The sequence below is a fragment of the Macaca nemestrina genome, chromosome 13 (genome assembly GCF_043159975.1).
Source record: "Macaca nemestrina isolate mMacNem1 chromosome 13, mMacNem.hap1, whole genome shotgun sequence".
Classification (NCBI taxonomy): Eukaryota; Metazoa; Chordata; class Mammalia; order Primates; family Cercopithecidae; genus Macaca; species Macaca nemestrina.
The window spans coordinates 107780406-107920283 of NC_092137.1; the positions used below are offsets into that span (position 1 = coordinate 107780406).

General features: G+C 42.4%; 3 protein-coding genes across 5 annotated transcripts; all 3 read left to right on the forward strand.

Moving 5' to 3' along the window:
• Window positions 1–11694: 11694 nt before the first annotated feature.
• Window positions 11695–13084, forward strand: MTLN (mitoregulin). The gene is given in 4 exon segments (XM_024789743.2): window positions 11695–11918; window positions 11921–12012; window positions 12015–12448; window positions 12991–13084. Coding segments are annotated over 3 exon segments (438 nt in total). The 5' UTR covers window positions 11695–11866; the 3' UTR covers window positions 12309–12448; window positions 12991–13084.
• Window positions 13085–19620: 6536 nt separating this feature from the next.
• Window positions 19621–88644, forward strand: LOC105471823 (nephrocystin 1). 3 transcript variants are annotated; one of them, XM_071077126.1, is made up of 20 exons: window positions 19621–19755; window positions 23164–23240; window positions 35144–35204; window positions 36312–36436; window positions 44925–45117; window positions 46351–46452; window positions 49740–49846; window positions 50168–50210; window positions 51765–51849; window positions 53200–53294; window positions 54638–54766; window positions 64721–64795; window positions 66946–67056; window positions 68196–68278; window positions 70467–70543; window positions 71395–71494; window positions 79488–79600; window positions 82029–82102; window positions 85598–85642; window positions 87209–88644. In XM_071077126.1, the coding sequence occupies exons 1-20, from the start codon at window positions 19687–19689 to the stop codon at window positions 87479–87481; spliced, it is 2037 nt and encodes a 678-aa protein (XP_070933227.1). In that variant the 5' UTR covers window positions 19621–19686; the 3' UTR covers window positions 87482–88644. The 3 variants fall into 3 exon arrangements, with proteins under 3 accessions (XP_070933227.1, XP_070933226.1, XP_070933228.1); XM_071077125.1 differs by having other exon boundaries at window positions 51762–51849; window positions 87209–88630; XM_071077127.1 differs by lacking the exon at window positions 87209–88644 and adding an exon at window positions 85972–87193 and having other exon boundaries at window positions 51762–51849.
• Window positions 88645–95312: 6668 nt separating this feature from the next.
• LOC105471825 (mal, T cell differentiation protein like) lies at window positions 95313–127820 on the forward strand. The gene is made up of 4 exons (XM_011724568.3): window positions 95313–95452; window positions 120230–120397; window positions 123934–124056; window positions 125929–127820. Exons 1-4 carry the CDS (start codon window positions 95348–95350, stop codon window positions 125989–125991), a joined length of 459 nt encoding a protein of 152 aa, XP_011722870.2. The 5' UTR covers window positions 95313–95347; the 3' UTR covers window positions 125992–127820.
• Window positions 127821–139878: the final 12058 nt, after the last annotated feature.

Consider the following 139878-nt stretch of genomic DNA (forward strand, 5'->3'; position numbering starts at 1 on the left):
AATGCATGCTATAATTTGACATCCTGAATTACAAACACATGGTATTTAAAGTGTATGTATACTTTACAAAGAGAGTAAATATTACTCAAAATTTCCTACATATTTAAAAAAACTGTACGTTAGCCCAAATCTAGACCTATTTAGTAATTAGAATTGTTAATCCAGTTAACATAAATAATTCTGTGGTTTTATTTTTCTGTAATCAACTGAAAGAATGAATAGGTCATATTCTAGTATGTTCTGAAATATTTAAGACTGAACTCAAAACTAATTTCTAAGATGATTCTCCTTGTTACTAAATAAGTAAATGTTTACATTTACTTATTTTGTATGTATTTTTGAAGCCAACTACTGTATAAAATGAGCAATCTATTAGAAAATTTGCATTATTTTATTTGCTAATGAACTTACTTGAAAATTTCACTTTTCTGAATAACTTTTAATTTTTATTTTTAACTTTTTAAAATATCAGAATTGACATTCTGAATGCATTTTTAAAATGTCTTTTCTAAAATATTAGCATAAATGGCTTAAAAATTAGTATTTTGTGCAAACATAAAAACTACAGTCATTTGCTTTTAAATAGTCAAATTTTTCAGATCAGTAAAAATTATTTGAAAACAAATTTGTGGGTAATAAAGATTAGCTAGAACTGTATATGTATGGTGTAGTTACCACACAGTTTAATATGCAGCAAAAATGTAAGCCTGAGATTTCTGAGCTTTAATTTTTCTGCTGTTTTCCAACTGACCAAAACAATGTTAGGAATGCATCTTTGTAAATGGGTGCTAATTGAGAGTGGGAATAATTTTGTAATGGACTATAAAGGATGTTAATAATGAAGCCATATGTTTATGTCTGGATTTAAAACTTTTAAACCACTATTTGCTAAGTCATTTTGCTTTACCTTGAAGAACATAAACTGTTGTTTCAGTTATTCAAACTAACAAGATCTTATTATGGCAAGAAATATTTCATTCATTAAGATGTTGTGCTGCAATATGGGAAAATGTAAATCCTTTTCACGGTTTCTTTCAATGTGAAATAAAATTTAATTCTGACAAAAAAGGGAAAAAGTGGAATGCTTTCCCCCTACGATTGAGAACAAGGCAAGGATTTCCACTCACTCCACATTGTACTGGAGGCCTAGCAAGTGCAATAAAGTGAGAGAGGAAAACATTTTACAGACTAGAAAGGAAGAAACAAAACTGTCTTTATTCATAGACAACATGATTGTCTACATAGAATATTCCAAAGAATCTAGAGAAACAATACCAGAAGTTTAGTCATATCAGAGTACATAAAAGCAATATACAAAATTAAATGTATTTCCATATGTGACCAATAAACAGTTGTAAATTACAAATTACAATGTAAAAAACACTACCATTTACGGTGGCATCAAAAATCTTTACGTATTTAGAGAAAATCTAAGTGAAAAATTGTTATGAAGAAGACTACAGAACATTAATAAGGAGAAATAAGAAGTAAATAAATAAATATAGAGAGATACTTTGTTTATGGATCAGAACACTCAGTATCATTATGATATCAATTCTCCCCCAATTTATCTGTAAATTCAATGCAATTATAATAAAAATCTCAGCAGATTTTTTGAAATAGAAATTGATGATTTAATAAATAATTCTAAAGCTTTTATACAAAAGCAAAGGATCTAGAGTAGCTAAAACAATTTTGAAAAAGAAGACTGAAGTTGAGGAATCATAGTATCTAATTTCAACGTACTGCAAAACTGCTGCAATCAGGGCAGCATGTTATTGGTGTAAAGACAGACATAATGGTCAACTTACTTTTGACAAGGCTGCCAAAACCATCCAATGGTGAAAGGATAATCTTTTCAACAATGGTGCTGGGACAACTAAGAGAAAAGGCAACCTGTCTACCTGAGGTGTTGGGAAGTTATTGACTCAACAAATCTGAGACTTGTCTTCAAGCCTGGAAAACATATTGGGTGATTGGTTTCTAAGTGCCTACTAGTCCCATCTTATTATTAGTTATTTTTGTCTCTCTCATAGCTCAGTGTTTGTTATCCAGTGTTACAAATGTTCATTGATCAAAGACAAAACAAGATGAATATGTTGATTGATAGGTAACAGGAAATCAGACCACTGAAAATGAAAACATATGTTTAAGAAGAGTCAGGAACAGTGGTAAGGCTCTGGAGAATTCATAGAGTATTTTCTGCAACTCTGATGGATGATTAAAAAGGAGGATTAAGGAAAAAAAACTCTATTCTCCTAGAAAGGAATTATTATTATCTGACCATGGCAACAAATAATGACCGAAGCCAGTTTTAAACCCATCCTAATCAATCATGACAACTTCACATCAGTAAATACACTCCCTAAAATCAGCCAATTAGCAACAGTTGTTCACTCTATTCAGCGAACAAGCTTCTGAAAGTTAACCAGCCATCAATGGTGTTACTTGCTTTCACAGTTAAACATTAAAAAACATTTAAAAATAAATAAATAAAATAAAAATAAAACAATAAAACAATAACAACAAAAAAGCACCCTAAACACTCCTGGGTTTTTTGTTTTTTGTTTTGAGACAGTGTCTCGCTCTGTCACCCAGGCTGGAGTACAGTGGCAGGATCTCAACTCGCTGTAACCTCTGCCTCCCAGGTTCAAGCGATTTGCATGCCTCAGCCTCCCAAGTAGCTGGAGTTACAGGCGCCCACCACCATGCCCCTCTAATTTGTGTAATTTTTTTGTAGAGATAGGGTTTCACCATGTTAACCAGGCTGGTCATGGATTCCTGGCATCAAGTGATCTGCCTACCTTGGCCTCCCAAAGTGCTGGGATTACAGGCATGAGCCGCCGCACTCAGCCAACATCCTATTTTTGAAAATCTCCAATCTCTGAACTCTGTCTTACAAAACCAACTCTGCATTGCTGAGAGAGGCTGTGCTTTACAGGCACAGCTCTAACTTGCTTACAAAGTGATAAATTCAGCTTTTTTATTTCTTTTTTTTTTTTTTTTTTGAGACGGAGTCTCGCTGTGTCGCCCAGGCTGGAGTGCAGTGGCCGGATCTCAGCTCACTGCAAGCTCCGCCTCCCGGGTTCACGCCATTCTCCTGCCTCAGCCTCCCGAGTAGCCGGGACTACAGGCGCCCGCCACCTCGCCCGGCTAGTTTTTTGTATTTTTTTTTTTTTTAGTAGAGACGGGGTTTCACCGTGTTAGCCAGGATGGTCTCGAACTCCTGACCTCATGATCCGCCCGTCTCGGCCTCCCAAAGTGCTGGGATTACAGGCTTGAGCCACCGCGCCCGGCCGCTTTTTTATTTCTGATATTAAGAAGTGGCTTCTTCGTTCAACATAATTGCAATTTTATATCATTCATCTGGACTTTGTATTATTGATGGTATTTGTTAATTTTTTTAAATTGATTTTTAAATATGATTTTTGTGATTCCTCATTCTAAATAAATATTTTTTATCTAAAAATAATTGTCTTATTCTACAAGTACTTATTAAGCACATACTATGAGGAAACATGTTAAACAGAAACAAAAATGGTCCCTGCTCTCATGAAATTTACAGTCTAGTGGAGAAGGGCAGACATTAATCAAATAAACATACCAAAATATATAAAACGTTTTAACTGTGTCCACCCATGAAAGATTATAAGCTATAGGAACTACCTGCCCACCATAAATAACTATTTAAGAATGCACAAAATTAATCGAACAACTAATTTCAGACATGGTACAACAGGTAGCACAGAACTATGATCCCCAAAGGAAACAAAACAAGTGAATTCAGTCCTACGATGGCTCCAGTTTACTGCCTGGAGAGAGTTTCCAGGCCACAGTGCAGGGAAGGCAAAAGCAAACAGAGCCCCACTGAATTGAGGGGATGGAGACTGGCACCCTGGGAGGCACAGGTGACTAGAATTTACAGGCAAAGTATAGGAAATAAAGTTGCTGAACAGAGAGAGAATAATGCCTCAGTGATCTGTGGGATATCAGTCTAAGATGCATGTAATGGAAGTCATAGAAAAAAGAGAGACACAAAATATTTGAAGGAAGGATGGCCAGAAGTTTTCTAAATTTGGTAAAAACTATAAGCCCACAGATCCAGGAGATTCAACAAACCTGAAACAGAATAAACCTTGTAAAAACATACCAAAATATATCATGACCAATTGCTCACACATCCTTATAAAGTCTTAAAAACAGCTATTGGGAAAAAGATACATTATATACAGATAAGAATTACAACTGACTGGCCAGGCATGGTGGCTCATGCCTGTAATCCCAGCACTTTGGGAGGCTGAGGCAGGCGGATCATGAAGTCAGGAGATCGAGATCATTCTGGCTAACATGGTGAAATCCCATCTCTACTAAAAATACAAAAAATTAGCCAGGTGTGGTGGTGGGCACCTGTAGTCCCAGCTACTCGGGAGGCTGAGGTAGGAGAATGGTGTGAACCTGGGAGGCTGAGCTTGCAGTGAGCTGAGATCACACCACTGCACTCCAGCCTGGGTGACAGAGCGAGACTCCATCTCAAAAAAAAAAAAAAGAATTACAGCAGACTTCTTTTCCAAAACTACATAAGCCAGAACAATGGAACATCTTTACAGTGCTAAAAGAAAAAAGCTGTCAACCCTAAATGTTCTGTGATGAGCAAGTCTATGCAAACTTAACCCCAAAGCCCAGGAAGCTGAGAGGTGAAAGAAGAAGGCTGACATGTCTGGCTTCTCAGAAAGAAACATTTAAGAGGGACTTACAAACAGAAGTGATAGATAGACTTTGGCAGCCATGAGAAGGTATAGTGGATCCCTGAGTCCTTATCCCCCAGGCCCAAAGATTATACACCACAGGGAAGGAATGTGTAACAATTGAAATCAACCCCTCAGAGAGAGGCAAGAAAGAACAGTAGAAAAAGTAGAAATCTCAGAGGCATTTCCAGAACAGAGGTTAATCAGAAGTCAATATGGTAGACTAGCAAGATGGAGTTGCTTTATCATCTGCACCTGTGGAGGAAAAGTTAAATTTTAAATTTGAACTCAATTGAACATGGACACAAATAATGATCACCAAGTCCCAGAACAGGTTGTGTGAGCCCCTTTGAGGCATTCATCCAGCGCTGTTTCGGAGAAATCTCTATTTCAATCTATTCCTATATGTTAGTTATTGAAAAACAATAGACAATCACAAAAACAAGTTGACCTTTTTGTGTTCCTTGAGCCCAGTCACAAGGGGCCCTAATGACTTGTTACAAAAAGAGCTAGGGTCTCAGACCATGCTGAAGCTTCAGGAGACCTCTCCTCATCTGTGCCTGAATGAGTGGCCGACTTTGGAGGCCAGGCTGTTGCTTCCCGGCCTGGTGGTGAATCCTCCATATTCTGATGAGTGTAGTGTCCAACTCTGGAGCCCAGGCTGTTGCTTCCCGGTCTGGCAATGAATCCTCCGTAGTCTGGTGAGTGTATATATACATAGATATATATATATATCTTTTCCCTTCTTCCCTTCCCATTGCAATTTGCTTATTATATCAATTTGCTTATTATATCATTTGCTTATTGTATCTGCATTGCCATTTACATGGGATAAAGATTGTTTACCCTTAAAGGTATTGTGTGTGTGTCTTTTCTTCTCCCCCACATGTGTTTTTGTTTTCTGCACAGAACTACACCAAATCTACCAAACATTGTCCATCACAGGTTACACTACTATTGTCTTTTATGTGAACTACTGGAATAGTGTCCCAACTGGCCTCCCTGCTTCCATCCTTGGTGACTTCCAATCCATTCTCCATCTGAAATCAGATTAATGTTATTACTATGTGAACAGGATTATGCAATTCCCCTGCTTAAGAAAAAAAGAAAAAAAAAAAAAAAAAAAAAGGCTGTTCATTTCACTGTGAATAAAATCCAGTCATTGACATGGCCTGCAAGGCTCTGTCTTCTTGTTCTACCTTTCTTCCACTCCTATTCTTCTAACTCTTGCTGATTCAGCATTTTTAAAATAATTTTGTTTTAGACAGGGTTTTACTCTGCCACCCAGGCTGGAATGCAGTGATGAGATCATGGCTCACTGCAAACTCAAGCAATCCTCCCACCTCAGCCTCTCACGTAGCGAGGAATACAGACACGCACCACCACACCCGGCTAAATTTTTTTATTTTTTGTAGAGACAGGGTCTCGCTATGTTGTCCAGCCTGGTTTCAAACTCCTGGAGGCAAGTGGTTTTCCCACCCTGGAGACTCAAAGTGCTGAGATTACCAGTGTAAGCCACTGCACCCAGCCTGATTCAGCTTTTTGCAGCCCCAGAATGTTCACAAATGCATTCTCTCAGCCCACAAAAATCCCTTCCCTGTCATTTCTACTCCTGTTTCTCACTTAAGGTCTTAGGTATAGGAGGTTACTCAGAAGGATTTTCCTGTTCTTCCTGAAAGGGTTATAGAAGGCTGTTGTACAGTGTGTCTTCAGAATTACAGAATGGAGAGGCAGACTTGAAGTGCTTGTTCCTGTGAAAAAGAAGGATCAAAGCTCGAGGCTCAGCCTTGCCTTATGGAACTCCTTGTGTTCTTGCCCTGCACTGGGAGAAAATGATCCACATTTGGAATGACACACCTAGCCTGTCTACTTGGTATTCCTGCCTACCTCCTCTAAGTCTCAGCCTTGTGGGTGTGTGTCTGCTGGTACTGGTCAGGGCAGGTGAAGAACTTGAGCACATCACCCAACCCTACAGGGGTTTCCCTTCCCATTCCCAACAGCTCAGAGGAAGATAATGGGAGACAAAGGACCTGGTGATTAGACTCCCAAGACACTGGGTTGTCTGCTTGTGTCTCGGGTGAAACAGGCCCAGCAAGAGTCTTTAGGGCCAGAACTCAAAGATTTATTGAGGTGAGTGTTCCATTTTAGTCATGGCAAGGCTATACCTTTTATGGGGCTAAATTTAAGGTATAAAGTAATCATTTTGTTGTTTAGGGTCTAGGAGTTGCAGAGGAAACTGATTTCTTTTATACACTTTAAATGAACTTATTTACAAGCAATAAAGATCTAACACTATAAATGGTAAAGTCTTTCCCCTTGGTAAGCCCTTCAAACAGCAAACTCAACAGTAGCAGCTAATGCATCTTTCAAAAGGCACTCTTGCAATCAATTAACTTACTATGCTTGACTATTCAGCCTGTTAATCCAAATTTAAGCATTACCTCAAAGCTGCTTTACCATTGTGAAGTTCACTAAAATGCTCCATTGAAACAATTCACTCAGGGGTAAAACACAAAGTGGCAAGCTGGGGACACAGTGGCTCTTTAAGAGGGATTTTAAAGTTTATGTCCCTGCCTTCTCCCCAGCAGCTGTATTCTCCCCAGTGGCCAAAGTTTCCTTCTGCTTCAACAAAAATATATCTATATTCTCTTCCATTTCTATGTGTCTAAGGCTTTCCCATATTCCAGACTCTGGTGTACATGATCTAGCCTATTTTTAGTCTAAAGACATCTTAGGGATGAGACCAGAATTCCAAGTGAGGTTCAAATTTGCAGTAACACCAGTGGCCCAAGTATGCAACTTGAGGCTGCCAAAAGTGGCTCTTTAAAATGTCTTAGAGCTGTTGAGTAACACTAAACTCCTTATTTTACAAATGAGTCAAGTGAGACACAGAGAAATTTAGTCTCTTCTCAGTTTGTGAGGTATCTTTCAAGATACAGTTTAGCCATCCACTCAGAAGCCATCCTGACCACTCTCCACTGTCATCAACACCAAATATTTACTGAGTGTCTGTTATATGCCAGTCCTTGTTCTAGGCACTTGGGATTCACCAGTCCACAATGGAGACAAAAATCCCTGCCCTGGAGCAGCTTACATTCTAGCACAGGAAACAGACAGTAAACAGTTGAGTATGATAAATGTTGAAGACAGCAAGTTCTGGAGGAGAACGGAACAGGGTCATGGGGATCAGGAGTGCCTGAGTGGGAGATGGTTGAGTCTGTGATTTTTAAATAGTTGAGTAGGTGACAGTTGGCACAAACTTAAAGGAGTTGAGGAAGTTACCCACTCAAGGATCTGGGGAAGAGTATGCCACGTAGGGGGACCACCCATGCAAATGCTATTATGTAGAACCTTGCCTGGTAAGCCCAAGACACAGTGAGCAAGCCAGTGACAGCTTCAGGGGCGAAAGGGAAACGGGCTTGCAGAACACTTGGGACCACCATAGGGGCTTTGGCCACTGCAGAGTTCTAGCAGAAGAGTGTGTCAAAGTTAAAACATGGAGACAAATCTCTGAAATTTGGAAATTTTATTTGGAAAGACAGAATTGCAACTTGGGACATACATACAGTCTGGGTGATCTTCGGTATGTCTGCAGAACAAAGAGAAGCTTGAAGGTTTCATTGTAAAAAGAGAAATGTTATGTTTTGCTCTCTGAAAGTTCTTTGGTCCTAGAAAAGTTTTGAGGAACTGACAAGTTTTGATTGGTAAGTGACAGCAATGGGTTAAACTATTCTCAGAGCTCCAGGAGATTGTTTCAGTAGCTATAGATAAGACTGGTTTCAGGTTACAGCAGGTAGTTTCAGCAGCCAGGCTTGCAAATAATTATATTCTTGGAGCAATGTTTTGTGTCCTGAGTGCCTTTCCCTCTGCCTTCTCAAATCTATTTTAATTGAGTATGACAAGAATGACCCAAATGGTATGATCAACTTTCACAAGTGGCATGATTCAACTTTTTCTGATTTCAAAGGCCCATTCTGGCTGCTGTATTGAGAAGAGAATGTGGTGGACAGATATAGAACCATGGAAATCTGATAGGGCTATTGCAATCAGAAAAGAGGTGACAGCAGCTTGGATCTGTTGGTAGCAGTAGAGTGGTAAGAAGCAATTTCATTCTGGCTATGTTTTAAAAATAGAACCAATAGGATTGGCTGAGAGATTGGATGGATTTTAAGGGAAAGAATGTCTCTGAGGGTTTTGTTTTGTTTTGTTTTGCTTTCCCAAACTACAATAATGAGGATTTTTTCTTCTTTTTATAAGTCTAAGCAACATACTTACACACATATTCCAACTCATCACACTGTGTCATAATTTTTTTTTCTACTTCTTCTACTTTGTGCTAAGCTAAGGGCCGACCTTGTGTTGTATTCACCTTTACATTCCCAATGCCCACTGCAGCATTCAATAAATATTTGTTGAGTAAATGAACATTAAGTGTGGCAGATGTGAATTCACATTGGACCCAACACTGTCCTTATCATCTCCCTCCTAAGATACCTTTTGCCTCAAGTGTGAAAGTCCATTTGCTGATCTCTACAGAGAGGCTGAGTTCAGGTTCCACTTGCTGACCTTCCTTTCAGGGCTTTATTCATTTTATATTACTGTCTGTGATATTGTGAATATATATATGTGTGTATATGTGTGTGTGTGTATATATGTGTGTAGATATATATATGTATATATACACATATATATGTATATATACACATATGTATATATGTGTACATATATGTGTATATATACACATATATATCTACACACATATATACACACACACACACACACACACACATATATATGGTCTTCATTCCTGATTCCTGGCATACCAGCTCCTAAAATCCTTGGAATCTCAAGTGATTGATAAGAATGCCTTTTGTATGCTATTGAGATGACTGGAGGTCCCTAGGACAGGGACTGGCCACTGGAAAGACTAGGGCATGATTAGACTTTCAGCCCTGCTCCCCAGTTTCCAGGGAGGAGAAAGGGCCTGAAGGTTAATTTGATCGCCAATGGCCAATGATGTAATCAGTCATGCCTATGTAATGAAGCTTCCTTAAAACCCCAAAAGGATTGGGTTTGATTGAGCTTTTGGATAGCTAAACATGTGGAAGTTCCTGGAGGATAGTGGTCCTAAATAGGGTATGGAAGCTCCATGCCCTTTCCTATATGCCTTACGCTATCCATCTCTTCCACCTGGCTGTTTAAATATATCCTTTGTAATATCCCTTATTATAAGTGAGTAAAAGTAAGTAAAGTGTTTTTCTGAGTTCTCTAAGCCTCTTTAGAAAATTAATCAAACCTAAGGAGGGAGTTGTTGGAATTCCTGATTTATAGCTGGTTCTTCAGAAGCATAGGTGACAACCTACTCTTTGTGATTGGCATTGGAAGTAGGAAGAAGTCTTGCGGGACTGAGCCCTCAACCTATGGGACCTGATGTTGTATTCAGGTAGGTAAGTGTCAAAATTAAATTGAATTAGAGGACACCCAGCTGTTGTCTGCTGCAGAATTCATTGGCATATAGGAAAAAGGTCTTCTTCACCCCAACTCTGGTGTCAGAGTATTGAATGTATTGTTTAGTGACCAGAGGTGGTCTGTATTGAGAATTAAAGTGGGAAAAACACTCTTTTTTTTCCTATATATTACACTGTGTAACAGATTACCACAAATGTAGTCACTTAAAACAATACACATTTATTATCTCACATTTTCCATGGATCAGGAATCCAAGCACAATTAAGCTGGGTCCTCTGTTATAGTCTCACAAGACTGCAATGAATGTGTAAGGCTGTGTTTTCATCTGGAGGCTCAAATGGGGAAGAATCTGCTTCCAAGCTCATTCAGGTTGTGGGCAAAGTTCATTTCCTTGTGGTTTTAGGACTGAGGGTTCTAGCTTTTTGCTGGCTGTTGGCTGGAGGTTTTTCCTAGAGGCCACTGCAGCTCTTTGTTCTATGAGCTTCTCCAGAATGTCCACTTCATCAAGCCACAGGAGAGTCTTTAACTAGCTAAAAAATTTTATATACACAGTGATATGATTTAGCTGTGTCCCCACCCAAATCTTGAATTGTAGCTCCCATAATTCCCACATGTCATGAGAAAGACCCAGTGGGAGGTAACTGAATCATGAGGGGGTGTCTTTCCCATGCTGTCCTCGTGACAGTGAATATGTCTCATGAGATCTGATGGTTTTATAAACGGAAGTTCCCCTGCACAGGCTCTCCTGCCTGCTGCCATGTGAGATGTGTCTTTGCTCCTCTTTTGCCTTCTGCCATGATTGTGAGGCCTCCCTAGCCATGTGGAACTGTGAGTCAATTAAACTTCTTTCCTTTATAAATTACTCAGTCTCATGTATGTCTTTATTAGCATTGTGAGAATAGATTAAAATATGTGGTAATCACAGGAGTGACATCCTCATCCCCTTTGCTTTATTATATTAGTTAAAAGCAAGTCACAGGTCACACCCACACTCAAGGGGAGGGGATTACACAAAGGCCTGAACACCAGGAGGTGTTAAAATGACTTTCATCATTAGAAATGCGTTTGTTTCCTATCCCAACAATTTTGACCCCATGTTAGTTCTGGTACAGCATGGCCCCCAGACGTGGGTTGTCCAATATGGTAGCCACTGTTTCCATATATAGTGAGTGTGACTGAAGAACTGAGTTTCTAATTTTTAAAACATTTTAATGAATTTAAATTTAATCTAAAAATTGGTACTCCATTCGGTTATTGGAAAAATGTGTTTTTAGAACAGCTTGGGAATCTACTTTTTCAACTGTACATTTTGTGAAATCTAGACACTGATAAGTATCTCCATTGAAAATTCAGTGTTCAAATTGAGATGCGCTATTCCCTGTAAAATATAGACCAGTTTTCAAAGACTTGGTAGGAAAAAAACAAAGCATATCCTTAATAATTTAAAAACGAGTTATACGTTGAAATAACATCCTGTATATGTTGGGATAAGTAAATACTTTATTAAAAACAATTCCATGTTTTTGTTTTTATTTTTTAAAAAACAGGTTACCAGAAAATTAAAAGTTACACAAGTCACTCCCATTCTATTGCTGAGAGAAAACAGAGCGGTGAAGAGCTTACTACTGTCGGGTTAGCAAGATACCCCCGCAATGTTAACTACTGTTGTAAGGCCTCAACAAGAAATGTTGTGGGGGTTCAGGAAAGGGAAGGTGGGGTCGTCCAAAGGCTGGGAAAGTCTTCAGTTGAAGGCGAGGCAGATGGGACTCTTAGTGAGTTTCAAGAGGACCAACGCCTTGCCGGCTGCGCGGGGCGTGCCCCGCCGCCTTGGCCTCATTTTTGCCCTGCGCCCCACACTTGAACGCGCGGCGCCTTTTGACCCCGCCGCCGCGCCGTAGACCGCGCTGCACGCCGGCTACCGCCATGGCGGAGGTGTCGGAGAGGACGCTGCAGTTGTCCGTGCTAGTAGCCTTCGCATCTGGAGTACTCTTGGGCTGGCAGGCGAACCGACTGCGGAGGCGCTACTTGGACTGGAGGAAACGGAGGCTGCAGGACAAGCTGGCGGCGACGCAGAAGAAGCTGGACCTGGCCTGAGACTCCGCGCCTTCCGCCCTATTCGATCCACCGCATGGCCACCTTGCCCTGTCCTCACCGGAGCTCCGGTCCGGCGGTGGCCAGAGCCAGGCTTGTCACACAGTCCCCGCCTGCCATGGCCGGCTCGTCCTGGAGTGTTGGTGAGCAGTACACATAGTGACATTACAAAGGGAGACTTTGGGGTCGGGCGGATAGCTTAGGATCAACTCTGGCTAGGATAGGACTTACTCCCACAGACACCAGAGGGTGGAAGTTTTGTATTCGCTAATAACTTGCTCTTTGGTGTCTTAGTTTAGTTCACTGACTATTTAATGAGAATGTCTTATCGGTGCTATGTCGCTCATCCTGACAACATTGTAGAAAATACTGGAAAGAACAAAAGAAAAAAGGAACCGGGGAGGTGATTTTAACATCCTTGGTAGCACATCTTCGCCTTGGCGATTGTAAACTCCAAACTGAATTCTTAGGTTGTTGGCAGCCTGGTAAAGTGGAAAGAGCAGTGGCCTGGAAGTCAGGAACCTTGCATCCAGCCTTAGCATTTTCAGAAGAGCTGTGTATCATAAATTTTCAGGACCTCAGTTTTCTAGTCATAACACCAGATCTTATGGTTCATGGTTTAATACCACAGTACAGTTTGAAGTTACAGATTGTGTATTTCTAATTCTTTTCTTTTTTCTAACAGCTTGTTGAAGATGCATATAGACTACTGGAAAGAAACGACTTCTTCTTGCACTTTATGAATCAATTTTATTTTTAAAATAAAAAAATTAAACATCTTTGAACCTTTTATTTTTATCATAAGGGGAAGTATCATGTTTTTTATGCAGTTTACTGCATCAAGAGATCTGCATTTTCAAAACTGACTTACTAGTGTTTTTGAGAAGATGTATTATGTAACTCGTGCCCCTTCTTTGGTACACCACAAAGCAGACTTGGCTATGGGACCATTATGGGTTCTTTTACTGAACTTGTTGGAAAGCAAGGGGCTGTGTAAACATAACTGAGGTAAGGGTGCTGTATGTAAGACCTTTGAACTTCCAAGAGTAACAGTGTATTCCTTGGCCCTGCTCATGCCTATAATCCCAGCACTTTAGGAGGTTGAGGAGGGAGGACCACTTGAGCCCGGGAGTTGGAGACCAGCCAAGGCAACATAGGGAGACCCAGTCTTTACAGATAACTTACAAAGTAGTTGGCCGTGGTGGCACATATCTGTGAGCCCAGCTAATTTGTAAACCAGAGGCTGAGGCAGGAGGATCACCTGAGCCCAGAAGGTTAAGATTGCAGTGAGCTGTGATCTCACCACTGCACTCCAGCCTGGATGACAGAGCGAGACCCTGTCTCAACCCAAAACAAAATGTGTTCCAAGTACAGAGTATAAATTTTTTCTTTTCTTTTTTTTTTTTTTTTTGAGACTGAATTTCACTCTTGTTGCGCAGGCTGGAGTGCAATGGCACAATCTTGGCTCACTGCAACCTCCACCTCCTTGGTTCAGGCAGTTCTCCTGCCTCAGTCTCCCAAGTAGCTGGGACTACAGGCATGCGCCACCATGCCTGGCTAATTTTTGTATTTTTAGTAGAGACGGGATTTCACCATGTTGGTCAGGCTGGTCTCAAACTCCTGACCTCAGGTGATCCACTGGCCTTGGCCTCCGAAAGTGCTGGGAGTACAGGCGTGAACCACTGTGCTCAGCCAGTGTATAAGTTTTTATTGGCAAAAATATCTTTTATGTGTCATTATGGAATACACACGTGAAGGAGAAACCCTCCTGAACAGAGCTTAGTGATAAATCCTACCTGTATCTAAAAATCAGGAGTGAGTGCCTGGTTCCTTTGATTTGCAAGGAGTGTTTCTAGAATACCACCCTTGCTCATTCTTACAAAGATTAATTTCGTGTCTCAACTCCATGTTAATATAGGAAAGTTGTTTCCACATGAAGCACCCCCACCCTCCCCCCCAATTTTAGTGGGGCTATTATGCCTATTACTTCCAACTTTGTTTTCATTCTGTGAATGTAGTAGTCAAGGACTGAAATGGTTCTTGGAGCTCAGTCCCGTCTGGGCTGCAGTTTGCTGAAGCTTCCTAGTGTCCACCCCTAATTGAGGCTCCAAGAGTTGAGAGTCTTTGAGGCAAGGTAGATTTCTTGAGGGACATACTACCCCCAACCTGTTGGAATGTACCTGGTTAAGCATCTGGATTGTGACTGGCCTAGTTCTGCCTGTTTGGACCTGTTCTTGTGCCATGTTCCTGGTGGACCTGGTCCTTCCAGTGTTGATTCTTTCTCTCATTACTTATGTACAGCACCCTGACACAGTCATGCCCTTCTTCTGTCTCTCCTCTAGGTATCCCTGCCTCTGGGCATGTGCTACTTCCGAGTCTTGTCCATATCCTTATGGGATCTTTAGCCACTCGGTGCCACTCCTAATTTTCTAGTTTTCTGCTTACTACCTCTTTACACTGTGTACTCCCCATTTCTGTAGTGGGCAGTTACCTCTGATGTTACCTCTGTCACTTTTTCTACCTTTGCCCTACTTTAATGTGGTAGTTTTGTCACCCCAAAAATACTATGGAGATAGTACTTTTCCTACGTTAGTCAAAACTGGCAATGGAAAGTTGGAAGCTGGGAGTCAGTGCCAGTCATAACTTGGAAATGACACACTGTTGACTCCTTGAATCTGTATTTCCCCCACCTCCATTTTTCACTGCCATTTAGTCATGACATTTACCTGTCTTGGCCCACTTGTACTGCCTTACGCTGCCTCCTTTTCTCCCCCAGTATGGGCTTCCCAGACCACCTGCTCCATCCCACATTGCTTCAGCCATACTCTGGACCTTGTCATCAACAGGCTTGGACTTTGTTACATTGTACTTGGTCTGTTTAGTCTCGAGGTAACCCCACTTCATTAGGACAGCTTAACATCCTCTACATCTCCTATAGAACTGCCCACTCTGGAGACTATTAGTTGTCTCACCCAGTTAACCTCATAAGTCATCCTGGGCTCCCTGGTTAGATTAGACTCCATCTCTGCTTGTACATTTACCTTCACCACTGCTTTTGCTCTTTTGAGCCACTGAACTTTAAAGAAAGACTTCACCTTTCTCACTTGGCTCACGACTAATGGGTTCTATGGTGACTGCATCTGGCTCGTTTCTTAGCACCTGAGTTTCTTCAACTCCCAGTTTACCTGATGCCTTCCATTCCTAGTAGATCAACCATATGAGAAGATAAAGGCCGTTAGCTGGGAATTCCTTCGTCTTTCTCCGTAGTTTGTCTAGAGCAGTTTTCAACAGGACTACACATTATAATCATCTGGGGAGCTTTAAAAATACTAATTCTTGCATGCCACTGTCCAGACATTTTGATTCATGTCATTTGGAATATGGCCTGGGTATCAGGATTTTTGAAGTTCTTCAGGTGATTGTGATGGTCAGCTGAGATTGAAAACTACTGTTTTTGAAGCTCTGTCTCATTAGGTTTCCTTTACCAGGAGAGAAGAGACACAGGCCCTTTCCAAGGCTGTCTCCTCTTCGGCCTCTGCAGAATTCTACACCTCCCTCCGGACCTTCCTTCTTCTCCAGTACATCACCTCTTTCTTGCATCTGCAGTCTCTCCCTGCTTTCTATTTACAAATGCACATTTTCTTTTCGGTTTTTTTTTTTTTTTTTTGAGTCTGTCCCCCAGGCTGGAGTGCAGTGGTGTGATGTTGGCTCACTGCCACCTCTGCCTCCCAGGCTTAAGCAATTCTTGTGCCTCAGCCTCCCCGAGTAGCTGGGATTACACGTGCCTGCCACCACGCCTGGCTAACAAATGCATGGATTTTGACTTAAAATTTGTTTTAATTGATGCTATCATTTGCCAATTAGATGTGGTTCACTGTCTCTTTCCAAATATTTTGCCCATTGACCTGCTGTGATCTGCCCTCTGCACCTTCCAGAAACATTAATATCTATGGCTCTTTCTGAACGCTCACATTGTACCTTGAGGATATTTGATGAGGCCACTTTCTCCCTTGAAATTCTCCTTCCCTTGCTTCACTAATACAAAAGCTTATCAAGTTTCCAAACTGCTACTATTGCTGCCTTTCTCAGGTTCCTCAAACTTTTGCCCTTGGTTCTCTGCTCTGTCCTCTCCTGTGATTATCCTAGCCATTGTCTTGGCTTAACTAGCACATCCAAGCAGACCTCCCTCCCTCTGAGTCTTTTCTTCAATTCCAGCTTCGCTCTTTCAGCTGTCTAGTAGACATATTCAATGCAAGACCTTACTGTAGAACTCAGTGTATTTAATCATAAGCTGTTCATTTGGCAGGGAATTCTGTATACCAGGTAGTACTTCTGTGGTAAGTGGTTGGTACGGTTTTTGTGTTTCTAGTCTATTACTGTAGCTTGGAAGCTCTTTGAGATCAGTGTTAAACATCTTGTACCACAGGCCCAAACAGTGCCTTGCACCAAGGTGCTCATATATATTTGCCATTTTTATTTGAGGTGGATTGTCTTGTCTTGTCTTTTACTTTTTTTTTTTTTTTTTTTGACACAGTCTCACTCTGTTGCCCAGGTTGGAGTGCACTGGCATGATCTCAGCTCACTGTAATCTCCACCTCCCAGGTTCAAGCGATTCTCCTGCCTCAGCCTCCTGAGTAGTTGGAATTACAGGCATGTGCCACCCATGCCTGGCTAATTTTTGTATTTTCAGTACAGACAGGGTTTCGCCATGTTGGCCAGGCTGGTCTCGAACTCCTTCTCCTGACCTCAGGTGATCTGCCCACCTTGGCTCCCCAAAGTATTGGGATTACAGGCGTGAGCCACCGTGCCCGGCCTGAATTTTCTTTTAAGACCCTGAAACTGCACACTTTCTCTATTCTCTTCGTTACAATCTTTTTGTTGATTCCAAGTTGTCTTGTTCCACTGGTTCTGTCTACATTATGAGTCTCTTGGAAACTATTAAATTCTTTTTCAGTATCGCCTGTGAGGAAGCAATCCAAAATTGTTACTCATTTTAACACACTGATAGAAAGAAATCATGATGAGTTTTATGAAGTAGCTTGCTTTCAGGAGAAACATTGGCCATGGTTTGCTTTAGTTTCTTTTGGCTACCTCACTGCAGATCTCTCTTGGTTTAGGTTATATTGTTTCTTATAATGGCATCAAGGTATAACTACAGAGGAGCAATGACTACTATTAATGTGATCATCCTGAATATTACAGTCATTAGTGAAAAATCATCAACTGAGTAATCACATCCTTTATAGCACACTGAATACCTCAGTGGTACTTCTCAAACTTGAATGTGCACATGAAACACTGGGGTATTGTTAAAATACAGATTCTGATTCTCCTAGGGCTATGGTAGGGTCTGAAAATGTGCATTTCTGACAAGGCCCCAGGTGGTGTTGATGCTGATCCAGGAATCGCAAATAATGAATACCTGTAACTGAAACAATATGGTGCAAAAATGTATACAGTCAAACATCTTTACACCTGACATGAATAGAGTAATATACTTTTTTTGTACCTTTCCTCATTGTTGTTTATATATTCACACATATTTAGGGGGATTTATTAGTTTATTTTTACCAACAGAATCAAACTGTATCCATGATGCTATAACTTTTCTATTTAAAATATGGAAATCCCTATAAATAAGTAGATATAGATAATTTTTCTAATTTATAGACTAAGTGAATGAGAATTTCATAAGTAATAGCTGTTTTAGAGCATTTTTTTGTTTTGCTTATCTCATCACCTGTAATTATTTAATAATTCACTTAGAAATATTTCATAGCATTTTCTTATTTGTTATAAACATTTTTAATGGAAATCCTATGTTTGGCTATTTAAGTGAACATTAATTATGAGCCACCGTAGAGAAATTAATTCAAAATATGACATGAATTACAACAAAAGATGATACCAAATCTTGCCAAGGACATAAAGAACAAAAACTCAATACGCTGCTGATAGGGTATAAATTAGTACAACCATTTTGGGAAACCAGGTAGTAGTATCTACTAAAGCTGACACATAACGTGCCCTGTGACTCAGCAGTGGTATACATGTTTTTGCCGGAAGACTTGCACCAGGATGTTCTTAGCGGCACTATTATATACTAGCCCTAAGTTGGAAACTGCCCACTTACGCAGCAACAGTAGAATCAATGAGTATGTTAGGGTATATCATATGCGAAATGTCAGCAATGAGAATGAACAGACTACAGCCACACACAGTATAGATGCATCTCACAAATGTGATATATAAAGGACAAGAGAAGCCACCACACAGTGCATAATTTCATTGTATAGTACAAAAAAAGGCCACACAAGTTTGTGCTCTTAGAAGGGGTGTGGTGGAGAAGTGAGAGGGATGGGAGGTTGGGGGTGGGGGTAGGCAGGGACTAGAAAGACAGGAAGACTGTTAATGGGCAGATAATGTTCTGTTTCATCATCTGGGTGCTGTTATGGGGTGGAGGGTTTTCAGAGCTGCACACTTTTCTCTGTACACTTTTCTCTATACTTTTCTCTGTACACTTCTCTCTATACTTTTCTCTGTACACTTTTCTCTGTATGTATTATACTGGAAGAAAAATGTACATAAATAATGCTTCAGCCTGGCCTGTGGTTGTACTGAAGAACATTCGTTTATATCAATGGGGTCCATCATTTGGAAGGTGAGCTCCAATCATTATCATTCTTATTCAAGTCCAATTTTGGTGTAGTGGAGTTTTGGAATTGGATTCATGGGATGCAGTCCCATGTGGGGGAAACATGACCACCTTTCTGAGAGTTGATGTAAACTGGGAATCATAATGAGAACTAATAATTTGCTCATAGATTTGCTGTAGAACAATTACCATCCTTACAGAATTCAGAATGGACAACGTGCAATATTAGAATGAAATGAAACTTCAGTAGCCTAAATGGCAAAGAATTAAAAACCGCCTTTTGAAGTGAGATATGGAATAGAACCATATATCCCATAGGAAAGCTATTCTTGCAGTTAATGAAAGAGTTTAAGATGCTAAAATTGTATCTTAAGGTTAGCTTACAAAATTGGTATCAAAAAGCAAATGCCATAAAACAGGTATCCCAGCAAGAAGGTGGTGTTATTACTGATGTTATTACTTATGTAATGTGGGGAATGTAGTTTCAGACGCCGGGTGACATTCCCCTATCCTTAGGAATTGGCGAGGAAAAGTGACTCCCCCGGCCGCGACCTGCTTGGTGGCGTGGGATGACCACCGCAAGAAATCATTTTGACCCTTCCCGGGACCGGCCCGGGCGGGGCGGGACGGGCCTGGGAGGCGGGCGCACGTCGATGGCGTCACCTTCCGGCGCCGCCGCTTGGTTTCCCTGGCAACTGGAGCAATCGGGGCGCCGCAGCAAGGGAGATGCTGGCGAGGCGGCAGCGCGATCCTCTGCAGGCCTTGCGGCGCCGCAATCAGGAGCTGAAGCAACAGGTATGGTCAGGCTGTGCAGAGGGCCCTGGGGCGGACGACAGGTAGACGCAGCTGCGCGCACTGCGCCTTCCCACCGTGACCCCACCTAATCCTGGGAGCTTGTCCCCAGCCTATTTACCTTCCCAGGTTGTAACGCTCCCTTACCCCATAACATTCGAGCACCCAACCCCAATTCAAACCCCTTCTGATCCCAACTCAACCCTCAGGCAAAGGCGAAACCTGCCACAATTCGTGACCATCAACTAAGCGCCCCCTCCTCCGACCCTTACTCCCAGCTAACATTTCAACCTCCTGCCCTAACAATTCACTAACCCACCTCATCTCCCAATCTAAACTTAGTGGTAACCATTTCCAACCCAACTCTGAGCCTAGCTCCTCTCTCCACTTTCAGCCCAAGCCCGTTTCCTTTGAGCCTTCCTCTAATGGAGATTATTATTGCCTCCATGAACTCAAGCGAAATAGGTGTCAAGGAATAGTCTTAATATGCAAGAACATTAAGATCTGATAAATGAGCAGAGGAGGTGAACAAGTAACTCATAAACATACGAGGAATGTTAACTTCAAAGATATTCAAGTAATTGCAAAGGACATAAGGTATCCCAAACATTTAAAAAATCACAACACTCAGTCTTAAGGAAGGTGTGATGAAGCAGACACATTCACTGCTCCCATGTATAAGGTGCTTGTACAGCATTTCAGGAAAGCAGGTTGACAAGGTGTAGCATGTTTGTATGCACCTAGGCTCAAAAATTACATTTCCAGGGATCTGCTATATGTAATAATTAGAAAGTAGGAGTGAGATTGATGTATAAAAGTATTCACATTTTTACTTATATAATATACACAGAACAGCATAGAAGGGAACATGCTAATGTGGTATTTCTGTGTGACAGGATGCCGATGATTATTAGGATTTTCTTTATTCTTTTTTATCTTTATAAAAATATTTAGGCCAGGTATGGTGACTCATGCTAGTAGTACCAGCTACTTGGGAGGCTGTGACAGGAGGATCACCTGAGCCCAGGAGTTCGAGACTAACTTGGGCAACATAGCAAGACTTGGTCTCAAAAAAAAAAAAAAAAAACAAAAAACCTTTTTAAAAATACACTGAGTTCTTATTAAAAATAAGAAAACAGTAAATAGCAACCAGTGGGTTTATTTTTTGACATTTTTATTTTACTTTATTTTAATTTTTTTTCATGTGATCTATTACTAAGTATTTTTCCACTGAGTAAAATTATTTCATAATCTTAGGCCAGTAAGAGATTCACTGATACTTTTATTTTATCCATTTTTGTTCTCTTGTTTAAAGTAAAAAGGATTTGGGAGGTAAATATTTAGGTGACTGTGTATTGGAATCAGAACGGTGCAACAAAAGCTAAATACTCTTCTGGTAGAAATAAAAAATGAACTTGATGGGGCATTGACTTATGCTGAACTTTGCTGGACTCTTAATATGGTTCTGTATCTTATTTTTAAATTTCAACTTTTATTTTAGATTCAGGGGGTACATGTGCAGGTCTGTCACATGGGAACACTGTGTTATGCTGAGGTTTGGGGTACAGATGATCCTATCACTCAAGCAGTGAGCATAGTACCCAATAGGCAGTATTTCAGCCTTCATTCCTCTTCCTTCCTCTGCACTCCAGCAGTCCCCAGTGTCCATTGCTGCCATCGTTATGTCTGTGTTTACTCAACAAGTGAGAACATGTGGTATTTGGTTTTCTGTTCCTATGTTAATTCACTTAGGACAATGGCCTCCAGCTCTATCCATGTTGCTGCAAAGGACATGATTTCATTCTTTTTTATGGCTGCATATTATTTCATGGTGTATATGTACCACATTTTCTTTATCCAGTCCACCATTGGTGGGCATCTAGGTTGATTCCATGTCTTTGCTATTGTGAATAATGCTGAAGGGAACATACACATTCATGTGACATTTTGGTAGAATCATTTTTTTTTTTGAGGGGGGTATATACACAGAAATGGGATTGCTGGGTCAAATGGTAGTTCTGTTTTAAGTTGTTTGGGAAATCTCCAAACTGCTTTCCACAGTGGCTGAACTAATTGTCATTCCCACCAACAGTATACACGTGTCCTCTTTTCTTGTCAGCCTCACCAGAATCTGTCATTTCTTGATTTTTTAATAATAATCATTTTGACCAGTGTGAGATGGTACCTCATTGTAGTTTTAATTTGCATTTCTCTGATGATTAGTCATGATGAACTAATTTTAAATTTAGTGGGACATTAGGAGAACCAGGAAAAGTTTTAGAAGGAAACTATAAAAATGATTATTAAAACAAACTATTACAAAGATTATTCTCCTGGGAGAAATATTGGCTCTGGAGCCTTTTGATACCTTGACTATCTGGAAAGTGTATTTTGATAGTATTACCTAATTCCTCCCTGTCTTCACAGAGGACACCTGAAGCCGAAAATGGAACAGATTTTCTATTCGGTGTCCATAGGACAAGTAATCAACAGCCCCTCTGGGTCAGGCCTGCGATGATTGGCTCTATCACTAGGTGTGTGAATTTTGTAAATAACACTCAGATGGATGCCAAATTGCAAGAGTAGAGAAGAAACTAGTGGAATTTTCTCTTTTTTTCATCCACTTTATCTTCTCTACATAATCTATAGAAAACAGACCAAAGAAGTATGTGCCTTTTTGGAGAGTATATTGACAAAGTTACATATAGTGTTAGTAAACTTAAACTACTAAGTCAAGATAAAGTCATGATACATTCAATACAATGGATACCACTCAGTAATAAGAAGGAGTGAACTAATGGTACACACAACAATACGGAAGTATCTCAAAAACATGCTTCATGGAAAGGTCACACAAGAGTGCTTACTGTATACGTCTATTTATATAAAATTTCAAGAGCAGGCAAAACTAATTTATGTTGGAAAAATATCAAAACAGGTTTCTCTATGGAAGATTAAGGAGAGGATTTACTGGCAAGGGCATGAAGGAACTTACTAGGGTGATGGTAGTTTTCTACATCTTGATAAGAATTTTGGTTACACAGATGGATGCATTTGTCGAAACTCAGCAAATGTATGCCTCATATTTGTGCATTTCACTGTATACATACATTGCATCAACTATTGAACTTTAGTTAGTGACATCTGTAGTCCATTATTTAGGGAGAAATGTATTGATAACTGTAACTTACTTTGAAAGGCCTAAGGTGGATTGATGGATAGATCAAATACGTATAGTAAAATGTTAATGTTTTTTCTAGGTAGTGGGTATATGGGTTTTCACTGTAAAATTTTTGAAACTTTGTTGTATGTTTAAAAGTGTTCATTATAAAATACTGGATAAAAAGAGAAGTTTTCTTTCCTAAGGTGATATGGTATTTAACAATGTGATATTTTAAATGGTCTCCGTAGGTTGATAATTTGCTTTCTGAGAGCCAACTGAAAGAAGAAGCCCTAGAACCCAATAAAAGACAAGATATTTATCAAAGGTAAAGTATGCTAATTTATATAAGCTTTCCAGGAACTGCACTTACATTTCAATGCATAGTATTTAAGGCATAGAGATTGGTCCTTTGGAATCAAATGGAAGAATCACATAGTGTTGTAAGTTGAATGTAGAAGAAACCAACCTAATCGTGATGGTTGTGGACTTGCTGTTATGAAAGCAACTATAAAAACTGCTTAATGGAAACATAGGTGAGTTGGGCAGGATTACCTTAAATCCTTGGCCTATGTAGCCCAGATCCTGTGACCTGGTCAGAAACCTCTGTCTATAAGCAGTTAGTCCTTCATTGGGATATTAACTTTAACTCCCATGAGAAGACAACACTGTTTTCTAGGTGGGTGGTTTTTGTTTTGTATTCGTTTTTACTTAAAAAAAAAAAAAAATCCTTGGGAGAGTTTAAAGTTAAATAGATGTGATGAACTAAATCAAATTTAGACTATTAATTCATAACATTTGTATTAAGTTTAGGACATCATTAAGATAATCTTTGTTTTTGAGATATTTAAAGATTTTGTTACATTCCAAAGAACATGAGATTCATTCTATTAATTTAAGTGAATTATAATTGTTTGGAAAAGTTTTACTTACGTCAGGCATTCAGAGTGCTTAAAGGAAAAACAAATGAATTTTGAAATGTCAAGTGAATTTCATTTATAATAGTAGGATTGATTGTTTAAGGGATTTAGTTCAAGTTTAATTAACAGTAATGAAAGAAAAGCAAAGGTTATTGTTCTTGCTTTACTAGGTTTAAAAACAGAATAAGATTTATAGACGGAATTTGAAGTCCCAGGGAAAACTTTTTAAATTTTATGTTAGTAAACTAAAAATAATAATAATAATAATAATTATAATAATATAAATATATTTTATATATAATATTTTATATAATAATATAATAATATATTATAATAATATAAAATAATAATATTAATTATTGTCCTTTTTGAGACTGAATCTCGCTCTGTTGCCCAGGCTGGAGTGCAGTGGCACAATCTTGGCTCACTGCAACCTCCACCTCCCAGGTTCAAGTGATTCTTCTGCCTCAGGCTCTTGAGTAGCTGGGATTACAGTCGTGCCCCACGACACCTGGCTAAATTTTGTATTTTGAGTAGAGACGGGTTTCATCCATGTTGGTCAGGCTGGTTTCGAACTCCTGACCTCAAGGGATCCCCTGGCCTTGGCCTCCCAAAGTGCTGGGATTACAGGTGTGAGCCACCACGCCCAGCCTAATAATTGTTATGTTTTATTTTTTTTGAGACTCTCGCCCAGGCTGGAGTGCAGTGGCGTGATCTCAGCTCACTGCAACCTCCATCTCCGAGGTTCAAGTGATTCTCCTGCCTCAGCCTCCCAAGTAGCTGGGATTACAGGTGCATGCCACCATGCCTGGCTAATTTTTTGTATTTTTAGTAGAGACGGGGTTTCGCTGTGCTAGCCAGGATGGTCTCGATCTCCTGACCTCATGATCTGCCCGCCTCGGCCTCCCAAAGTGCTGGGATTACAGGCATGAGCCACTGCTCCTGGCCCCTAATAATTATTTTTAAGCCCAAGTAACCATAGTCTTCTCTGTGCATGAAAAGAAGATCGTTACTGTCATTTAGAAACTCACTTTGACATTTGCATGTCTGAAAATGTCATGTAGGTGTCATTTTTATCTACTCAGTGCTCTGAGTCTTAGTTTGAAAACTCATGTCTCATGAGCTCTGGGAGATTTTATTTTACAAAAACATTATTTCGTTAATTCCATTTGTCTGTTTCTTCCTGAAATACCTTTGAGTCAGGTATTGAATATCCTGGACTGATTCTCTAGATCTCATAACTTCCTGTTAATAGTTTCTGTTTTTTTTGAGGGGAGTAGGGGGGTCTCACTCTGTCGTTCAGGCTGTAATGCAGTGGCACAATCACGCCTCACTGCAACTTCTGCCTCCCAGGCTCAAGGGATGCCCCCTGCCCCCACCGTGAGCTGCCATGCTGGCAATTCTCTTGACTTTAACACTTTATTATCTATTTCAACAGCCATATTGTTTTATTTCAGCAGTTATATTGTTTTTTTGTTTTTTAAGACAGAGTCTCACTGTGTCTCACAATCTTGGCTCACTGCAACCTCTGCCTCCTGGGTTCAGGTGATTCTCCTGCCTCAGCCTCCTGAGTAGCTGGGATTACAGGCTCACACCATCACACTCGGCTAAGTTTTTGCATTTTTAGTAGAGACAGAATTTCACCACATTGGCCAGGCTGGTCTCAAACTCCTGACTTCGGGTGATCTGCCCCTGATGGCCTCCCAAAGTGCTGGGATTACAGACATGAGCCACCGTGCCTGGCCATCAGTCATGTTGTTAATTTACAAGTGTTTTCTCTTGTTCTTAATTGTTCTTTTTTCATAGCATCATGTTCCTGTTTTCATATTGATTGCCTTGTTACTACTTCCATGACTAGGAAGCTTTTTTTTTTTTTCCTTAAGTTCTCTTCTGTTCTCTGAATTGTCTTTGCTTTCTCTGGGCTCAGATTCTTTTTAATTAGTTAATTAATTAATTTATATTTGGTTATTCTTAACTTTTATCTTTCATGTTGCCGGTTTTCTTTATTAGGTCTGGCTTATCTGTTTTTACTGAAGAATGAGGGACTAGCCCAGAGAGCTCTCATGGGCTTTTCTACTGTTAGATAGAGAGGGGTCTTTCCTGCTAGTACCATCCCCTGAATAAGAATGAAATTCTGTATGTTGATAGGGCTTATCAGAGGCTGGGAAGTAGCTTTTATTCTGAGAAACTCCCAGTGCCGGAATAGGGCAGGCTCTAACCCTGGTGTGTGAAAACTTCTTTAGCAGTCATGATTCTCTTTAGGTCATTTGTTAATTGTTTTTGTTTGTTTGTTTGTTTGTTTTTTAGGGAAGAATCCCCTGGTAAGGAGGGAAAGCATGTGCATGTCTTTTCATCTGCAGGGTTTCATAATGTGTTCCTCTATGATTTAGTTTACTTAACCTTTGGTCCTTTATGTCTGCTGAGTCAAGTCCTAGAGTTTTTGGCCTGGTAGATTATCTCCCTCTTATGCTTGTGTTGCATCTTCCACCCTTTATAGGAGAACATGCTTCCAGGCTTTTTCCATGGAGCAGAAATTTGTTAAAATCTCTTGCTGGCTACTTGTCCCTCTTTCCTTCTTTGCAGTGTTCAGGGTTTGCTACCTTTTCAAACGTTTTAATCATTTTTTGTGGGGTTTCAGGAGGCAGTGAAGATGAGTGTGTGCTTAGTTTTTATCCTGAACCAGGAGTCTTAAAATATCAACTGTTTGAGGATTTTAATAATTACATGGTTATAAAGGAGGTAATTGTAATAAATAACTTATTTTCTTGGTACATTATATTAAAATAGTTTTCCACTCTGGCCTTTTAGTGAAATTTCTGAGTCTAAGTTTCAGTAAACATTTTTTTGGTCAAGTAACATGACACCTGCCAAAATAAGCAGCTTTACTGTTAGTCTCATTTGACAAAAGCCTGCAGCTAGCTTCTCTCAGGGTGGATTCATGGCTTGTGATATCCTCAAAGACCAGCCTTTGCTGTCAATCCACTCTGCCATCTTTTGCTTGTTGGTGATGTCTCTCCTCATGGTTACAAAGTCCACACCCTCAGCATCTAAGAGCAGATGTAGGAGGGATTCTTTTCATGCCTGGTAAGGGAGGATAAAATGGGAGGCAATCCCAATATACGTGTTTTCTGTTACACTGGGAGCCCTGGGCCCCCTGCCCACCCTGCCTGCAGGGTGAGAACATAGGTGCCAGTGGGAAGCTGACTGCCAGCAAAGAGGAAGGGTGGGAGAGGGACTTTTGGGGAGGTTGCTAGTGGGGTCAGCCCCAGTTTGATGTTTCCCCTTCTCTTTTTCTACCCTTTTGAGACTTTTGTTCGCTTTAAAAATTTTTTTATTTATTATGGTTTTTAATTTATTTTCTTTAACTTTTAAGTTCAGGGATACATGTATAGCATTGTGCAGATTTGTTACATAGGTAAACGTGTGCCATGCTGGTTTGCTGGACAGATCATTCCATCACCTAGGTATTAAGCCCAGTATCCATTAACTATTCTTCCTGATGCTCTTTCTCCTCCATTTCCTCCTTCCTACAGGCCCCAGTGTATGTTGTTACCCTCCATGTGTCCATGTGTTCTCATTATTCAGCTCCCACTTATAAGTGAGAACATGCAGAGTTTGGTTTTCTGTTCCTGCATTAGTTTGCTGAGGATAATGGCTTCCAACTCTATCCATGTCCCTCCAAAGGACATGATCTAGTTCCTTTTTATGGCTGCATAGTATTCCATGGTGTATATGTACCACATTTTCTTTATCCAGTGTATCACTGATGGGCATTTAGGTTGATTCCATGTATTTGCTATTGTGAGTATGCTACTGTGAACATACGTGTGCATGTGTCTTTTTGATAGAACAATTTCTGTTCCTTTGGATATACACTCAGTAATGGAATTGTTGGGTCAAATAGTATTTCTGCCTCTAGGTCTTTGAGGAATCACCACACTGTCTTCCACAATGATTGGAGTAATTTACACTCCCAACAACAGTGTATAGGTGTTCCTTTTTCTCTGCAATCTTGCCAACCTCTGTTTTTTGACTTTTTAATAATCGCCATTCTGACTGGTGTGAGATGATACTTCATTGTGATTTTGATTTGCATTTCTCTAATCAGTGATGTTGAGCTTTTTTTCATGTTCTTGGCTGAATGTGTGTCTTTTGAGAAGTGTTAGTTCATGTCCTTTGCTCACTTTTTAATGGGGTTGTTTTTTTCTTATAAATTTGCCTATTCATAGACTCTGGATATTAGACCTTCATCAGATGGATAGATTGCAAACCTTTTCTCCCATTCTGTAGGCTGTCTGTTCACTCTGATGATAGTTTCTTTTACTGTGCAAAAGTTCTTTAGTTTGATGAGATCCTATTTGTCAATTTTTGCTTTTGTTGCAATGGCTTTAGGCTTTTTGTTGTCATGAAATATTTGCCTGTGCCTATGTCCTGAATGCTATTGCTTGGATTTTCTTCTAGAGTTTTTATAGTTTTGGGTTTTACATTTAAGTCTTTAATCCATCTTGAATTAATTTTTGTGTATGGTGTATGGAAGGGGGTCTAGTTTCAATTTTCTGCATATAGCTAGCCAGCTCTTCCAGCATCATTTATTAAATAGGTAGCCCTTTCCCCATTGCTGCTTTTTGTCAGGTTTGTCAAAGATCAGATGATTGTAGGTGTGCAAGTCTTATTTCTGAGTTCTCTGTTCTGTTCTATTGGCCTATGTGTCTGTTCTTGTACCAGTACCATGCTGTTTTAGTTACTGTAGCCTTGTAATATAGTTTGAAGTCAGGTAGCATGATGCCTCCAGCTTTGTTCTTTTTGTTCTTTGTTCTTTTTGTATTGGCTATTTGGGCTCTTCTTTTGTTCCATATAAATTTTAAAATAGTTTTTCTAATTCTGTGAAGAATGTCAATGGAAGTTTCATGGGAATAGCATTGAATCTATACTTTATTTGGGGCAGTATGTCCATTTTCACGATATGATTCTTCCTATCCACAAGCATGGAGTGTTTCTCCATTTTTTTGTGTCATCTCTGATTTCTGGAGCAGTGGTTTGTAGTTATCCTTGAGAAGGTCCCTCTCACTCTCTTTGTTAGCTGTACTCCTAGGTATTTTATTCTTTTTGTAGCAGTTGTGAATGTGATTTCAGGATTTAGCTCTCTGCTTGCCTGTTGTTGGTATACAGGAATGCTAGCAAATTTTGCACATTGATTTTGTATCCTGAGACTTCGCTGAGGTTACTTATCAGCTTAAGAAGTTTTTGGGCCAAGACAATGGGGTGTTCTAGATATAGGATCATGTCATCTGCAAACAGGGATAATTTGAGTTCCTCTGTTCCTATTTGAATACTCTTTATTTCTTTCTCTTGCCTGACTTCCCAGGTCAGAACTTCCAACACTGCATAGAATAGGAGTGATGAGGGAGGGATCCTTGTCTTGTGCCTGTTTTCAAAGGGAATGCTTCAAGCTTTTGCCCATTCAGTATGATATTGACTGTTGGTTTATCATATATGGCTCTGATTATTTTGAGGTATGTTCCTTCAATATCTAGTTTATTGAAAGTTTTTAATGTGAAAAGATGTTGAATTTTATTGAAAGCCTTTTCTGCATTTATTGGGATAGTCATTTTTTTTTTTGTCTTAAGTTCTGTTTATGTGATGAATCACATTTATTGATTTGCGTATGTTTAACCAAACTTTCATTCTGGGGATGAAGCCAACTTGATCCTGGTAGATAAGCTTTTTGATGTGCTGCTGGATTCAGTTTGCCAGTATTTTGTGGGGGATTTTTGTATCGATGTTCATGGAGGATATTGGCCTGAAGTTTTCTGTTTTTGCTGTATCTCTGCCAGGTTTTGGTATTGGGAGGATACTGGCCTTATACATTTAGTCGGGGAGGAGTCTCTACTTTTCAGTTGTTTGGAATAATTTCAGTCGAAATGGTTCCCACTCTTCTTTATACCTCTGGTAGAATTCAGCTGTGAATTCATCTGGTCCTGGGAGTTTTTTGGTTGGTAAGCTATTTATTACTGCTTCAATTTCAAAACTCATTATTGGTCTGTTCAGGGATTCAGTTTCTTCCCGGTTCAGTCTTGGGAGGGTGTATGTGTCCAATAACTCATCCATTTCTTCTAGATTTTCTAGTTCATGTGCATAGAGGTGTTTATAGTATTCTCTGCTGATTGTATTTCTCTGGGGTCAGTGGTGATATCCCCCTTATAATTTCTGATTGTGTTTATTCTCTCTTTTCTTTATTAGTCTAGCTAATGGTGTATCCATTTTATTAATTTTTTTTTAAAAAACTACCTCCTGAATTTGTTCTTTTTAGGGTTTTTCATGTCTCTGTCTCCTTCAGTTCAGCTCTGATCTTGGTTATTTCCTGTCTTCTGCTAGCTTTAGGGTTTGTTTGCTCTTGGTTCTCTAGTTCTTTCAGTTGAGATGTTAGTTCTTTTAGTTGAGATCTTTCTAGCTTTTTGATATGGGCATTTAGTGATATAAATTTTCCTTTTAACACTGCTTTAGCTACATTTCGGAGATTCTGATACATTGTCTCTTTGTTCTCATTAGTTTCAAATGAGCTTACATGGAGATGAAAATAGCGAGCACATTGAAGCTCTCGAAGAAATTGTTGGCAGCTCATTCCCGGTTTCTTTGTGAGTTTAAAGGCGCCTCAGTGAGGAGCACAGGATGCTCCTCTGAGAAAGTCTGCAGCTGGTCCTTAGAATAGACATATTGCCAGATGTGTTCCATGTTGTTCCAGTCCTCAACAATGCCATGCTCCATGAGATAGCAGATCGAGAGCAGCCCTTGGTGCTCCTTGGCTTTGGAGCCAATGAAGATGTCACCTTCAAGGGCTCCTGCCATGACACGAATGTGCATGGGTCGGCCCACATAGTTTGGAAAGCAGTATTTGGGGATCTGATCACCAGCAAAACCAGCTTTAATCACACCAGATCCATTGTGGATCATGACAGGCCAGTTGATGATCACATCGTAGGACTCCATGGCAGAGGAATCTCTCCTTCTGGGGAAGGAACTACCAGTCAGGTTTGCCGCTAGTGTCATTTGTGAATTTCTTAATCTTGAGTTATAATTTGATTGCATTTTGGTCTGTTTGTTATAATTTAAGTTCTTTTTCATTTGCTGAGGAATATTTTATTTCTGATTATGTGGTCAATTTTAGAGTAAGTGCCATGTGGTGACGAGTAGAATGCATATTTTGTTGTTTTTGGGTGGAGAGTTCTGTAGATATCTATCAGGTCCACATGATCCAGAGCTGAGTTCAGGTCCTGAATATCTTTCTCAATTTTCTGTGTTGATGACCTGCCTAATGTTGTCAGTGGGGTGTTAAAGTCTCCCACTACTATTGTATGGGAGTCCAAGTCACTTTGAAAATCTTAAGAACTTGATGTATGAATCTGGGTTGCTGAGACCAGCTCAGTCACGGAGACCCTAACCTAGCAGCGCTAGCAGAATTAAAGACACACACACAGAAATAGTGTGGAGTGGGAAATCAGGGGTCTCACAGTCTTCAGAGCTGAGAGCCTCGAACAGAGATTTACCCACGTATTTATTGACAGCAAGCCAGTGATAAACATTGTTTCTATAGGTTATAGGTTTACTAAAAGTATTCCTTACAGGAAATAAAGGGATGGGCCGAAATAAAGGGGTGGGTCTGGCTAGTTATCTGCAGCAGGAACATGTCCGTAAGGCACAGATTGCTCATGCTATTGTTTGTGGTTCAGGACTGCCTTTAAGCAGTTTTCCACCCTGGGTGGGCCAGGTCTTCCTTGCCCTCATTCCAGTAAACCCACAGCCTTCACTGTGGGCATCATGGCCATCACGAACATGTCACAGTGCTGCAGAGATTCTGTTTATGGCCAGTTTTGGGGCCAGTTTATGGCCAGATTTGGGGGTCTCTTCCCAACATGGGTGATCTTTTATTGGGTGCATATATATTTAGGATAGTTAGCTCTTCTTGTTGAATTGAACACTTTACCATTGTGTAATACCCTTCTTTGTCTTTTTTTTAATCTTTGTTTGTTTAAAGTCTGTTTTGTCAGAAGCTAGAATTGCAGCTCCTGCTTTTTTCTGTTTTCCATTTGCTTGGTAAATTTTCCTCCATCCCTTTATTTTGAACCTAATGTGTGTCTTTGCACATGAGATGGGTCTCTTGAAGACAGCATACCAGTGGATCTTGGCTCTTTATCCAGCTTGCCATTCTGTGTCTTTTTAATTGGGGAATTTAACCCACTTACATTTAAGGTTAGTATTGTTTTGTGTGAATTTGATCCTATCATCATTATGTTAGCTGGTTATTTTGCAGATTTGTTTATGTGGTTGCTTCATAGTATCACTGGTTTGTGTACTTCAGTGTGTTTTTATAGTGGGTGGTATCAATTTCTCCTTTCCATATTTAGCCTTTCCTTCAGGAGCTCTTGCAAGGCAGGCCTGGTGGTGACAAATTCCCTACGCACATTTGCTTGGTCTGAAAAGGATCTTATTTCTCCTTCATGTATGAAGCCTAGTTTGGCCGGATATGAAATTCTGGGTTGGAAATTTCTTTTCTTTAAGAATGATGAATATTGGTCCCTGATCTCTGCTGGCTTGTAGGGTTTGGGTTTCCGCTGAGAGGTGTGCTGTTAGTCTGATGAGCTTCCCTTTGTAGGTGACCTGGCCTTTCTCTCTGACTGCCTTTAAATTTTTTTTTTTTTCATTTTGACCTTGGAGAATCTGATGATTATGTGTGTTGGGGTTGATCTTCTCATGGAGTGCCTTACTGGGGTTCACTGGATTTCCTGAATTTGAGTGTTGGTTTGTCTTGCTAGGTTGGGAGAGTTATGTTTTTCAACTTGGTTCCATTCTTCCTGTCATTTTTAGATACCCCAATCAGTCATAGGTTTGGTCTCTATACATAATCCCATTCATCCTTTTTTCCCTATTCTTGTCTGCCTGTCTTAATTCAGAAAGATAATCTTCAAGTTCTGAGATTCTTTCCTCTGCCTTGTCTATTCTGCTGTTGATACTTGTGATTGCATTATAAAGTTCTTGTGTTTTTCATCTCCATCAGGTCAGTTATGTTCCTCTCTTAATTGGCTGTTCTGGCTATCAGCTCCTGTATTGTTTTATCATGATTCTTAGCTTCTTTGCAGTGGGTTTCAACATGCTCCTTTAGCTCAATGGAGTTTTTTGTTATCCACTTTCTGAAGCCTCCTTCTGTAAGTTCAGCCATCGCAGCCTCAACCCACTTCTGTGCCCTTGCTGGAGTGGGGTTGTGGTCATTTGGAGCAGAAGAGGCACTCTGGCTTTTTGAGTTTTCAGCATTTTGTGTTGATTCTTTCTCATCTTTATGGGCTTATTTGCCTTTGGTCTTTGAGGTTGCTGACCTTTAAATAGGATTTTTGTTCGCTTTTTATTGTTGATGTTGTTGTTGTTTTCTGTTTGTTTGTTTTTCCTTTAACAGTCAGGACACTCTACTGTAGCACTGCTGTGGTTTGCTGTAATCCAGACCCTAATTGCCTCGGTTTTTCCCATACCTGGAAGTATCACCAGTGAAGGCTGCAAAACAGCAAATCTGGCAGCCAGCTCCTTCCTCTGGAAGCTCTGTCCCAGGAGAGTACTGACTTGTTGCCAGCCCAAATACACTTTGTAGGAGGTGGCTGGAATCCCCTTTTGGGAGGACTCACCTAGTCAGGTAGAATAGGATTACAGACCCACTTAAAGAAGCAGTCTGGCTGCTTTTTGGTAGAGCACATGTGATGCGTTAGGGGGGACTTTTTCTTGTCCAGACCATTTGTATTCTCCAAAGCCAGCAGGCTAGAATGGCTAAGTCTACTGAACCACAGAGATGGCAGCCACCCCTGCCCCCGGTAACTCGGAACTGCCTCAGACAGATTCCAGACTGCTTTGGTTGGCTGGCTGGAATTCCAAGCCAGTGGGTCTTAACTTGTGAGTTGCCATGGAAGTGGGGGCCATGGAAGTGGGGCCCATGGAACAATGCTGCTTGGCTCCCTAGATTCAGCTCCCTTTCTGGGGATATATACAGATGGATATCCTCCCTTGCTGGGGATCCTGGGGCCAGAATATGTAAAATTCCTGGGTCACTGTGTGTGCCTGAGCAGCGGCTCTGTCAAGATACCACACAGTTCTGTGTATTGGACCCAAGGCCCTGGTGGCATGAACTCAGGAGATCTCCTGATCTGTGGGTTGCAGAGATCCGTGGGAGAAGCATGGTTTTCTGGGCAGCGTTGCACAGTCACTCACTGCTTCCCTTGGTTGGGGATGGGGGTTCCTTTAGCACCATGCCACTCCCGGGTTGGCTGTTGTTCCCCTTCTTCCCTGGCTTTTCTGCATTCTCATGGGTCAAGTTGTTTGCCCTGTCAGTCCCAATGTGTGAACCTGGATATTTCAGTTGAAGGTGCTGAATTCACTTGCCTCTCTTCATTCCTCTCAGTGAGTGCCACAGACCACAGCTGCTTCTAATCGGCCATCTTGGATCAACGTTGTTATTCCCTTTTTCATGCTTATTTCATTTCACTCACATCTATAAGCAAAAAAAAAAAAAAAAAAAAAAAAAGACTCTAACGGCATGAAAAGATGACTTTTGTAGGTTATTGTTTGGTAAAGCATTTGATTTAAAAAAAAATATCATGAGCTATAGCTCATAGCTCATATTTGGTCATTTTTTGTACTTTTCATTTGGGTATCTAAGACTTAATGCTGAATTGAAGCATCTGTAGGATAAATAAAACTCTGGACCTGTCTGGACAAGCCAAGTTCAAAGCAGGCATGTGCTGTAGTGGCCTCAAATAGGCCAACTGTGGAATCCTAAACTGCCTTTATATTGTTGCTGTACCATTGAGCAGCTATGTGGACTTGGACACTTTTTAGAACTTCACTTTCTTTAAGTGGAGTGAGGGTTGTTATGAGGCTTAAATGAGGTAATGCTTGTAAACTGCTTAACATGGTTGGCACACAATAAACTTTAGTTTTGTCTCTGAGGCTTATGGAGGGTCCTAGGTTTATGGAGTTGTAGAGTTGGAGAAGCATTTTAAAGTCCAACATTCGTCCTTATTTTAGAGAGAGGAAACTGATGCCCAGAGACACTGAAGGTTTCTGAAGCTTGGTTATCATGTCTATGTGTGTTACAGTTGGCTATGAGGATCATCTGAGCTAATAGGTGGAAAAGCGTTTATATGTCAGTTTTTTAGCATTGTTCATACAGTGGCTAATTGCCTTGCCTGCTCAATGACTGAATGATTTTATAAAGTAGCTTTCTGGTTCTGACAATAGAAAAATAAATATATTTTCTTTTTTTTTTTAAATTTAGATGTATCCAGTTAAAGCAGGCAATAGATGAAAATAAAAATGCTCTTCAAAAATTAAGCAAAGTAAGTATTGAGGTTAATCATATTATTAAAACATCTCTTCTTATACAAGTATTTTTATTCAGTGGGAGTTAATTCAAGCTGGTAAGTTCCTGGGTTTACATTAGCAATGTAGTCTAACTGCAGCCAGTGCTGGCTTGCCAAACAGGGTTGCTAAGTCTGTGCTTGGGAGCAAAGCAAAATTCAAGGCTCCAACTACCAAAAAATGTTCAGCTTTGATGAACTCACCTGCTATTAAGGATTCAGACAATCCTGGAAGGAGCTATTTTTATTTTTGCATTTTGTGAGTTCTTTGTTTTATAGTTTAGAATTGTTTTTATTTTAATTTCTTCATGGGGAAATAATGCATAGTCTGGCCCTGAGGGTAAGTGGTAAAGAAGCTTCTTGTATCAAATGGCAACTCTGATATCAATGTCTCTGCAAAAATAGGAGGAACAGGAATTTAACCTTGACAATCCCTTCAGGAATTTTTTTTTTTTTTTTTTTTTTTTTTTTTTTTTTTTTTTTTTTGCATGAGCCTTGGCTACCCCTAGATGTCCAGGTCCAGAGACTAATGGAGCCTTTAAAGTGGAAGGCACCTGAAAGTCAGCTCTCCAGCTGTATATTACTCCCCTTTATTGCATCTGAGATATGTGGTCACTGAAGAGCTCATCCAAATTTCTCTAGTGGCACAAAACTTTTCAACTTAGGCTGTTTGAAAACCTAATTATTCCTGTTTTACAGGTGAGGAAATTGAAGCTCTCAGTGGTGAAGCAGCCATGCCTATTCTGTCAATAAGTGGCAGAACTTGGGATTGGTGCCGTCTTATTGACCCTAAAGCCAATCTTCTGTCAGAACATATCTCTGACTGACTATGGAAGGTCTATAGTACTTAGCAAGAAAATAAAACAAAAACCCAAAACAAGTGGTATAATTTTATTTTTTCATTTGGTTTGCATTCCAACACAATCGCCTGTTTCTTTTAAATCTAATTTATTTCTCTAAGATAGGTGTAATGTCACACTGATATTTACTTGTTTTTATAGCACTTATTGGAATTTTTTGTTGTTCTTTTGAAATTAGGAAATTGCAGTTAATTTTTCAGTGAAACTGACCTATATTCTCTCATAGGCTGATGAATCTGCACCTGTTGCAAACTATAACCAGAGAAAAGAAGAGGAGCATACTCTTTTGGACAAGCTTACCCAACAACTGCAGGGCCTTGCTGTGACAATAAGTAGAAAAAATATAACTGAGTATGCTTCCTTTCTATCTTTCTTTTTTCTTTTTTAAAGATATGTCACCAATAGCTTTAATGTTTAACTCAAAGACATATAACAGTAGAGATGTAAACATATGACACTAACAATAGAATCAGTCAGCATTTATTTATTGTCTGTAATAGAAGGTGTTAGATCCCATGAGAGACAGAAAGAAGTGTAAGTCATAGTCTCTGCCCTCAGGCAATTTATAATTTAGTTGAGGAAACAAAACAGAGATCTGAAAAACTAAATGAACAAATGTTAGAAAATAAAGATGATATATTTAATGTCAATGTTGATGTGTAAAAGGGAAATGATTTGGAAAGTCTACTTGCATCGTTCTCCCTTTCATAAACATTCTTTAAAAATTTGAAGCAAAGACTGAGTGTGGTGGCTCATACCTGTAATCCCAGCATTTTGGAAGGCTGAGGCAGGAGGATCACTTGAGGCCAGGACTTCAAGACCAGCCTGGACAATATAGTGGACCCCATCTCTACAAAAAAACCCAAATTAGTCATGCTTGGTGGCACGTACCTATAGTCCCAGCTACTTGGAAGGCTGAGGCAAGGAGGAGTGCTTGAGCCCAGAAGTTCCAGGCTACAGTGAGCTATGATCACTTCAGTGCACTCCAGCCTGGGCAATGGAGTAAGACACTGTCTCTATTAAAAAAAAAAAAAAAAAAAAAAAAAAAATTGAAGCAGGGACATGCATTGTTTTTCTGCCAGAGTGTATGTTAATAATAGCTTCTAAAAGTTGTAAAGAAGACTTACATATACAAGTTGAGTATTCCTTATCTGAAATGCTTGGGATCAGAAGTATCTTTAATTTTGGATTGTTTTGGATTTTGGAATACTTGCATGGTACTTATTGGTTGAGCATCCCTAATCTGGAAATCTACATTTTGAAAGGCTCCAATCAGCATTTCCTTTGAGTGTTATTTTGACGCTCCAAAAGTTTCAGATTTGGGAGTCTTTTGGATTTTCAGATTAGGGATACCAACCTGTATGAACAAACTCAATTTGTGGGAAGCAAAAGAAAAAAACCAGTTAATCAGACTCTTTCAGTGTTGTTCTCCAACCTTTATACTGTACCTGGGGAAAAAATGCTAAAGGTGGTAGATGCGAGGATCTAGAATTTCCACCGATTCTTAGTACTGAGAATGGCAGAGTAGTTGGTATTGGACTTACCTTCCCACCATAAATGACTATAAAGTCTGGACAAAATATACAAAGTATTCGTTTGAAGCCATTGAGCATCTACCAAGCAGGGTTGATATTCTTGATATACGGAGACACATGAAGCGAATCCTACATTCACCTAGACTTTTTCCCTGGGAATAATTTATGGGCTGTGGTGGAGGAAGGTAGATTCCAAGCAGGGAATAGTAGTCTTACTCGACTGAGGAGACAGAGATCACACTTTGGAGCTGCCCAGTTCACTGGGAGTTGTGGAGCAAGGTGCCATAGAGAGGAGGGAACTGCAGAGAAACAACTCCAGCAATCTGAAAGGTCTCCTGGGCTGTCTAGGGGCATGATGCCTGCGAGGCCTGGCAGAAAGTACCTGCTGGGAGACTGAGAGTTTAATGGATTCTGAAAATCATATGGTCCTGGAAAAACACTGGAGTTTGTACATAGCTCTAGTAAAGAGACTTGGGAAATGCTTCAGGCATTTGATAGAGATCACAGAAGACCCAGGCCTTAGGAGTAAAGAAAACACCCTGAGAGTAACAACCATGATCTAGGAATAAAGACAAAGCTGAAGTAGGTCTTCTGTAAAGGAGCCTAAAAGCAGACCTTATCAGAAACAAGATAATTTAACTGTGTAACATTAAATGAATTTAAAATTTCTTAGGGGAATCTAACATAATCCAAAGTCTGTAAGTGTGTCTTGTAATGTGTCCATCACAGTAACCAGTAATAAAAAAAATTAGAAATGCAAAAAGGCAGGGGAAAATACATGATCAATAAGTGACAAGTGATAAGACGGTCAATAAAAACAGACCCAGATATGATCCAGATACAGAGTTAGTTGACAAGGACTTCTAAATAATATGATTAATGCGGTAAAGAAAATAGAAGAAAAGATGAATGATATGGGAAATGGGTGTATTTTAAGAGAATTCAAGTATAGAAAAATCAAATGAACATTCTATAACTAAAAAATACAATTGATAAACTAATGGCTGAGAACTTCCAAAATCTGACTCAATGTATAGACTCAAAAATCTGAGAAATGTATTAAAATCAAGAGAATAAATAATCAGTAGCTCAGAGATGTGAGAATTAGCAAATAAGAACCATAAAACAACAATTTTTAATATGTTAAATAATTTATAGGAAAAGATAGATAAGATGAATAGAGTGGAATCTTAAGCAGATGAACGGAAACTAATCAAGACCAAAATGAAAATTCTGGAGCTAAAAAAATGCAATATATGAAATAAATTTGCTTGGTGGTTTAACAGAAGATTGGATACAACAGAAGAAGGAAGGGATCAGTGAACCCGAAGACAGCTTAAAACTTTTTCAAACTGATACGTAAAAATAAAAAAATGCAAAGGACAAAACAGAATGTAAGAGAGAGGTGGGACACTGTTAAAAGTTATAACAGATTTGTAATTGAAGTCTCAGAAGAAGAGAGAGAATGAAGCACAAGAAATATTTAAAGAGATAGTGACTGAAAACATTTTAAAATTATGATCTAAGAGAGATATCAATCCACTGATCCAAGAATCTCAGGGAACCCCAAACAGAATCAATATAAAGAAACCCACGCACAGGTACCGCATAGCCAGACTACTGAAAAACCAAAGATAAATAGAATATCTTAAAACCTGCCAAGGGAAAAAAGGAAACATTTAGAGACAAATGACAGAATCAGAGCTGACATCTTATGAGAAAAAATACAGGTCAGAAAACAATGCAGTAACATCTTGAAAACATTGAAAGAAGAAACTATCAACTCAGAATTCTGTATCCAGCAAAAGTATAAAAAATTAAAGTGAAATAAAGATATTTTCAGGCAAACAAAACCTGAGAAAATTTGTCAACTGATCTGAAGTATAAGAAATGTTAAAGGAAGTTCTTCCAGCTAGCAAACAATGATCCCATATGGAAATTTGGATCTTCAAAAAGGATCGAAGAAGATGGGTATATAGGTACATATAAAAGCCTGTTTTTTTCGTTTCTACATGCCTTTAAAAGACACTCGATTGTGTAAAGCAAAAGATATATTTGGGGATTTAAGATATCCAGTCGATTCTCATTATTTGCAATAGCTATGTTGTGTAAAGTTGCCATGAACACTTGATTAGTAAATACTAAACCATTACTCCTGGGGAAATACAGACTTAAGACTCCTGTGAGCCTCTGGTCACAATGTTTTTGTCAACTGAGTAACATACAACCTTGTGTTACTATTTAAAGACATCTTATTTCGTATATTTTATTGATTCATTAACATTGAATTCACACCAACGGCACTGCACTCATGCATGAACAAGTCTTACCTAACACACTTATTTTCTCCAGAAGGTACATTATAGCCTTCTTGTGCTTAGGAATACCACACGGCTCTTCAGCACTGTTTCGGAGCCATTTTAAACAACAAAATCACACACAATAAATAAACAAACAAAACCACCACAAAAGTGCAAAACGTGTGGCACTACATAGACTGCAAAAAAGGCCACTTTCCTGTATGAGAGCTGGAAAAAAAAAAAGGCAGGTGTCACCATGTTCGACTTCAGTTGGGAATGTGTATGCCAGACAACTCAGTTTTTTTGCTGCTTTGTGTATGTCCACAAATGACCACAAAAGCACTGTGAGTGTTAATTGGGAGTTTACAAATAAAGTTTAGTGAGCCAATGAATTCACAAATACAGAATCTGCATGTTGCAAGGACTGACTATATGTAGAAGGAAAATGTGACAGTAGCACAGCATAGCACAAAGGCTGGCAGGTCAGTGGAATTATATTATTTATCTTAAAGTTGTTTTATCTTTGGTGAAATGTGATATTTCAATTAGACTGATAAGTTAGGGATGCATATTGTAATACCTAAAATAATCAGTAACAAAATAATACAAAGAAGAGTGTAGTTAGTAAAACAACACAATAAAATGGAATACTAAAAGTGATTTGATTAACCCAAAAAAGGCAAGAAAGGAGAAATAAAAAAAACAGATGAGACAAATAGAAACCAAATACTAACGTGGTTTCAATGCAGCCATTTGGATAGTTACATTAAATATAAATGGAGTAACACTTCAGTTACAACAAAGATTGTCAGACTGAATTTTTTTTTTAACCTATATATATACTAGTTAGAAGAGATACACTTTAGTATACCATTATAGAGAGATTGAAAGTAAAGAACTGGAAAGAGATATTCCATGTTCTATAACAAAGATATTCTTTGTTCTATAACCAAAACAAAGGTGATATGGTTACAGTAATATCAGATATTTAAGGCTAAAAGGAATTTGCTGTTTAAGAAAGGACATTTCATGATGACAAAAGAAAGGGTCGATTCAGTAGGAAAAAAAATCTTCCTAAATGTGTGTGCATTTAGTAACATGGGTTCAAATGTATAAAGCAAAAGTTGCCAGAACTAAACAGAGCTAGATAATTCACAATCCTTAACCACCTTGATCTTACATGTATAGTGAAGCCTTTCTTAATGATAGGGATATGTTCTGAGAAATGAGTCATTAAGTGATTTCATCATTGTACAGACACCATAGAATGTACTTGCACAAACCTAGAAGGTATAGGTTACCATCCACTTGGGTTATATAGTATAGCCTGTTGCTCCTAGGCTGTAAACCTGTACAGCATGTTACTGTGCTGAATACTGGAGGCAATTAAATTGTAACACAATGCTGTAAGTATCTGTGTATCTAAACATATCCAAAAATAGGAAATGTATGGTAAAAATATGGTATTAGATTTATGGGACCATCATTGTATATGTGGCCCATTGTTGACTGAAACGTTGTGCAGCGCATGACTATATATATGTAGAACACAGCACCCAGGTAGGTATTATGTAAATACATACTCTTTTCAGTGCATCTGTAACATTAACCAAAATGAACCATATTGGACCATAAAGTAATTGTCAGCAAATTTCAAAAGTTTGAAATTATGTAATGTGTATATATATGTATATTTTGGTTTTTTTTTCCTTTGATGACTTGGAATGACATTGAAACCCAATGACAGAAAAATAATTCGAAATGACTACATGTGGCCGGGCGCAGTGGCTTATGCCTGTAATCCCAGCACTTCGGGAGGCCAAGGCAGGCGGATCGTGAGGTCAACAGATTGAGACCATCTGGCCAACATGGTGAAACCCCGTCTCTTCTAAAAGTACAAAAATGAGCTGGGCGTGGTGGCGCACACCTGTAGTCCCAGCTATTCGGGAGGCTGAGGCAGCCTCCGGGAGGCAGAGATTGCAGTGAGCCGAGATTGCAGCACTGCACTCCAGCCTGACGACAGAACAAGACGCTATCTCAAAAAAAAAAGAAAAATTACTACGTTTGCAGATTGTCACATACTTCCATATAAACCGTGATTCAAAGAAAATATAACAGTGGCAATTAGAAAATATTTGGAATGATAATAAAATCACTGTGGGTTGCAAGCAGCGTAGTGCTTAGAGGGAAAATTTCTATCTTTTGTTTGTCTGTTTTGGAGACAGGGTCTCTGTTACCCAGACTGGAGTATAGTGGTGCAATCTCGGCTCACTGCAACATCCACCTCCCAGGCTCTAGTGATCCTCTCCACCTCTGCCTCCCTGAGTAGCTGAGACTACAGGTGTGTGCCACCATGCTTGGCTAATTTTTAAAATTTTTTGTAGAGGCAAGGTCTCACTATATTGCTTAGGCTGGTCTTGAACTGATGGGCTTGTGCAATACTCCCACCTCATCCTCCCAAAGTTCTGGGATTACAGGTGTGAGCCACCGCACCTGGCCAGAAATTTATATCTTTAAATGTATAGTTTGAAAAAAAAGTTGAAAATCAATTACTAAAACATCCAACTTTAGAAGCCAGAAAAAGGACAACAAACCCAAGGAAAGCAGAAGGATGGAAATAATAAAAATAAAAGCAGAAAACAGTGAACAATAAACAGACCTACAGTAGGCAATATCAACAAAGCCAAACTGGTTCTTGGAAAATTAATTAAATAGATAAACTGCTGGCATTACTGATCAAGAAAAGAGAAAGAGAAAAAAACAGAAATTAATACAGATTCTACAAGCATTAAAAAGGTACTATGAAGGTACTATGAACAACTTATGTGAATAAGTTTTAAATTTAGATAAAATCAGTTTCTTTAAAAAGAAAATGTAATAAAATTGACACAAGATGAATAGACAATCTTAACAGTTCTACTAAAATATCTACTAAAGAAGTTGAATCTATGATTAAAAGCCTTTCCACAGATTAAACTCTCAGGTAGCTTTACTGGTGAATTTATCATAAACATTTAAGAAAGAAATAGTACCAATATTACAAAATCGTTCTAGAGAACAGACAAAGAAGAAACACTTTCAAATCATTTTATAAGCTTTCAATAGCACAGATATCAAAACCTGACAAGAACACTAGAAGAAAATTACAAGGCCCTCATGAACAGATGCACAAACTCAGTATAAAATGTTAGCAAGTAAAATCTAGAGGCATTTCAAAAGGGTAATACATCATGACCAAGTGGAACTTGTTCTAGAATGTAAGGTTGACTTAACTTTAAAAAATCAATCATTGAAATGCACTACATTAATGAAGGAGAAAAAGCGTATCAAGTTCACATTATTTTTAGCAACATTTTAGAATAATTGACCCATATAAAATATGTACAAAATAACTCCTAAAGAAGGAAAGAGACACATTGAAAATCAATATGACATTTTATGGATTTTTTTATTCTTGTGGTATAAAAATGGTTGTTACATCCCTGTTTATGTTTCAGATCACTGTGGTATAAGAGTGTCCTACCATTATTTTAAACAAAGTTAAGCTAATACTCCTTTTTATTCCAGAGCAAATCTTATGTTTGACTAGTTTTATAGTTAATGATGTTCATTTGCATTAGTCTAAGTATTGTTTTCCCATTTTAAAGACAAGCTTCTCTGATGTAAGCTTTAGGAGGGCAAAGATCTTGGATTTGTTCATTGTTATAGCCCAAGCTCATAGTGTCTGTCACACAGTAGGTGCCCCCCAAAATTTAAACTTTGCTGAACGTTGAGTGAATAAATAAAAGAAAGATTTAGTGACATGCCCAAGCTAATGTTATTTTGGCATTTCTCTCTTCCTCACCCTCCTATTCACCTCCTTTCTCTTCATCCCTATGCTGTTTTCTTAGTTCATAGTGTTGTCACTTCTCACTTTCAACAACCACCCTCACCTTTAGCCCTTCTTCTAATCTGTTCCCCACATCGTAGCTTTGTCTCCTTTCTAAAGTGGGAATCATATCATGTCCTTCTCCTACTCATTTTTAGGGACGACTTTAAAGGTAAAGCTCACCTGGGCTACATTCTGCATACTTCTTTTCAGCCTCAACTCACTCATTTTCCTCAAGCCTTGCCCTGCCATTCATGAGCTGCTTGACTTTTCCTAACCTCAAATCTCCTTTCTGCTCTCCCTGCCCTTCCTTTCTACTCCCATTTTACCTGATTAATTCCATATCATTTCCCAAGACCTAATTAAAGCCTTTTCTGATTCCCATTCATGCAGCCTGGGTTAGGTGTCCCTCTTGTGTGACTGATTTCTTAGTATCCTGTGTATACCTCTACTCTAGTACCTATTGCACTATTTTATAATTCTCCATTTTCTAGATTGTCTCATTGCAAGCTCCTTGAGGATGGAGAATCATGTCTGGTTTACCTTTGTGTCCACTGTGTGTCTCTCTGACACGGAAATTGACCTACAGCATCAGTGTCGTTGTCATAACTGACTTTTATGGAAAGCTTGCTATGGGCAAGCACTGTTCTAAACACTTTGCAAGTAGTAACTCATCTTAATCCTCATGACAACCTTAGGAGGCAGGTTCTATTATTATCTCCACTTTACCAATGAGAAATGAAGAGCTTAAAAGAAGCCTACTCAAGGTCATCCAGCAAAGAGGGAATAGAGCCAGAATTTAAATTTAGCAGAGCCTGTGCTCTAAGTACTTCATAATAATGCTTGAACAGCATTTGCTTAATGGACGAATCCAAGACTTGAATTCGAGTCTCCTGGCCTCAAGTCCAGTAATGCCCTGCCATCTCACATACCTGACTCAGCTCCCTCTCTGCCTCAGTCTCTCCAGGCACACCTTCTTAGCTAGTTGGTAGAAACTGTTCATTGTATTTTCCCTTATTTCTTTTATTTGCCAGCTTCAAATATGGGATATTCATGTACATTTAGAATTAATGCTCATAGCTGGTCTGTTCTTATATATTATTTCAAGAAGTCCTACTCAGAAACACTTTTTGTAGAGTTGGGGCACCTACTGAACAAGAGGAAGAAAGTGAAAGTGAAGAAAGTGAAGACAGTGGTGAGGAGGAAGAAGATACAGAGGAGGAAGAAGAAGAGAAAGAGGAAAATGAATATCACAAACCATCAACCGGTGAAGAATACATCGCTGTTGGAGATTTCACTGCTCAGCAAGCTGGAGATCTTACATTTAAGGTAGGTAGAATAAGACTGAAACCTAACCTAAGGATCAATGTCCATACCGAACAGAATAAGAAAACTCTGCCTGTACACCTGTATTACAGATTCTTAAAGTGAAGTTTTTTAATGTTCTATTTAAATAAGTAATAATTATGATTTACAAGCAGTAGTAATATGAGATTGTGTTACTAAAGTTACCTCCTCTAAATAGGTTTTTGAAAATGGCTTTAATGTTGAGAATTCCTAACTTAGTTGTAAAATTTTATAATTTGTTGTTGAATGTCACATGTATAAATTCATTCAAGTGAGTTAGGCAATGTCCATAGGTGGAGGTAGAAGGGAGCACTTCCTGCCGTTTTGTAGCAGTCTTTCCTGTTAGCTTAGATGTGAGAGGGGCTTGGTCCATACTTGCTTGGCCTGGGCATAAACAAGTGGCAGGTGGGACAGAACAATAAAGTTGTGATTTTTGAAGTTGTGATTTTGAGCCTGTGTTTTTTGCTAGAGAAATGAGTCAAAGAAATTTAAGTGAATATATGAATTTTGGTTCTTATATTAAACTTCAAAGTTTAGTAACTGATTAATAATAAAATACGTAAGAATATTATGCAAATAATTATATGGTTTAATTTATTGATTTTTTTTTCAAATTCTTCTGGAAAATGGCATCAATGTTAGACAATAATGTGTATTTTAAGAAAGTGTTTGCTTTTGTAGTGTCCTCAGGGGTGGAAATGCTTTTGTCTTCAAAGATACTTTATTTTTATAAATGAGTGAGTGTTATTCAAAACATATCTGGTGAATTAAGTGGGTAATTGCATTCAGTAAATACTATCTTTGCTCAAGTATAGGGTTTAACTTTAATGGAATTGATTTTCTTTGGGAATGTATATGCTGCTTCTGAAAGACACTTTTCCAGAGATATTACAACATTAAAAAATATTTCACACAGTAATTGAACTTTTGGAGTAAGTTTGGGACCTTAAAAATGATTGTGAAAAATGGTTCCCATTTGCATAAATGGTTCAAGTGTATGATAGGTAACCAAAAGGAATGATCCATTAAATGATGTCACATTTATGGTTTTAGGTGAGTTAGGCAGAATACATAGGGGTTGGGTGATAGGGAAGCTTTTGATAAATATTGGATTAAAAAAATGTTGCCTTTTTTCAGCACTTATTTTGAATCATTGGTAATGATATAGACTCATGATTATTGAATTTTATTTAAAATGTTTTGTTTTGCTTTAAGAAAGGGGAAATTCTCCTTGTAATTGAAAAAAAACCTGATGGTTGGTGGATAGCTAAGGATGCCAAAGGAAATGAAGGTCTCGTTCCCAGAACCTACCTAGAGGTTAGTCTTGGTTTATGCTTTCCTTTTCTAAGACTTTTTTTTTTCACTTTTAATAAAACATTTAGCTGTGTTCTTTTGTCAGTTGACTAGTGAATGACTTGAGATATAGAATTTGCTTTAATTTTGGAGGGACAGGACCTGGGGAAAACATCGTGTGTTAATGGTCCTGGGGACCTGTGAAGTGCTCTTAGGCATTTGAGCCCTGGAGCGTGATCTCACAGTGAGGGGATGCTTTGTGGATTAATGCTGATCATAACAAATACTAGGTCTCTATTGTTTATTGTGAAACATAACCACAGTTAACTTTGTGTTAACTTCCACAAATACATGATCCCCTTACTAAAATGTGAACATACTATACATGTGTGTTCCTAGCTTATATTTTCTTGTTTCATGAAATAACATGGTCATTTTCTGTGCCAAGATATGTAGATTTCTGTCTGGATCAGCACCGTCCAATAAACCTATGATGCAAACCACACATGTAATTTAAATTTTTCAGTAGCCACATTGAGATATCTTTTTGCTGACACCACTTCTTAAACCAAGTATGTGGTTTTTCTCTGACACCATATGTGTTACTACATCAGTTCTTCTACACCAACCAGTGTCAGCAATTCAATTCCATTCTGATGCTAATGCCTGGAGCTAGCACAGACCCCCACAGGTTAAAGGCTCAGTCTCACAAGACTGCTGCCCACTTCCGTTGCCAGTCACAAGTCCCAGGAACCACCCATAGTTCTGACTGACTGGCTATACATTCACCAGTTCCAACACCCTCACCTGAGGGGTTCAGTAATTTACTAGAATAATTCATAGAACTCAGGAAAACGCTTTCCTTGCATTTACCAGTTTATTATAAAAGGATACAACTCAGGAACAGCCATAGAGTGAGGTACTGGTGGGGGGTGGCCGGCATGCCCTCTCTGGGCCTTCCACCTTCCCAGCACCTTGCTGTGTTCACCATCCTGGAAGCTCCTGGAACCCCATCATTTAGGGGTTTTTCTGGAGGTTTCATTAGTCGTATTAGCTAAATAATTAGCAATTGGTGATTAACTCAGTCTCCAGCTCCTCTCCCCTCTTCGAAGGTTGGAGGGTGGGGCTGAAAGTTCTAACCTCTAATACCTGGGTTGGTTTTTCTGGTAACCTGTCCCCTTCCTGAAGCTGTTTAGGTGCCCACCTAGAGTTAACCTCATTAGCATAAACTCAGGAGTGACTGAAAGGGACTCCTGATGAATAAGAAAACATACTTCTATCATTCAGGAAATTCCAAAGATTTTGGGAGCTCTGTGCTGGGAACCAGTGACAAAGAACAAACATATATTTTTCATTACACACATTTTTAAAAAGTAAAAAGAAACAGGTAGAATTATTTTTAATAATATATTTTATATTATCCAGTATATCAAAAATACTATTTTGACATATAATCAGTATTTTAAAATATGGAGTCATTTTGTTTTTTCAACATTAAGTTCAAAATCCAGTGTGTGTTTTACATTTACAGCACTTCTCAGTTTGGACTAATTTCAAGAGCTCACTAGCTACACGTGGCCAAAGGGCTATTGTATTACATAGGGCAGGTCTAGATCATCTTTTTCAACGGCAGCAAGTCTTCTAATCTCATTTAGATGGTCATTTAAGTTGTTTCCAACTTATAATCACTATCGATTACGTTGCAAAGAACATGGGATTAGCATCCGCTGCCAGTTACAGAAAGATCCCCCAAAAAAGTAGCTTAAATAAGGTAGAAGCGTATTTTTCTCAAGCGTAAAAGTGTGGAGAAAGGCAATCAAGAATTGGTTAAGATCCTATCCAATATTTTATCCTGTTTCTGATGTGAGGCTGCTTTTCCTAGAGTTATCTCTTTAGTTTTAAGTCAGCTGCTGGATCTTTTAAGGATTCCAAGGAGCAAATGAGGAAATAAGTCAAAAGACATAAGCTGCTGCCTTTTTAAAAAGGTTTCTTGGAAGTTACACAGAAAACTTTCAATTGTTGCTCATTGACCAGCATTTAGTTCTCTGGCAATACTTAGCTGCAAGGAAGTCTTGGAAAATGTAGTCTTTTAACTGGATCATTGTTAAATCAGGGATTTTGTTTGAAAGAGGAGGTGGGGAATAGGTGGTAGCCAACCGGCAACTTGTGTTGTCATCAAGTCTGCGTGCATCTTTGCACACTTGCCCGATTATCCCCTTAGATAAATTCCTAGATGTTCGTCACTGGTTCAAAGGGTTTACACCTTTATATTTTGATTTCTTTTTCCAATTTGCCTTTTAGAAAAGTTATGCTAATTTGTACTCCCACCTCTAACAATCAGAGAGTGCTGTTTCCTCACACATTTGCCAGTGATGGCTGTTATCAGTCTTTAAAATTTTTGCCAATATGACCAACAAAAAAAGTGTCATTTGTGGTTTTATGTGCATTTACTGTACTCCTAATGAGGTTAAGCATCATCTCATATGCTTTATGACCATTTGTATATCTTCTTTGCAAATGGCCCTTTCGGTTTTCTTTATTGATGCATAGTATTTTTGTATTTGTGTGAGTACTTTTTAATTCTATGGACTGGGTAATGATCAAGTCAGGGTATTTGAGATTTCCATCAACTTGAGTGCTTATCATTTTTATGTGTTGGTACCTTTTCAGTTCTTTTGGATATTTTTTTCTAAGGGATTTAAAAAACTCTTTCATTGATTTCTAAGAGCTTTTATAATATTTTAATAATAAGGATATTAATCCTTAGATATTTGTGTGAGCTATTTTCTTTTTTTCCCCTCAGGATATGCTTAAGTTATGTGTTACATATTTTCTTTGTTGACTTTAGCTCATGTTTATTTCTTACATAGCTAAATCTGTCAGTGTTTCCACTTATGATTCTTGATTTTGGTATCACTATTGGAAAGGGCTTCCCCATCTCTAGATTGTTTTCTTCTAATGCTTTTATATTTCTTTTATTTTTATCTTTACTTCTTTTATTTTTTATTTGAGTAAATTCCATCTGGAATTTATTTTGATTAAACTCGCTGTCTATCTCAGCTGTTATTTTTTGAAATAGCGAAGTTATTAACCGTGTGTTGAAAATTTATTTCCCACTGAGTTTTATCATATATACTAAATTCCCGTCTATGCTCGAGGTTTTCTAAAAGTACTAACGCTTTTGGGTTTTTCTTTTTAAACAGAAAAGCTTGTTTTCGTTTTTACTGGAGGTTTAGGTGGCAGTACTGGTATTTTTATTGGTTGTTTTTTGCATTAGTTAAAAAGCACTTCACATTTCAATGTCTTTTTAGCCTTATAGTGAAGAAGAAGAAGAAGGCCAAGAATCAATTGAAGAGGGCAGTGAAGAAGATGTAGAGGTGGTGGATGAAACAGCAGATGGAGCAGAAGTTAAGCAAAGGTACAAAAGTGGGAAAGGATATCAAAGTAGGTTTAGGAAACATTTTATTTGTTTATTTTTACTGTTATAAATAATTCAATACTTTCTTGAAATGGAGACAACTTGTACCTGGAGAACTTTTCATACTATTGTCTGCTTAAAGATCATTACTATTTTAATTTTGTAATTATTTTTAATACATTTAGTTCTACCTTGTTTTCATCTGGAAACTGTTAGGTTTTCAAAACATACTGATGGTTATAAACTGTGATTAAAGAAGTTCCCCAATTGAGTGAATAGGCATAACCTGACCTGACTCACTTTGCTATTTTGTCTCCCCAGAACTGATTCCCACTGGAGTGCTGTTCAAAAAGCAATCTCAGAGGTGGGTATCTTCTGTCTTATTAATGATGTCTTGTTTTGTTACCTAATAGCTCTGATGTGAAACAGGATGGAGACTGTGGAAGATAGCAATGGATCTGAAACGGGGTTTAGGACATGGAATGTACAGAGCAGAGGATGTATATTTCTTTCTGGTTTCTAAGCTTGTGCTCCAAATAACATTTCTCATTAGATTTTTTTGTATAAAAAGAATAGATAATCTTACTCATAGTGTCACTTGAGGGCTTGGAAACATTCTCATTGGTCCTGCTTTCCTATCATTTGAGTGGAAACAGATGTTAAATTTTAATTACGATTTGAAAAATCCTGAAAGGCTTTAATAAAAAGTAAGAAATTGGCCAGGCATGGTGACTCACACCGGTAATCCCAACATTTTGGGAAGCTGAAGCCGGAGGATCACTTGAGGCCAGGAATTCAAGACCAGCTTGAGCAACATAATGAGACCCTATCCTACAAAAAAATAAGAAAAATTAGCCGGGTGTGGTGGCTTGTGCCTGTAGTCTCAGCTACTCGGGAGGCTGAGGTGGGAGGATCGCATGAGCTTGGGAAGTCAAGGCTATAGTGAGCTGTGATTGTGCCACTGCACTCCAGAGCATGAGTGACAGAGCAAGACCCTGTCTAAAAAAAAAAAAAAGTAATTAATTAAATTTTTTTAAAGGAAGAAATGATCTATAATTCTGTCATTAAAAAAAAAATTACAGGCCGGGCACAGAGGCTCATGCCTGTAATCCCAGCACTTTGGGAGGCCAAGGCAGGTGGATCACCTGGGGTCAAGAGTTCAAGACCAACCTGGTCAACACGGGAAACCTTGCCTCGACTAAAAATACAAAAATTAGCTGGGCGTGGTAGCGCATGCCTGTAGTCCCAGCTCCTGGAGAGGCTGAGGCAGAATTGCTTGAACCTGGGAGACAGAGGTTGCAGTGAGCCAAGAATACGCCACTATACTCCAGCCTGGGCAACAGAGTGAGACTCCATCTCAAAAAAAAAAAAAAAAAAAAAAATTATATAGCCAAATGAAAATTCTCCTCCTCAAACTCATAAGTAGTCACCATTAACAATTTAGTAAGTATCCTTCCTGACCTTTTTCTTTACTTGTTACGTATAAGTACTTGCTTGTATGTGTGAGGGTGTGTGTCTATGAGTTGTGTGTTTTGTATATATGAAAAGAATCCATTAATTCTTCAGCGCGTATGATTTGCCAATAGACATTAACTTACCTGTGAAATGGAAGCGCAGGGTGGAGCAGGACAGGAGCAGGGACGTTTTGATAAGGGTGTACTTGAAGCAGCCGCTCCGGAACACAGATCTCTGCATGCTGGGCACCGTATGGGGCTTAGGTCCTTAGGAGAGGCCAGGGTGCTGTGATGGCATCCTCTCAGGAATTTGGAGCCAAGTTGTATTATTCTTCCACTAAAGTCCGTATGTTTATATTTTTCTTTTTTGGGTTATAGTTACTCTAGTGATAAAGAGAAAGTATTATAGAGATGCGGAAACATGACTGAAAACAAATCCATTTTGATGTTACTATCTTCAGCAGATAAACACTGTTGATGTGTTAACCACGATGGGAGCTATTCCTGCAGGGTTCAGGCCTTCCACACTCTCGCAGCTTCTGGAGGAAGGTAACGCGTGCCTATCAGCCACTGCACTCTTTCAGCAGTGCAGTCAAGATCCACGTCTAATTTTTCTATCACAGGCAAAACACATTGTTGAAGAAGATGTTGAGTCTCACATATCTTTGATGCTCATCTTTTCCTCATCCTTCCCATGACAGTGAGGAAAGATCCCTGATCCTATCAGAGGCCAGCATGTTTACCATTGCTCTGGGTTCCAGCCGCTTTCTTTTTTTTAAAAAATGTGACTCCTTTAATTTTCAGTCCTTTCCTTTGTCTTTAGCTGACCCACCTTCCCCTCACTGGTTCATTCCCTTATCTGTGATATCAGCACACCTAATTCCTCCCACCTTTAAGGATCAGCCCCTTGAATCCTATCGAATTCTAGCCAAAACCTCCTTTTCTCTGATCTTCCAAGCAAGACTTTTCCAAAGAATTATCTCCATTTGGAATTTCCATTTTGCTTACTCATTCTTGGCTTTCCCTGTACTTGGCAACTTCTGTCTATAAGCTCATTTTAAAGAGGAATCATGCTGGGGGACAAGGAGTGTCCTGTATACCCTGTGTTGTTGAGCTGTCATGGAAGGGCTGCTTTGAAGTTGCGTCTGCTGGGAAGATTCTTCGCAGCACTCCCTAAATTCCCATCTTCTCATCCTTCAGGTCTCAGGGTAAATTCTGCCTTCCCAGAGATGCCTTCCTTGAGTAATGTGGGTTTCCCCTACTCCCATTCATGTGAACACCTTTATAGCTCTAAGTCCTCTAATAATTATTTTATTTATTTGCCTGTCTACTTATTTTCTAAAAAAAAAATGTTCTCCCATTCAACTGTAAACTATGGAGGGCAGGGGACATATCTCTGATTTATCTTTGTATATCTAGAACCTGGTGTAGTATCTGGCAAGAGTAGAAACTCAAAAATTATTTCTTGAATGGATAAATGATGTTATTATAAGTATTATTCATGACTAAAGCATGGAAGAAGAGCATAAAATGCTTTTGTGTTAAGAAGTAAAACTAATGACTATGTATTTTTTTCTAAAGTCTCCAAAAAGTGCTTATAGATTTCTGCATTTTACAGAAATATTTGAATAAATCATTGTCATCATGGGGCATATTATTGGCCTAAAAGTCTTTCTTAAAGGTACTTTTAAATGATCTTTTATGTGTTTGTATCTGTAAGTTTCATGCTGTTGTTTTTATGCATAAATCTATATTGGTGCTCCTATTTTGGAAAGCAAGTTCTCAGTAAGCAGCGTGGCATTTTGGAAGTGCCTGTACTCTAGTTAATAGCATAACATTATGGATTTTTGATTTTGAGTTTTTCTTTGTAAGAAAATTAAGAAAAAATGATTTTTTCAGGGAATCAATTTCGAGCAAGTTACTTCCTACAACCAGAGCTCATGCCTTCACAACTGGCCTTCAGAGATCTGATGTGGGATGCTACAGAAGGCACTGTAAGTATAGTTACTATCAGTAAACTGTAACTCTTCCAGATTTTGTCATAGTTGCAAGTAGACAACATGTTAATTGACTAATGCATTATGAAAAACAAAAAAAAATTGATTCTCTATGATAATTTTGAAATAGTGATATTTTTATAACTAAGGCAGAATTTGGACTTGCTACCTTGACTTTATCTTGTTTCTCTTCTCCATTGCATTCTTCTCTCATTGTTAGAAAGGAAATAATACTAGGTTTATATCTTAATCACTCTTTGCCTCAATTTCTTCATCTGTAAAAATGCAGTAATAGTAATGCTTCCAACATAGAGTTATTTTGAAAATTATGTGTGTGAAGGGTTTTGAATAATGCCTGGCATATGAAAAGAACTCAGTAGATGTTAGCCAGTATTATCATTTATAGTAGTAGCAGTAGTAGTAGTATTTTTGAGACCGGTCTCCCTCTGTCACCCAGGCTGGAGTGCAGTGGTGTGATCATGGCTCACTGTAACCTCAAACTCCTGGGCTCAAGCGACCCTCCCACTTCAGCCTCCTGAGTAGCTGGGGCCACCAGCCTACACACCATGCCCAGGTAATTTTTGTATTTTTGGTAAAGATGGGTTTTGCCTCGTTGCCAGGCTGGTCTCAAACTCCTGAGCTCAAGCAATCTGCCCTCTTCTCCCTCCCAAAGTGCTAGGATTACAAGTGTGAGCCACTAGTCCCAATCTAAGTTATGTAAATGAAAAGGCTTATGACTATAAAGCAGAATGTAAAGTTTAATTGAAGCTGTTCTTAAAAAATAAAAAATCAGAATACCAATTTATTTACTCATAATCTGAATTATACCTATGAAGTAGATCTGAATAAATATATCAAATAGTGCATTCTCTCTGTTAAAACACCTATTAAGAAACTAAGGAACAATGTAGATAATTGCTTGGAATAAAAAATAGTGGGATAATCTTAATACCAGGTGGCATTGGTTTTATGCTGTGTTAGCCTTCTGCACTTACCCACATTCTGTGGGAGTGAACCTGGGGACTGGAATACAGTGATTCTATAGTCAGATCATATACATTTTACCTGCTAATATTTATTGTTCCTTTCATCACAGTTTTTAAGTATTTAAGAAAAATGCAAATATTTCAAATGTAACTCTATGAAAAATTTACCTAAAATGACTGATTTTAGTTTTCAATGAACTTTTATTTAATTTTATTGAAACTTTTATTGTATATGTGTAAATTTTTTTCTTTTTTAAAAATTCTGTATACATTTTTGTAAGCTGAATTTACAAAAGACAGATTTGTGTTAGAAATCATAAAAATAAACTCTTTTATAACTAATTTTTCTTTTAGATTAGGTCAAGACCAAGTCGTATTTCATTGATTCTGACATTATGGAGCTGTAAAATGATTCCTCTTCCAGGAATGAGCATACAGGTTCTCAGCAGACATGTACGCCTCTGTCTATTTGATGGTAATAAGGTAAGCTTACTGAGAAGTAAATCAATTCATACTAGGATTATGGAGAAACATTTCCTTAGATTCTTTTCCATTCAACTCCTCCCCAATTCCTAAGAGAGTATTTTTTACCTAGTACCAAAGAAAAGTTTGAATGACTCTTTAAAAAATTCATTTTTTAAATGAGATACAGGTTAAACAGTACTTAGATGGAAATTTATAGTTTTAATTGCATATATTAGAAAAAAAGATAAAAGATTTAAAGTCAGTGATCTAAACTAGCAAATCAAGAGGCTAGAAAAAGAAGAGTGAGTTAAACCTGAAGAAAGTAGAAAGTAGGAAGTAATACAGATGAGAGTAGAAATTAATGAAATAGAAAACAGATGAACCAAAGAGAAAATTTAAAAAAAGACAAAAGTTGATTCTTTGAAAACATTAATAAAACTGAAAGATGCATAGTGAGACTATCAAGACATTTTTTAAAAAGTAAAAGAAAACAAACTATTAACATCTGATACGGAAATAGAGACATTATCACAGATCCTTCAGACATTAAGAGGCCAGTAAGGAGATACTATAAACAGCTTTATACCAGTAAATTTGATAACATTGATGAAATAAATAAATTCCTGGAGAACCATAATTTACTGAAACTGGCATAAGAAGAAATAGAAAATGTGAATAACCTCAGTTAAAGAAATTAAACCTATAATTAAAAAAAAATCTTCCCACAAAGAAAACTTCAGGCCTAGGTGGCTTCACTTGTGAATCTCTTCAGACATTTAAAGGAGAAATAATACCAATCTGATACAAATTCTTGCAAGGAACAGATGAAGGAGAAATGCTTCCCAACTTATTTCATAAGGCCAGAAAAAACATGACCCCAAAATATGACAAGACATTACAAGAAAGGAAAATTACCAGATAGTATCCTTCATAAATATAGAAAGTAAAATTCTAAACAAAATATTATTAAATTGAATCTAGCAATATATAAAAAGAACATTATATCATGACCAATTGGGGTTTATTTCAGAAATTCAAATGTACTTGCCTGAGTAGTCACATTTAACATTTGAAAATCAATCATTATAATTTGCCATAAGAAAAATCATATGATCATCTTAAGAGATAAGGAAAAAGCATTTGACACATTTCAACACCCATTTATGATTTTTGAAAAATTTTCTACAAACTAGGAATAGAAGGGAGATTTCTCAAATTGATAAAATGCAACAAGAAAAAACCTAAAACTAGCATTATCATACTTAACAGTGAAATACTGAACACTTGTTTCCTAAGACCAGAAACAAGTCAAAGATATCCAAAAAATAAAAAGATAACTCAGTTTTCTAAAGGGACAAAAGACTTGAATAGCCTCTTCAAAAAAGAAGTCTCAAAAACCACTAGAAGTAAAAAAAGATACTCAACATGTAAGAAGCCATCAGGACAATGCAAATGAAAACCACAGTGAGAGAGACTGACTTATATGTTACATATAAGAAGCCCACCTTAAATATTATGCTATAGGTGGCTTAAAAGAAAAGGATGGGAAAAGATATACCATTCAAAAGATATTAATATCAGACAAAGTAGACTCCAGGCACTACATGGCGATAAAAGAGATGGTTCACCAAGAAGACATAGTAATCCTAAGTTGGTACATACCTAACATCCGACATTTAACGTACATGAAATAAAAATGGTTAGAACTGAAAAGGGAAATCGGCAAAGTCACAATTATAGTTGGGGCCTCCATTATAGTTGGAGAATTTAACACTTCTCTCTCGGTAATATAGGACAAGCAGACAGAAAATTAGTAAGGATGTAAGAGAACTGTATAACATATCAACAAACTGGATTAGATTGATATTCACATGACACTTTACCTCAAAATAGTAAAATACACATTATCTTAAGTACATATGGAATAATCACCAAGATAGACAGTCCTGGGTCAGAAAACAAACCTAGACAAATTTAAAATAATTGGAATCATATAATATACGGTCCTTGATCACATGGAATTAAATTTGAAATCAGTAACAGAAAAATAAATGGAAAAATACTTAAATACTTGGAAATTTAAATTCTTCTAAATAATCAAAGGGTTAAAAGCAAATTTCGTGGGAAATTAGAAAATATTTTGAAATGAACAAAAAATGAAGATGCAATATATCATAATTTGTGGGATGTTAGCTAAAGCATTGCTTGGAGGGACATTTATAGCACTAGATGCTTACATTAGAAAAGAATTCTCAAATCTACAGTCAAAGCGCCTTCCTGAGAAGACAGTGCTGCTTGAGCTGATAACGGTCAATGTGAGATTGAATGAGTTAATGTAAGGGAAGTTATCAGAATGATGTAATACATAGAAAGAACATAGTAGGTGCTTTCAAAGAGTGTCTGGATAAGAGGTGGTGATGTTAACTTAGAGAGGTAGAGGTGGAGATGAGAGATGTGGATAAAGATATTTGGGTGTAAAAATCAACAAAACTTGGTGATGGATTGGATATGCAGGAAAGAGGGGGAATGAGATACAGGCATGATACCTAGTCTCTGACTTCCACATCTGGATGGGTGGTGGCAACATTCAATGAGATGGGGAACACTGGAAGAGGACCAGGTTTGGAGGAGTTGACATGAGCTTGGTTTTGCTCAGGCTGAGTATACTGCAAACCCCCAGCATGAAGAAAGTGCCTTTATTTCATCTGAACTTGGGGTAAATAAATGAACTTCTGTTATGATGGTGATCTTCCCTCACTTCTATAATACTTTCTGCACAAAATCACTGCCACAAAGGAGCCAGTAGGTGTCCTCAGTGACCAAGAGCTGAAATGCTTTCTGTTTCATACATCTGGTTTGATACTTTTTCCTGTACCTCTCCATGTTCTCTTATATAAGAACATAAAAAGGAATGGAATTTTATTTTGAATAATATATCAAAATAATGAAATTTACTTCATGAAAGAAATTTATGTGAGATTTCCAAATTGAGAGTTATGGAACATATTTAATAGCTGCACAGATACTCGTGCTGCTTATGTAGGAGTGCTTCTAAATCTAAACCTAGTTATAAATGAAAAGCATTGGGCTGGGCGCGGTGGCTCACGCCTATAATCCCAGCACTTTGGGAGGCTGAGGCGGGTGGAGCACAAGGTCAAGAGATTGAGACCATCCTGGCCAACATTATGGAACCCCGTCGCTACTGAAAATACAAAAATTAGCTGGACGTGGTGGTGTGTACCTGTAGTCCCGGCTACTTGGGAGGCTGAGGCAGGAGAATCACTTGCACCCAGGAGGCAGAGGTTACAGTGAGCCAAGATTGCACCACTGCACTCCAGCCTGGCGACAGTGAGACTCTGTCAAAAAAAAAAAACCCAAAAACCGAAACATGCACACACACACACACACACACGCACACAACCAAAGGCATTATTGCTAAAACTAACTAATGAGACACAACTTCCAGTAATGTTTGAGTCAGCTCCTCTTGGACCACCCCACCCAGAGATAGCAACTGTAAACTCTGGGCAAAATAAAAAGCAACTACCTGAAGGCACTGCAGAGCATTCAGAAGCAGGCAGACACTGGAGAGGAGCCTCAAGCCTTTAGTCTACTGATTTATTTTTTTCTCTTTGTTTTCTGTCTTTTTTGTTTGTCTCTTTTCTTTTTCCTATCTTTCTGTATTAGTTTGTTCTCACACTGCTGATAAAGACGTACCCAAGACAGGGCAATTTACAAAAGAAAGGTTTATTGGACTTACAGTTCCACATGGCTGAGGAGGTCTCACAATCATGGCAGAAGGTGAAAGGCACATCTCACATGGCGGCAGACAAGAGAAGAGAGCTTGTGCAGGGAAAGCTCCCATTTTTAAAACCATCAGATCTCATGAGAGTCATTCATCATCATGAGAACAGTGCAAGAAAGACCTGCCCCCATGGTGGCATGTGCCTATAATCCCAGCTACTCAGGAGGCTGAGGCAGGAGAATTGCTTGAACTGGGACCCAGGAGGTGGAGGTTGCAGTGAGCCAAGATCACGTCACTACACTCCAGCCTGGGCTACAGGGCTACAGACCAAGACTCTGTCTCAAAAAAAAAAAAAAAAAAAAAAGAGAAAGAAAGAAAGACCTGCCCCCATAATTCAGTCACCTCCTACTGATTTCCTCCCATGACATGTGAGAATTGAGGGAGTTACAAGTCAAGATGAGATTTGAGTGGGGACACAGCCAAAGCATATCATTGCTCCCCTGGTCCCTCCCAAATCTCATGTCCTCACATTTCAAAACCTATCATGCCTTCTCAACAGTCCCCCAAAGTCTTAACTCATTTCAGTATTAACTCAAAGTTCACAGTCCCAACATCTCATCCAAGACAAGGCAAGTCCGTTCTGCTTATGAGCCTGTAAAATCAAAAGCAAGCTAGTTACTTCCCAGATACAATGGAGGTACAGGCATTGGGTAAATGCAGCCATTCCAAATGGGATAAACTGGCCAAAACAAAGGGGCAGCAGGCCCCATGCAAGTCCGAAATCCAGCCAGTCAAATCTTAAAGCTCCAAAATGATCTCCTTTGACTCTCTGTGTCTCACATCCAGGTCACACTCATGTAAGAGGTGGGTTCACATGGTCTTAGGCAGCTCAGCCCCTGTTGTTTTGCAGGGTATAGCCCCACTCCTGGCTGCTTTCATGGACTGGCGCTGAGTGTCTATGGCTTTTGTAGCAGCACGGTGCAAGCTGTCAGTGGCGCTACTGTTCTGGGGTCTGGAGGACAGTGGCCCTCTTCTCACAGCTCCACTAGGTGGTGTCCCAGTAGGGACTCTGTGTGAGGGGGCTCCAACACTACCTTTTCCTTTTTCACTGCCCTAGCAGAGGTTCTCCATGAGACCCCTACCCCTGAAGCAAACTTATGCCTTGACATTCAGACATATCATATATCCTCTTGAAATCAAGGCAGAGGTTCCCAAACCTCAATTCTTAACTTCTGGGCACCTGAAGGCTCAACACCATGTGGAAGCTGCCAAGGGTTGGGGCTTGCACCCTCTGAAGCCACAGCCTGAGCTGTATCTTGGCCGCTTTTAGTCACAGCTGGAGTGGCTGGGACATAGGGCACCAAGTCCCTAGACTACACACAGCATGGGGACTCTGGGCCTGGCCCATGAAACCCTTTTTGCCTCCTAGGCCTCCTGACCTGTGATGGGAGGGGCTGCCGTGAAGTCCTCTGACATCCTCTGGAGACATTATTCACATTGTGTTGGGGAGTAACATTTGGCTCCTCATTACCTATGCAAATTTCTGCCAGCCGGCTTGAATTTCTCCTCAGAAAATGTGATTTTCTTTTCTATCGCATTGTCAGGCTGCAAACTTTCCAAACCTTTGTACGCTCCACCTGCCTGGTGAAACTGAATGCCTTTAACAGCACCCAAGTCATCTCTTGAGTGCTTTGCTGCTTAGAAATTTCTTCCAACAGATACCCTAAATCATCTCTCTCAAGTTCAAAGTTCTACAGATCTCTAGGGCAGGGGCAAAATGCCACCAGTCTCTTCACTAAAACATAACAAGAGTCACCTTTTCTCCAGTGCCCAACAAGTTCCTCATCTCCGTTGGAGACTACCTCAGCCTGGACCTTATTGTTCATATCACTATTAGCATTTTTGTCAAAAAGCCATTCAACAAGTCTCTAGGAGATTCCAAACTTTCCCACATTTTCCTGTCTTCTTCTGAGCCCTCCAAACTGTTCCAGCCTCTGCCTGTTACCCAGTTCCAAAGTTGCTTCCACATTTTTGAATATCTTTTCATCAACACCCTACTCCTGGTACCAATTTACTGTATTAGTTCATTCTCATACTGCTGATAAAGACATACCTGAGACTGGGCAATTTACAAAAGAAAGAGGTTTATTGGACTTACAGTTCCACGTGTCTGAGGAGGCCTCACAATCATGGTGGAAGGTGAATGGCACATCTCATATGGTGGCAGACAAGAGAAGAGAGCTTGTGCAGGGAAAACTCCCAGTTTTAAAATCATCAGATCTCGTGAGAGTCATTCACTATCACGAGAACAGTGCAGGAAAGACCCATCCCCATAATTCAGTCACCCCCCACTGAGTTCTCCCATGACATGTGAGAATTGTGGGAGTTACAATTCAAGATGAGATTTGGGTGGGGATACAGCCAAACCTATCACTTGCTGAGTGTTACTTGAGCATTTTTTTTTTTTTTTTTTGAGACGGAGTTTTGCTTTTGTCACCCAGGCTGGAGTGCAATGGCGCAATCTCAGTTCACAGCAACCTCTGCCTCCTGGGTTTAAGCACTTCTCCTGCCTCACCCTCTCTAGTCACTGAGATTACAGGCACTTGCTACCATACGCAGCTAATTTTTTGTATTGTTAGTAGAGATGGGGTTTCACTGTGTTGGCCAGGCTAGTCTTGAACTATTGACGTAAGGTAATCCACCTGCCTCGGCCTCCCAAAGTGCTGAGATTACAATTGTGAGCCACCACACCTGCCCGACTTGAACATTTTTTCGAACTCCATTCTGAATTATCTGTAGTGTTGATGAGTGTATCTTTTTGGCTAGATTCCTTAGTGGTTGCTCTAGGTATTAATTTTATACATGCGTAACTTACTGCAGTCTACTAGTGTTAACATTCCAGTTGGAGTGATGTATAAACCTTACCTTCCTTTAGTTCTTTATCTTCCCTAGCTTGTAATATAGTTGTCTTAAATATTTCCTCTACATACATTGAGAATCTTATCACATAACACCAAACATAATTTGGAAAACCTGAAAGAAGATCCATAATATTTACCTATATTTTTACTATTTCCATTGTTTATTCTTTCTTCCTGATGTTCTAAGAGTCTTCTTTTTATCATGTCCTATTTAGAGAATCTCTTTTAACCATTCTTTTAGGGTAGGTCTGCTGGTGACAGATTTTTAGACTTTATCTGAGGTTGTCCCTGTTTCCTCTTCATTCCAAAAGGATATTTTAATTAGATAGAGAATTCAGAGTTGACAGTTATTTTTGTTTGACACTTGAAAACTATTGTGTCATTTCTTTCTGTTCTCCATGGCTTCTAATGAGAAATTCATTATCATTCAAATTGTTTTTTTCCTGTTGGCTAACCTAAATGTTGTTTCTTACTGTTTTCAAGGTATTTTCATTATGTTCAGTTTTCAGAAGTTTATGGTGTATCTGGCGTGAATTTCTTTGGTTTACCCTGCTTGGGGTTTGCTCAGCTTCTTCATTCTATAGGTTTATGTCTTTTAACACATTTGGGGATTTTTTTTCAGCCATTATTTTCTCAAATACCTTTGCAACTCCAATTATTTATTGCAGTACCTTTTCCCTCTATCTAGTAGTGTTGTGGTTTTTATTAACAGTACCTCACTCTCCTCTCCCAACCCCAGTTCAGAACCAGATCTTGAAGTAGAGTTTAGAGTTCTTAATCTAAGATGATGTCAGATATGTCACTGATCCATTAAAAGGCCCACTTGTTGACATGGTTCTAATCCTGGTGTCATGGCTATGTCTTTGTCCTCCTGCTTGCTTAGGCTCACTACTTTTTATGAGAAGGAGGGGCAACTTTTTTTTTTTTTTTTTTAAACCCTACTGGCTTCCAGCAGCAGTAAAGCAGTATCTATTTCTCTATTATGGAGTGAGTACCTTCAGCCTATATAACATACAAATCCAGCCCCTTGCTACCACCTGCTTCTTCTGGACTCAGAGCCCAGGAAACCTCTGGTTTTAGTCTCACCTTACTCTTCTATCTTCTATTTGTGGTCCATTGACATATTCATCTTACTTTTGAGTATTACTCTGTCTTTTTAACTATCACTGCTTCATTGCTTCATATATGGAGCAGAATGGCTATGTTGAAGCATAAACTGGTTGAGAAATTCTTGTACATTCTTTAAAAAAAAAAATAGAGACAAGATTTCACTATGCTGCCCAAGCTGGTCCCAAACTCCTGAGCTCAAGCAATCTCCCTGCCGTAGCCTCCCAAGTAGTTAGACTACAGGCACGAGCCACTGCACCTAGCCCCTCTTGTGTTTTTAATGCAGTTTCCTGAACAAAATATCTCTAAATTATTTTGACTCTTCGTTTCTTCATTATTTGGGTCTGGTTTTGTACAGAAAGCAGTGTGATTCTAAGCCGGTCATTCACCCTCTGTGGCTGCAGTTTTCTGAAATGCATAATGAGATGGTTGGACTAAGTCCTTTTTAGTTCTTAGAGTCAATATGTCAAGAAAGATATAAAATTATCAAACAGAAGAAGTTACTTTTGATTCTGAACTTCAAAATTAGGATTCTCCCAACTGAAAAGATAAAAGCAGAGATAGTATAGGATTTCAATTTTGATTATAGCAAAGGACTTCTTGGCCATTAGAAGTAGAAAACATTTCTTGAAAAACAAAGAAGAACCTTAGAATAAATAATATTCTGTCTTACAGTAATCACAAGGTAGTAATTACAAGGAGTTTGTATTCCAAGAGTCTGGGTGGTAAATATACATAATTTCAGGAAAAGTTTAAACAAATATATATTAGTAATTGAAGGAAGTGGGATTTTATTAATGTGGAAGACAATCCAGCTGCCCATAAAATACTCCTATATTCCTACTACTGGGGATGTGGAATACAGTGAGTTGAATTTGACCTAATTTAACACATTTGGGATTATTTTAAATTATTATTTTAAAGCTTTGTTTTGGAAGTGTTATACTAGAATATTTTCATCTAAAATAAAAATGACCTATTATCCATTCCTTTGGAAGATGTCAATTTTGGCCATAGCATTTTAGCATTTGAATTCTTCATTCCATAAAGTTTTTGCTCCCATTGTGTTTCATTGTTTTATGTAAATTTTATGGTGAACTTCTTGCATAGAGCATTTTATAAGAGATTGAATTTCAAGAAAAATATAATTTATGGGCCTAGAGATCTTGAGGAAAAAAATATAACTGTATCTGAACTCTTAGGATTGTCTGTCTTAGTGACAGAGTAAATGAACTGCCTATGAAATGCTTGTATGGGTCACATCTTTTTTTTTTTTTTTCTTGAGACTGAATCTCGCTCTGTTGCCCAGGTGGAGTGCAGTGGTGTGGTACCAGCTCACTGCAACCTCTGTCTCCCAGGTTCCAGTGATTCTCATGCCTCAGCCTCCTGAGTAGCTGGAATTACAGGCGCACACCACCACGCCCAGCTGATTTTTGTATTTTTAGTAGAGACAGGGTTTCATCATGTTGGCCAAGCTGGTCTCAAACTCCCAAATTCATGTAATCCACCTGCCTCAACCTCCCAAAGTGCTGGGATTACAGTCGTGAGCTACTGTGCTCAACCAGGTCACATCTTTTCTTTTAAAAGACCATTTTTTTTTGCTGGGTGTGATGGCTAATGCCTATAATCCCAGCACTTTGGGAGGCCGAGGCAGGCAAATCACCGCAGGTCAGGAGTTCGAGACCATCCTGGCCAACATGGTGAAACCCCGTCTCTACTAAAGCTACAAAAATTAGCCAGGCGTGGTGGCAGGGACCTGTAGTCTCAGCTACTTGGGAGGCTGAGGCAGGAGAATGGCTTGTACCTGGGAGGCGGAGGTTGCAGTGAGCCAAGATCATGCCACTGCATTCTAGCCTGGGTGACAGAGCGAGACTCCCTCTCTAAACAAGTAAATAAATAAGATAAAGAAAAGGCCATTTTTACCTAAAATTTCAATTACTTTTCTGGTAAACCTATCTTAGATATTAAGGAATTCACTTAATATAATTTATTACTAGCATAGGAGTCCAACTCTGAATTCATTTGTCATACTTGATATAAAAAGAAAAACATTACAGAATTGCATGAAGTAAAAAGGGAAAGTTCTCCCCTCGCCATCTTCCTCACTCAGTGTAGCCACTGTTAACTCTTTGGGACATGGAAGTGGTGATGTTTCAAAGAGCTTTTTGCATGATTTCAAATGGGAAAATCTCATTTCAGGTTCTGAGCAACATTCATACAGTCAGAGCCACATGGCAATCTAAAAAGCCCAAAACATGGACCTTTTCTCCCCAGGTAAGTAATCTGCTGAATGAGTGGAGTGAGTGCATTTCAAAGTAGAACATATTCATATTTCTATAAATAGCACAGAATATGTGGGGACAGATAAAAATCTTTATATTCTTTGGTGTTCTTTGAGGACATTGATAAAAATTACTCATGTTTCTGACTCACCGATGTTATAATTCCTATGAATCATCCCATTCAATCAGTTTCAGGGTTCATTTTTAGAAAATTCTCATTTGATGAAAAATGAAAACATAAAGATAACATTTAGGAAGTGGGGTGTTTTTCAAAGATGAAATCTTCCAACTGTGCTAATAAAAGCTGTGCTTTCTTCAGATAAAGTCAGGGATGACGCCTAAGGGACTGCTACATTACACCCACATACTGTCAAGACTGGAATGGCGTTAGGTGGGTTTAAACCACTAAGTCAGCATTGCATAGATGTAGGGAGGACAAGGATGTCTTCATGTTGTTTTTATAATATCAATTGTCTATATTTTATTTTACATACTTTCATCTACCTCCAAGGTCTCATTAATTCAGTATTTACTTCCTTCCCACAGCTAACTCCCTTGTATAACTGCATCCTAAAAACCCTTAGTTACCTTTCCTCTTATTGCATCAAAAGATCTTAAGGCAAGATGGAGGTCCAGTGAGAGGACTCAGGGTGTGGATGAGGCCAGCCACCTCAATTGTGTGCTGTGCCTGTCTACACTTGTTGAGAGCACACCTCCTAAAATTCCATCTTGATCTTCTTAGCACCCTTCCTCCGGTGAGAAGCACAGCTTCTCTTTTGGCACAGTACTTCACAATTCTGTTATTGCATCTCTGTATATGTGAAGTATTTAGGGTAGAATTTTAAAATATTTTTCCTGGGGTAGAAAGAAGAACTGTTGGGAGTATGTGTTATTGTGTTGAATGAAATTAAATATCTATTATGTGCAAGCATTTTTTCCTAGGCATGTGGAAACGTTTTCATGCCAGTGGAGTTCTTATTCCAGCAAAATTAGTAGGGGAAAATACATACATGAAGAAAAACAATACCGTCTACTTTTAGAACCCTGTGTGCTAGGCCCTGTGCCAGGCTCTTATATACTTACCTTATTTAATCAGAGTAGCCGTGTGGGGTTAGTACTGTTGGTAACTACCACTCAGGCAGATTGTAATGGTTTTGGAGCTCCAGGTGCTTTGGAAGCACACAGGAGGGTAAAGTTAATTCTAGTCCTTTGGCTCAGGGAAAGTTTTCTAGAAGAGAAACTAGATCTTGAAGGATGGATAGATTTTACAGCAAAGAAGGGAGGGATACGATTGTCTGGGGAAAGGGAATTGAATGAGCAAAAGAGAAGAGAAATGAAAATTCAGAAGGCACACATCAGGAAAGTTGAGCAAATATGTGTATTAAGTCTTGAATTTTTGTTCTGTTTACAAAGAACAGTGGTTGATATAAATATCTTATAATGTCTATAAACTATTATTTGTAACACCTCTGGAGACCTAGGCACAGTACTATTAGCCTCTACTCTAAGCAAAGGATAAGTGAAGGTAAAGGTATTTTCCCTTTAAAAGAGAAGTTAAATTTTTAAAATTTATAATAATTGGCGCAGATGAATTCAGTCCATCTGCTTTTTGTTTTCTTAAAAGACTTTTATTATAATGCAAAGGCATAAATTATTTACTAACAAATAGGGCTGAAACCCTGTGTTAAGCCGTTCTTGCATTGCTATAAAGAAATGCCTCAGGCTGGTTAATTTACAAAGAAAAGAGGTTTAATTGGCTCATGGTTCTGCAGACTGTACAGGAAGCATGGCGCAGGCATCTGCTCAGCTTCTAGGGAGGCCTCAGGAAGCTTCCAATCATGGCAGAAGGTGAAGGGGGAGCAGGCATCTCACATGACAGTGCAGGAGCAAGAAGGAGGAAGGAGGTGCCACACACTTAAAAAAAACTGATCTCCTGAGAACAAACTCACTATGGTGAGGACAGTACCAGACCATGAGGGATCTGCCCCCGTGACCCAAACACCTCCCACCAGACCTCACCTTCAACATTATGATTACAATTCAACATGAAATTTGGTGGGGACATTTATTCAAACCATGTCAAACCCCCTTCCTCCCATTTTTTATTTTTAATCAATAACTGGAATTTCTTTATCATTTCAGGTTAGTCGCATCTTGCCATGTTTGCTTGATGGTGATTGCTTTATCAGGTCCAATTCTGCATCTCCAGATGTTGGAATATTATTTGAACTTGGAATTTCTTATATTCGCAATGTATGTCTGTTGAAAGATAAGGCTTTCTAATGTATCAGTTAAAAGGGAAGGTTAAAAAATGTGCCTATTTAAAAAAAAAAAATGTGCCTATTGACAAGGAAATCCTTGGGGTCTTTATGTGTAATAGAATTTTAATCCCTTGAGGAATGAGAATGCTAGTGATTCTGATTTTATGTGTGCTGATTTGTTTTCATAGCATTTAAAATAAAAGAGTATTTATTCACATTTATAGCTTGAGTGAACTCCAGTGCTTTTAAAGAATAAAAATTCGAAAAGGATGGGACTTTGCAGAAAGTGATAAAAGATGCTCACTGGCATCCCAGCCCCATGGTTCACCTCTGTCCTCCAGGAGCAGAGTTACAAGGCTAAGTACAAGGTATATTTAGCCTTGTAACTAAGGTTTCTAATTAAGGGACTTGGCAGAGTAGTGACTTTTATAAAGCGAACACCAGGAATTTGGGTTAACTTATGTCATATAAACTACTGAACCAGTGGGTGCAGCTCTGTGCTAGCAATGAAATGTTTCCTTCCACATACTAATAATAGCTTGATAGGTATAGTATGGGTACTTGACCTCATGGTAACCCAGAGAGCATTATAGAGATGTTACATTAATGGTATTACACTGTCCATTCATTTGTTTAAGGCAAATTCATCCATATGTATTGTGGAGGGGGTAGGCCTGGGGAAAGGAGCAGGCCCCCCAAAGGAAGCCTTGGGGGCCTCTAGCAACTGACGGTGGGGGTAAAATTCCAAGCAGAAAAGCCCTTGAATGATTAATATCTGCATTCTGTCAGTGAAACAAAGGTTCATAATCCCATGTAGTACTGATGTGATTTGAGATCACTCCACAAAATGCTTATATCAGTCAAGAGACAGTGGCAACAGTTGCCACATCATTGGTTTAAGGGATTTTCGTGAGCAATTTTGACAAAATGTGATTGTCACTTGATATACTGCCTTTAATATCTGACCTGCAGGCAAAATGGGACTCTACTATGTTTCATTTTGTTTTCTTGTGAAGAACTTTTTAGTTCTAAAGGTGAATACTTATTTTGTTCCTTTAAAAGGACTTGGTATGTGCTTATAAATTTGATGAGTTCAGACCTTAAATTTCATATACTTGTCTTATTTTCTAGTCAACTGGAGAAAGAGGAGAGTTAAGTTGTGGCTGGGTGTTTCTTAAACTTTTTGATGCCAGTGGAGTTCCTATTCCAGCAAAGTAAGTTGGCTATATATTCCTAACGAATGAATACTTCTGTAACAATTCACTTTTTAGACTCTAGATGCCTCAGGTTTGTTCTGTGAGCATGCCAATAACTTTTGGGGAGAGGGCCTTTAATGTTGACTTGAGTGTTGTTTAGGTGGTGTATGGAAACAGCACACACAGTCTCATCCTAAGGAAGAGGAAATGACTCCTAGAGAAGAAGTATTTTAAAAGATGGTTGCACTAGCTGTCTGCTGAGAATATTCTTTCAGTAATTTCCTATGGTATTAACACATTTCACCATGCCGAAAACAGAGCCTAGTTGTCTTCAAAAAGTGGGGAAGTTAAGTCCAGAGTCCAGAGGTCCTCTGTGAGTCTCCACCCTTCCTCTGTAGGTGGGACATTGAAATCATAGCGGCAACCACGGTAAATGATTTAAACTTTAACATCAAAAGGCAGACTGGAAGCAAATACTGCAATGTGTACAGAAGAGTTAGAAGACCATTATCCCTAATATAAAAGGAACTCTCAAAAATGAATGAGAAAAAGATAATCCATATTTTAAAATGGAGGAAAAGAAAGATCTAAATCTAGGATATAAACAAGAAATTCAAGAAGGGACACAAATGGGCAGGCAGTAGGATGGTGATTAAGATCCCAAATTTGGATTATAAAATTTTGGGCTCCAGTCCCAGCTCTACCCATGTAACTGTAGGTGGATTTCTTAACATTTCCAAGTCTGAATTTCACCCATCTTTAATCTGAAAGACTGTAATAATTCCTACTCCAAAGGCTTGTTGTGAGGATTAATTTAGATAATGCACCTTATGTGGCCTCCTTGCCATTGGGCAGAGGTAGTAGTCTTGACTCTACAAGTCCTTTGACATCATCCTGGAGGGTGCATTACCCGGGGTGCCAGGTTTCTTGTGATTGTTATTTGCTTTTTTGTTTTTGTCTTTTAATATGCTCAGGGTTTTTAGTTGTGCTTAGTGGAAGAAATAAGGAATTGTATATCTATTCCATCTTTCTGAAAGTGAAGTCACAGCTATTTTTTTAAATGAGGTAGAGCTCTGTGTATTAATATAGACACATTTTCAGTGTATCAGTATATGGAAAAAGTTGCAGAATATTTTGAATACTGCGACTCCACTTTTGGTCATTAAAAACTATTTGTGGGCCAGGTGAGGTGACTCACAATGATTACAGTGTCAGCATTTTGGGAGGCCTTGGCGGGAGGATCACCTGAGCCTAGGAGTTAGAGACCAGCCTGGGCAACATGGTGAGACCCTGTCTCTACAAAAATAAAAAAATTAGCCAAGCATGGTGGCACACGCCTGTAATTCCAGCTACTCAGGAGGCTGAGCTGGGAGGATTACTTGAGTCGAAGAGGTCGAGACTGCACTGAGCAGTTTTCATGCCACTGCACTCTAGCCTGGGTGACAGAGCGAGATTCTGCCTCAAAAAAAGCAAAAACAAAACAAAGCAAAACTGTTCCCAGAATTTACTTCTGAGGAGCAGAATTGAGAAGGTGGTGCAGTACAATTAAAGGGCTCTTTTACCTTCTTCTTTCTACACTTAGTATGTGACTTCAAAAGAAAAGCATGTAGTATGTTAGTTTTGAAGCGTGTGTTAGTTTTGAAGTTCACCGTGTTTATACATTTGTTTGCATTTTCATAGAAAAAGATAGGGCAGGAGATTAACCAAACTAGAGAAGAAGGCATGGGGCGGGATTTTTTCACTTTTTACTTATCATTCCTCTGCCATTCAAACTTTTTATAACAATCTACATATTACTTTTATATTTTAAAAATAATATAAGTTCATAATGGCCTCATTTCAAATAATGATTCAACACATTTGAAAAATACATTAAAAAACAATCACTTGTCATTAACATAAGTCATTAAGGTCTGAACACTTTAATGACTTGAATTAATTTTTCTCATTTTCAAGGAAAAATGTATTTTCTACAGTGCATAGTTAGGAAAGATAATTTTCTGCGCTTATAATTAGGAAGAAAGACTGTTTATTAGCCCAGATAGTACCTCATGGAGGGATCAACAATTATTCTTTTCATTTACCAGTGAGGCATAAATGAAATGTCTGTGAGTATATTAGTGCTAAAAAATGTTTAACTACTGACTCCCAGTGTTTTCTAAATGTCCACAGCTTCTATCTGTCATTGTATGTTATTCTTTTATAGAACTTATGAGCTTTTCTTGAATGGTGGTACTCCTTATGAAAAAGGTGTTGACGTGGACCCTTCAGTATCCAGAAGAGGTATGGCTCTCATGTGTTGTCTTCCTTTCCTTAAAGATTGAACGAATAGAAGCATCCAAGAGGTAGCTACATTCTAATAAGCATAGCAGTTTTTACTTGGATTCACTCTTTTAAAAATATGTCATTTCATAGAAAAATTTTAATCATTTTTAAGTACTTATTGTCTCGGTAACACATATGAGACTCTAAGAAATCATGAAGAATGAAATCATGAAGAATGAGAATTAGTACATTAGTTCCTTTTCACTGACCACTGAACTGATACTTGTGACTAATACAGAGACTGCCTGTTGCTAGGTCAAAGGATGCAGACATTTGAAACACTAATATGCATGCCAAATTGCCCTCTAGAAATATTGAGCATCTTTTACTATGTTCATTAACCAGGCACTGTGCTAGATAATGGGAGAATGAAGAGCAAGACTGATATGGTCATTGCCTCATGGGGCTCAGAGCCTGGCAGACTTGGAATTCCATTTCCACTCCTCAGCCACCCCTCTACTTGTTTGGTGATTCAGGACACGCCACCTCCGCTGCCCCCACAATGCTATTCCTGCCTTCTTGGAACAGAAAGGAGTTTGGGGTCTGGGATGCAGTTGGTTCTACCTGGAGTCAGATATGCTGTTTTCCTTTGTAATCTGGCAGCAGTAATGCTGTAACTCATCTGATTTAGCAAACAATCCTGTGCCCTTAGGGAGGTCTCTCAGCTCATTTAGGGTATATGGGTGACTCTTGCCTTTCATTCAATTCAGCACTACTGGATGGTATATTTTCATGAAATACTTGTTTTATTATACTCACTGTCTCAAGTACTTAAAGTTTCATGAGTTATTTTTGATTTTTCTTAAAAGCACATGGCAGTGTTTTCTACCAGATGATGGCAATGAGAAGGCAGCCTCAACTTCTAGTGAAACTGAGATCCTTGAACAGAAGATCGAGAAATGTACTAAGGTTAGTACCTGCTTTTACCTGTGCAGTGAATTTGGGATCATTCAGCACTTGGAGACCATCTCTGCTTTTGGCTTCTCCTCCTATTTAGCCGTCTATTGTTATAATAGTTTTGTCCTCTTCAATTCTCCAAAGGTCAGAAGGGAAATGGGTTACAAAGCTGAAATTAGCTTACTCTTCTATTTACTAGTTAGCTCTTCTAACCAAATCTGTCATTTCAGCTCACTAGTAAATAGAAGACTTGACTAAATGGGGCTTACCAATGCATGATTCTACCCTCAGGGAACTTTTTTTAATGTCAGGTTTATTGAGATATAATTTACATGCAGCAAAATTTACTCTTTTTAGTTTATAGTTCTTTGTGTTTTGACAAATGTATACTGTCTTGTGATTACCACTATAGTCAAGATAGAGAACTTTCCCTCACTCTAAAAAGTTATCTCATGCCCCTTTGTAGTCAGCTCTGTAGCCCCAGCCTCAGGCAGTCACACCTGTTTTCTTTCCCAGCAGTTTTGCTTTGTCCAGAATGTCATGCAAATGGAATCATAACACTCGGGAGCCTTTTGAGTCTGGCTTCTTTCACTTAGCCTAGTGCATTTGAGACTTACCCATGCCATTGCATGTGCCAGTAGTTTGTTCCTTTTTGTTCTAAATAGTACAGACTGTCCCTGACTTACTCAAGATTTTTCAAATTTACCATGGTGCAAAAGCAAAACCCATTCAGTAGACACTATATTTCAGTACAGATTCAATGAATTACATGAGATATTTATACTTTATTACAAAATAGGCTTTGTATTAGATGATTTTGCCCAACTGTAGGTTAATGTGTTATGAGCATGTTTAAGGTAGGCCTATCTAAGCTCTGATGTTCAATAGGCTAGTTGTAGGCTGGGCATGGTGGCTCACACCTATAATTGCAGCATTTTGGAAGGCCGAGATGGTAGAATTGCTTGAGGCCAAGAGTTCAAGACTAGCCTGGGCAACATGGCAAGACACCATCTGTACCAACAACAACAAAAAAATTAGCTGGGTATGGTGATGCACACCTGTAGTCCCAGCTACTTGGGAAGTTTAGGTGGGAGGATTGCTTGAGCCCAAGAGGTTGAGGCTGCAGTGAGCTGTGATGGTGCCACTGCACCCCAGCCTGGGCAACAGAGTGAGACCCTGACTCAAAAAAAAAAAAAAAAAATAGAAAAGGCTAGGTGTATTAAATGCATTTTCAACTTACGATATTATTTTCAACTTATGATATTTTCAATTTATGATGGGTGTCTGGGGACATAACCCAGCATAAGTTGAGAAGCATCTGAATTCCCTTCGATAGATACACTGCAATGTGTTTATTCATTCACAAGTTGATGGGCAGTTGGGTTGTTTCTAGGTTTGGGCAATTATAAATAAAGCTGCTTTAAACATTTGTATACAAATTTTCTGCATGTGGATATATGTCTTCATCTGTCATGGGTATAAATGCCTAGGAGTGAGATTACTGGGACGTATGGAGTTTAACTTTATAAGAAACTACCGAACTGTTTTCAAAATGACTGTACCACTTTGCACTCTCATTAGCAATGTATGAGAGTTCCAATTACTCCATGTTCTTGACAGCACTTGATATGATCAGTTTTTCTGTTTTGGCCATTCTAATGAATGAGAGTAGTGGTTTCTCATGGTGTTTTAAATTTACATGTTTCCTCAGGGAGTTTGTAAACTAATAAAATCTCAGATCTATCAGTTTCTCACTCAGTACCCTCCTAGACTAGTCATTTAACATCTCTGTCAGGGTCTTAATGTCTATATCTTTAAAATGGACATCATAATATCAACCCCATAAAGCTGTAGTGAGGTTTAATGGAAAGAAAACATATAAAACACTTAGCCAGTATTTACAGTGTGTGGCACATAGTAACTAACACAATAGTGTTAGCTATAATTATTTACTACTATAATTGTCTTATATATAGATACATGTAAATATAAAGCCAGGTAGATGGTGCTATATCATAAAATTTGTTCAAATGAAGATGTGTAGCTGGTAAAATCAGGACATTTGAAATCACCTTTGAAGGACTGGGAAGATGCAGAGGAAAGGAGCTCCACAGAGGAGGCACGAGGACAAGAGGGGGAAGGAAGAGCATGGCATGGGACAGAGACTGTTGCAGTTGAACTGTCCCACCATGACCTGCTCATCGCTCACAGATTATTAAGAAGTAGGGAAGTCAGTGAAGACTTGGCATGCTCCTCTGAATGGTTTTTCTCATTCCAGATCATAGTCTTAGCTTAAATATCCCTTGTTCTTACCACTACTACTGAAATTTATTTTATAATTATAGTGTTAACAGTTCAATCTTTCAATAGCCATTAATAATGTGTTTGTGGGTAGTATTTACTCTCTTAGCTTTTTTCCCCCTTGGATGTTCATAGAGCCTGTAAATCTTCTTTTTTGGCCAGTCTTTCCTTGGAAAATTGTTATTTTTCAAGATTAGAAAGAAAGCAGCACAGTAGTAGTCTTTGTGAAAGAAAAGCCAAATCTTGTTTGGCCCCATTCTTCCTGCATCTTTGGCCTCCCCACTACTCATCTTGTTAATAAGCTTCCAAGAGTCCGGAAGCACTCCCATGCATGTCTTTCAAGTATAGCTCTTAATAGCGTTTCTTTGGCCCCAAATACTGGTTTTCAGATACTTTGTATGACCTCAAGATCAAGTTGGACTGTGTTGTGCAGAAGTTAGCAAGGCAGCCCCTTCTTCTTAAGCAGTGAATGCTCTTCTGTATGCTGGGTTCTTAAAGGTCCTGTGTCCTTGTCCTCCATACCTCAGGACTGCGTCATTTGTTTCATTACAGTACAGAATAGGCACCCGAAAAATGTTTGTGAAATAATTTCAATGCAGAGCTCTCCCTGCTAGTGTAAAAGTATACTCTTCAGGACCTCTGCACAGCCTCCACCTGTCCCTGGCCTCCCTCTGCCTCATCTTGGTGTGTGCTCTTCCACAGAGAGACTTGAGTGCTAGCTTGAAATTGCCTCTCCACTTTGCATGACCCCAAAATATATACTCCTGGGAATTTCAAACGTGAGTTGGGACACACTGCTGGTGCAACTCCAGGCTGGCTTGCACAGAAACCAGCTCATGGGCAGTGAAACCAGAGGCCCTGGGCCTTGGTTTCATAGTCAGGGGGTGGGGTGGAGCTGTGCTGTGGGTTCAGGGTAAGAGGCTAGGCACCAGCCTGCGCCCTTTTGGACATCACTGAGCCTGAGCACCCTGGAGGTGGAGACTGAGGCAGGACTGATTCATTTCAGCATCCTCTCTTCCCCTGACCTGAAACCTTCAGTGGATGGGAGAACAAGACAGGTAATGACACCAGGAGTCCTTCTCCTCCTCTCCTTCAAAGGCACACCCCACCTCCATCTTCACCCTCCCTTCTTTACAAACTTCACCTTTGTTTATGCAAACTTCGCTGCTCAAAGAAGAAAGGACAAGGGCTCTTTCCATGATGTCAAAGGACATAAGACAGTGGAGACAAGGCCAAGGGCAGAAAGCCTAGTTAGAGTTTGCATTAGTGCCCATTTTTACCCAGTGCCCTTACTGTTTGCCTTTACACTGCCCTCTTTGACTCAGCCAACAGTCCTACACATGTGTATCTTTTGGAAGTGAAAAGATGAAAATTCACATGTGAAAATGTGAATTATTCAGTGTAGACCAATGGCACCAGAGTCCTGCTCACAGGTCTTGGCAGTCTTGTTTTGTGGAGTCAGTTGTGATCATGGTGACCTTGTCAACATAAGAAAAAGAGAGCAAATAGATGCTTCAGTTTCACCAAGATTTGTCTTTTGGAGCTGTTTTTCGAAAGGGTTGGACTCGATGTGATTTGAACAAAGGCATGTGTATAAACCCCTGAGGAGGGAAAGCCCAGAATTTGACTTCAGATTTCCAGTACATGAGTTCTAAATATCAAGAAACCCTGATCTGTAGAAGTAGGTTGCATGTGTGTGTGTGTCAATTTGCTATAAATTCATTATCTTTCTTTTTTGATGAATTCCATCTTTTTTTCTCTTTTACTTTCCTTATATTGTTGCTAAAAATAAATAAGGTAATAATGTTAGTTGCTTGAATACTTGAGGCCCATTCATTGTGTTCATTGAAATTTGCCACCAGAATTTGCTGGTCTACATGTGAATTCAGGAGGAAGGATATTTTTACTTACTTAATTCAGCTAACCTTTAGCAGCCCAGAACTTTCTAGTCATCTTAAGTTTGGGAAAATCGGATGCTTTTCCTAAAGAAAATTTAATAAAGGGCAAGCAGCGTTGCTTCATGTTGTGAGAAGGTGCCAGAAGGAAAGGAGTGCCCACACTGGGTGGACCAGTGCCTGCCAGGCAAAGCAGGCAGGTCTACCAGAAAAGGAGAGGGCCAAGCAGAAGGAAGGAAGTTCCCACCCCTTTCCCTGGCAAAACCATGGCTGTTCTTCATCATGAGCCCTGAGCTGGGCATGCAGCTGAAACACTGTGTAGTGGGACCGTGGACCAACGGGCAGAGCATGAACATGTTGTTCATGAACTAAGGTTGTTCTGCTCCCTGCTCATGAACATGTCCATGGTCCTAGAACAACCCAGAATCACAGCCTGATCCCTGAGAAAGCATGTGGTGACACTGAGGCAGCTGAAATGGTCCCCTGCCTCCAGTCTTTAAAATGTAGGTCAAATGTGTACAGGATCAGAATTTAGCCGGGTTGGAAAAAGACAGTTTCTGACTTTATGTATCAAATGCTGTATATCAATATAACTGTGCTAAGAGAACCTGTATTATATTTTCAGATGCTTCTAGAAATTCAGGATTTAAAGAGTGGTCAAGGATACCTCTTTAATTCCATGAAACTTAATTACTTGTGGAATCCACTGCTCTTACTTCAGAACAGTGGTCACATTCATTCTGTTCTCTTCCAGCAGGCTGGAAGACTGATTATTAGCTCTGTGATGATTTTCTCTTCTAAAAATATAATCTTAGGAATTAAGATAAAGGATTAATTTACAAAAAGATCTCTTTTTGAATCTTTGGTGGTTTTTCTCAGCCCAAAGACATCTTCCTTTTTGATAGAAGATGCATTTCATTAATAAATTTGACTTAGTCATGGTGTACAAGCTTTTTAATGTGCTGTTGAATTCACTTCGCTACTATTTTGTTGAAGATTTTGCATCAATATTCGGGAATATTGGCCTGTAGTTTTTTGTTTTGTTTTTTCTTGTAGTATTGTTGGCTTTTTTACCAGTGTAATTCTGACCTCATAATGAGTTTGATAGTGTTTATTCCTCTTCAGTTGTTTGGAAAAGTTTGTGGAAAATTGATGTTAATTCTTCTTTAAAGGTTTGGTAGAATTTTCCAGTGAAGCCATCTGATGCTGGGCTTTTCTTTATCAGGAGATTTTTTTTTTTATTACTGATTCAATCTCCTTACTTATTATTGAGATTTTCTCTTTCTTTGTGATTCAGCCTTATTAGGTTGTGTGTTTCTAGAAATTTGCCTATTTCATTTAGGTTATCCAGCTTGTTGGCATGCAACTATTTATAGTACTCTCTTACACATTTTTTATTTCTATAAACTCAATAGTAATATCCCCTCTTTCATTTCTGATTTTAGTTGAGTCTTTCTTCCTTAGTCATTCTCACTAAAGGTTTGTCAGTTTTGTTCATCTTTTCAAAGAACAGACTCTTGCGTTCATTGATTTTCTCTATTGTTTTTCTATTCTTTATTTTGTCTATCTCTGACCTAATCTTTATTATTTCTTTCCTTCTGCTAGTTTTATTCTTCTGGTTCCTTAGGGCATAAAGTTAGGTTGGTGACTTGAGCTCTTCCTTCTTTTTTAATGTAAGTATTTATATCTATAAATTTCCCTCTTAGGACTGTTTTCACTGTATCTTATGTTTTGATATGTTGTGTTTTCATTTCATTTCTCAAGAAATTTTCTAGTTTCTCTTGAGATTTCTTCTTTGAGCCGTTGGTTGTTTGAGTGTGTTTAATTTCCACATATTTATGTGTTTTCCAGTTTTCCTTCTGCTTTTGATTTCTAGTTTCATTTCATTATGATTGAAAAAAGATACTTTGTATGATTTCAATCTTTTTAAATTTATTAAGACTTACTTTGTGACTCAACATATGGTCTTTCCTGGAGAATTATCTCATGTACACTTGAGGAAAATGTGTATTCTGCTGTTGCTGGGTAGAGGGTTTTGTAAATGTCGGCTAGATCCAATTAGTCTACAGTGTAATTGATTTTCTGTTTCATTGTTCTATACCTTATCAAAAGTAGGATATTGAAATCTTCTCTATTATTATAGATCCGTGTATTGCTCCCTTCAATTCTGTCAGTGTTTGCTTCATATATTTAGGAGCACTGATGTTTGGTGCATATATGTGTATAATTGTTGTATATTCTGAATTGACTCTTTTATGATTGTACAATATCTTTCTTTGTCTCTTGTAACTTTTTTGGGGGCTTGGAGTCTATTTTGTCTGATAGTAGTATGGCTAAACATGTTCTCTTTTGGTTGCTATTTACATGAAATATTTTTTTTCTGTTCTTTCACTTTCTAGTCATGAGTGTCCTAAGTCTAAAGTGAGTCTCTTATAGATAGCATATAATTAAATCTTGCTTTTTTAGTGCATCCTGCCAATCTATCTCTTTTGATTGAGGAGTCTAATTTATTTACATTTAAAGTGATTACTAATAGAAAAGGACTTACTTTTGCCATTTTATTACTCATTTCCTTCTTATCTTATAGCTTTTTTTGTTCTTAATTTCCTCCCTCACTGATTTCCTTTGTGTTTGATTTTTCATAGTGACAAATTTTGATTCCCTTTTACTTTCCATTGGAAAATATTCTAGTTATTTTCTTTGTGGTTACCATGGTATTACATATAACATCGTAAAGTTATAACAATCTATTTTAAACTAATACCAACTTAACTTGGTATTACATACAACATCCTAAGGTTATAGCAATCTATTTCAAACCGATACCAATTTAACTTCAATATTGAATTATTTTCTATTTTTTAGCCCTTATTATATATCAGACACTACATTAAGCACTCTGTATTTACTTCATTTGTTGTTGTTGTTGTTGTTCTGTTTTGAGACAGAGTCTTGCTGTGTCACCCAGGCTGGAGTGCAGTGGCACGATCTCGACTCACGGCAACTTCCACCTCCCAGGTTCAAGGGATTCTTCTGCCTTAGCCTCTGAGTAGCTGGGATTACAGGTGCCCACCACCACACCTGGCTAATTTTTGTATTTTCAGTAGAGATGTGGTTTCACCATGTTGGCCAGGCTGGTCTCGAACTCCTGACCTCAAGTGATTCACCCGTCTCGGCCTCCCAAAGTGTTAGGATTACAGGTGTGAGCCACCATGCCCAGCCCACACTTACTTCATTTTAATCCCTTTAGTAACCTTCTGAAATGCAGGTATTACTATTGGTATCCAATAAATGAGGAAACCAAAGCACAAGGAGATTAATTAATTAATTTAAAGTCACATAGCTAAGAAGTGACAAAGTCAGGACTTATTCCAGGTCTGTCACACCCTCCCATGTTCCACCCAGTACTGTGAACAGCCTGAATTTGTATTTCCTCTGCATTCGCCAAATCAGGCATGGCAGCCACATGCCCTTGTTTAAGCTTGTGACTGACTAGTCCCCTTCTTTCCAAAACATATAATTAGTGGCTTCCCTTTTTTATTTGACATTTTAACATCGGTATATATGCTAACATGGAAGCACAACAATGGCAACACAGAGTTGAGACTTGAAAGTGTAAACAAATAAAAAAAGTTATCTGAAATATAATGTGGCCTACTTGTAGTAGAAATTTTTCTTTAAATAGTTAAAAATGTGTTCCAGTAATGAAGCAAAATTTGGGACTGTTTATTAAAGTAATATACATCAAAACATTATAGGTTGGATTGTAGGGGATTGTCTGATGAATACATTTTTTTCTTCTTTAATAGTCTACTGCCGGAAACATTAATTGGAAGTATGTGTTCTGTTCACTTGTTGATATTTTATCGACAAATTCTTGGAGATGTGCTCCTGAAAGACAGGATGAGCTTGCAAAGTACTGGTGAGTGGGCTTTGCCGTTTCCTTTTGTGCAGTGATGCTTCATGCTCTGAGTAAATGTAACCTATACCATCTTGTATCTTCTGTTTCTGATTGTGACTTTTGGAATAAAATATTTAGAACAGCATTGATGTTAATACGTTACTTATGGGACATCCTCGGATCCAAAGCATTGAGCTTTGTGAATTCAACACATATTCAGTTCTTTCAAACATATGCATTTTCACATTTCAGATTCTAGAGTTTTGAGATCCCGAGTCAGATATAGGCATATTTTCCTTTAATGTCTCTGAGTAATCTGTTTTTTCCCATGTGTTTGGTGTGCACATCATCATTTTGAAGAGAAACCAAACTCAACCAAAATAGCTGGTCCTTAGTGCATGAAGTGTAAGTATCAAATGGATTAGTTTAAATTGGTGAATCCAGATACGGAGTATTTGGGTGTCCTATGTACTGTCTTTATTCTTGAAACTTTTTTGTACGTTTGAAATTTTTACCAAGTAAAATGTTAAAAAATAATTTTAAAAATCAACAAGTTGCCATACATGATTGAACCTACAAAGAGAAATGCATGTATTATAATAATTGCCTCCAAAAAGAAAAACGGTTTAATTTTATTGGCTCTTCTTTCAATTAAGTAAATCAGTAACCAGATATGTACTGAGTACCTGGTATGTGCCAGATATTATGCTAGGCCCAGTGGTGAATGAGACAGGCATAGGCGTCCCAGACCTCAAACACATAATTACGTGAATAATCCATGCCACCTTTTTGAAGTAAGTGCTGTGAAGGAAAATATGCAATGAGAGCATGCACTGGGAAGACTTGATTAATGTGTAGGGCAAGGAAAGGCTTCTTTGAGTGAGTAATATTTAACAAAAGATGTGAGAGAGGAATTAGACCTATGAGGGAAGTGTGTGGGGAAGGATTCTTTCTGGGTAGAGTGGCCAGCATTTCCTTGGGTCTGAAGACCCAAGGAAAGAAGACATGCATGTGTTGGAGGGCTTGAAATTGAGGCAGGCCAGTATGGATGGAGCAGAGTGAGTGAGAGGCTTAGCACTTGTGGACAAATAACATTCATAGGTAGAAGTCCTCTCCCAGGGACTTATCACCTGGATATATAGGCAGAAGTGGAACTCAAAGGCAGAGAAGCACAGAAAGTTCCAAGGAATCATTATAACTCTAAGGGGGAGGACAGGTAAGCCTTTTAATCACCATTGCCTTTGAATTCATTTTGATGACTCTTGAGAAACTTCATGAATGATATGACTTCTTAAAGAGGATAAGGCTTGTTAGTTTTCCCAATAGGTAAGAAGTTTACTCAGAATTGTTGACTTCGTTTGAATTTAATCATTAGAATAAAATATCCTAATAATATCTAAAGAATGAATTTTTCTCTACTGAGGACACCAGATTATAGAATACCTTGCCCTTGCCATTTCAAAAATGTCTGCTCTGGTTTCAATGTGTCTCATCTAAGATTCATATGTTACCCATGTAATGGTATTGAAAAGTGGGGCCTTTGAGTGGTGATAGGCCATGAGGGCTGTTGCCTTATGAATGGGATTAGAGACTCTTACAGAAGAGCTTGACAAGGGAATTTGTCTCGCTTACTGTTTTGCCTTCAGCCACATGATGACACAGTGTTCCTCCCCTCTGGAGGATGTTGTAAGATGCCCCTTACCGGACACTAAATGCCATTACCTTGATCTTGGATTTCCCAGCCTCCAGAACTTTGAGAAATAATTTTCCTTTGTTTATGTTACCCAGTCTCAAGTATTCCACTACAGCAGTGCAAACAGACTAAGACATGTCTTTCCTGGTGTGCTTTTTTTCTCAGAATTTTCATGTGCCATTATCTACTGTGAAATGTCAATATTCTCCCCTGCTGTGTTTGGTCATATGGCCAGAATCCTCAATTCTTAATTCTTCCAATTTCACCTACCACTGTTTGCTGGCTCCAGACACAAGTTTGTGTCCTTCCCTGAGCCCTGGTGGACTGGAATCAGACCTGAGCAGCAGTCCCTCTTCCTCCTTTCCCCCAATGCTTCCTGGTTTCTGCTCAGTCTCCCAAGAGCAGGGCTACCTCTAAGAGGAAGATTCCTTTTACCATGCCACAGCCATAAGGAAGAAAGAGAAGTTGAAGAAAAACACAGAACAAAATTTTCTAGTCTTATTCTGTTCAGAGCCTCCTTGCCGTCACTCTAAAAGCTCCATTAATTTGGTACAGGAACTCACCAGGATATGGGTATAGGGGCAAATGATGGTTGAAGGGACAGCTTTGAGCTCTCATAGAAGTCAAAGTGTGTAGGATGTGTTATCAAGAAATCATTTGGCACAATAATTTTCATCTGAATATTTTTGTGTCTATTGCAATAAAATCCATTGAGTGAAGTTTGCATAAAATTCTTTCTGTTATTTTGCATTTCAGATTTAATTAGCCATCCCATGCTGGCCACCTTCCCCATGCTCTTGGAGCAGCCTGACGTGATGGATGCCCTCAGGGTGGGTAGCATGCATTGCAATGGAAACCTGCTAGCTTATGGAAGCAGTTACACACTCTGTGTTAATGAGTTCTGTCATCTGGTCTAGGCCCTTTTTTTGTTACTAGGATGATGTCTCCCAATCCCTGTCCATTGTCTAGTTAACTCAGTCCTCATCTTTCCCATCTTAGCATGAATTCCCAAGGGCTGCCTTCCCTGACCCAGGTAGCAGATGGAGTGCCTGCTGTGTACACTATTGTAATCTTATGCCCATTTTTTCCTTGACTGATTGTGTCCTAAGAGCAAAAATCCAAAATGGTCTGTAAGATAAATCAATTGAATTTCCGGGGGAGAATCAGGGCATGCACATCATCTTTAATTTAATTCCATGTGTGCTGTTGCTGTCTGAAATAACTGTTGGGTGTTAAATCACATGAAATCTCCAATTTTCAGCCATTTTTGGCCTCTCTAAGTGGCAGTTTCATATGGTTTACCTAATACATCAGGGTCAACAAGTAGAAGAGCTGTATGCATGCAAGGCAGATACACAGGTAACATCACAAGTGCCATGGGGGAGGTATAACCCAGGGCCTTGAAGATTTAAAGAAGGCAGCAAAGAAGGATCCAAATTACGTTTCATTAGAGAGGTCCTGAATGAGAGAACCTAATAAAGGCCAGGGCCAAGAGGATTTTGACCTGCTGAGATGGGGGTGAAGACATTGCAGGTGGAAGGGTTAGCATGAGCAGATATTTGAGGCAGGAAGGAATAGAGCTGACAGTCCAGCTTGGTATGTCAGATGCAAGTAAAGGAGTGGTTGGTAGATGGGCAAGGTAAGCCTGAGTGTCGGTGTGGGGCTGCGGGCGGTGGTAGGTGGTGGGTAACCCTGGAAGGTTTCTTCTTTAGGCAAACTCTGCCAAGTGCAAAGAGGCAGAACATATGCAGGAGGGAAGTGAGCATATTAGGGGGTGACTCCTGCTGCTAAAAAAGAGGCCATATGGGCCTGACAGCAGAAATGGAAGGAGGGCTCAGTCATCTCCAAAGATTCTTATTAGACTTTGAAACCAATTCATATGCTAGCTTGGCTGGGTTGGGGGTTGTCAATAGTAATAATGACAATTTTCAACAGAGATGTTTAAGAAAATGTTCATGGTGCATATGATCTCCTGTAATTTTAGATAGGTTCATCTAGCACTATAGCTAGATAATGCAGAATTTCTCTTTCTTCTGTAAAGTCACTAGTTTCATAATAATTATTCATTATACAGAACATATATATACACTGATTCATTCAACAAAGATTTCACAAGAGCCCACTATGTATTAATATAAGGCACTGTGCTGGCCACAGGAATATTTCCCTAGGTGTGTAACAGTCAGGAATCTGCACCTTGTTCTTAGGAAGAACCTTAGGAACCCCAATCTAGTCTAAAATATACATTTCCCTGATGAGCAGACAGCTCAGAGACGTGCAGTGACCTGGCCAGCCATGGAGCTCAGCAGTGAACCGGTCAGTGCTGTCCCTGCAGGTCAGCTCTGGGTGCACCCGGAGCGTGCCACAGGCTGCTTGAAGGCACGTGGGTAAAGTTGTGCACATGTTATTTAGTGAAAAGACCCCATTTGAGCCATAATAAGTATAAATATATATATATTTATATACCTGCCTGTGAAAAGATTTGAAAGAATATATTCCAGAGAGGTATCAGTGAATACCTCTGGATCTTGGATTATTTTATCTACATTTTCTTAATTTTTTCACATTGAGTTATTTGTATAATGATAATTTTGAAAAAGAAAGTGGTGGTTTCTACACTCATGAGCCGCCTTCTCTCCATGGCATAGTGTGTTACTTAGGAGAAGCTCGGCTGTGCTGTGGTGGTTAGCACAGTTTTATTTCCCACCCATGGTATGTATCCAGCATGGATCAGTGGAAGACGCTGCTCCACAGTCACCCAAGGGTACAAGCTGGTGGAGCCTCCGCTGTCTCACAGCACCATCTGGAACAAGTAGCTACCTCTGTTGCCAGTTTTCCTTCAGAAGAGGAAGAATGGAGAGTTGTTCTTGGGCTTTTACTGCCTTTGCTCCAAAGGGGCCTGGGCCACTTCTGCTCAGATTGCGTTGGCCAAAACCAGTCATACAGTCCATTTAACTTCAAAGGAGGTATAGTCTTCTTTTTCCAGAAGAAAGGAAGTGGATCTTGGTGAGGTAATAGTGTCCCGTAACATGTTTACTATTCCCAGATGAGTAACTCTAAGTGAAACATCCTACCGTTTGCTGGTGGCTTCATGAAAAATAAGGTAGGACATTGACATGTAACTAACAAAAACAGACAAATTTTACCAAACACTAAGTCCAAATTTGCTAAGTGATATTCACGTTAAGCCATATTATTAGGTTGGTGCAAAAGAACTGCGGTTTTTGTCATAAAAGTAGTAGCAAAAACCACAATTACTTTTGCACCAACCTAATAAAATTTAAAATGTACAGCATGTGAGCCTCCTAGTGTTTACTTACCTAGCACAGTTCAGTTTGTGGATGACATTTTAATAATAAGAAGAATGACACTTGGCCTGTTTAGTAAAACACTCCGGTTCTGTAAGGGTCCTCTTCAAACTCTGAAGGACCCATAGGCACAGCGGTTAATAGGGTGGAGGACCATAGTCCCCTCACGTGGTAATAGGTATGAACATTCCAAAATGTTCTCATGAGTGGCATAGTCTGTTATCTCCTGCCGAGAAGCGCCCTGTCAATGCATCATTTATTTTATGGAGAATCCCCTTATTGGTGCCATATGTTATATTCACCCCAGGGCCCCCTGCCGAGAAAGGCCTGATGCCTTCAGGTTACCTATGATATCAGGTGCCAACAGGAGGATATCTGCCGACATGCACAGAACCCAGACCCTGGAACAGGCAGTCGTGAGACTGGTCATGTTCCACCCACGCGTTCAGTTTGCCAGGAACTGGCACAGTGAAAGTCTTAAATTCATACTTTTGTGGGGCTAATTTAACTCTGGGGTTTTTATTTATTTAAGGAAGTTTCTGTGAAGCCTTGTGGACAGATTAGAAATATTTACTTACAAAATTGTACTTCAATCTGTCTCATTCTGACCATTGTCATCATCATGACAGAGATAATTTTAGAAAAGTTTGGTATTTGGCAATGTTTTCTATTTTCATTACTGTCTTACTTGGAAAGCTTAATACTATTTTATTATTCAGGTGCTGTGTTTGTACAGTTTGCGTGAATGTGTTAGTGTTTCACTTATTCTATTCTCAAGTTAGTTTTGATTTATAATTATGGGTTTCTACATCATCTTTCACAGATACATCTTCCTAGTCATTCTGGTGCTGGGTCGTTTGCAATAGATGCCTGATTACAGATTCACTTCTTGCTTGTTTAGAATCTGTACAGCATTTTTAACCCTGTCCATAAGTTTATTTACAGAGTAAAGTAGCAGAAGTGTTGTGAGGACTTATTACTACTTGGACTAATATAATATCTCTGTTCGCTCTTTAGAGTTCATGGGCTGAAAAAGAAAGTATGTTAAAAAGATCAGAGAAGGTAATATGATTTTCCACACTGAACTTCATATTTGCAGCACCTGGTGTTTGCTTGCCCATTCGAATAATGTCTCTTTTTTAGCAAAAGTAGCCATAGTCACAATCCCTCTTAACCAGGGAAACTGTTTCATTATGGCTGCAAAAACACATTCCAAAAGGGTTATGCATGGTCGTTAACTAATGTGAGAAGGAGCACTTGTTCAGGACAGCCATTTCGGATTACTGAGTTTTATTTAAATAAAGGGGAAGTTTCTAAGCCAAAGTCTCTCAATTGTATATGAAATTTCTTTTATTTTAAAAAACTTCTCTACCTCTCAAAGGCTGTATCAGGTAGAGAGAAGGAAAAAAAAATGGCCTGAGCTGTACCATATATTGAAAACAATGCATTGCTCATGCTTACATTGCTGTAAAATCATGGTAATTACCAATCTGAACTTGCTTTAATCCGTGAGTAGTGGTTTGACTGCTCTCATCCAGGATTTGGCAAATGGGAAGGGCCAGATGGAAAATCTTTTTGGCCTTTCAGGTCTTATAGTCTTGGTCACGCTACTCAGCTCTGGTGTTGTAACACAAAAGCAGCCACAGACAATATGTAAATGACCAAATGTGAGTGTTTTCCTATAAAACTTTATTTATGAAAAGAGGTGGCAGGCCACATTTGGCCCATAGTCTATACTTTACCAATCCCAATCTAAAGGATTCATTATCTACAAGGAAAATGAAATAACAAATGAGCTGGAAACCCTAAAAATTGGGAAACAGTTTATACATTGTATCCTTATTTCAGCCTCCATTTGATCAGTACCATCTACATACATGTGACTTTGCCAAAACTGTCAGGCTTAGTGCTATTCTAGTACAGCAGCCTTGGGCCTGTAGACATTGCCCTCATGTGGACATGTGTGGTGGAATGGATGATATCTTTGTGTAGACTCTGCTGCCTGTGGACAGCTCTGCCCGCAGCTTGCTGTGCTCTCTGAGATTCCCACCATGGCCTGTGGGCATCGGGGGTTGACATGGGTACAGCTATTGTACCATTCTTCTCGGGGAAGGGTCTGACATCCTCATCACCAAAGGACCCCTCATCCTTCATCCCAGGCATTGCTGGTAATAAGCCAACAACTCTGGATCCCATGCAGAATGCCTGCTACAATTCTCTTAGATAACATGACAGTTATCTCTGATATGCTGTCAGTAAGTAGGTACAGCTGACTTGGCATTGTTTTAGTTATATTTACCTGTCACCACACTGGCATCACCAAAATTAGACTGCAACACCTTGACAGAATGTTGAGACACCCTCCATGGAGCTTAGGAGACACCCTGGTCTCGTGGAGCCACGTAGAGGCTCTCAGGGAGAACTGCTCCGCTGGACTCTGTGTAACTCTTGCTCGCTTCCACTTCTGAAGCGCCATGTCCTGCCTGAGCAGCTGGCTCAGAGCCGATACCTGCCAGGCGCTAATGGCACCCTCCATCCTACGTCTTAGGTGGCTTTTAGTTAATAGAGTTCATAGACTTTAACACTTTAAAAATAACGATGTTATTTGTGGGGGTGGTGTTTTCCCAGAGAGACAAAGAGTTCCTGAAGTCCACGTTTCTCCTGGTTTACCATGACTGCGTGCTCCCACTTCTCCACTCCACACGCCTGCCCCCATTCAGGTGGGCAGAAGAGGAGTCTGAGACTGCACGATGGAAAGTTATCACTGACTTCCTTAAGCAAAACCAAGAAAACCAGGGTGCCCTCCAAGCTCTGCTGTCGCCAGACGGAATTCATGAACCTTTTGACCTTTCAGAGCAGACCTATGACTTCTTGGGTGAAATGAGAAAGAATGCAGTGTGATGGTGACAGCCTCTAGCCCTCAGCTTCCCACAGAATCAGATGGATCCTCCACGATTACGTGAATAAAATGATGGAACCAAAAATTACTGTCACTTTACAACTTAGGTTTTACTCTTTTCTTTCTACGGACCGTATTTTTAAAGAAATGCTTATGCAATAATTTAAATATTTTTTAAAACCATAAAATAAATTTTTATAAGGAATACTGTTATATCTAAATTTAAACAATATCTTTTTCAAAAACAGCTACTCAAGTTAATGGTATAGATTTCTATAAAAGCAAGATTTTGTCAAAAACTAAATTTATGATTATTCAAGAAAGTGAAAAAAACAACCCACAGAATGGGAAAAGATATTTGCAAATCATCTAACTGATAAGGGTCTAGTATCCAAAATATTTAAATTTATGAGTGTTAATAAAATGTATCTTGTTCAATGAAGAGGAAGTTAAAGTGATCCATTTGAGAAAGTTGTATCACTTAATTCAGTCTGATACTTGAATGTGATTTACCCTAATTAAGTACAAAAGCAGAATCGCTTTTGCCTTTTCAAATCAAGAAAATAAGTGCTCTGTCAAAAGAACAAAAACAGACTTTCGGGCACTGGAGACTGGAGTTGATTCACCCTTTCAGAGAAGAAGGATGAGGTACTCAGGTTTTGTTGCATTTCAGATAAACTTGTGACTGCTGGTAAAATGTCCCAAGCCTTTCCTTTTAGTGATAAATAGTAACAGCCTGCGTTAATTGAGCACCTACTGTGTGCCTGAGCACTTCTCATTAACCCGGTTAATCCTCACACCTGCTATAGGAGATGGGTACTGTTTTTTTTATTATTATTATTATTACTAGTCAAGGCCAAATAGGTGAAGTAACTTGCCTAAGGTCACAGCTAATAAGTGGCATAGCTAATATTCCAAGTAAAGATACCGTGTATAATTTTAAACAGCCTAAGATGTTCTGCCTCATCAGTGCAAACCTTTTAGAATTCCATATGAAAATAAAATAGGAGAAAGAGTTTAACCTAAATAATTAGAATCCCATTAGAGGTACTTTCTTTTGATGGCATGCTGCCTTAAAAGAGCCATTTATTTTTAGAGATCTGTCGTATTATGAAACTTCTGGGCTATCCTAGCTAACTTATCCTAAACCCTTAACCTAAATTTACCTTGAGCCCCAGTCTCAGAAATTAACATGGTATGAAAGTGTTTCCAGACCAGGCGCAGTGGCTCATGCCTGTAATCCCAGCACTTTGGGGGGCCGAGGTGGGTGGATCACCTGAGGTCAGGAGTTCGAGACCAGCCTGGCCAACACCATCTCTACTAAAAACACAAAATTAGCTGGGTGTGGTAGTGCGTGCCTGTAATCCCAGCTACTTGGGAGGCTGAGGCAGAAGAATTGTTTGAACCTGGGAGGCGAAGGTTGCAGTGAGCCAAGATTGCGCCATTGCACTCCAGCCTAGGCAACAAGAACGAAACTCCGTCTCAAAAAAAAAAGAAAGGGTTCCCAGCCACAAATGTGACGAGTGAGAACTGAGCCTTGGAAAAGAGATTTCATTCTCCAGGAACTCATTTCAGGAGATCCCTCCCTGTGCGTGCCCTTCTGCCCTCAACCACATGATACAAGGCTGAGTGTGGCCAACACCTTCCTTTTGCCCATCAGTTGCTTGGGCACACTTACAAAGTGGTGCTCCCACTTCTCTAGCACCGTGGCCCTCCCCAGCTCCTGCTCCCAGGGAGACAGTTTTGCCTTTCAAATGGAGGTGGTAAGTGTGGACAGAGACTTTTCCCTACTCCTATTGAGTTGCCTCCTCTTACTCTTAGTCCCCTGCAGTCCTGTTTTTGAAAGAACATGAGCCCATGTCACTCCTCACTGTGAAAGTCATTTCTCTGTAGAAATGACTTTGAATTTCTAAGCTCCACCTTTTTATTTTTTATTTTTATGTATTTATTTTTTGAGGAAGGTCTCACTCTGTCACCTAGGCTGTAGTGCAGTGGTGCAATCACAGTTCACTGTAGCCTTGACTTCCCCGGGCTCAGGTGATCTCCCACCTCAGCCTCCTGAGTAGCTGAGAGCACACACACATGCCACCATGCTTGGCTGATTTTTGTGTTTTTTATTGTAGAAACAGGGTCTCACTATGTTGCCCAGGCTGGTCTCGAACTCCTGGACTCAAGCAATTCTCCTGCCTCAGTCTCCCAAAGTGCTGGAATTTCAGAGCCACCATGCTTGGCCATCTTTTTATTTTTTTTAACCATTTGGCTTATTCTTAGTGTTAAGCCAGGGGTGGGGCATTTTGAGTGAAAGAATATGCTAGTGCATTTCTTTCAGTGCATGTACAACATGAAGAGAAGGCTTTTTTTAGAATGCATTTTCCAAGACTGTCTTCCATGTTCATTTGAGAATGTGTCATGAGCTGACAAATGTGGACGACTTCATAGCTTCTGACACATTAGGAAAGTATAGGGACACCAGAGAAAAAGCTTAAGTGAAGCTTAGGCCAGAAAGTGAGGTACATACGGAAGGGGGAGACCCAGGGGCGTGGGCATTTCTGCCGTTAAGAGGCTCCACCTTCTCTTCAGTCAGTGGAATCTTTTTCTTTTTTTTCAAACAACAAAATCTCTGTGACTTTAAATGCCACTTACTGGCTTCCAAAACAGGAAAAGGTTGTCAGGGAGCCAAAAACATCCTGGAAATGAGTCTTCATGGGTCTGTGTCAAGGAGAATGACTTCGGCAACTCACGGAATTAATAGTAAGTTGTGGGGGGCGGGCAGCAGCAGGGTCACCAGCAGACCTTTGCCGAGTGACCACACATGTGGTGCCCACCTGTGAGGCCAGGGGGACTCACCGCACCCGAACCATGGGAGGGCAGGCAGGGCGGGGTGTCTGAACTGTAAACTATGTGGCCCACTCCTCCCCACCCTCCCCACCTCTTAATTGGTTGAGTGTCATATCCGTCAGGTCTGCAGAGGTGAAAAATGTTGCAACTCGCTTGCCTGGGTGCTCGGAATGAAAGTCTAGGGTCAAAGGCAGATATTAAAGAGCAGGTAGAGTCTGTCTTCAATGTTTAGGATCTCATATGCAAGGCCAGAGCAACTCACATAAAACCAGTTGAAATACATAACCCTGTGTACAAATGGAGCAAGTTTGACTTGCCAACCCAGTAGCAGTTGGGAAACTATCAGTTTAACAGAGGAAGCCAGCAGTGTCCTCTGCCAGTTGAGGGCTTTTTCAATTTGCAGCATTATAGGATATCCTTTGCTGTGAACTGCCTCAGCTTCCTCTTGTGTGAAGCATTCTAAATTGGAAGGCTTTCTTGGGGTGTGGAGGTGATCAAAGACAGCTGTCACCTAGCTGCTGTGATCTGTTTCCTCAAAACAAAGAGGCAGAGAAAGAACCTTACTTAGGGCACTTTGCATCTAAGTGTTACAATTGTCCATTCTCTGCCTTGCTCCAGGCACAGCATTGGGCTTTGAAGATAGAGTGACAACAATCCTGGCAAGATCTCTGTCCTTACAATACATGAGGTGGACAGTAATCACCCAAACACAAAAAATAACTCCAACAGTACTATGGCCAGGGCTGTTAGTGGCCCTGTGGCAGGCACGAAGTCAATGGTAAGTGTACGGGTGTTCCTTCCTATCCTCACTCTCCCTCTCCCAACGCCACTTTCTGTTGTTGGGGACCAGTTAGATTTAAATACATTTTCAGATGAATCCCTCACTATTTGAACTGCCACATTTACTACCTGAAACTCAAGGACACATGGATTTGGTAACACTGTATCCCTCAACACTCAAACTTGCTCTCTGAATTCTGATATTTGAATGCAGTAACCAAGTCAATTTGGATAAAGAGGGATGGGTATAAAGATAAGTGAATGGGCCAGGCACAGTTGCTCACACCTTTGGGAGGCCAAGGCAGTCAGGGTGCTTGAGCCCTGGCATGCAAGACTAGCCTAGGCAACATGATGAGACCCCATCTCTACAAAAAATCCAAAAATTAGCCGGATATGGTGGCGCAGGTCTGTAGTTCCAGCTACTCGGGAGACAGAGTTGGAGGATTACTTGAGCTGAGGAGGTTGAGCCTGCAGTGAGCTGTGATCATCCCACCGCACTCCAGCCTGGGCGACAGGGAAACCCTGTCTCAAAAAAATAGTAAGTGAATGGCAAGTGAACGGCTATGGGCTATATTGTCTCATAGGCAGGAAAATGGAGGTTGAGGATGTTCTGCTCAGTGATGGCTGATACTGGATGAGGCGTGCAGGTCTGTGTGCAGCAATATAAAAAATCATTCATGGAGTACGGCTCACACTTGGGACTTTGATAGTGTGTCTGTCATTTAGCCCTTTTCTGATACTCTGTAAGACAGACTGGACCTTAACCTGCTCATTTGCATCTGACTTTGCCAGAAAAGATTAACTTTGCAGAACTTTGTCCTTTCGAAGAGACCATTTTGGGGAATAAAAAGGTCTCCATGCTTTCTGAGCTCTTCTCCAGGTAGGAATCTCTGGATGACCCAGACATTATCCCATTGAGTCCTTCCTTTTTCCTGGCAGCTGTTCGGTACTTGCCCAACTCCAGGGACACAAGAAACCAGACTCAGTTCTGCCTCACGGCTATGAACCTTAATCACAGGGTCTTCTTGAGTCTATCAGTGTGTGCATTCTATCTACCCCATCTGAGAGTTAAAGAGACCTTGATCTGTAGAAATAATAGTTGCAATCTAGTTGTGTCTAGCAGGCCAGAACCAGTGGACATGTGTGTTCTTGCAGCAGAAAAGGGGAGAGCTCTGCTCCTACAGGGGGAAGCTACTGAAGTGGACATCTGGTGTTTCTGCTACCCAGCCTCCATATACTTGTCTCTTGGTAACATCACCTCCACCTTGAGTGTCATTGTTCAAGTCACTGGATGAAGTCTCACCGGAAACCATTATTACCTCTCAACCTCTCATTTCCTAAGGTAATAAGTTCCTTTCATCACTAAAGCCAGTTGGAATGGGTTTTTTTAACATTTGTTATTGAAAGAATCCCAATGGATACAACTGTCTATTCTTTCCCCCAAGTATCTCTGAATTTCTTCTGGCCTGTCTCTTCCTTTTCATGGAACTAGTAAATTGTTTCTGAAAAATGATAAAGCAATTTCTTAGTGGGAAAAGAGTTTAATAAAGAGGAGTCAAAAAAAGAGATAAGCAGTTGTCTTCAAAGTCTTTATGACTGTTTTCATGACTGTTTCAATCATTCAAAAACATTTATTCAAAACCATTTATTGAGTACCTTTTGTGTACCAGACGGTATTCAAGATGGTGGATATGGTTGTGGTTCACCACATGAGCAAAGTTTTGGCTCTCCTTAAGCCCACATCCTGGAGAGGGGCAGGGGCAGGGAGACAAACAATAGGCAAATTAGTAAATCAGGGAAATCTTGGGTAGTGAAAAGTGCTTGAAGAGTTAAGCAGGATGTTGCAAGTTGGGCTCTGGTCAAGTAGAGAAGGATACTCCTTCTCTTCCTTTCACTAAATGCAATTAACAGCCCTGGACAGAATGCATGGAGAAGCTAACTGAGGATTCTAGAAAAAAAAAAGCAGGAATATTTTGGAAGGAAACCAGAATTCAAAACACTACTAAGCTGTTGGTGAGTTTCCCATTTTCTTTCCTCTGGTACCTCTCAGCCGGGGTCAGAGACCACCTGAAACCCAGAACTGTACGCAGGATGCGGACAAAGACGTCTACAAAAGAATCCCTGTTTCTGGTCTGAGGAATGGGAAAGGGGGCCCCAAAGAGTCAGAGGGAGTGTAGAAAATCTCTGTGTTTTGTTTATTTGTTTATTCTTTCCTTCCTCAGCCCCTGGGCAATCAAGTGACAGTGATGGTGGCAATGGAAGTAGCAGCCAGGCAGGTACCTGGAACTCTGAGAAAGGGGAACCTTTGTCTCTCACCAGAGGAACCATGATCCTAAAAGCATGGGGGGAATAATTGTTACCTTTGTCTCTCTCTCTCTCTCTCTCTCTCTCTCTCTCTCTCTCTGTCTCTCTCTCTCTTTCTCTCTCCCCAACCCCCCGCCCCAAACCCCGACACACACATTGCTTTGGTCCCGAAGATAGACACAGTCACAAGAAGTGCACAGCAGAGGAGGAAAATGAAAACCTTGGTCTTTAGCCAGAGGACCAAGGCATATCTTCATTTCTTAATATGCTAACTGCTTCAGAAGGTGGAGGTGGCTCAGGGCCTCTCAACGTGAGACTAAGGGGTTATGGGTTGTATTATTATCTCCATTTCATAGATATGAGCCTAAGAAGGTTGTTTTTCTTCTTACTTAAGCTTTTCCTACTATGCCATGTTGTCCATGGGCAAGTCAAAGGTATCCTACAGCCTGTAAGAGTGGCACAGTGCTTATTTGCAACCTTTAAGAGAGGTGGCAAGATGTGGGATTCACGGAGAAATCCCTGCTTTGCTTGGATTAATCCTGTAAACAAGGTGGCGTAGGTGAGACTGGGGTTGGCAGGTGGGATTAGGGTCTCCCTTACTTCCTAGTTTCCATAGCCTGGAGAAAAGGGATGCTCAGTCTGGTTTGAGATCCACTGGGGGGTTCATTGCCTTTCTTTGCAATGCCTTTGCTCTTAGCTTCATTTGTCCAAACTCCTCTCTCCCTGGGCTCTCCCCAGACCAGGCAAAGGCTGAGCTGGCTGATCTCCCCACCTGTGGCCCTGAGGGCAGGACCTGGAATTCCCCATTTCTGCTAATGAGATCAGGACATGGGCTCTTCTAATTAATCCAGCCCTCACGCAATCTTCCCCATATGCTCTCCATACCAGGGAGCAGCTGGGGGCAGGAAGAAGGGACCCCAATCCCAAGCATCCTGAGCACACTCTTTCAGGGCGGGTTGGGAAAATGAAGGTTCACCAGTTCAAAGGCGGAGGGGAAATGGTTCAGCCTTTGGGACTTGTATTTGGTGTGAAAGGAGTTGCTTGCCTCTGGGTCACAGCCCTGCAGTCAGCTCCCCTACTTGCCTGGGAGTCAGGAAGAAACTTCTTGGCCCCAAGCCCAGTTAGGGGCACGGCACTGGCTGGAAGGAAGGTCAGGGAAGGAAGGAGGTTGTCCGCCAGAGGCAGCAGCCAGCCAGCCCAGCCCTTCTCTGGTGCCTGCTGCTGTGGTCCTCTCCCAGAGAGTGGGGGGCCTTCCTCCATCTGCCCCATGAGGAAAAGAGCAGTGGAGGACCATGGAAAGGGATCCAGAGAAAGAAGGAAACACCAAGTCCCAGGGGCATGAGCTGGAAGGGAGGGCTGCTCCTCCCAGGGGAGGCTGGCAACTGAGAGCTGCCACCAAGAGTGGAAAAGGAGGGAGCTGGGCAAGACCCAGCATTGTTAGTAACCAACTCTGTGGCCTTGAGTTGACCTCACTGATTCTCAGTCTCCTCACTTGGAAAAGGGCAAAACAGCCACGTGCAGGCCGTGGTGGGCACCCGAGCTGTCTGCAGATAGCTTGGCTCGTTGCTGGTCCTCAGTACACAGCCCTCATAGCCAAGCAGCCTGAGCCTACACTCTGGGCCCAGGGGAGTGACTGTCGCTGGCATCCCCTAGAGTAACAGGCTCCAGGAGTCAAAGATTCCTTAGTTGGAAAGGTCTAGAAAGAGACTCCCGCTCTGCTCCCTCCTGCACCAGCGTTGTGTCCCCCGCCGGCCAGGCAGGGCCGTTCGATGCCGCTGGCCCGCTCACTGAGGATCTGTTGGCTTCAGCGAGTGGAAGGACCTGCTCGGCTGGAACTTTTTTTTTCCCCTCCCAGACGACGTCCGATGGGTGTGTCGCACAGGAGGTGATATTTGACGGGCTGCGCTCGGGCGAGCTGCCGGGAGTGCCCAGCAGGGGCTGAGAGCATGGCCTCGCCCGACCTGCCGGTCACCAGCTACGCCCCATCCGATGTGCCCTCGGGGATCGCGCTGCTCCTCACCATCCCTTTCGCCTTCTTCCTGCCCGAGCTGGTGAGTGCGGCCCCCCGGCCACCTGCAGAGAGAGAGGAAGGGGAAAACCGGCCTCGGCCCCAGACCAGACCGCGCCGAGACAAGGGGGACCCAGCGCAGGGGCTGCGGTGGCTGCGAGTCTCCCACCGGGCGCACAGCGGGGTGCAGCTGTGCTCAAGAGACAGATCCCACTCTGCGCCCCGTCTGATGCCGCCAGGGGGGTTCCGCCCTCCAAAACAAAACCCACTTGGGTGTGGAGGCCTGGGGGGACGTTGCTAAAATACTCAGGATTCCCAGGAAAATGTTGGAAATGAATTATAATTACATGGCTTCTTTTGTCCAACTATTTGTGCCTTTCAGATTTGAAGTGGGGAGACTGTGTTTCCCTCTGGGAGCAGGTTTTCTTAATTGTCATGTCTGCTGACTTTGAACTTTGACTTTTGTGGGGTCCCCCACACAAGGTAACTATGACAGCATCTGCCATAAAACAGTCGTGTGAGGCACCCTGGTTGCAAATGAGAACCTGTCACTGTATTACTCTCTGGGGCGCCCTACGGCTGAGTCGTGGCCCTGATCCCTGGGAAGCCTGCCTGCTCCCATCTGCAGAGCTGTGCATATGCAGTGTTCCGCACTGCACAAGTCCCCTCTGAACTGGCTGGTACCACATCCTCTTCATGGAGGAGCACACTCAAGTCTGGGGTCCAATCAGGGCAAAAGAGTGTGTTTTGTTTTTCCAACACCTTCTGAAATATCTAGCTTGTGGGTGGTATTTTCTTACCTGCCCTGAATTTGGCAGTGCTGTCTCTGAGCAGGGAGGAAAAGATAGAAAGTGGATCTACTTTTAAATCGGACGTGACCGGCCCTTCTCACTCTCGTCATCTGCCTGCAAAGTTGGGCCTGATCGAGCCACTTTTAGGCAAACTGGCTAATGGGTGACCATTGATGGCAACCAGAAAGAGAACCAGGTAGGGTGGGCCTAGCATCTGAGTGGCTCCAGTTGAAACTCCACCTAAGAAGCAGGTTTCTGCCAAGGCTGCCATCCCCAGCACAGCGTGGGCATCCTGCCAGACTGATGACATAACCGTGCTCTGATGAGTCCTATGTGCCAGGCCCTGGGTGTGCCCCTCACCTTGGAGCAGCCACATGGGCGGCCGGGGTACTGGTTGACTCTGCCTATTTTTATTGAGCCTGTGGTTTATGTCAGTCCTGCAAGCCCCTGGTGACAGGGCACTGCCTCCTGGTGATTTCCTGTCTGCCAGGGAGAGACTGTGAGCATCTCCTCCCCACAGTTGGATGGTAGCCTCAGCAAGGAGGGACCTTCTGAACTCTCCAGGCCAGGGAGGGGTCCAGGCCTGCCACCAAGAGTTGGACCTCAAAGAACAGGCATTCATAGGCTTGGGGGCGGGGGGGAAAGAGAGGGAAAGGCCTAGAGGCCAGGGGAGAAGTCCTGGAAGCAGGCTAGAGGCACGGTGTTTCTGGAATCAGGACAGCACCCAGGGTAAGAACTGTGAGAGGTCGTGGTGTCTCCACCCGCCCTGCTCCTGCCAGTGAAACTCCTGGGAGAGCAAAGTGCATGCTCATGTTGGGCTCTGAGGCCTTACGTGTTGTGGGGGGTGAGGGGCTCAATGACAATCAAAATTGACATTGGCCCAATTGTCTTCATTTACTTGTGTTGTTAAGTAATGTGAGATTTACAGTAAAGCTGCAATAATAGTACAGAAAGTTCTGTGTACTCTTCCCTCAGCTGCCCCTAATGCCTGCATCTTCCATGATACAACTCTTGAAATCAGGAAACACTGATACTGTGCTATCAAGTACTCTATAAACCTTACTTCAGTTTTGCTAGTTTCCTCACTGATGTCCTTTTTCTGATCCAGGATCCTGGCCAGGATCCCACATGGCACTTAGTTGTCATATCTCCTTCATCTCCTTTAATCTGGGACAACCTGGGTCCTTACCTTGCCACTTCTGAAGAGTACTGATTAGTTTTTTTTTTTTTTTTTTTTGCTTTTGAAAAATTTATTTTTCCATAAGTTATTGGGGTACAGGTGGTATTTGGTTACATGAGTAAGTTCTTTAGTGGTGACTTGTAAGATTTTGGTGCACTCATCATCCTTGTATACACTGTACCGTATTTGTAATCATGTATATATATTTATATCTCACAGTTTCTTCACCCATTGATTGATGGGCATTTGGGTTGGTTCTACAATTTTGCAATTGTGAATTGTGCTGCTATAAACATGTGTGTGCAAGTATCTTTCTTGAATAATGATTTCTTTTCCTCTAGGTAGATACCCAGTAGTGGGGTTGCTAGATCAAATGTTATTCTACTTTTAGTTCTTTAAGGAAACTCCACACTGTTTTCCATAGTGGATGTACTAGTTTACATTCCCACCAGAAGGGTGGAAGTATTCCCTGTTCACCACATCCACACCAACATCTGTTGTTTTTTGATTTTTTGATTATGGCCATTCTTGCAGGAGTGAGGTGGTATCACATTGTGGTTTTGATTTGCATTTCCCTGATCATTAGTGATGTTGAGCATTTTTTCATGTCTGTTCCCCATTTATGTATCTTCTTTTGAGAATTGTCTATTCATGTCTTTGGCCCACTTTTTGATGGCATTTTTTGTTTTTTTTCTTACTGATTTGTTTGACTTCATTGTAGATTCTGAATATTAGTCCTTTGTCAGATGTATAGATTGTGAAGATTTTCTCCCACTCTGTGGGTTATCTGTTTACTCTGCTGTCTGTTCCTTTTGCTGTGCAAAAGCTCTGTAGTTTAATTAGGTCCCAGCTATCTATCTTTGTATTGCATTTGCTCTTGGGTTCTTGGTCATGAAATACTTGCCTAAGCCAGTATCTAGAAGGGTTTTTCCAATGTTATCTTCTAGAATTTTTGTAGTTTCAGGTCTTAAGTTTAAGTCCTTAATCCATCTTGAGTTGATTTTTGTATAAGGTGAGAGACGAGGATCCGGTTTCAATCTCCTACATGTGAGCACCATTTGTTGAAAAGGATGTCCTTTCCCCATATTATGTTTTTGTTTGCTTTGTCCAAGATCAGTTGGCTGTTAAGTATTTGGGTTTATTTCTGGGTTCTCTATTCTGTTCCATTGATCTATGTGGCTGTTTTTATACCAGTACCATGCTGTTTTGGTAACTATGGCCTTAGAGTATAGTTTGAAATCAGGTAGTGTCATGCCTCCAGATTTTTTTTTTTTTTTTTTTTTTTTTTTTTTTGCTTAGTCTTGCTTTGGCTATGCTGGCTCTTTTTTGGTTCTATGAATTTTAGAATTGTTTTTTCTGATTCTGTGAAGAATGATGGTGGTATTCTGATGGGGATTGCATTTAATTTGTAGATTGCTTTTGGCAGTATGGTTATTTTCACAATATTGATTCTACCCATCCATGAGCATGGGATTTGTTTCCATTTGTTTGTGTCATCTGATTTCTTTCAGCAGTGTTTTGTAGTTTTCCTTGTAGAGGTCTTTCAACTCCTTTGTTAGTTATATTCCTAAGTATATTGTTATTATTATTATTATTATTATTTGCAGCTATAATGAAAGGGGTTGAGCTCTTGATTTGATTCTCTGCTTGGTTGCTGTTGGTATATAGAAAAGCTAGTGATTTGTGTACATTAATCTTGTATCCAGAAACTTTTGCTGAATTCTTTATCAGTTCTAGGAGCTCTCTGGAAGAGTCTTTAGGGTTTTCAAGTTAAACGATCTTATCGTCAGCAAACAGTGACAGTTTGACTTCCTCTTTACTGATTTGCATGCCCTGTATTTCTTTCTCTTGTCTGATTTCTCTGGCTAGGACTTCCAGTACTATGTTGAAGAGGAGTGGTGAGAGTGGGCATCCTTGTCTTGTTCCAGTTCTCAGAGGGAATGCTTTCAACTTTTCCCCATTTGGTATTATGTTGGCTGTGGGTGTGTCATAGATGGCTTTTATTACATTAAAGTATGTCCCTTGTATGCCGATTTTGCTGAGAGTTTTGACCATAAAGCGATGCTGGATTTTGTCGAATGCTTTTTCTGCATCTATTGAAATGATCATGTGATTTTTGTTTTAAATTCTGTTTATGTGGTGTATCACATTTATTGACTTGCGTATGTTAAACCATCCTTGCATCTCTGGTATGAAACCCACTTTATCATGGTGGATTATCTTTTTGGTATGTTGTTGGATTCAGTTAGCTAGTATTTTGTTAAGGATTTTAGCATCTATGTTCATCAAAGATATCAGTCTGTAGTTTTCTTTTTTGGTTATATCCTTTCGTGGTTTTGATATTAGGGTGATGCTGGCTTCATAGAATGAATTAGGGAGGGTTCCTTTGTTCTCTATCATGTGGAATAATGTCAAAAGAATTGATATCAATTCTTCCTTGAATGTCTGGTAGAATTCTGCTGTGAATCCATCTGTTCTTGGACTTTTTTTGTCAGTAATTTTTAAATTACTGTTTCAATCTTGCAGCTTGTTATTGATCTGTTTAGTGTACTAATTCTTCCTGATTTAAGCTAGGAGGGTTGTATTTTTCTAGGAATTTATCCATCTCGTCTAAGTTTTCTAGTTTTTTGTGCATAAAGGTGTTCCTAATAGCCTTGAATGATCTTTTGTATTTCAATGGTGTCAGTTGTAATATTTCCTGTTTCGTTTCTTAGTGAGGTTATTTGGATTTTCTCTCTTCTTTCCTTGGTTAATCTTGCTAATGGTCTATTAATTTTATTTATCTTTTCAAATAACCAGCTTTTTATTTCATTTATATTTTATGGGTTTTTTGTTTGTTTGTTTCTATTTCATTTAGCTCTGCTCTGATCTCGGTTATTTCCTTTCTTCTGCTGGGTTTGGGTTTGGCTTGTTCTTGTTTCTCTAGTTCCTTGAGGTACGACTTTAGATTGTCTGTTTGTGCTCTTTCAGACTTTTTGATGTAGGTGTTTAGGGCTATGAACTTTCCTCTTAACACTGCCTTTGCTATATACCAGAGGTGTTGATAAGTTGTGTCATTATTGTCATTCAGTTTGAAGAATTTTTTAATTTCCGTCTTGATTTTATTTTTGACTCAATGCTTTCAGAAGCAGGTTATTTAATTTCCATGTATTTGAATGGTTTTGAAAGTTCCTTTTGGAGTTGATTTCCAGTTTTATTCTACTGTGGTCTGAGAGAGTGCTTGATATAATTTCAATTTTCTTAACTTTATCAAGTCTCGTTTTATGGCCTATCATATGGTCTATCTTGGAGAAAGTTCCGTGTGCTGTTGAATAGAATGTGTATTCTGTGGTTGTTGGATGAAATGTTCTGTCAATTGTAATATCTCCTGTTTTGTTTCTGTTAAGTCCATTTGTTCCAAGGTATAGTTTAAATCCATTGTTTCTTCATTGACTTTCTGTTACGATGGCCTGTCTAGTGCTGTCGGTGGAGTATTGAAGTCCCCCCGCTATTATTGTGTTGCTGTCTATCTCATTTCTTAGGTCTATTAGTAATTATTTTATAAATTTGGGAGCTCCAGTGTTAGGTACATATATGTTTAGGATTGTGATATTTTTCTGTTGGACAAGGCCTTTTACCATTATATACTGTCTCTCTTTATCCCTTTTAACTGATGTTACTTTAAAGTTTGTTTGATATAAGAATAGCTGCCCCTGCTCACTTTTGGTGTCCATTTGCATGAAGTGCCTTTTCCCACCCTTTTACTTTAAGTTTATGTGAGTCCTTATGTGTTAGGTGAGTCTCCTGAAAGCAGCAGATAGTTTGTTGGTGAGTTCTTATCCATTCGGTGGTTTTGTGTCTTTAAAGTGGAACATTTAGGCCATTTACATTCAATGTTAGTATTGAAATGTGAGGTACCATTGCATTCATCATGCTCTTTGTTGCCTGTCTACTTTGGTTTTGCTTTTTAACTTGTATTTTTGTTTTATAGGTCCTGTGTGATTTATGCTTTAAAGAGGTTCCATTTTGATGCGTTTCCAGGATTTGTTTCAAGATTTAGAGCTCCTTTTAGCAGTTGTTGTAGTGGTCGTTTGGTAATGGCAAATTCTGTCAGCATTTGTTTGTCTGAAAATGACTGTATCTTTCCTTCATATATGATACTTAGTTTCACTGGATATAAAATTCTTGGCTGATAATTGTTTTGTTTGAGGAAGCTGAAGATAGGTCCCCAGTCCCTTCTAGGTTATAAGGTTTCTGCTGAGAAATCTGCTGCTAATCTGATAGCTTTTCCTTTATAGATTACCTGGTGCTTTTGTCTCACAACTCTTAAGAGCCTTTCTTTCGTCTTAGCTTTGGATAACCCGATGACAATGTGCCTAGGCAAAGATCTTTTTGTGATGAATTTCCCAGGTGTTCTTTGTGCTTCTTGTATTTGGCTGTCTAGGTCTCTCACAAGTCTGGGAAAGTTTTCCTTGATTATTACTCCAAATATGTTTTCCAGGCTTTTAGAATTCTCTTCTTCCTCAGGTACACCAATTATCCTTAGGCTTGGTTGTTTAACATAATCCCAGACTTCTTGGAGGCTTTGCTCATATTTTCTCTTTTTTTTTTTTCTTTGTCTTCATTGGATTGGGTTAATAATTCAAAGACCTTGTCTTTGAGCTCTGAATTTCTTTCTTCCACTTGTTAAATTCTATTGCTGAGACTTCCCAGAGCATTTCACATTTCTAAAAGTGTGTCCAAAGTTTCCTGAATTTTTGACTGTTTTTTATTTAAGCTATCTATTTCCATGAATATTTCTCCCTCCACTTGTATCATTTTTTGGACTTCCTTTGCATTGGGCTTCGCCTTTTTCTGGTCCCTCCCTGTTTAGCTTGATAACTAATCTCTTGAATTCTTTTTCAGGTGAATCAGGGATTTCTTCTTGGTTTGGATCCATTGCTGGTGAACTAGTGTGATTTTGGGGGGTATTGAAGAGCCTTGTTTTGTCGTATTACCAGGGCTGGTTTTCTGGCTCCTTCTCATTTGGGTAGGCTCTGTCAAAGGGAAGGTCTAGGGCTAAAGGCTGTTGTTCAGATTCTTTTGTTCTACAAGGTGTTCCCTTGATGCAGTACTCTTCCCCCTTTCCTATGGATGTGGCTTCCTGTGAGCCGAACTGCAGTGATTGTTGTCTCTCTTCTGGATCCAGCCACCCAGCGAATTTACCTGGCTCCAGGCTGGTACTCCGGATTGTCTGCACAGAGTCCTGTGATGTGGACCGTCTATGGGTCTCTCAGCCATGGATACCAGTGCCTGTTCTGGTGGAGGTGGCAGAGGGTGCAGTGGACTCTGTGAGGGTCCTTAGCTTTGGTGGTTTAATGGTCTATTTTTGTGCTGGTTGGCCCCCTGCCAGGAGGTGGCACTTTCCAGAAAGCAACAGCTGTAGTAGTATGGCGATGGACCAGTGGTGGGTGGAGCCCTAGAACTCCCAAGATTATATGCCCTTTGTCTTCCACTAGAGTGGATAGGGAAGGACCATCAGATGGGGACAGGGCTAGGCATGTCTGAGCTCAGACTCTCCTTGGATGAGTTTTGCTGTGGCTGCCGTGAGGGGTGGAGGTGAGATTCCCAAGTTATGGGAGTTGTGCACCTAGGAAGATTATGGCTGCCTCTGCTGAGTCATGCAGAATGTCAGGGAAATGGGGGAAAGTTGGCAATCACAGGCCTCACCCAGCTCCCACACAAACCAAATGGCCGGTTCCACTCCCACTGTGTCCCTCACAACAGCCCCAAGTCTGTTTCCAGGCAGAGGGCAGGATGGGTTTGAAAACTTGCCCAAGGCTATCCTCCTCCCAAAGCAAGAGAAAAGGGCTTTAGTTCTTCCCCTGCCTGTAAAGTCTGCACACTCAATTTGTGACCTCTCCTGAGTTCTGGCCAGGTCTTCTGAGTTCTGGCCAGGAGGCATCTCTCCCCATTCAAATTGTTACAAAGTTCAGCTAGAGAAGTCCTTCTCCCTGTGGAGTTTTACCCCCTGCTCCTCTGGCCACCCTCCCGATGAATCCCTGTGGTGCCAGGCAGGATTGGGCTGCTTGGGGACCCAGTGAGCTCCCAGGGCCTTTCTGCTGCTTCCTCTACCCCCGTATTTTGCTCAGCTCTCCAACTTGACTCAGCTCCAGGTGAAGTTGGAAACTTCTCCTGCAAACAGACCTTCAGCTTCTCCAGTGGAGGGATGTGTTTGGAAGAGGAGGGTCTCCCTTTCCTAATTCCTCACTTGGGGCACTCACAGTATTTGGGGTGTCTCCCGGGTCCTGCAAGAGCAGTCTGCTTCCTTCAGAGGGTCTGTGGGTCCTCTCAGGATTGCTGGTCTGTTCTTGCGGTTGATCTGTAGCTAAAATTCACAATGCAAGCCTTCGCATGCTGCTCTGTCTGGAACTGCAATCCAGTCCTGCCTTCCATCTGCCATGATCCCCTCTGCCTTCTGATTAGTTATTTTTGTACGATGTCTTTTAATTTGGTCTTGTCTGATGTTTCCTCATGGTAACTTCATTTATTTTTAATTCAGGAGTAATCCTATTCATTATTGAAAATTGAGAAAGTTCAGAAATAAATATGATCCATATGTGCGCACATACTCGTATATGTGTACACACCTATTTAACGGGGTTATTCTGTACCTGCTGTTCTGTACCTGGTTTTCCCTTAAATAAGCATTCCTAGCACGAAACTAGAATCACATGGGCCTTATATCTGGGGTGAGGAATGGCGAGGTAGATGGGAGAGAGAGACAATGTTGAGGTGGGTGGATGATTCTGATCCCATTGAACAGAAGACGTGCTGGCTGGAGAGACGAGTGCAGAAACAGCCTAGCACAGGCCCCTCTTCCGCTTTGGTCTTCTGGGGGTGCAGCTGCTGCTGCCCACTGGGGCTGATCCCAGAGCACCAGGCCTTGGGGCCCCAGCAAATTCTGTCTCAGGGCCTAAGACCTCACGAACAGGCCTGTTTTTCTAAGGGTGTTAGTACAGAGAGTGAGTTGTAAAATCAGGCCAGCAAAGGGACAAAGAACTCTAAATCAAATAATGGAATTCTGATGCTGTCCACGGTGGGGGCAGCCCAGGGAGGACCTTTTCTTCCAGCTGCTGCTGACGAGATACCCCAAGGACCTGAGAGCAGACCCGTGCTACAGACTTTCCATATGAACAAGAGGCCAGATGTGCCAGGAAAGCATAGTCAGATGCGCTCACACAAGGCCCTGGCTCCTCTCTCAACTTCCCTAGACCCTGAGCCACCCTGCTGGCCAGGCCGGGTCCCGTATTTCTTGGTGATGACAGACAGGGATGGGCCAGGCCCTGGGGAGTCTGCAGTTTCTCTTCCACCTCTCCTCTCCTGAGCTTGCTCTCATGGATAATTGCCTAAAATGTTTATTTTCAAGTCTTTGCCAGTTCACATTTTAAAACTTATTTTGTAGTAATTATAGATTCATAGGAAGTTGCAAAGATAATTCAGACAGGCCTCCTGTCCCCGTCCGCAGCTTCCCCCAGTAGCTGCATCTTTCCTAATGGTAGTACAGTATCAGAGCCCGAAAACTGCCTTTGGTACTTCGGGGCTCCACTTTTCTCACATATGTAGATTCAGGGAATCACCACTGCATCAAGGTACAGGGCTGCCACTCACCGCAAAGAGCTCCCTCGTGCTACCCTTTCAGAGTGCACCCCCTACGCTGCCCTCCCTCAACCCCTCCTGAACAAACCCCTGAAAACCACAAATTTCATTCCTACGATGTTGTTATTTCCAGAAAGTTACATAAATAAATGGAACCACACAGTACACGGGTCTTTGAGGTTGGCATCTTCCACTCAGCCTAATGCTCTTGAGCACCATCCAAGCTGTGGCCTATGTCAATAGCTCCTTCCTTCTTGCTCCTGAGTAGCGTTCCGTGGTCTGGCTTTGCCGTCATTTGTTTAACCATCCGCCTATTGAGAAACAGTTTGCCTGTTTCCAGTTCTTGGCTGCTATGAAAACTTGTGTGCAGGCTTTTGTGTGGGGGGAATGCTCAGTTCTCCAGGAAAATGCCCCTGTATGATTGCTGGGTGGTGTAGTTAAGTATTAAGAAACCCCGACAAACAATTTTCCAGAGTGGCTGGAGAGTAACTTCTGCGTTTTACATCCCCACTAGTGACTGCTGAAACTTCATCAGTAAAGTTCGTGTTTTATGTAGTTTACTGGTGAATTTAGATTTCTTAAAGACAATATTAATTTTGAAACATAATCTGCAAGTGCAAAAAAGGTTTGAATGGATGAATTTTAAGATGAGAACTCTCTCCTTCATGCAGCAAGTGTGTGTGCCTTGGGGGAGCCTGGGGTGGGTGCGGCTCACACCCCTGCCCAGCTCTGGGGCCAGCTGTCTGTGGGTGCTGGGGACTGACCATGCCATTACCTGTTTGATGGAGGTGACTCATCGGCTTTTTTATAAGCTTAAGGGTGGAAGCTGCAAGCTCACCCAGGTGACTGTGAACAAGGACATGCTTTATGAATATGACTCCAATAAGTTGTTTTAACTGTCAACCTTGTCACTAGTTGACTTACGAGATTTTTGACGAGTTTAAAACAAACAGCTACGATTTCTAGAGGTTCCGAAAGTTAAAAGGGGAGACCATGCAAACTCTTTGTTTGATGTTGGATGTTTTCCTTTTAGCTGCTTAACTCACCAGCATGTCAGTCAGAGGGAAATCCTCTGAGCCCTTAGAAGTTCATCCTGAGCTCTTCCAGCTCAGCAAGTGTGTTGTATGTCTCACCCAAATGGCCAGTATCACTTCCGTTCCAACCTGCTGCTGCTTCTACTCTGTTTATATGGAAGAGCCTGTTTGAAACTCACAGAAGCCAGGGGCCCCCTGGGAATCCCCTAGGGCCAACTCCGCATGCACTGAAAGTGACTAGGTGGGGCTGGGAGAAGAAATCAGGACTCCTCTTAGGCCTGACCTTAGGGCAGGAATCTTCCTCTTCCTTCTAACTGTGCCTTAGAAGTTGAGTTTTCCAAGAGGAAAAATCATCTCCCTTGCTTTCCTCTGCTCCCCTGTCAGTTCTCTATAATTCCAGGAGCAGCAAAGTTAATTCAGTTTACCCCAGTTTATTTTATAATTCTCTTTTCACGCTTTAGCCTTTTTGTCTCTGTCCCTCCCTTCACTCCCCTCACTGCCACATGGCCTCTCCCTATCCTTGGTCCAGCTCCCACAGGGCAGCACCCTTCTCTTCTGTTCTCCTGCAGGACATGGGAGCCACCAACCACTGTGCCCACAGGACCATGGGGTCCCGTTGGAATAATGGCCAAGGATGTCCCCTGGAAGACAAGGACAGGAGGACACGAGGAAAGGGAAGGCCTTGGGCTGGGAAAGAGCAAGGCCTCCCAGGAGAGAAGATGAGAAGGGCCATGGGGCAGGAGTTGGATGTGAACCTCCCCACACTGCCTGTGGCCACCTTGGCCTTCCTGCCCCTTGGCCAGGCCCAGGCCCTACTCTGGGAGGCCACGGTGTATTCAGGTTCAGTAAAATAGAGTCAGTCAGGATGGGGCCTAAAGTCTGGCTCTGCTTCTTCATTGCTGTGAGACCCTGGGCAGGTTACTTAATCACTCTGAGCCACAGTTTCATCAACAATGGAAAGAGTAACAATAAAGAGAAACAAGGATCCTGTAAGACAGCTGTGGGGTTTGAATGTGGACTTCACAGGAAGTATCAGGACATGGTGAGTGAGTGCTCCATAATGCCAGCCCATACTACTTTATCGTTGGCGGTCATCGGACCTCTTATTAGAAAGCCTACTGTAAGACAAGTAACAATTGTAAGTCAACACGTGTTTATTGAAACACTACTGCCACTCTAGCCCCATGCTCTGCTCTTAGGGACAGACAAAAATAAGACAGTCATTGAGGGGATAAGGTAAGGCATGAGCCTGTCTTAAAGGAGTGGTGCAACTATCACACTGAAGATGCAACGGGCACTCCAGGACAGGAGACAGGTGAAAAGCAAGGGCTGCACAGCCAACCACAGCTGCCCAGCGGCCCTGGGAGCCAGGTGGTGTCGGGACAAGCTGACTCAAGGAGGATCTTGACATTCTTGAAGGGCTTGGATTGATGGATGACGCATTTTCTTGTTCAGATTAGGGCTGCCTAGGACCAGGAAGTTAACAAATACATAAAGTCAGGGTACAAGGAAGACTTAAATCCCCCACTTAAATCCCAAGTATTCATTCAAGCTGAGCACCTACTCTCTGCCAAGCACTGACGATACAAAAACAAACAAGACAGACATGGCCCCTGCCTATGGAGCCTGATGCTTAATGAGGGCAATGGAGAACAGCCAAGCAAATCTGTAAAGGTGCTGTGCCTGTCACGGTCCAGTAGGAAACAGAAACCATTATAGGTGCTTCACACGGAGGGGATTCAATACAGGGACTTGTTGACACAGTCGTTGGAAGGCTGGATGAACAGAAAGGGGCCACTGAACAATCCAGAGAATAATAATAAGTGCTCACAGTGCCTGCCACCCACCCCCAGAATCGGGCACAGAAGGGCAACGAGGCTGATGCTCAAACCTGTAGATGAAGCTGTCCCTGCCTTGTCAGTGCTCAGACCAGTGTGTGGGTGCTGGGAGACAGTGGTCACCCTAAAGAAAGGGCACTGGGACCCTCATCTCCAGCTGCTGCTGCTGATTCTGGAAAGACAATGGCAAGACCTGGAAAAGGCAGCAGGAAGTTTTCCCCCACTTCTCTCCTAACATCCCAGCCTCCCTCCAAGTCCTCCCCTGCCAGAACCTAGCAAACACCCAGTCACCGAGGGAGCCCACACCACACAGCAGAGAGACGCGGGGAACCACCTGGCCTGGCCCCTCATCCCTGGCCACTCTGGCCCCTGTCTGAACTTCCAGCCCGGGTCTTTCTCTGGCCGTCCAGCAGGACCATGAGCAGCTGTCCCTGAACCAGTGGCCTCTCTCCGCTCGGCCAAGACAGACAACCAAGCACACTGTCAGAAGGCCAGCCCACCCGGAGGGGTCCACAGAATTGACGGCTGCCCTGAAGGAGCCACCGGCTGCTGGCATGGAGCCTAACAGAGAGGCCTGGGCAGTCTGACCCACTGGACCCAGGGCGAGCCCCAGATAAGGAGCCTTGCCAGTAGAAGTGCTGGCTCTCTCCGCCATTCCCAGGAGCTTTCTCCCTGGAGAACTTTCCCCTGGGCAGGGCAGATCTGTGGGAGTCAGGAGAGGCTCCTAGAGTGTTGTCCAGACTAATAACACTCAGGGCAAAGGGCCCTAGTGGGGAGGAGCTCGAGGACCCTGGCCTTTGCCCCCTCATCTCTTTCCAGCCCCTCCCCTGCCTCGCCCATCCTCTCCAGCCCCTCCCCTGCCTCTCCCATCCCAGCCCCTAGCCTCGGGCCCTCTTGCCTCCTGAAGAGACCAGCCTGTCCCTCAGTCACTACCTAGTCAGACTCCCCCATCTCGGCCAGAATGGATGGCTGCTCAGGCCCCACACAGGGCCCACCTCATTGGACAGGGCCAACCCTTGTACCACATTCCACAGCACTAGCTCCCCATGGCACCACTTTCTGTCCCCTGGCCACAAGCTGTCTCTAGAAGATACCAGTGGGGTCCCAGAGTACAGCCTCAGTAGGTTCCCCATCCAGAGGGGCCGAATATCATGGGTCTGAGACTCCAGAGTCTTCAGACCTCTTTCAAAGAAGGCTGGATTCTTTGAGCTTTGCTTTTCTACCTCGGCACTATTCACAGATACCCCCACCAGCCTCCCCCCAGCACGGCCCATCCGGACTCTCTCTCTGCCCCAGTGATGTTGGGGGAGATGTGGAGGGGGAGGTGTATTTATTTGAGCACCGTCCTCTCTGACAGCACAATTTTTAGTAGTCTGTCCCATGTACCAGGGCGGTGGAGTATCTCAGGATGACGAGGGGTGCTGGTGGGGTGAGGGAGGAGGCAGGGTGGTGGGAAAAGCCTTCCCGGGCAATCCTGAGGGAAGGTTGCTCCCTACCCTACTGGGAGAATTTCTGGGGCCTGGGAGGTAATGGAGCAGGAAATAAGTGAGGATGAAACAAATACACGTCTGTCCCCATTTGGTTCAGGCTCCTGGCAGGAATGCCAGTCTGTGGCCGGGCCACAGTGGAAGGCCCAGAAAGCAGCAGGCAGTGCCACCTTCATGGGCATCTGTCCCAGGAAGCTGAGGCTGTGAGCAGCTGGTGAGTGGTGTGTCCAGCAGCCCCCTCCTCCTTTCTCAAGTGAGTCAGTGACATGCACCAAGCACTTGCTTTATGCCAGGCTCCGTGCTGTACTCCAGGGACAGAGACCTCAGGGCACAGTCCTGCCTCCAGGAGCTCAGAGTCCCGGCAGGAGGCAGGGAAGAGACAAAGAGAGACAATGAAAGTGGAGAGTGACCCTAGGGGAGATATGCTGGGGTGGGGGGCTTGGTAGTCAAGGGTGGCTTCCTGGAGGAGGTGACATGGTCTGGTCCCTGCCTTTCAGGGTCTGGTCATACATAGACTGGGGGTCAGCTGGGGAGAGCCAAGCAGGCAATCAATCAACTAGGACTAAGTGACCTGGTGCCTAATGAAGGGCAGGTACGTTACTCGTCACAAAATGTCTGTGGGCTCCTAAGGAGAAAGGAGAGCATGGGGACTTCCCCTGAGCCTGAGTCTGGGGATCATCAGGCAACTTCCTGGGGGGGACATGGGTAGGAACATGAAGGTACTCAATGTACGGGACCAAACAGGGAGAGTGAGAAAGAGGACACTGGGGCGGGGGGCCAGGGAGCGTGGGGAAGCCCAGCCACGGGGCCGCGGCGGGAGCAGGATGCCTTCCCCTTGCTGCTTTACAGCGTGTCTGTGCTTTCCTAAGGTGCACAGGTAGACAAAAGGGAAAATACGCCCCCCAAATGCTGTGTTTAATTTTGTCCCCTTCCTTTTCTTTAAGAGACAAGAAGGAAGAGTGCTTTACACTTTGGATGGAAAAGAATGTTCTAATTAGTCAATTTTATATGACACTGTAAATCTGTAAATCTGTACCGTTTGGTCAATAAAAAGTGAAGGCAGTCTGAATGGGCGGACGTGGTGCTGGGGGAGGAGGAAGCAGGAATGGGGATGCCTGGCCCTGACTCAGGGCCCCTCCCGGACTGCGCTTCCTGCCACTCTGGACCCATCCCAGAGAGGTCGGGCACACTGCCAGCCCCATTCTGTGAGTGCTTATGAGTACCTAGGACCCCCTTATATGACTCACTCAGCCAGGAGCAGCTGTGGACACGAGTTCCCACCAATGCTGGATGGAAGTTCCCGCCAACACTGTTCTCCAGTGGGAGATGAGACCCGGCCCTCACTGGAGGCCTAAGGGGCCTGGGCTGGCAATTTCCTGCTAGCCTTAAAGCCAGAGAGAAAGAAATTCTCCTTCCATGAGTCAGGACGCAGTGACTCGGGGTTTGGAAGTGTGCTAGGTTGAACTGCGGAGTGTGGAACGTCCATGCAATGCTACTCGTTTTCAGGGTCCTCTTGGGGTACAGGAGACAGGCCTGCCACACCCCTGCTGGGTAACTGAGGATGCCCCTCTGCCTTTTAGAGCCAGCATCCTCCCGTATTCAAAGCACAAAGGAGATAAGGATGGCTGCTCAGAAGGCTTCATGAGGCTGCAGGGCCAGTGACACGGGGGTGGGAACTGCCTCATGAGCTGTAAGCAGCACCCAGGTGGGCTCTGGGTCTCTGAGCCACCCACAGGGAGACTTGCAGTCAGGTGAGCCCTGCCCAGGAGCACCCAGCACAGCATGGCTGGGTCCCTGGCCTCCAGCTGTGGCACTTGAGGTAGGAGCATGCGTGTGGAAGACCCTAGCTGGGGTACAGGGCGTTGCAGCCCCACAGAGGTAGGGCACTCCAGGGCTCCTCCCACTCTTCCTGACAACGGGCCTGTCATCTCACCACATTTCCCTTCACCTTCTTCAGCGACTCCCACTCCCACCCAGGCCCCCGCATGGCCCCTCAGGCGCTGGGATGATGCTGCAGGCGCCAGGCTGGGGCCTGTGCTGGGCTGTGGCCTACCCATGGGACAGTGCTGTGAAGGGGAGGAGTGGTCCAGGGGCGGGCAGGAAGGAAGGCACGCTGGAGCAAAGGCTCCCACAAACTCATCCACAAAAAAAGAGAGATTTCCATCACACCCTGGTACACTACAGGCGTGTGTGTGTGTAAGTGAAACAAAAGATCCAGGAAACAGTATTTCCCTTTCCTGTACAAAATACACTCCTCTACTTTATATCCTAGTCTGCTTAAGTTCTTTTTTTTTTTTTTGCGGAGGGGGCAGTGGGGGCAGAGTCTTGCTCATCACCCAGGCTGGAGTGCAGTGGTACAAGTATAGCTCACTGCAGCCTGGAACTCCTGGGCTCAAAGGGTCCTCCCCGCACTCAGCCTCCCAAGTAGCTAGGACTACAGGTGTGCTCGGTTAATTTTTTGAAATGTTTTCTAGAGACAAGATCTCAATTTGTTGCCTAGGCTGGCCTCAAATGCCTAGCCTCAAGCAATCCTCCCACCTCAGCTTCCCAAGGTGGCTGGGGTTACAGGTGTGAACCATTATGCCCGGTCGGCTCCAGTTCTTAAGGCTGGTTGATAATCCTCTAAATGGAGTCGCAGTCCATGAATGAGTCTCATTCATAGTTTGCCAGTCCCAGGACTGGGGGATGTGGTGGAGGCTTGGGGAGCCTGGCATAAAGGCAGAGGGTGGATGTCCCGAGTCTGGCCTGGGAGTCATGGGAGTCAATGGAGTGTTTGAAGAGAAGATGAGGGGTATGAGTGACATGCACACACTCGAATCCCCGGGACTCCTCAGCAGTGCTGTGAAAGGGCTGCCGCTGGCTTGGACTGGCCTTAACAGAAGGGAAATGCACTATCTTGTGTCGTGGGATCTGGGTCAGCAGCTCGGTTGTTGACTGGGATGCAGGCTCCTTTCATCTTTCTCCTCCTTCATTTCGTGGCTTCAGGTTCACCACTGCACAGTAATGGCCAGAGCAAGAAAGGGACCATTGTGCCCTGTGCCCCCTTCTTAGGCACCAGGAAGATTTTCCCTCTGTCTCGTTGGTCAGGACTAAGTCAAGTACGTGTCCCTAGTAGGGAATGTGATGAGCCTAATGGCGTGGGCAGCGACATCCCCTTACCGGTGAGAGCCTGTACCTCTCACCAGTAAGGCCAGTTGGGGAACTCATTCCACAGAAACAGTTTATCATGAGAGAATATATTCTGTTCTCTGCAACAAGGTATTTGCTGCAGCATCATGTGTAACAGGAAAACGCTAAAAACCCCCATATACCCTGATTAGGGCCTAATTGAGTAAATGAGGTTTTATCAACTTGATGGAAGATAATTTTGACACTGAAAATACAGTGGACCCTCATAACTCCTGGATTCTGTATTTGCAAATTCACCCACTTTTGCTAAGATGTATTTGTAACCCCCAAATTAATACACTTGGGACTTTCACAGTCACCGACATGCTCAGAGCAGCGAAAAACTTGAGTTGCCACACACACACACACATTCCCAGCTGAGGTCAAGCCAGGTGACACTCTGCCTTCCTGTTTGAGTTCTCGTGCTGTAAGGTGTCCTTTGTGAGGTCCCCTTAGTGCTGCGTGTTCAGAACCAAACTCCCACTCATTTTGCATGAACAGAACCAAACTCCCAAGGGATGCTACAGTGGCAGGAACATGCGCACATCTGTTTGACAGAGCTGTGACTCTTGAGGCATTTTGTATGGCAACTGCCTGATGGGGTCTGAAGCACAGCCCCAGGATAGGCCTTGTCTTGTTTTTCCTTTTTTTTTTTTTTTTTTTTGTGAGACAGGGTCTCACTCTGTCACCCAGGCTGGAGTGCAGTGGCACAGTCAAGGCTGTCCACCTCCCGTGCTCAAGTGGTCTTCCCATCTCAGACCCCCAAGAAGCTCGGACTACAGGCATGTGCCACCATGTCTGGGTAATGTTTGTATTTTTTTAGAGACAAGGTTTTGCCATGTTGCCCAGGCTGCTTTTGAACCCTTGGGCTCAAGTGATGCCCACCTTGGCCTCCCAAAGTGCTGGGATTACGGGTGTGAGCCACTGCGCCCAGCTGTTTTTTCATTTGAAGGGTGTGCATCAAAGAGCTATTTTAACACCCATGTTCATAGCAGCATTATTCACAATAGCCAAAGGTGGAAGCAAGCCCAGTGCCCAGTGTGTATAAGCAGATGAGTGGATAAACCAGCCGTGACACACATATGCAATGGAATATTATTCAGCCTTGAAAAAGAAGGACATTCTGACACATGCTACAACATAGATGAACTTTGAGGACATTATGCTACGTGAGGAAACGCAGTCACAAAAGGACAAACACGGCATGATTCCATTCACATCAGGTACCCAGAGTGGACAGAAAGCAGAATGGTGGTTGCCAGGGACTGTGGGGAGGGAAGAATTGGGAGTTGTTATTTAACAGGTGCAGAGTTTCAGATCTGCAAGATAGAAAGCACTCTGGCAATGGATGGTGGTGATGCTTGCACGACAGTGTGAATGAGCATGAATGCCACTGAACTGTACACTGAAAAATGGTTAAGATGGTTGATTTTGTTATATGTATTTAACCACAATTTTTAAAAAGAGAGAGAGGTATATAGTAACAAGAGAGCCTGGACTTAAACAGCATGCACTCTGCACACCTGAATGCGAGGGATAATCGTTTCCTTCATCCTGAAACATCATAGTGGCAGAGGGAGCCTTCGGGGTATCCAGGTTCCCACTGTGGGCAACGCCCGCGTGTGTCCTTTACAGAGCCCATGCCTGCCTGGCCCGTGGTGGGATCAGGAGATCCCGGCTCACTTCTCTGCTGATGACATGAGCCGCACCCATCTTGACTGGGGCCTCCTCCTCTCAGCCTGAAGTTTTTGAGACTTTATGAAGCCTGTGGTCACCTGAGTACCAGGGAAGAAAAGGAAAGGCAAAGCTGTCACGAAAGCTGGACTAACACAACCTGTTCCTGCAAAAAGCTGTAAAACTTTTGATAGCAATCTGCACTAAAATAAACATTTTTCATCATGACCCAGCAAAAAAAAAAAAAAAAAAAAGAAGAGACGCAGTAAGCAAAGGAATTTGGGGTTGGCAGTACATGAAACCTGCCATGCTGACGCAATGCCCAGCTATGCAGAAAAACCTGCCACCAGGTACCCAACCCTGGCACTCCTCCCTGCTTCTCAGCTCCTTGTCTGCCCCACCCCAAACCCGCACCTCCCAGCCACAGCCCAGAGCCCTGGCCACACAGACCTGAGACCATGCATCTTTTTGACATATCCTTCACCATTCCCAGGGCGTCATTACTCAGGCAGCCTCTGTCTCAGAGCCTCTGTGTGTGATCCCGGCCCCTGCAGCAGCCCCTCTCCTGCCCATGAGGGGCTTCCAGATGCTCTGTGTGGGTGAGCAGATCCACTCTCCCCAAAGGCCGTCCTCCTTATCTCTTCCCAGTCAGAATTCTCCAGTGAGCCTCCAGTGCCCACGCAGCTTTCTTTTCTTTTTAAATTTACTTATTTTTTGTTTTGGGTTATTTTAAATGTGAACATGGTCCTACATTCAAAACTGTCTCCAAGCCAAGAGGTTCTGCTCCCCCGAGACCAAGGCACTGACTGGCCGATTGGGTCTCATTCTGGGAATATTCTGTTCACCCGCAACAAATGCACATATACACAGACACTCACACACTCATGCACGCATTTTCTTCTTTTTCTGCACAAATCATAGCACACTGGGTACACTGGTCTGTGCCTTTACAAATTCTTGGAGCTTGTTCCATTTTGGGATATAGAATTTTCTCTTTTATTTTTTATTTTTTTGAAGATTGCTGAGTGTTTCACTTTGTAGACATAATTGATTTAACTGGTTCCCTCTGAATAAAGGGGTCATTTCCTAGCTTTCCTGTAATCAACAGGCTGCAATAAACAACTTTTATCTTTGTCGTTTTGCTCATGTGCATCATTTGTAGGACAAATTCCATCAAGTGAAATTATTGAGTTGAACAGTATGTGCATTTAATGTTTTGATCAATATTGCCAAAATAATAGAGTCGTTGATGGCAAAGTTATTTAACCTGGAGGTGGCAATGGACTTCAACTGGGAAGTTGCAGGCGGACATTGGGGGTCTATGAGTTCCCAGATTTGTAGGCAAAAATTGTGTGTGTGTGTGTGTGTGTGTGTGTAGGTACATTTTTCTTGGTGACCAAAGCTATAATCAACTCATAAGAAGGGTCTGTGCCCTCTAAATGTTATCTCACCCACCCAGCTGATCTCTCATCCCTCCTTTCCAAAAGTGAATTTCCCATCCTTTAGAGAGGCCTCTCTTGGACATTCCCTCCTCTGTATCTTTCTCATGGAACGACGTCCCTTCCTGCCCTCTGTGCCATTCCAAATGGTTATGGCTACTACAGCCGACATTCACCATGTGCCAGACAGACCCACCAAACCATCACAAGGGCCGGATGATAGAGGGGCCAGTGAGACCCCCCACCTCCTCTATTTGATGGACAGGGACACAGAGGCACAGATAAGCTAAATGGCCTGCCCACCAGGCAGAGCTGGGACTCAAACCCAGGAGGAAAGGTACTGCACGGTGCATGGACTGGAGGTGAGAGTAGAAGCAGAGAGCTGGCCTCAGGCTTTCTCAGCCCTGGCCACCCCGCCTGGGGAACTCTCAACAACGCAGCCTCCCTTGCCTGTTCAAGCAGACTCTCTGGGGCAGGACCCAGACCCTGGGGCTTTCTGGAAGTCCCCAGAGGGTTCTAGGAGTAGTAGGACTTAAGAGTGCCTCCTGGAGTATAGTGTTCCGGTATGTGTGTATTTGAGAAGCTCTTTGCCCCCACAACACATTTTTTGCCAGCTTCTTTTTCTTTTAAAGCAGTTTTCAAAATAATAAGCATCCTCCAAAAGTGACCAAAGAAGTTTTTATTTTAAGTATCATTTTGAATTCATGGATTTTTACCTTAGTTGATGCATTCCAATCCATTGTAGCTGTAAGAAGCCCAAGCGGTCCCAGGAGGGACCCAAGTTTGACCAGCAGGAGCCTTCTGATTCTTTTTGGCCGGACCTGAGGAGGCTCTGGAAGTTTTCTCACTATCTGGTGTGGTAACATCCAGGCTCAACCTCCCTCTCCAAACCTGGCGTCAGCCCTTTCTTCCTGGACTCCAGTCTAGGTGTTGTTACCCCAGTTCTCATATTCTAGTTCTTAACAAACTTTCTGAAAAATGAAGGAGCTCTTCATGTTCTAGAGAAGAACAGGTTTTAAAAACCTATTGTTAAGCTCCATCTTTCCTTAAGACGTCCTTTCAAGTTTCCGTTCAGCCTTTTGGAAAATTTATATATGACTGTGTGTGTTTGCTTATAAGAAAAGGATCTGCCAAAGTTGTGCTTGAAATCTACTTGCTCTAAATGGCTCGCTGTAATCAAATATTTCTCCACGTTGAGGGCCAGCCCCAACCATTGAAAAAAAAATATCTCCTGCTCTGAGGAAATACAAAAATAAGCATTAAAATGGGAAAGCAGTTTAGGCCACCAGGAAATTTGGAAAGCCAAATGTGAGCTTTAAGAAGAAGTAAAAACAAACACTCAAAGTTTTCACAACTATAAGGAATCCAAGCTACACTACTTGAGACAGAAATGAGATCACGAACTCCACCGGGTTTAAATCCACCTGTAGCCCTTGGCTCTGGCCCCTCCTACTGTTCAGGAGGTAGAGGGGTGTGGAAATAAGAAAGTGAGTGACTTTCTTCTGCAGAACATTGATTCTGCAACACTGAAGCCATTGCAGGAAGGTTCCCGTGACATTTGAGTAGATTCCCAAATGCTCAGAGGCCCCTGGCCTGTTGTGAAAGGCAGGACAGGGATCCCTAAGCCGTAGCTGGAACCCAGAGAGAGGAGGCCGCTGATGGGCTCCCTGAGACTGCAGGTATGATATCCCCATCAAGGCCCTTAATGCCCCAGGCAGAACTTGGCTGAGGCTCTAGCAGGCCACCCTCTGGCACATTCTAGGAGCCTCCACCTGGCCCTGCCTTTGGCCTTGAAATCTGGTTTTTGGGGCAAGAACCACAAGTGTCCTACACCATGTCCTAGTCCCACCACGCACTGCCTGTGTGACCTCAGGCCCCAGTCCCCTCTGGTACAGTATTACCTCATGGACTGTGGCAAAGATTAAACATGAGAATGTAAGTAACATGCATGACTGTGTCTGGCCAAGGAAGCTGCTGATGGCAAGAGGGGGACCAGGACCCGTCTGCAGGCACTGACTGGCAAGACGTGGCTGAGGTTCCCTTGCTGTCCCCATGCCTGGCACAGACGAGCTGGCAGTAAGCAGCGGAAGGTATCAAACGGTAGTTCTCTGGTCTTTCCAAGGGAGTTAGAATTGCTGTGTGGACTAAATGAGGCAGTCTGAGTGAATGCATTTAAAAAACTGTTAAGTACCTGGTGAATCACTAATAACCAGCATTGTTCATGTGCCAGCATTTTAATGCACTTCTCATAGCTTCTTGGCAAGTGCCTTAAAGCTGAGCCCTGGTACCTTTCTGAAGCATCAGCAGCCCTTGTCACTGGGATTGACACGCAACAGCACAGTTGAGGGGGAGCCAGAGGACAGCGGCTCCCATCCCTCCCGCCCCCTCCCTAGGACAAGCAGGCCTTGACTCATTCTCCGGCAGTCTCAGACCAGCCTAAGATTTCCAAAATTCACTTGGATTTTGACTGTTAAGGGGGAATTTGCTCCCAGAACTGGTGCTTTAAGAGGCACCAGGCTGCTGGAGCTGTTTTCCAGCCTGTAAAGCTGTGATTGTATTCCTTGCTGAGGAGTCTCTGCCTTGTGGTCAACTTCCTATTCTATTCTAGCTTCTCATCTCCTTTTCCCCTTTTCTCCTTGAGAGCCCAAGAATGCTCCATAAATTCAAAGACAACAGCTGACAACAGCAAGGGGAAGCCTCAGAAAGTAAAGGGTGACATATCTATGTCTATGTATTGGCCAGTTGTAATATAAGAATTGCTGGTCCCAGAAAGCTAGGGATATAGTTTGGAAAGCAGAACTCAAGTTGTATATCTTTTGGCTGAGCTATAGACAAGGGCTTGAAGACAGGGCACAGTGGCTCATGCCTGTAATCTCAGCACTTTGGGAGGCCAAAGCAAGAGGATTGCTTGAGGCCAGGGATGACCAGCCTGGGCAACAAAGCAAGCCCCTGTCTCTACAAAAAATAAAATAAAAATTGGCCAAGTGTGGTAGTATGTACCTGTAGTCCTAGCTACTTAGGAGGCTGAGGTAGGAGGATCACTTGATCTCAGGAGTTGGAGGCTGCAGTGAGCCATGATTGCACCTCTGCACTCCAGCCTGAGTGACAGAGAGAGACTCCCTCAAGAAAAAAAAGTGAGTGAAGTTGTTTGGTCTAGAAAGTTTCTGATACATCTTTCAGAACTGAGCTACCTCCACAGACATGAGCTCCCAGTCAAAATTCACTAAACATAAGAGGAAACAAGTGAACAAGAATAGAAGTTAATGGAAGCCACAAACTGCAGAATCAAGCTGTTAAGGCCAAGTGAATGGAATTTTCAGATATTAAATGTAGAATGAACACTAAGCAGGAGTAATAAAAAGATATCCATATCTCGACACATGGTATCACTGTTTCACAAACTGCAGAATGCCAAAGACAGAGTGAAGACTAAATACAGCCAAATAAGGAAGACAGATTCCTACAAAGCAAGAGTTCAACTGACAGCTGACCTTTCAGCAGCAACCGTGGAAGCCAAAACACAACAGAAGCATACGGGAAATATACAACATGGCGGAACTACATCTCGGAAGTGCGGAGAGAAAATAATTGTCAGGGGAAATTTAAGGACGTTTTCTAATAAATCAAACTGACTACTACCCACTGACCTTCACTAAAGAGATTACTAAAGGGTGCACTCCAGGAAGAAGGAAAATTATCTCAGGAGGAAAATCTTGGATGCAAGAATATCTTCATGACTCAAAATAGAGAAGAATTTCTTAAACTTGATAAAAACATAGTCAATAAAGGAAAAGACTGACATATTCAACTGCCTTAAAATTACGGGCTTAGTTAATCAAAGGAAACCATAAAGTATGTGAATGCTAGCAGAATATATTTGCAATGTTTATGACAGTCCATGAAATCCACACCATTAGCAAGAATTCCTATGAATCAATAAGAAAAAGAAAAATCTATTTTAAAATATTTAACTGATTAAAAAAATAAAAAACTTTACAGAGGAAGAAATATTAGTAGCTAACAAATACACAAAAATAAGCTCTATCTCATTAGTAATTCCACAGTGTCAGTGAGCAACAGAGAATGTCCCACAGCATGGTGTGAGGTTAATTGGGTGAGGGGATGTGGTCCACTGAGGACTCCAGGTCCTTTTAAAGAGACAGTCACAACTCATTTCAGCCTACTCTGGCCTGAGAAATGGGTACCCTGTGGCCAGAACCACAGATTTCTAAAGAAATGTCCCAAATCTGGATTTTCCATGTGAAATATCCTGTTTTAAACATTGGGAACTTATTCAGAATTGTTTAAAAGTGTGTATGCCAGTACTGCTTGAGCCAAAAGACACATTCACAGGCCAGACTTGGCTGAGTCCCTCTGTTTGTGACCTCTGCATTAACCCCTTGAATTTTCTAACAATCAGACCTGACTTTACCGTGACTCAGAGGGGCCAGGCTTCCTTCCCCATTTCCCTCTTGGTTCCCTCCTAATTTCACCTGAACTTGTAGCTAGACACAGAAAAGAGATGCCCTGCAAAGAGAAACATGCTCCATACTAGCTAATGAAGCCCCTTCTTTTATGCTTTTATCTTCCAGATATTTGGGTTCCTGGTCTGGACCCTGGTAGCCGCCACCCACGTAGTATTCCCATTGCTGCAAGGATGGGTGATGTATGTCTCAATCACCTCGTTTCTCATCTCCTTGATGTTCCTGTTGTCTTACTTGTTTGGATTTTACAAAATATTTGAATCCTGGAGAGTTCTGGTAAGAACCAGCAGCATGGCTCCTCCTGGGTGGACGTCCTGGGTTGGGTGAGGACAATTGGCCTTTCTGGGCAGGGAGGTATCTTGGGCTAGGCTTCTATGGAGCCAAGACATTTTATCTTAGTATGTTACTACCAGGCCAAAATGAAGACATTTCTCTGCAAGAGTAAATCATTCCTTGTATTCCCCTTCACTGCCTTCCCTGTTAGGAGAACACACAATGCCCTGTGATCAAGCATATTCTGATGTGTTTCCCTTAAATTTTCTTCCTGGTAAAATCCTTGGAGCAACGCTGAAGAAAATGCTAGTAGGAAAAAATCAGTCCCATCTCAAGGCTCTATCACAATCCCTGTGACAGGTTATTTCTTCCATATCCCACATGAATTATATGCAAAGTATACACACACACACACACACACATATATATACACACATATTTATATAAATTATACTCTACAAATAATTTTGGATGTAGATGCTTTCATTTAATATTACGTCACTAATTTTTATGTTATCGCATAATCTCAAAAAACCATTTAAAAGTGTTTCATACCGAACAATTGAAGACATATTTAAAAGTGCAGAATATTGTGTTATAGGCCCTCATGTAGCCATAACCCATATTGCAGCATTATCAAGACCTTACCACATTTGTTTCATCTAGCCTTTTTCCCCACTAAGGAATTTTAAAGCAAACCCCAAACATCATGCCATTCTATTCAACACACTTCAGTATGTTTCCCAGAAAACCCGCCAACTTTCTCACATTATCACATGTATACAAAGTAAACAATTCCTCAGCATACCTAAGACAGTATACAGTGGTCCCCCTATCTCTGGAGGACAAGTCCCAAGACCCCTAAGGGAAGCCTGAATCCTCAGATAGTACTGAACCCCAATTATGCTATGCATGCACTTCTTTTTTCTTCTTCACAATTTCACAGATAGACAATTCATTCTTACTGTAGATCTTACTTGGGTAACTGTTACTTGGGTAACTGAAATATACTGATCTTTATTAATCTGCCATTGCTTATGACATAGATATTACATTTAAAACACTGTGTATTAGTCTATTCTCACATTGCTATAAACAACTACTTGAGACTGGGTAAATTATAAAGAAAAGAGGTTTAATTGACTCATAGTTCCTAATGGTTAGGGAGGTCTCAGGAAACTTCCAATCATAGTGGAAGGTGAAGGGTAAGCAAGGCATGCCTTGCATGGCAGCAGGAGAGAGAGGGGAGGGAGAGGTGCCATACTTTTAAACCATCAGACTCCACGAGAACTCATTCAGTATCATGAGAACAGCACAGGGGAAACTGCCCCCATGATCCAATTGCCTCCCACCAGGTCCCTCCCTTGATACATGTGGATTACAATTGGAGATGAGATTTGGGTGGGGACAAAGAGCCAAACCATATCATTATACCCCTGCCTCTCCCAAATCGCATGTCCTTCTCACATTTAAAAATACAATCATGCCTTCCCAAAGTCCCCCAAAGTTTCAACTTATTCCAGCATTAACCCAAAAGTCTAAGTCCAAAGTCTCATCTAAGACAAGGGAAGTCTTGTCTGCCTATGAGCCCGTAAAATCAAAAAGCAAGTTAGTTACTTCCAAGACACAATAAGGGTACAAGCATTGCATAAATGCTCCCATTACAAATGGGAGAAATTGGTCAAAACAAAGGGGCTACAGGACCTATGCAAATCCTAAACCCAGCAGGGCAGCCATTAAATGCCAACACTCCAAAATCTCCTTTGACTTCATGTCTCACTTTCAAGTCACACTGTTGCAAAGAGTGGGCACCCAAGGCCTTGGGCGGTTCCATCCCTGTGGCTCTTCACAGTATAGCCCCTGCAGTTGCTTTCACAAACTGGCATTGAGTGTCTGTGGCTTTTCAAGGTGCCTGATGCAAACTGTCAGTGGACCTACCATTCTGGGGTCTGAAGGATGATGACCCTCTTCTCACAGCTCTACTAGCCAGTGCCGCAGTGGGGACTCTGTGTAGGGGCTCCGACCCCACATTTCCCTTCTGCACTGCCCTAGTAGAGGTTCTTCATAAGGGCTCCACCCCTGCAGCAGATTCTGCCTGGACATCCATGCATTTCCATACATCCTCTGAAATCATGGCAGAGATTCCTAAACCTCAATTCTTGCCTTCTGCATGCCTGTAGGCCCAACACCATGTGTAAGCTGCCAAGGCTTTGGGCTTATCCCTCTGAAACAATGGCCCGAGCTGTAACTTGGCTCCCACTGCTGGAGCTGGGGCAGCTGGGTTGCAGGGTGTTGTGTTCCAGGACTGCACAGAGCAACAGGGCCCTGAGCCTGGCCCACAAAACCATTTTTCCCTCCTAGGTCTCTGAGCCTGTGATGGGAGGGGCTGCTGTGAAAATCTCTGAAATGCCCTGGAGATATTTTCCCCATTGTCTTGGGGCCCCTCATTATTTATGAAAATTTCTGCAGCTGACAGCTTGAAATTTTCCCCAGAAAATATGTTTTTCTTTTCTACCACATGGTCAGGCTGCAAATTTTCCAAACTTTTATGTCCTGCTTCCTTTTTAAACTTAAGTTCCAGTTTTGGACCATCTCTTTGTGAATGCATATGATTGTACATTTTCAGGAAAAGTCAGGTCACATCTTGAATGCTTTACTGCTTAGAAATTTCTTCTGCCAGATACCCCAAATCATCTCTTTTAAGTTCAAAGTGCCACAGATCTCTAGGACGGGGTAAAATGCCACTAGTCTCTTTGCTAAAGTATAGCAAGAGTGACTTTTATTCTAGTTCCCAATAAGTTCCTCATCTCCATCTGAGACCACCTCAGCCTGGATTTCATTGTCTGTATCACTATCAGCATTTTGGTCAAAATCATTCAACAAGTCCCTAGGAAGTCCCAAACTTTCACACATCTTCCTGTCTTCTTCTGAGTACTCCTAACTGTTGCAACCTCTGTCCATTATCCAGTTCCAAAGTTGCTTCCACATTTTCAGGTATCTTTATAGCAGTGCCTGACTCCCAGTACCAATTTTCTGTATGAGTCCATTCTCACACTGCTATAAAGAACTACCTGAGACTGGGTAATTTGTAAGGAAAAGAGGTTTAATTGGCTCACAGTTCTGCATGGCTAGGGAGATCTTACAAAACTTACAATCATGGTGGAAGGCGAAGAGGAAGCAAGGCATGCCTTACATGGCAGCAGTAGAGAGTAGGAGAGGGAAAGTGTCACACTTTTACACCATCAGATCTTATGAGAACTCCCTCACTATCATGAGAACAGCATGGGGAAACTGCTCCCATGATCCAGTCATCTCCCAGCAGGTCCCTCCCTCAACACGTGGGGATTACAATTCGAGACAAGATTTGGGTGGGGACACAGAGCCAAACCAAATCACACTGCAAAAAAAAAAAAAAAAAAAAGCAGGAGTCTGGGGGAGCTGGCCTGCCTCGTTTGCTCATTCTTTACAGCTATGTAGTCAGAGAGGAAAATGCTCACCTGATTGACATGGCCATGCGTGGCTCTGCTCTGCATTTCCAGGACAGCCTGTACCACGGGACCACTGGCATCCTGTACATGAGTGCTGCCGTCCTACAAGCACATGCCACGATTGTTTCTGAGAGCATGGATCCGAGAATTTACTACATTAACACGGCAGCCTCGGTGAGTGGGCTGGCCACGGATAGCAGTCTTGGCTAGAAGATGTTTAGTGCAGGAGGTCTAACTCTGCCTTGTGCTGCATAGACCCTGAGCCCTCAAGTGAAGGAGCCACGCGAGCAGGGGAGAGGGATGTGTGTCCCTGTAAACCTGTGCACCCACATTCAGGGGTCCTCTTTTACCTTCTATCGTTCCCACTCCAGCTTTCCTCTCTCTTAGACCCCCAACACTGTCTGCAGAATTTTTTTTTTTTTCCAAAACACAAATTGGAACAGGTGTCTCTCTCCTACTGAAAATCCTTCAGTGGCACCCACTGTCTTTGGAATGGAGCCCACATCCCTCGGCATGGCTGAACTATTGGGAGAAGAAGAAGCAGGGAAGGGGAAAGCGGAATGCCAAGGTCTCAGGGGAGGGGGCATCAAGGAAGTCCCTGTCAAGAGGACAGAAGGAGGCAGGGGCCACCAGGCAGTTACCCCTGCTAAGATCCCAGCAGGCAGTTACCCCTGCCAAGGTCCCTCTGTATGCTCAAGGGCAGCCAGGAGGGTGGTGTGGCTGGGACAGCTGACCATGGGTGAATAGCAGGGTGCCATGCTGTGGACAGGCTGGGCCATGGAGGGCTGCAGGGGCCATTGCTGGACTTGCAGGTTTAGGAAGTTAAACTCCCCTGATGAGGAGGGAAGGGAGGCAGACAGGCTGGAAGGCAGCTGAAATATCTAGTGGCCACCCCAGAGGGTCACAGTGCACCCCACAGTGGGTGGCGTTTACCTCCATCTAACCCATGTATGTGTTACTTGTCTGTCTTGCTGCTGTCTGCTTCTTATCTCTCAAATGTAAGCTCCCTAAGGGCAGGAATGTTTGAATATTTTCTTCACTGTTATACCCACAGTTGTTCTTGAAGGAAAGCAGGTGCTTAAAAGATATTTGTTGACTGACTGACTGAATGAGGAGCGTGTGAGTGGACAGTGGGGCAGAGTGGGGCTGGGATGTTTGGAAGGGCCCGAAAGGTGAAGGTGACAGGCCCTACCCTGAGAAAAGAGCAGAGCTATCACACAGCTTCAATGTGGGGCAACACGGTCGTGTTCTCCCCATGAGTGAGAAGTGTCCTCACTTGTCCACTTCTGCCTGCCCTGCCTGAATGGTGCAGCAGATTCAAGGGTCAGGGCAGGCAGAAAAGGACAAGTGAGGCCATGAGGAGTCCTGCTGAGGGATGCTGGTGGCTGAGACAAGGGAGAAATGCATGTCCCATGAGCTAGGCAGGGAAATCAGTAGCCTTTGGGGTGGCTTTGCACATGGCTGGCAAGGGAGGCAGGAGGAGTCGGGTCACAGGCGTCAGGCTCAGGAAGCGGGGTGAGAGGAGGACCCTGGGGCCCACTGGGCTTGTGAGGCTTGTGAGGAAATGTCAGGGGCTCAGTGTGAGCCAGGAAATGCGGGAGGAGGTCTGAACAGTCACAAGGAGCTGATAAGCAGCCGCTCAGAGCAGAGTTCTGGACCAGCGAGGGGAGCTGTAGGAGTGCTCAGAACACAGGTTTGCTGGAGGTGGGTAGAGGAGAGTGGGCCTCGGGCAGGAGGTCAGTGTGGGATATGGGCCCAGGGCTAGAGTGGAGGTGAACCTGCTTCACAGCCAGGTGCAGGTGAGACAGAGACTGCAGTCAGGGCAGGACACCAGGATGGCCCCAGGGATGCCATGATGGAGAGTTTCCAGGAGAGGGAGTCATTGGCCAGGGGTTGCTGCCCTCAGGCCAGGCAGGAGGCGAGGAGGCAGCGTCATGAGGAGGCAGGGTCATGGGTGGCCTCCTGGGCAGTGGGGCTGAGGGTCCCTGGCGGGTGGGCAAGAGCTTTCGCTGCTGTCTCTAACAGTCGCTCTCCACCTCCATCCAGTTCTTCGCCTTCATCACCACGCTGCTCTACATCCTCCATGCCTTCAGCATCTATTACCATTGATGCACAGGTGCCAGGCCAAGGGGGAAATGCTCCTTGGGCCCCAATTATTGGTCCCCAAAAGCAGCTTCCAACATTTGCCATCTGGATGATAAACAGAAGATCCACCAAAAAACATCCACAGGATTAACAGAGCATCCTTGCAGACTGAGCAATGACACCACACTTTGTTTGGACATTTAAATTCACTCTGCTGAATAGGACGACGCTTTTCTTTCTCCTGGGAAAACAACTGTCTCTTGGAATTATCTGACCATGAACTTGCTCTTCTAGACAACTCACATCAAAGCCCTCACTCCACTGATGGAGAATCCCAGTTCCACTAATGTCAAGTCTGTTTGGGGATTTTGCCTCAGCTGTGGGTTTCCGTAGAGTAGGTCCAGGGGAATACTCAGTCTGATTCTGATGATTCTGTCTCTCTTTTTTTTTTTTTTAGACGGAGTCTCGCTCTGTCACCCAGGCTGGAGTGCAGTGGTGTGATCTCCACTCACTGCAAGCCCCACCTCCCGGGTTCACGCCATCCTCTGGCCTCAGCCTCCCGAGTAGCTGGGACTAGAGGCGCCTGCCACCACGCCCAGCTAATTTTATTGTATTTTTAGTAGAGACGGGGTTTCACCGTATTAGCCAGGATGGTCTCAATCTCCTGACCTCGTGATTCACCCACCTCGGCCTCCAAAGGGCTGGGATTACAGGCTTGAGCCACCACGCCCCGTCTGATTCTCTTAAAATTGAAGAGGTGCTGCCAAGGCCTTCAGATCTAATGCAGATGCACAGACCTTGTTCCTGGTGCCTTGTTGAGCCTGCGCTAGGGAGCTGTGGTCCTGAGTTCCCCGGGAGGCTGACAGGATCAAGCCACCCTGCCCACCAGCCTCCCACTTCCCTTCCCCTTTCCTCTCCAGCATTGGGATCCAAGGAAAATCTGCATGAAGCCAATTTTGAGGAAGATTTGTGGGGAAAATAAATCATTATATAGTTAGAACTGGGTATTGAGGGGTGGGGAGTGGGGAGGGAAGGGCATAGCCTGCTCCTCCATGAGTCTGACATCTCAGAAACTGCGCAGCTGCTGGCGCCTGGGTCAGGATTCCAGGACTCCACCTCTTAAGAACTAGACGGTGCCTGGTTCCTCAGAAAACACCCCCAGGGAAGAAGGCAAAAACATTACATCCATGCATTCTTCCGCCACAGCCACATTGGAAGAAAAGCCTGCCGCATCATCTCAGCGAGGAGTGAAGGACTCGTGTCCCAGGGAGCGTGCTCCTCCACCTGCACTCACCCCCCTCGCATTCTCTTAAGCACCCGGTGGCCCTCTGAGGCCTGGCAGAATGGTGGTGCCCACGAGGTTGGGCCAGGGCTCACCAGGACCTAGATGGGCAAAGTTGTGCACACTGAAATATCAAATCAAGGTGCTTGGTTTTAAAGTAAATATTTTTCCAAAGAAAGCTGTACTCTTCTGCTGACCCAGACGACTGGGGCACAGCCCTTTAACTGCACATGCCTTCTGTCATTGGGAATGAAATAAATTATTACGAGAAAGGGACTTGTCCTAACTGGTTTGAGACCTTACAGTTTTGTATCAACCTGTTTCCCCTCCTGGGGTTTGCAGGGGCAGGGACAGAACTACAGGAGTCATGGCAAAGAAAATTCTGGCTTCACTACTGCTTGCTGCTCACTTTCTGATCACTTTGATACTTTTTTTTTTTTTGCAACCTGATACCTTGAAAAGCCTCTATGTGTCTCTCTTTTTGTTACCTGGCAGCTGTCTAGGATGATCACTGTTTAATATTTACTAAGTAGCCACATGCAAATAAAAGTTGTTTGTTTGGTAAAAAGGAGCAGTTGGTCGACTTCATCTTGTTGGCATCTGGAACTGGCCATCAGGTCCTAGGTGCTGTCAGTAATTTCACTGAAAGCACCCCTAGGAGCATTTCACAACCTAAGTTCTCCTAGGCTGGGACCGCAGCTCCCCAGCCACCCAGCCTTGCTTCTAGAGCAAGAGCAAAGGGAGGTCACATTTGTCCCCAGGCCTTTGGGTTTATAATGTCATTTGTTCTTCAGTAAGGACAGTTTGGGTGCAAGTTCCAGAAACCAAACTCACACAGCTTAGGCAAAACTGGGAGCGCACCAGTAGGGGCTGGGAGAGGTGAAGAGGGCTCAGTAGGAGGAGAGCTGGCCCCCGCATGGCTCTCTGCTGCACGTTGGCCATCGTCTCCTGCCACCCTGCAAGGCTTGTCCAAGTCTCAACAAACACCGGCCTCCCATTCCCTGTGCAGACACTAGAGGCTCATCCTGGGCCCCCAGAGTCCACCTGGCGCTGTTGCAGTGCTGCTGCCTTTCTGTTTGAAGGGCAGCCCTCCTCTCAGTGCAGGGGTCTCCCCAGGCTCTTGTCTTCTGGAAGGAACACCCCGAGGCTCTCCACAGGCTCCTCAGGGGCCCCAGCAGGAGTGGGCTCTGGTGTGAGCCTCACAGGCTTTCTCCTTTCCAGGCTCTGCACCCATCTTTTCCCCTGGTCTTCCCAGGATCCTGCACCCGTCCTGTCTCAAGGTTAGCTATGGGGAAACTTAGACCCGGACATCCCACAACCATCTCCTGAGGCCCCAGCACGTGCTGGGCACTGGGGGTGCAGTGCTTTGAGACACAGGGTCCCACTAGCCACACCAGATGCCCCACACTGAGCGAGCAGCTCTGACTTGCAGCTTTGTCCAAAATAGCCAGAGGCTCTGCTTTGGCCAATGACTGGGCTATGATCTTTAAAATACGGAAAAGCACAATAAAGTGTTAAAATTTGGAAAACAAACACCATCCTCATCTCTGGGGTTGGCTGCAGAGAAACTAACGGCCCTACTTCCCACCCTAGAAGGAATCTGCAGGGAAGCACATCTCAGTAATAATAGAGGCTGGACTTGAGAGTCAAAGGCGAGCTCCTGTTCAAAGGGAGGGATTGTGAAGGAGGATTACCAATTCCTCCCCAAAATCTGCAGAGTTCAAATCCCAATATGTGCTGTTAGTTTCACTCAGGTGGATCTGGTCCTCCATGGGACACCAGCAGGTGATGAGCTCCCTAGCTCCACAGCCTCTCTCGCCCTCCATCAGTCATCTCCAGTGTTGCACGTGCCTCTGTCCAAGCCTGATTCCTGGCACTGTGGCTACCCATCACCCTCCATCACTTCCTGGGCTGGGAGAAGGGTGTGAGGTTTCCATGGTGATGCTGGACCACCCCCGTGCAGAAGCTTAATCACCATGAACTTTTACTGATGGCCCAGGGCTCTGTGTATAGGAGTGAAATGGGATTGATAGATAAACCCCTCTACCTCCATGTATGTTTGTGTTCTCAGAGAAGGAATGTTGGAATTAGTGGCAAAATACCTGGGGTGAGTCAAGGCCCCACGCAGATGCCTCTTCTGTTGTAACTTACTTGCCAGCAGGGTCCAGGAAACACACTGATTTCTGAGTCCACATCTAGGATCTCTATCCCCTGAAGGGCCACACATCCAGCTCACTGGTTACAACCCACTTTACTGCGTCCCACTGACCAGAGTCCACCCTCATTCCACCCCAGTTTCTGTGCCTTGGGTCACACCTGTGGGAGATTCTAGCCAGATGGAGTATCTCTGGCTTGTCTCCTCCCTGCCCTGCCTCGCCTGACACAGCCCCTGAGGAACTCCACCCTGCTCCCCAGTCCTCTCCTCCCAGCCTCATTCCTGCCTGGCCATCCTCAGCCCTGCTCAGTACAATGACAATATCGCCTCCCTTGCTGGGTCACAGCCACTCCTCAGAGGCATCATGTCCTCATCTGACAGATGAGCAAACAGCCCAGATTTCACATCCAGAACACATTGCAGTCAACACATAGATCAAGACTTCTTAAATGTCAGCCTCTGTATTTCTCCACCTTTTCTTCCTCATCTCAGCCCATAGCCATAAGAAGTTTTCAAAGGACAGACCCAGCTTATCAGAACATGCAAAACATCATCCCAGGAACATTAACTGTCTCGGGGCATTCTGTCTTCTCACTTTCTCATTCTCTGGGATTTGATAAATTAAATGTGCGGTTTTAAGTGTCTGAAACTTCTGTGACAGTCAGTGCCCCTCACACTCGTTCCTGTCTTCTCCTTTGTTAGCACACTCCTGAGATTGTACTGTGCCTGGCCTCCCTTGCAACCAGGGCTCAATTCTGGCCACTGAGAGAGAAGCCAAGGTCTGCTCCACGGCTGGGGTTGCTTTTCTGAGACGGTGGTCAGATACAACTGGCTGTCTTAGACTGACTTTCCGGGGACAGACTCTGAGACAGAGAGCCCTGTGCATGCAGGTTTACTGTGGGGGCTTTTGGGAGATGCAACTGGGACAGATGAGGGAGGCAGGATGGGGCAGGGGGAAAAGCTGGCTGGAAACGAGGTTGCAGCTGAGGCTGTGGCTGATACTGCAGGGAGCTCTGGAGCTGGTTGGCCCTGCAGCTGCCCTGCCTTGAGTCAAGTGGGCTCAGACTTCGTCTGTCATGTCAGCCAGTAGTTCCCAGGCAGGGGTGAAGGCATCTGTAGCAGCTGCTCTCCCCAGCACCTGTAGGGAACGCCTTGGCTTGAACAGGTGACCTGGGCAGGGGGCCACCACATCCACTACACTGCCACCTCCTCTTCCTGCCTTGGATAAGGACTTCATGGCCAAAGAGATGGCAAAAATAGAAGCCCAGATGCTGGTAGCTGTTCGACCAACACCAGCCACCTCTTTGCCTGAACTTCGTAAGAAGTCCAAGATGACAAAATCCGTTCCCCACTAGGCTGAGCTCACGATACATGCAGCCGAACGCACTGCAGCCCGGTAGAAATGCGCTTTCACACCTTCCACTTCCTCCGAAGGTTCACCAGGGACTTCGCTCCAAAGCCTGGTCCTCCCTCAGGCCTGATCCAGAGACTCTACGTCCAGAATGGACCTGGAATTGGTCTTCTTCCTCCTACCTCCCAGGCCCTGGGTACTGCAGAACCTGCATTCCAGAGTCAGGCAGCATCTCCAAGGACTTGGGCCAGTCTCTCAGCCATGGTCAGATTCAGCCCATCTCTGGCCCCAAATCCTTCCCTGCCCTCACAATAAAGTTCAAACCTTCATGAAAGTGACCTCCCAGGCCTTAATTACAGGTATGACCTTGCCTTATGTCCAGCTGCAACTCCTGCTACCCCCGTCGTCCAGCCCTGATGGTCCAGTGTCAGCACAGCAGCTGTGGCCAGCTCAGCCCTGCTGCTGCATCCATGCATGCAGTGGACATTCCATTCCCTATTCCCTCTCCCTGGGAACAGGAAGCCCTCTTCTTGTCTACATGAAAAACTCTTGTTATCTTTTTATCTCAAAGTCTTTCTCAAACCCCTGGCCCTTCTGTGAAGTTAATCATTGCCTCCTTGGGTGCCTCTGCACCTGGGGTGCGTGCTGTGCCGTGCCGTGCCATGCCATGCCATGCCGTGCTGTGCTGCCCTGCGTTACCCGCTCATGCAGTGCTGGTCTCCCCCACAAGACTATGAGGTTCCATGAGCAGGGGTTTTGGTTCTTGGATGTTTTTATCATCTTTGCCCTTCCCTATGCCCAGCACCCTCCCTGTCCCCACCAACCTCAGCTCTGAGTGCTCTGCTCACACTGTTGAAAAGAATGGGGACTTGCAAAAGCCACAGCCAGGCTACAGGGATGGATGACATGGCTGGCTCTTAAGCCCTCCCAGTCCTCACCCCCAACCCACCTTCTACATCTCAGGGGAAAAGGGGTATTCTCTGCTTCTTTCTTTTCTCCTTGGCCTGCGCTGTAGTGGATTAATTCCTTTCACTCTAGCTTCCCACCTGTACAAAGAGGAAGACACTGGCCTGCCACTGCCAGGACCCAGTCCAGCTTTGGTGGCCCTACAGGGCCATGCACCATGCACAGCCAAGGCTGCCCTGGCTATAGGGAAGCCTGGCCAGCTGAGGAAGGGCCCAGCTTGATTCCAGGCCACCTCTGGCTCTGCACTCAGCACTAGTAGGTGTTGACTTAAAAGAAAGAGGTTGAGGCATAAAATATAAAGAGTTTACTTGAGCCAAAGTGAGGACAGCTGCCTGGAAGACTCAGACCCAAGGAAGCTTAGAAATGAGCTTCACTGGGTCTTTGTTACAATCAGTTTTTTAAAGGCAAAAAGGGGGGACAACAAGTGGGCTGATATAAATCCATCAGGAATTCTCATTGGTTTATAGAAATAACATTGAGACCGGGTGCGGCGGCTCACACCTGTAATCCCAGCACTTTGGGAGGCTGAGGCGGGCAGATCACTTGAGGTCAGGAGTTTGAGACCAGCCTGGCCAACATGCCTAAACCCTGTCTCTACTAAAAATACAAAAAAATTAGCCAGGTGTGGTGGTGGGTGCCTTTACCTAGCTACTCAGGAGGCTGAGGCAGGAGAATCATTTGAACCAGGGAGGCAGAGGTTGCAGTGAGCCAAGATCATGCCACTGCACTCCAGGCTGGGTGAAAGAGTGAAACTCCATCGCCAAAAAAAAAAAAAAAAAAAAGAAAAGAAAAAAAAAAAGAAATAACGTTGATTTGTGATTGGCTCTACATTGTGAGGCTGCACTGCGTGGTTTAGTGCCTGGTGTGGCTTTATTAGGTTAATTTATAGCTCCTTGTGATTAGCAAGCAGTTTCAAGAGCTGAATTCGTAGCTCAAGGTTGATTACTGTCTCATTTTATTGTCTCTCTGGACCTGATAATTTAAAAGGACCCTCAGACCTCAGGTAAAAGTTCTTTTCTTTCTTCATAGTGCTGATAAAAATGCACTGAGTGCCTCCAGAGCCCTGAGGACCTGTGTATGAGGACCTCTTCTGAGGGAACTGCTAAAACAATGGCTTTAAAAATGCCAGAGCTGCACTGGAGAAGCAGGTGGATTTGGGGGCCAGGAGTAGCAATTGTGGCCTTTGAGTGAGACGGAGCAGGAGTCTTCAGTCCCCGTGAAGGAAGCCGGAGCTGGCTGGAGCAGCTCTGCTCAGGGCACCTCCTTCCTCTGCCTTTGCTTCTTAGGTGAAGACCAACATTGTGACTTATAATAAGAAATGGAGCTCCTAAAACCCTTGGGATCTCCAAAGTGATATATGACTTTTTGTAACTAATGAGATGACTAGGGGGATAGGGGCTCCTGAGTGGCCTCAGGAAGGCACTGGTTGTGAGGGAAACCAACCGTGTGATTAGACGGTTGAAATATTCAGCCCGACTGACTGCTGACTTCTGGTTTGGGAGAGAAGCTGGGGATGGAGTTAATCACCAGTGGCCAAAGATTTAATCAATCATGCCTACAAAATGAAGCCTCCATTGAAAAATGCCAACATAATGAACACTTTCAAAAGGATGGTGTTGGGGGAGCTTCTGGGTTGGTGAACACGTGGAAGTGATGGGGACGTGATGGGAAGGTGGTGTGTCTGGAGAGGGCATGTAAGCTCCATGTCCCTTCCCCATACCTGGTTCCGTGCCACTTTTCCACTGGCTGTCGCTGAGTTTTATCCTTTTTATTATTATTATGTCAATAGTTTGGGGGGAACAGATGGTGTTTGGACACAGGGATAAGTGCTATAGCGGTGATTTCAGAGATTTCTGAGATTTTGGTGCACCCACCACCTGAGCAGTGTACACTGTACCCATTGTGTAGTCTTTCATCCCTCCGCCCCTCCCATCCTGCCCCCCAACTCCCCAGAGTCCATTATATCATTCTTATGCCTTTGCATCCCTGAGTTCTATCGTTTATAACTAAACGGTTCCCCTGAGTTCTCTGAGCCATTCTAGCAAACTATCAAGTATGAGGAGGGGGTTGTGGAAACCTCCAGTTTATAGCTGGTCAGAAGCACAGGTGCCAACCTGGACTAGCAGTTGGCAGCTGAAATGGGGGTGGTTTTGTGGGACTTACCCCATAATGGGTGGGATCTGATACTACTTCCAGGTAGATGGTATTAGAATTGAGTTAAATTATAGGACACCCAATTGGTGTTCCAAGAATTGGAGAAGTGATTGGTGTGGGGAAAATGCCCACACTTCTGGTATCAGAAGTAAAGCATTGAGAGCAGCAGTAGGAAGGAAATGGGATTTACATCTCAGAAACACACTGTCACTTTTAGGAAGAAGGGAGCATGGGGGGGAATGACTCTCTTAGAGTCAACGCCCACAAGCTACCTGACCCAGGCTCCAAATTTGGAGATCAGGGAAGCAGGAAGGAGAACGTGAAGGAGGTCACTTCTGCTTCTTTCTGGCCTTGCCAGCTCATAAAAGTCATGCCACTGCTGAAAGACTCAAATTTTTGTTCATAAATTGGGATGCATAGGGGTTCCCACACCGTATGTCAAGGTAAGTTACATCAAGGTGGCTCATTCCATCTTGCCAAGGAGTTATTCCAAGGTTAGGTTAAGTCAAGGTGCAGTTAGGTATAATTACAACAAGGTGTAGCAACGTCAAGGTGCATTTACTTCAAGGTTTAGATATGGTAAGAGGTAGTTATGTCAAGGCACCATCATGTTAAGTTGTAGCTACGTCAAGGTGAGTATGGACTGAATTGTGTCCTCCCCGCCAGCTCCCAAATTCACAGGTTGAAGCCCTAACCCCCAATGTAACTGTATTTGGAGGCAGAGTTTTTAGGAGATAATTAAGGTTAAATGAGGTTATAATGATGGGACCCTCATTCAATAGGGCCAGTGTCCTTATAAGAAAAGGAAGAGAGCTCACACTCTCTGCCATGTGAGGACACAGTGAGAAGGCTGCCACCTGCAAGCCAGGAAGAGAGCCCTCACCAGGAATGGAATCACCTGGCACTTTGATCCTGGACTTCTAGCCTCCAGAACTGTGAGAAATAAAATGTCGTTATTTAAGTCATCTGGTGTTTTGTTACGATGGCTCCAGCTGACCAAGCTGGTAAGGTTATGCCAAGGTGCAGGTGAGAGGTACATGTGCAAGTACGCCTGAAATAGGTTTGAAAGCCTATGAAGAATCATTACTGATTTGCATCATCACACCTGGCAGGAACCTACCCGGCGACATGCCCTCAACCATGAGAGGAAACAATCCCGCCGCTTTTACATTAAGATCATGGAGCTATGTCTCGCTGCAGAGTTAAGGCCCTTTTTAAGAGAAAATAACTGGGGAGTCCGCTGGACGCGGGGATCTGGTTGAGAGCTGGGTTCGGTTACCCGAATGCCCCACTGGGTGGCGCCTGGGCTCCGCGCGAAGGCTAGGAGGGGCCGTTCTCGGGTGACATCAGGTGGGCAGAGCCAGGAGCTGGGGCCGGCCCATGCACGGTCTCAGCATCTTACCGGGAAGGCACCCCATGCAGGCACAGGAGTGACACGGAGGTGACTGAAAGAGGGACTTCCACTTGAAGCCCCTTTTTGCTCAGTCAGGTCACTGAGCACCCGCAGTGTCTCAGGGCACGCCTACACTAAAACAGGACACCAGCTCATGCTAGCAGCTCCTGGGGCAGCTGAGGGACTGTGGCTAAGGACGCTGGGGTCTCAGGGCTACAGGGGAAGAATCATGACTGTCCACACATTGTTAAAAGCCGAACTGTTTCCTTCATCAGCCGCTGCTGTCTGGTGTGTATCCAGGTCTCTAGAAGCTTCCAGGGGCACCTTGACCTGCCCCAGCTCCCACCCTCCCTCTCCAGGGCCCTATAAGATGAATTTAGGCAGGTGTTTCTCGTACCCTGGACCATATTATTTGGCCCCACCTGCTGCTGAAATTCTGCCCCTGGGTCCGAGGAGGGGCTGCCCCAGCGAGCATTGACTCCCACCATCTGGGACACATGCCCTTCTCTCTGTGCCTCAGTTTACTTCTCCATGTACTGATGGACATGCGAAGATCCCCTCCAAGGCCCTCCTAGGTCACTGCCACCTCCTAGAAAGGGGCAGACTGTGCCCCTGGGCCACTTTCGTGCAGTGAGAGGGCATGTCGTGAGGCCCGAGTCAAACCCAGTGCCCCTTCCTTTTATTTTTCATTTATTTATTTATTTTAGACAGGGTCTCACTCTGTTGCAGAGGCTGGAGTGCAGTGGCTAGATCACAGCTCACCGCAGCCTTGGCCTGTGAGGCTCAATCGATCCTCTCACCTCAGCCTCCCAAGTAGCTGGGACTACAGGTGTGCACCACCCACCTTGCTCATTTTTGTATTTTTTTGTGGAGACAGATTTGGCCATGTGGCCCAGGCTAGTCTCAAACTCCTGGGCTCAACCATCTGCCTGCCTCGGCCACTCAAAGTGCTGGGATTACAGGTGTCCATGCCCTGTCCTGGGGTCCCTTCTGAACGAGGCTCCTTTGGTGTGGATTCAGGAGACACAGATGTGAGAGAAGCTGAGATCTTCCAGGAAGGGTGTAACCCTGGGAGCACGTGCCTGCTGGGACAGCCATGATGTTTGCTTTCAGCCAAAGCTCGAAGATTTGAGTTCTGTTGCACGCATGGGTGCTGAGCATTGCTGGGTGCCTGACCCTGGGCCAGGGCCTCCTGCTCACCAGAACCTGGAAGGCCGGGAGCGCAATGAGACAGACCTAGAGGCCTCATGTCTTAGGGTGAGGGGTCGCCAGCCCCAGCTGGAAGTGGAGGGGAGGGACTTACTAGGGACCTCCTAGAAAGTGTGACCTCCCAAAAGTTACTAGAATGATCTCTGGTCACGCGCATGGACCCTTCTGGTCTAGGATCACCCTGCTGGAGTTCTGGAGGATGAAGGGCAGTCTGTGGGGAGAGTCCGCTGGGAACAGCATGAGGAAAGGCACCGGCACAGCGGCAGCCAGGTGGCTGGTGACCAGCGACAGGGCCTGGGCCAAGGTCCGGCTCACAGGGATTGGGTGTTCCTGTGACTTCCCACAGGGAATGGGGAGCTCTGGGTGGGCGTGGGGGTTTAAACAGGGAGTGGCAGATCCTTGTGCCTGCACTGGCCACTGGGGAGGGTGGCCACCGCAGGGAGGTGACCTGAGTCTCTTTGGCAGCTGTGTCCTTCTCAAGAATCTGTGTACTTTGAATTCGCTAAGAACTAAACATTGCCTTTTTGGGTCCACATCATGACACATATGGACATCATTACACTTTTTACTAGGCTCTGTAACTATTATAATAGCAGTGTTCTCATGGAGCCTCGGAGGATCAAAGCCCTTGCACAGACATTTTCTCCATAGCCACTGGGATGTCTACTTGTCAGCAGATGTGGCAGATATTCGATGACACCCTCACAGTCCCCCAGGGAGTGATGACTTCTGGATGAGGTTGGCCCTAGGGCTTCCATCTCAGAACCCAGTAGGCCCAGGGGTGGTATCTCTGAAGGATCCAAGGATTCTCTGTGATGACTTGTGAACTCTAAGCAGGCTCCAGCTCGGCGGCACTGGGGGAAGGTTCCAGACCCCAGCCTCTGTCATCCCTGCATGGAGCCCACACCTCCAAAGAAGCTGGGAGGTCCTATTTGGGGGTCCATTTAAATGTGAAGGAGCAGAAAACGGAGAGTTTGGGAACCCAAGGAGGGGACAAAAGACAGAATCAGGACCCAGTCTTAAATACTCTTTGTCAGATTGCTAGGCACCTACTCATGGCTGACTGGACCCTGGGTACTGGGTGCTAGGATGAATGAGAAATGGCCTTGAGGGGCTCACAGACACCGGAAAAGACAAACCAGGGGAGCTAGAAAGAGGAAGAGCAAGGTGCTGGGGAACTGAGCCCTGAACCCCATTTCTCACTCTTACTGCCTATGCCCCCTGCATGTGATCCTGGCCAGAATTTGTCCCTGCCTTGTGCCTTTAGCTGTGGGGAATCCTGGAATTTTTTAGAAATCCAGTTTCACAGACTAAAAGTTTTTCTTTTTCAGAGATGATCCACTAAAACTCTAACTTAATTAATTTCATTTTGTGCTTCTTTAAAATTCTTTGATGTAAATAACTTACAAATCACAAAAAGCCAAATTTAGTTTTGGAAACTACAGCCTGCCTAGTTCACACATATGCGTGCACACATGCACAGGCACACACACAGGGTGCTGCCCACCGTGGGAGCTCAGCCTGAACTCGCACATGTGGATACGTGTGCTCGGGCTCAGACCCCAAGCAAAGGCCAGAAGAACAGCTGTCGCTGTGTGAGAATTGGCTGGAAGCTGCAGGGGACACCTGTACGAGCTTTTGGGGAGCCCTCCTGCCTCTGGCCACCTGTGTTGGAGTGGGTCAGGTAAGGAGTGATGGCGAAAGGTGGAGGGATGGTGGACAGGACGGGCGCTTCCCCAAGCATAGCCTGCTGCTTTCTTACTGCTTCCCATGGGCTCATTTCAAAGGTGCCTGCGGTAGCACAGGCCATTTGGTCACTGGGTCCCGTTTCCCTGGGGTGAAGGTTTGGGCCCAGCTCAGCTGAGGGAACACGGAGGTTGAGGGAAAGGACATGAGGTGGGACTCAGGATGTGCCAGGCACGTGACATCTGGTCCTTCCACCCCACTATGGCCCTGGGCAGGGTTCCTCACCTACCTGGGCTCAGACAGGTCAGGCTACCAGCCCACAGCTCACAGCCTGGGTGACTGAGGAGGCTGCATTCTGGCTTAGGTCTGACCTGCCGAAGCGCCATGGCCTGTGGAAGGTTACCAAGGGGAAGGTTCAGAGGAGCCAGGGCTCTTCCCCTGGCCTCACAGGCTACTGCGTCCTCAGACAGCTTGTGTGATAAATGGGTAATATTTCCCATGCGTTCGGGAAGATGGTAACATCAGCAAGGCTCCCCCAAACAGCCTCCACCTTGGGGAAACACTCTCAGCAAAAAAAAAAAAAAAAAAAAAAAAGTATTGTATTCTATGCATGCCATGTCATGTAAAAGGTTGGGAAGTAAATAAAATATAAGAAGGTTCTACTATGTGCCAGGCTTCTTCTGCTTTTATTTCTTGACTCCCCTCCTGCCCAAGTGCAGTCACAACAACCAAGGCAGGTGGACTCCTGGCCCCACGGCGTCTGTGTTTTCAGCTCTGAATGAGGCCAGAGGATTCTGCAACCCCTGGTCGAACCACTTGCACGGCAAAAACCAGCCAGCCTCGTAGCCATCTCTTACTGGTGCAGCTTACATGAAACACTTGTCTTTCATTTCAGACGCAGAGTAGAAATAATACTGTAGAAATAAATTCATACCTTAGTGTGAACGGTAGGCATAGGCCATTTCTTCCTTTGGCAAGTGTCTGTTGAGAGCCAGCTGGTTAGGAGTCAGAGACTTGTCCTGGGCAATTCACTCACCTTTTTGCCTTCTGTTGTGAGAATTAAATAAGGAAATGTGGATCAAGATCCTGGCACAGTGGAACCTTCTTATATTTCACTTCCCAATCTTTTTACACATCATGGAATGCATAGAAAATAATACATTTTTTTTTTTTTTGCACAATGGAATAAAGTAGGGAAAAAAATCATTACATTACCTTTCTGTATACATTTAATTACAATAAAAATAATTTTAAAGGTATTGGGAGGCATTAAAGGTGGAATTGATACAAAACATCAAAATAAAGACTTTTTAAAAAACTTAATGAGAAACTTGGGCTTGCATTTATGTACATACTTTTTTGTGTAAGTCCATTTGCTTGAACCAGCTACAATTACTGATTAAGACTTTTAGATTATTCCTTAGGTGAGTGAAATTGCCAACAAGTTCTGCAGGCAACTGGGATAGCAACTGCCCTTCCCAGTAGGCACACACATGCCAGTCTCAAAAGTATTTGCATGAGTTCAGGAAAGTTTAGGTGTTAGTGTCTCAGTGTTAAGAAGTCTGCACATTGGGAATTTTCTGCAGATAATATATTAGAGATTTGGGACCTAGACTCTGGTGTGTAATTGCATAGTTACTTTAGACTTGTGGTTTTAGGTTGAAATCTAAGTTAACAAACTGTTGGAACATTTAAGAGAATATAAAGTTCATCAT

What these genes read in the sequence shown, in the direction of transcription:
- LOC105471823 (XM_071077125.1), top strand. Translation starts at nt 19,687, where the DNA reads ATGCTGGCGAGGCGGCAGCGCGATCCTCTGCAGGCCTTGCGGCGCCGC. An exon ending in GGAGTTCCTATTCCAGCAAA is followed by an intron (nt 68,279 to 70,466) that starts GTAAGTTGGCTA and finishes ATTCTTTTATAG; the next exon opens with AACTTATGAGCTTTTCTTGA. An exon ending in ACGTGATGGATGCCCTCAGG is followed by an intron (nt 82,103 to 85,597) that starts GTGGGTAGCATG and finishes TTCGCTCTTTAG; the next exon opens with AGTTCATGGGCTGAAAAAGA.
- LOC105471825 (XM_011724568.3), top strand. Translation starts at nt 95,348, where the DNA reads ATGGCCTCGCCCGACCTGCCGGTCACCAGCTACGCCCCATCCGATGTG. An exon ending in CCTTCTTCCTGCCCGAGCTG is followed by an intron (nt 95,453 to 120,229) that starts GTGAGTGCGGCC and finishes TTTATCTTCCAG; the next exon opens with ATATTTGGGTTCCTGGTCTG. An exon ending in TTGAATCCTGGAGAGTTCTG is followed by an intron (nt 120,398 to 123,933) that starts GTAAGAACCAGC and finishes CTGCATTTCCAG; the next exon opens with GACAGCCTGTACCACGGGAC.